This window comes from Danio aesculapii, chromosome 3 (assembly GCF_903798145.1).
Source record: "Danio aesculapii chromosome 3, fDanAes4.1, whole genome shotgun sequence".
Classification (NCBI taxonomy): Eukaryota; Metazoa; Chordata; class Actinopteri; order Cypriniformes; family Danionidae; genus Danio; species Danio aesculapii.
Genome location: NC_079437.1, coordinates 23,552,604 through 23,693,656, shown reverse-complemented (window position 1 = coordinate 23,693,656; position 141,053 = coordinate 23,552,604). Strand labels below are relative to the sequence as shown.

Genomic DNA, 141,053 nt, shown 5'->3' with positions numbered 1-141,053 from the left:
AGAAAGAAGAAGAAGAAGAAGAAGAAGAAGAAGAAGAAGAAGAAGAAGAAGAAGAAGAAGAATAATAATAAGTTTAAGATAGATAACAGTATGCTGGCTTTTCAAGCCACCATAACTAGATATTAAAGTTTGAGGACAAACTTTATGGTGGCTTGAAAAGCCGAGTCTGAATTAGCATGTTACTAGCATGAATTAGCAAGTAACTAGCATGATTCTAACATAAATTAGCATGTAACTAGCATGATTCTAGCATGAATTAGCATGTTACTAACATGTTTCTAGCATGAATTAGCATGTTACTAGCATGTTTCTAGCATGAGTTAGCATGTTACTAGCATGTTTCTAGCATGAATTAGCATGTTACTAGCATGATTCTAGCATGAATTAGCATGTTACTAGCATGTTTCTAGCATGAATTAGCATGTTACTAGCATGTTTCTAGCATGATTCAGCATGTTACTAGCATGTTTCTAGCATGAATTAGCATGTTACTAGCATGATTCTAGCATGAATTAGCATGTTATTAGCATGATTCTAGCATGAATTAGCATGTTACTAGCATGATTCTAGCATGAATTAGCATGTTACTAGCATGATTCTAGCATGAATTAGCATGTTATTAGCATGATTCTAGCATGAATTAGCATGTTACTAGCATGATTCTAGCATGAATTAGCATGTTACTAGCATGATTCTAGCATGGATTAGCATGTAACTAGCATGATTCTAGCATGAATTAGCATGTTACTAGCATGTTTCTAGCATGAATTAGCATGTTATTAGTATGATTCTAGCATGAATTAGCATGTTACTAGCATGATTCTAGCATGAATTAGCATGTTACTAGCATGTTTCTAGCATGAATTAGCATGTTACTAGCATGATTCTAGCATGAATTAGCATGTTACTAACATGTTTCTAGCATTAATTAGCATGTTACTAGCCTGTTTCTAGCATGAATTAGCATGTTATTAGCATGATTCTACCATGAATTAGCATGTTTCTAGCATGAATTAGCATGTTATTAGCATGATTCTAGCATGAATTAGCATGTTACTAGCATGATTCTAGCATGAATTAGCATGTTACTAGCATGTTTCTAGCATGAATTAGCATGTTACTAGCATGATTCTAGCATGAATTAGCATGTTACTAGCATGATTCTAGCATGAATTAGCATGTTACTAGCATGATTCTAGCATGAATTAGCATGTTACTAGCATGTTTCTAGCATGAATTAGCATGTTACTAGCATGATTCTAGCATGAATTAGCATGTTACTAGCATGATTCTAGCATGAATTAGCATGTTACTAGCATGATTCTAGCATGGATTAGCATGTTACTAGCATGATTCTAGCATGAATTAGCATGTTACCAGCATGATTCTAGCATGTTACTAGCATGTTTCTAGCATGAATTAGCATGTTACTAGCATGTTTCTAGCATGAATTAGCATGTTGTTAGCATGATTCTAGCATGAATTAGCATGTTTCTAGCATGAATTAGAATGTAACTAGCATGATTCTAGCATTAATTAGCATGTAACTAGCATGTTACTAGCATGATTCTAGCATGAATCAGCTTGTTTCTAGCATGAATTAGCATGTTGTTAGCATGATTCTAGCATGAATTAGCATGTTACTAGCATGATTCTAGCATGAATTAGCATGTTACTAGCATGACTAGCATGTCACTATCGTGTTGCTAGCACCTTTCTAGCAAGATTAGCATGTCAGTAGGATGTTAAAACTGTTAGCGTGTGTTAGAATAGCTAGTCACAGTCTATGGGACAGTTGCTAGGGTGCTGAAATTGGTTGCTAGGGAGTGGCTAGTAAGTTTAAAGGTAATCAGTGATTGGCTGCTGGCTAGACTGAGTTGAATGAGGCCAGACTCTAGTCTGTAGGACAGTCTGATGCAGAGTTATGAGCTCACAAAGGTTGATCCAATGTTAAGTAAATGGGAGTCTTTTACAATGGAAGTCTATGGGACAGTTGCTAGGGTACTGTAAGTGGTTGCTAGGGAGTGGCTAGTAAGTTAAAAAGTCATCAGTTATTGGCTGCTGGCTAGACTGAGTTAAATGAGTCCAGTTAGAAGTCTGTAGGACAGTCTGATGCAGAGTTATGAGCTCACAAAGTTTGACCCAATGTTAAGTCAATGGGACTTTTGGGATTTTTCTGGGTCGTTTTTCGGAAAACCCAAGGTCGGATCAGTTAGAAAAGATATAGCAACCCGAGTCAGACCAGTTTGAAGGTTTGACGAAAGTTTGAAGTATGTAGCTTGAAAGGCCTAGGAGGAGATACACTTAGAAATTAGTCTCAGAAGAATAAGAAGAAGAAGAAGAAGAAGAAGAATAACTAGATATTAAAGTTTGAGGACAAACTTTATGGTGGCTTGAAAAGCCGAGTCTGAATTAGCATGTTACTAGCATGAATTAGCAAGTAACTAGCATGATTCTAACATAAATTAGCATGTAACTAGCATGATTCTAGCATGAATTAGCATGTTACTAGCATGTTTCTACCATGAATTAGCATGATTCTAGCATGAATTAGCATGTTACTAGCATGTTTCTAGCATGAGGTAGCATGTTACTAGCATGTTACTAGCATGATTCTAGCATGAATTAGCATGTTACTAGCATGTTTCTAGCATGAATTAGCATGTTACTAGCATGTTTCTAGCATGATTTAGCATGTTATTAGCATGATTCTAGCATGAATTAGCATGTTTCTAGCATGAATTAGCATGTTATTAGCATGATTCTAGCATGATTTAGCATGTTATTAGCATGATTCTAGCATAAATTAGCATGTTTCTAGCATGAATTAGCATGTTATTAGCATGATTCTAGCATGAATAAGCATGTTACTAGCATGATTCTAGCATGAATTAGCATGTTACTAGCATGATTCTAACATGAATTAGCATGTTACTAGCATGTTTCTAGCATGAATTAGCATGTTACTAGCATGTTTCTAGCATGAATTAGCATGTTACTAGCATGATTCTAGCATGAATTAGCATGTTACTAGCATGATTCTAGCATGAATTAGCATGTTACTAGCATGATTCTAGCATGGATAAGCATGTAACTAGCATGATTCTAGCATGAATTAGCATGTTACTAGCATGTTTCTAGCATGAATTAGCATGTTTCTAGCATGATTCTAGCATGAATTAGCATGTTACTAGCATGATTCTAGCATGAATTAGCATGTTACTAGCATGTTTCTAGCATGAATTAGCATGTTACTAGCATGATTCTAGCATGAATTAGCATGTTACTAGCATGTTTCTAGCATGAATTAGCATGTTATTAGCATGATTCTAGCATGAATTAGCATGTTTCTAGCATGAATTAGCATGTTATTAGCATGATTATAGCATGAATTAGCATGTTACTAGCATGATTCTAGCATGAATTAGCATGTTACTAGCATGATTCTAGCATGAATTAGCATGTTACTAGCATGTTTATAGCATGAATTAGCATGTTACTAGCATGTTTCTAGCATGAATTAGCATATTACTAGCATGATTCTAGCATGAATTAGCATGTTACTAGCATGCTTCTAGCATGAATTAGCATGTTACTAGCATGATTCTAGCATGGATTAGCATGTTACTAGCATGATTATAGCATGAATTAGCATGTTACTAGCATGTTTCTAGCATGAATTAGCATGTTACTAGCATGATTCTAGCATGTTACTAGCATGTTTCTAGCATGAATTAGCATGTTACTAGCATGTTTCTAGCATGAATTAGCATGTTACTAGCATGATTCTAGCATGAATTAGCATGTTACTAGCATGCTTCTAGCATGAATTAGCATGTTACTAGCATGATTCTATCATGGATTAGCATGTTACTAGCATGATTCTAGCATGAATTAGCATGTTACTAGCATGTTTCTAGCATGAATTAGCATGTTACTAGCATGATTCTAGCATGTTACTAGCATGTTTCTAGCATGAATTAGCATGTTACTAGCATGTTTCTAGCATGAATTAGCATGTTGTTAGCATGATTCTAGCATGAATTAGCATGTTTCTAGCATGTAACTAGCATGATTCTAGCATTAATTAGCATGTAACTAGCATGTTACTAGCATGATTCTAGCATGAATCAGCTTGTTTCTAGCAGGAATTAGCATGTTGTTAGCATGATTCTAGCATGAATTAGCATGTTACTAGCATGACTAGCATGTCACTATCGTGTTGCTAGCACCTTTCTAGCAAGATTAGCATGTCAGTAGGATGTTAAAACTGTTAGCGTGTGTTAGAATAGCTAGTCACAGTCTCTGGGACAGTTGCTAGGGTGCTGAAATTGGTTGCTAGGGAGTGGCTAGTAAGTTTAAAGGTAATCAGTGATTGGCTGCTGGCTAGACTGAGTTGAATGAGGCCAGACTCTAGTCTGTAGGACAGTCTGATGCAGTTATGAGCTCACAAAGGTTGATCCAATGTTAAGTAAATGGGAGTCTTTTACAATGGAAGTCTATGGGACAGTTGCTAGGGTGCTGTAAGGGGTTGCTAGGGAGTGGCTAGTAAGTTAAAAAGTCATCAGTTATTGGCTGCTGGCTAGACTGAGTTAAATGAGTCCAGTTAGAAGTCTGTAGGACAGTCTGATGCAGAGTTATGAGCTCACAAAGTTTGACCCAATGTTAAGTCAATGGGACTTTTGGGATTTTTCTGGGTCGTTTTTCGGAAAACCCAAGGTCGGATCAGTTAGAAAAGATATAGCAACCCGAGTCAGACCAGTTTGAAGGTTTGACGAAAGTTTGAAGTATGTAGCTTGAAAGGCCTAGGAGGAGATACACTTAGAAATTAGTCTCAGAAGAAGAAGAAGAAGAATAATAATAAGTTTAAGATAGATAACAATATGCTGGCTTTTCAAGCCACCATAACTAGATATTAAAGTTTGAGGACAAACTTTATGGTGGCTTGAAAAGCAGAGTCTAAAAGTTTGAAGTCGTTTTAAAGTGTAAATAACTGAAGCAGTTTTTATGAAGTTTGAAACAGTCGGCATAGATAAGTACATTTATGTTAGCATGTTTCTAGTATAGATTGGCATGTTTCTTGGTAGGCAGTTGCAAGGTTGTTCTAAGTGCTTGCTAAGGTGTTGCTAGGCGGTTGCTAAGGTGTTGCTAGGTTGTTGCTAAGGTGTTGCAAGGTGGTTGCTAAGGTGTTGCTAGGTGGTTGCTAGGTGGTTGCTAAGTTGTTGCTAGGCGGATGCTATGGTATTCTAGGTCATTGTTAAGGTGTTGCTAGGTGGTTGCTAGGCAGTTGCTAAAGTATTATGAGTGGTTGCTAGGCAGTTGCTAACATAAATTAGCATGATTCTAGCATGAATTAGCATGTTACTAGCATGATTCTAGCATGAATTAGCATGTTACTAGCATGATTCTAGCATGAATTAGCATGTAACTAGCATGATTCTAGCATGAATTAGCATGTTACTAGCATGTTTCTACCATGAATTAGCATGTTACTAGCATGATTCTAGCATGAATTAGCATGTTACTACCATGATTCTAGCATGAATTAGCATGTTATTAGCATGATTCTAGCATGAATTAACATGTTACTGGCATGATTATAGCATGAATTAGCATGTTACTAGCATGATTCTAGCATGAATTAGCATGTTCCTAGCATGATTCTAGCATGAATTAGCATGTAACTAGCATGATTCGAGCATGAATTAGCATGTTACTAGCATTTTTCTAGCATGAATTAGCATGTTACTAGCATGATTCCAGCAAGAATTAGCATGTTGTTAGCATGTTACTAGCATGAATTAGCATGTTACTAGCATATTTCTACCATGAATTAGCATGTTATTAGCATGTTTCTAGCATGAATTAGCATGTTACTAGCATGTTTCTAGCATGAATTAGCATGTTTCTAGCATGAATTAGCATGTTACTAGCATGTTTCTAGCATGAATTAGCATGTAACTAGCATGGTTCTAGCATGAATTAGCATGTAACTAGCATGATTCTAGCATGAATTAGCATGTTGTTAGCATGATTCTAGCATGAATTAGCAGGATTCTAGCATGAATTAGCATGTTACAAACAAGTTTCTAGCATGAATTAGCATGTTACTAGCATGTTTCTAGCATGAATTAGCATGTTACTAGCATGATTCTGGCATGAATTATCATGTTACTAGCATGTTTCTAACATGAATTAGCATGTTACTAGCATGTTTCTAGCATGAATTAGCATGTTACTAGCATGATTCTAGCATGAATTAGCATGTTATTAGCATGTTTCTAGCATGTTACTAGCATGATTCTAGCACGAATTAGCATGTTACTAGCATGATTCTAGCATGAATTAGCATGATTCTAGCATGAATTAGCATGTTACTAGCATGATTCTAGCATGAATTAGCATGTTACTAGCATGAATCTAGCATGGATTAGCATGTAACTAGCATGATTCTAGCATGAATTAGCATGTTACTAGCATGTTTCTAGCATGAATTAGCATGTTATTAGCATGAATTAGCATGTTACTAGCAAGATTCTAGCATGAATTAGCATGTTACTAGCATGTTTCTAGCATGAATTAGCATGTTACTAGCATGATTCTAGCATGAATTAGCATGTTTCTAGCATTAATTAGCATGTTGCTAGCATGTTTCTAGCATGTTTCTAGCATGTTATTAGCGTGATTCTAGCATGAATTAGCATGTTTCTAGCATGAATTAGCATGTTATTAGCATGATTCTAGCATGAATTAGCATGTTACTAGCATGATTCTAGCATGAATTAGCATGTTACTAGCATGATTCTAGCATGAATTAGCATGTTGCTAGCATGATTCTAGCATGAATTAGCATGTTATTAGCATGATTCTAGCATGATTTAGCATGTTACTAGCATGATTCTAGCATGAATTAGCATGTTACTAGCATGATTCTAGCATGGATTAGCATGTTACTAGCATGAATTAGCATGTTACTAGCATGTTTCTAGCATTAATTAGCATGTTACTAGCATGATTCTAGCATGTTACTAGCATGTTTCTAGCATGAATTAGCATGTTACTAGCATGAATTAGCATGTTGTTAGCATGATTCTAGCATGAATTAGCATGTTTCTAGCATGAATTAGCATGTAACTAGCATGATTCTAGCATTAATTAGCATGTAACTAGCATGTTACTAGCATGATTCTAGCATGAATCAGCTTGTTTCTAGCATGAATTAGCATGTTGTTAGCATGATTCTAGCATGAATTAGCATGTTACTAGCATGACTAGCATGTCACTATTGTGTTGCTAGCACCTTTCTAGCAAGATTAGCATGTCAGTAGGATGTTAAAACTGTTAGCGTGTGTTAGAATAGCTAGTCACAGTCTCTGGGACAGTTGCTAGGGTGCTGAAATTGGTTGCTAGGGAGTGGCTAGTAAGTTTAAAGGTAATCAGTGATTGGCTGCTGGCTAGACTGAGTTGAATGAGGCCAGACTCTAGTCTGTAGGACAGTCTGATGCAGAGTTATGAGCTCACAAAGGTTGATCCAATGTTAAGTCAATGGGAGTCTTTTACAATGGAAGTGTATGGGACAGTTGCTAGGGTGCTGTAAGTGGTTGCTAGGGAGTGGCTAGTAAGTTAAAAAGTCATCAGTTATTGGCTGCTGGCTAGACTGAGTTAAATGAGTCCAGTAAGAAGTCTGTAGGACAGTCTGATGCAGAGTTATGAGCTCACAAAGTTTGACCCAATGTTAAGTCAATGGGACTTTTGGGATTTTTCTGGGTCGTTTTTCGGAAAACCCAAGGTCGGATCAGTTAGAAAAGATATAGCAACCCGAGTCAGACCAGTTTGAAGGTTTGACGAAAGTTTGAAGTATGTAGCTTGAAAGGCCTAGGAGGAGATACACTTAGAAATTAGTCTCAGAAGAAGAAGAAGAAGAATAATAATAAGTTTAAGATAGATAACAATATGCTGGCTTTTCAAGCCACCATAACTATTTATACTATCTATTCAGCAAAGAATCTTTAAAGAATTGTAGCCTTTATCAACACTGATAATGATAATAAAACATTTCTTGAGCAGTAAATATGTATCCTAACTGTTGTCTATCTTTTAATGTAAAAAAAAAGACATCAAACATTCGATTTTGTTGTTTGTTTGTTTTTGTGTTTACCAAAAAAATATTCAAATGTTAATGTGATCATTTTCAATCAACTAAATCAACTACACTGTAAAAAAAAAAAAATCCTGGTTGCCATAAATTTTTAAGTTGAATCAAATTAATCTTATGAGTCCATTGAACTTATATCACGGTAAATTACTTAAAACAGCTTGCGTAACTTATAAAATTAAGTTAGAACATGATTAACTTCATTTAATAAGTTACAATGAACTAAAAACATATGCTGTGTAGGGATAATTTACAGTTTTAATCCAAAGAATGACCAGTCTGTCAGATGAAGAGAAGACTCAAAATCGGAGATGCCATCAAAATGAAGAAGATAGTTTGCAGTTTCATCAGCAGAAGCCAGCTTTAACACTCGCAGAGTTCCTAGGCTACTCTGCTTACAGTTACAAAATCAATAACAATCATACTCTCTACACAAGACCAGAAAAGGTGTGATTCAGGTAACAGGTTCTGATTAGTTAAAACAAACATTGACAATTCTAAATATGTACGTCAATGTGGGTCGTATTTGAATACAGATAGGGTTGGTGACAAGAGGCTTGGGTCAAGTCGCCCGTAGACAATTAAGAGCTGGTCTCAGACCTGTAGAACTGACCCATTGGATGCATATACACACGCAAGACACAATCTGTTATAAAAACCCAAGGTTGTTTCTTCGTACTCTCAGCTGTCTTATCAAATTAGTTTAAAACTGGTATAAACAGTATTTAGACTGCTATATTCTTACTACACAAAGTTTACCTTGAATAAAAAGGAAAATCGTTGTTTCAGTTCCACTCGAGGTCTCCATGACCTCTGACCCAGTTTGGTGGCTCCTAAAAATAGAGTTAAAATAGAGAAAAAAGAGGAGCAAGGACACTGAACATTCTTAAATTAAGCAGTGTGTTAACTTATTTATTAGTCAAAATCATTCAAAGTAAATACTTATTCAAATAATCATATTAATAAAGTCATGAGAAAAAGGGTAAACATTGATCTATGCTGGGACGGATTGGAAGGCAGAAATCCGAATCCATCAGCTGTCATGACAAATTGATCATATATTTTTTACAGTATATGATAATTTGTGTAGTGATTCTACTAAACTATCAGTTCTAATTCACCACAAATAATTTATCCATATTGTTTTCTTTAAACAAGCAGAAACCTAAATCGTGCTGGCCAGACTCCAACAGCTGTAAAACTGCTGTTTGTCGTTCCTGTTATGTTTCAGCTGTAAGTGTAATTTCCTCATCTGAGATTTCCTCTTTCTTTTGAACATCCCGTAATTAATGTTTACATGCCAGAGTATTTGAACGACACCAGTTTGACAACATGCTCAGCTTATTCCATCATCATAGAGCACTTCCTGTCTTTTGTTGCGGCAATTTTTTAATAAAGAGACTCTGTACAATTTGAAATGTAAACCACATTATATAGGAATACAGTTATTAAAAATTTGTTATAGTATTTCAGAATTTTCTATTGTATTTTTGATCAAATAAATGTAGCATTGGTGAGCACAATACACATTAAAAAAACGTGGTAACACCTAACACTAACAGTGCATGAATAATGATGTTTTAAACTATACATAACTTTATTAACAATAATAATACCTTTAATTTATAGGCGCCTTTCAAAGCACTCAATGACACCTTTCAATATATCACAGGTAAATCATAAAATACAAGAATACTAAACAATGTTAAACCAGAAAATCATTAAAAGCAGTCCTGAACGGAAAAGTTTTATCCTGGGATCTAAAATTGGAAATAAGGTCCCCCTGACGAATATCTAATGGCAGGGAACTCCATGACTGTGGTGCTATGCAGCTAAAGGCCCTGCCACCAAATGACTTTATCTTAAAATTTGGAACTTATAATGGTTCAGCCGCAGAAGATCTCAGTGAGAGCCGAGGAGTGTACCAGTGAAGAAGATCAGAGAGGTAATCGGGTGCCAGGTAGTGAAGAGCTTTGTAAGTTAATAGAAGAATTTTATATTGTACACAATAAAGAACAGGAAGTACACTGTAAACACACTAAATAGCAATAATAATGTTATTTTTTTTTATCAAATTACCTCTCTGTGTCATGTTTTATATATCAGTTTTACCAGCAGTCTTACTTATTGATGATACAAACATGCGCTTCATAGCTGTATATACTGTATTGAATGGATAAAAGGAGTTCATGAGTAGTTAAGAATGGATTAATGATGATGTGCTCTAGTAGTCAAGACATAATTATATATTAACAGCTCATGAGTTAATGATGGTTAAATTAAGCATAAACTAATGTGATAATAATTAATATATTAATTAACAAACAATCATAACAAGTAATTAAGATAGCCGTTGTTCACACGTGAACTCATATTGTAGTTAAAGTTAGTTCATGATTAGCACATGCATTAACTCATCATTAGTTCATAAAGTAATGTTTAGTTTACAAATTAACTCATCATTATTCATGTACTGTTATTGTAAAGTGTTACCAAAATCGTACTGATCCCAAACATTAGACTGGTACTGTGTGTTTAGACAATTTTACTCCTTGCAAAGCACAGGTCCGACAGTTACTCTCCCATCCTGGTTTTAGAGGGGTTTTGGCCATTTCCAGGCTGGTTTCCAGCCAAATGACCAGTTAAAACCAGCTTGACCAACCTAGCCAGGCTGGGAGTCCAGCCAAAACCAGTTTTGTCCAGCTTAAACCAGGCTGGAAATGGCCAAAACACCTCTAAAACTAGGCTGGTTGACCAGCTACAACCAGCCAACTAGCTTAGGCTGGTTTAAGCAGTTTTTTTAACAGGGCGGGAACATCGGTTGCTGCACAGTGTGACACAGATACAAGCCAGAGACCTTTTTCTCTCTTGTTCCTCTATAGCTTCATGGCCTACTTGTCACTATAGAGGAATCATCAACCTACGTCACACATGACGTCGCACGGGGATCCCGGTGAAAAAACAGACCGGTTGCAATAGCAAACATGCCGTGTTGTGCGGCAGGATGCCAAATTCAAAGTCCAAAAACAGAAAATGTCTTTGGCTAACAGGGAGCTGAATGGAGTGAGGACCTAATTAAAAATGCTGGACTCTGCAGTTCTCATGTTATATCAGGTAAGTTCACGCTATGCTGAATCATACATATTACTCGTTTTTGATTGCAGCAATGATTTCAGCAAAAACAGTTAAATAAGGTTAATTAAACTGCGGACACTGAATGCTAAGAATGAATATAAAAGTGTAAGTTCACATACCCTGCTGTACAGGTGCAGTTCGCTGTCAGAATGCAGTTGTTTTGCTTGTTAATGATTACCCAGGCCTTGTATACCTCTGTTATCTTTCCTTGACTTTGGCTAGGCATAACCTCGATTTTTAGCACTACAAAGTTTTAAATCTGGTAATCATGGAACATTATTTCTTGCACATGACCACGCAGAACAACACTGTAGGCATCCAAAGACTTGTAGGCCTTTACCTTCTCTCTTGTAAAAACACTTGGAGCTTCAATGAGATTGTATATTTTGGGCTGGATGCTTGGTCATTTTGTCTTATCCAATATCCATTGGGAGGGTGCTATCGCAAATGGATCTGTCAGTCAAACGCCACTCACTTTAACATTAATTTTGCCAAATAACTGTGCTCATCACTGGATGAAAAGCTGTTATAATATGCTGAAAGCATTATGTAAATAATATATATACTATGTAATCAATATATCTTATTTCTAAGACAACAACAAACTCTGTACCGCATCAGATGCCATTCCCTCGCTGTAAATGCTAGGTAGTGCTGTCGCCTCACAGCGAGAGGGTTGCTGGTTTGAGCCTCGGCTGGGTCAGTTGGCATTTCTGTGTGGAGTTTGCATGTTCTCGCTGCGTTCGCTTGTGTTTCCTCTGAGTGCTCCAGTTTCCCCCTACAGTCCAAAGACATGCGGTACAGGTGAATTGGGTAAGCTAATTGTCCTTAATGTATCAGTGTGAATGAGTGTATATAGATGTTTCCCAGAGATGGGTTGCAGCTGGAAGGGCATCCACTGCGTAAAATGTGCTGGATAAGTTGGTGGTTCATTCGCTGTGGTGACCCTGGATTATTAAAGGGACTAAGCCGAAAAGAAAATGAATGAATGAATATTTACACCACACTCTACACTGCCCTCTACTGGTTACGAAAATTGACTACAAATGGACTGAAATGCAACAGTTCCTGCAGAGGAAAGAATTGCCCCGATCCCCCCTCAAAAAAAAAAAAAAAATTACTGTTAAAGGGATAGTTCACCCAAAACTGAAAGTTCGGTCATTGTTTAGTCATCCTTTACTTGTTCCAAATCTGTTTGAGTTTCTTTCTTCTGTTGAAGACAAAAGAAGATATTTCTTCAATAAGAAAATTCTTATTGATTGCCATATTATTTCTTTTCACTACTATGGAAAACAAATGCTATGGGACAAATACAATTGCAGCTCTTCGAAATATCTTATTTTGTCTTCAACAGAAAAAAAGAAACGTTTAAAGGTTTTGAACCATTCGAGGGAGAGAAAATAATGATTACGTTTTCATTTTTGAGTGACGCATCCCTTTAAATTAACCATCCTCAGGCCATCCAAAATATAGCTTATGTTTTCCTTAGTAGAACATTAAAGAAGTTGAAATCCTAAACTGGATTTTTTGATAAAACAGTGGTCATTGGTGAGTTGCCTGTTTATTATTTTCACTCTTAAAGTGTGGTTGGCATAGTTAATCAATCACCAAGAAACACAGTATCAGCTTTAAAGCAATATCTTTATTAATGTTCTGCTTAAGACTAAAATACTGCAGTTTTGTAGTATGCAGTTTGTAGTTTTGTAGAATTGCCACTGTGTATGAAATGTGCTATATAAATAAACTTGCCTTGCCTTGCCTTGCCTATGCCATTCAGACGGCCATTCAATCATTGCATCAGCCACATTTATTTTCATGATTAAAAAGTAAATGACTCATTTTTATTTTATGATCTTATTTACGATGTTGGATTATGAGGTTATTTATACGCTAACATACTTAATGTTAGCGTCATTAAATATATGAGTTCTGAAACGAAGCGATGAAAATCATGTTTTGAGAATCTGAACAGATGGCATGCAGAGATAACCCTGCTTGATGTGCATGTGCTTTGTTGATGAATTGTCAAACTCGCAGGTGTTATCTCAGTATGCCCTTCCTGAAGAGTCACATCCTGACACACCATCACATTTGACGAGATCAAATTAAAAAAGAAACATTTGGTTTAATTTATAAACAAACACTTTAATTATTCTAAAATCCTAAACAAGCTCTTGATTGTATTTACTCAAATCAAATGACTAAAGCTCATTCGGGGTTAAAAAAAAAATACAAAGGAGACTTTGCGAATGTTTTAAAAGTAGAGCACTAAGTGCAATTTACACAAAAACATGTATGTGTTTCGCCCATTTACCTACACATGGGGGTCTGAAAATGGAAATTGTTCATTTTAGGTCCATTGTTCAATACGGTGGCCAACGGAGCTCAAACGCACTGCAAGTTATTAAAACATATGCAATTAGAAAAAAGCTAACAAACTAAAAACACGCAGGCACACAAATTCTTACAACACATGCAATACGGAAATTCACTGCAAATAACACAGACCACAAATGTGTCCGAAAACCACGAGCGAGTTAAAGTGGATGAAATCTGTGAGGAGAAATCAGTAGAATCAGTCATAACTATGTCTTCATTCTTTAAACCACTGAAGTTATTTGTTTAACTGATATATGTTTCACTCCTTATCATCTACTCCTGTAAATGCCTGTTAGAAGATAGACAGAAGACTTCTCATTGGGTTTGAATGGACCATACAGGTACTGGTTAAACTGGATTTACGGTCATTCAATGTTAAAGGAACTCTGATTGAAGCACTTAATACTTTGTCTGTGGATCTGCATCATAAACATCGGCTTGCTGACCATAGTAAGTATCTTTTCTTTATATGTCATAGTATGCATGCTGAAATAAAACAGCATAACAGGGAACTGAGTTTGGGTGTCAAAGATTTCTCTTATACAGAAAGATGACTTCGGATGAGAAGCTGTGGGACAGTCTGAAGACTGAAGTAGAGAAAGAAAGCACCTTTGAGCTGGACTCGTCACTGAGCTGTGAGTTCTTGATTTAGTATACATCAAGTGTGAAGCAATTCATTAAAATCCAAATCCTTCTGATAATACTTTCACTTAAAGTTTAGAACTACGATAATAATGCACCTACTCATTTTCAACAGCTGAGATTGATGAACTGTACGAAAATGTAAGAATAAACTCAAGATCTCCAATCTTGCAAGGTAAGAGGAATAAACAATGAAATCAATTCATGTGTATTCAAAACACACCCTGTATATACATATAATCATTATTCATCTTTTTTTAGACATTCGAGAGTTAAAAGCGAATTCAAAATCACCCTCACTGACCGGTAAGCATGATATAAATTATCTCAAAGAGAAAAATGAATAAATGTTCTATGGAGATTCGGTGGGTGTATTATTTTTAGTGCTTTAGAATTTAAAGTCTAATAAAGGTAGACTACAACCATTGCATATGAAATCATTCCAATCAGTGCTGTAAATCCAAAACAGCAAATGCCAAAAACAAGATAAATAATCAAACACGTCAGATCTGGATACCAAGCATGCTCAGAATCTGAAACAAGCAAGGTTTTGCAAAGTCATGTGCTTTTTGTTAAAAAATGCTAGACAGCATTTTAAAGATAAAACATCCCTGAAACTCTTAGAAGTTAAAAAGTCTTCATGAGGTGCTCTCGTAAAAATCCAGAACTTAAATTTTATGTATTTTGAATTTAATTGAGAATGAACTACAGTATGTGCACTTTTATGCTTATTACTGTATTAAGCATTAGAATTGCTAATATTTCTCAGACCCCCTTGTTTTTCGTGATTCCATGATCACTTAATCTAACGCAAAGTCAACAAAAAGTCGCAATTTTTTCAGATCCTGAAAAATTCTTAATTTAAACGCGAAATAATCTCATAAAACATTTAATTAAAAAATATATATTATCAAATGACATTTATTTCAGTTTAGCAATTAATTGTTTTATGTGATTTATAGACGTTGCCTTCACAGCGCACAAAATGTATTTGAGTGTCTCTCGAAAAGTTATGTTTCATCTGCACCCTCACAATCATTACATTATATGGGATGTTTTGCAGCCTGTGCAGTGAGCAGACGCGGATGAAGCTTGAGTGATTTACATGTGAAGTCAATCCAAAGAGGCGATTAGACATCCTGTGGCGCAAATCAAGTGAATAACATGGCGTTTTGTGTGTTTGACGCACTTCAGACTGTAAAAGAAAGTGTGAGAAAACATCTAACAAATGGAGCAGTGGAACAGACAAAAATGCAAGCAGCTTACAATGATGGATATTGGTTCAAGGATGATGGCTGCTGGACGTGACCAAATTGAAGGACATTATTGGTGCTTTACATGAATGGCTGGTATTATGATGTGCATCATATCGATAAATGATTTCACTTCACTCTTTCCCTGCTGTTGATGAGAGAAAATGCTACCCTGCCATTGAAGAGTTTTATGGTACTCCATGTTTTAGGTGTGTTATAGTAGGGGAAGCCCTAATGTAAGTTCTGAGTGAGGTACATGATGTCAGATGATTCGGGGAGTAAAATCAGAGTAAGAGGAAGTAAGATCGTGAAATAAGAGTTATACAACCTTCCTTTGGCTTAATCCCTACAGTTTTAGATCTGTTTTAGATCTTGTTTTAACAAGAGACCAAAATAAAGCTTAATTGTTATCATTTGTGTCATAGTAGGCTACCTAACAGGATATTTTTATTTATTTATTTTATTTTTAATTTTTTTGGTCACACTTTATTTTGATGGTCCGTTTTTTTTTATCACAAAATTGTTCGCAAATTTCTGGGAATTACCACCTCAAAACCAGTCAATTTTATCATGAAAAATCACAACAAAAAAAAAACTTGCAAAAACTAGGGGGTCTCATTTCTATTGAAAATTGGTTAGGATGCTCCATTACAAGGCAGTTACAAAATAAATAAATGAAAGTTTTTAGTTTTTGGAAAATAATTTATGTTATTTTAGAGTATACTTAGAGTATATATGATATAATGCATTATTCAGGTTTGACTTTGTTGCTGGTTAAAATTACCATTCAAGAGTTCACACTTTGATATTGCTTGACACTATGGTTTGGCATGCTGTCCCAGGAGACAACCCTGAGCTCGAAGATAATTGAGCCCAGGGCTCCCGCTCAATAAGCATATAAGGGGGTCTGAAATCAGGTAGAAAAGGAGGAGATGGGGTGGAAGGGGGATTTTTCCAAAACAAAGATGAGGTAGTAAGGCGAAATCGGTATATTTATTGTACATTCAGATCAATCTGATTGGATTATTACTGATTACAGATGAGATAACAGCTGCGATCAATCATATCACATGCTCCTCTCAAAATTTGTTTGTAAAACTTCACTTATCATTAAAGTTGTTGCTCTTGACATGTTCCACCCTATATAACTTACTTTCTTCCTTGAAACACAAAAAAGATACTTTACATTCCATAAAACCAAATGTAAACAGGTTTGAACAGATATGAGGATGAGCTCATGATTTAAATATTTGGGTTAACTATTGCTTTAATATTTTCTGGCAAGTTTAAAATCTCAACATACCGTGCATGATCTTCTTCCAGCTGAAGCAGATGAACTGCGCATCATGTTGGTGGGAGCAAGAGGATCTGGAAAAAGCTCAACTGGAAACACCATTTTAAAGTGGAACGCCTTCAACACAGACATGCAGCTGAGCAGGGTCACACAGTTCTGTGAAAGAGCAACTGGAAACATCAACGGCCGAACTGTGGTCATAGTAGACACGCCAGGATTGATTAAAACCAGTCGAATGGAGAAGGAGGTGACCAGGGAGATCTTAAAATCTGTCTCTCTGTATAAACCAGGACCACACGTGTTTCTGCTGGTTCTACCAGTGGGGAACTTGACCAATGAGGACAAAAACATGCATAAATTAATCCAAAACATGTTTGGGAAGAGCGTTTGGAATTACACCATTGTTCTGTTCACACATGGAGATCGACTGGAAGGGAAAACGCCAAATGATGTGATCGCCAGCTCGGACAAGGATCTTAGAGACTTTATCCGCACATGCAGCGGTGGATTCGTGTTCTTCAATAACAAGAACACTGAAAACTTTGAGCAGGTGAGCAAACTTCTGGAAAAGATCGACACCTTGGTGGCTGTCAACGGCAGAAGCTGCTACACAACGTCATTTTACCCGGCCTCCGAGAGGAAGATACGCGAAAAACAAGAGAAGATTCTGGAGGAGAGGCATGAGGAGATAGCACGGAAGCTGAGAGAGCTGGAGGAGAACTTTGAGGATGAAGGGGAGTTAGAGAGGAAAAAGTGTGAGCTGTGGAGGGTGGAAGAGGAAGATGCACGGAGACGGGCAGAAAAGCCACAAAAAAGCAGAACTCTGACTGTAAATCTCACCAGAACCCCTGCATCTGTAACAAAATCACAGATTATTCAATAACTCAACAGTTTTTCAGAATTTTCCTGTGATTAATGAAGATAATGTAATGCTCTGTGTGCGATAATCTATATCTACCGAATGCATTTTTCAGGTTTGACTGGTTGCTGGTTAAATTAAATGTTTTAATAAGCGCATTCATAAAAACTTTTTACTGTCATAATTTCTACATGAGTAGTTGAGAAATAGGCAGTAAAAATGTTTGGGTTTTTTGTTAAAACATCATTTTTTTTTACAACAAAATTGATAAATACACTGTAAAACCCAGCAGTCAACTTTATCAAATGAAATGTGTGTAGTTAACTCAAAATGTACTGAAAGTTAATTCTACTCATTTGAAAAGAGTTTTGAACTCAGTGTTGAAGGTGATGAGTTAATTAAATACCTCATTACTTCAACTTAAATGGAGTAAGTTCGCAGTACTCCTATAGATTAGTTTAACTCAAATTGTGTTTTACAGTAGTTGGTTTGAGTTCTTTTCATTTATTGGGTTTTACTGTGCTCAAATTGCTTCCTTTACTCAAATGGATTAAGTTCACAGTACTCATTAGGATTAGTTTTTGAACTTAAATAGTTTGTTCCAATTGAATTCCTTAAACGGTCTGAGTTACCTTAACCTTTTGGGGTTTACAGTGTATATGTAGTTTTAAGTCTGATGTTTGAGATTATATAAAGGGCCACTGACTTTATCAATTCTTTCACTGTATTTTTCTTATCGTTTTTACTGAATTGTAACTTAAATATGTCTTATGGTGTGACAGCAAAAATTACGAAAAATAACTCTTAATAATATATAAATAGCATGAGAGTGATATATCTTCATTGTCGTACCCTTATCTTCATTAAGTGCTATTTATTTTATGTGAAATTATGAATAATTTCTCTATGACTTGCCAGACTTGTTGTCAGTTTTCAATAAATGGGGTGTCACACCAAAGGTGTTTTGTAGTGGTTCAAAAACAAATTAATATGTGAAAACATTTTGAGACAAACTTAATAGGAGCATGTTGGTGGCTTCACATGGTGCTTCAGTAACATGATCTTGAATGGGGTTCTTCAACTAATACTTCAGTGGAATTGCTGATTTAAAATTAGTATATAGTGTTACACCAGAGGCAGCACGGTGGCACAGTGGGTAGCACAATCGCCTCACAACAAGAAGGTCACTGGTTCAAGCCCTGGCTCCCTGTGTTCGTGTGCGTTTCCTCCGGGTGCTCCGGTTTCCCCCACAAGTCCAAAGACATGCGAATTGGGTAAGTTAAATTGTCCTTCAAGAGTTCACACTTAGCTGATAATCAATAAAGCGTATTTGGCATGCTGTCCCGGGAGAGAGCCCTAAGCTCGTAATATCCTCGAGCCCGGGGCTCCCTCCCGTTAGAAGGGCGAGAGGGGAGTTCGAGCTCAGGTAGGTCTCGAGAACTCCCCTGCTTGTCGCCGCGTGATAAGTGTAAACTAGGGTTGTTTTCGGTGATAATTTGGTTTAATCTATTGCTATGGTATATGTTTTTTGGACGATGGGAGGAAACTGGGGGACCCGGGGGAAACCAACGCGAACACGGGGAGAACATGTAAACTCCACACAGAAACACCAACCAGCCTGATAGGAGGTTGGACCAGCGGTGTTCTTGCTGTGAGGCAACAGTGCTAGCCACTGAGCCACCGTGTCGCCCTATCGGAAAAAAGGGGGAGGAAGTAGGGGTGGAAGGAGGGGGAAGCTTCAAGACGAAGATAACTGGAGTGAAAAACTCTTGTTATTTATAATGCTTCCGTAATTGTCTGATGGGTCACATTACGGAGCTAATGAGGAGCCAGCCGTGTTGATCATAAGCACGTAATCCTCTCGAAATTAGTTTATAAATAAACCACACGTAGTGTATGAATGTGTATGGGTGTTTCCCAGTGATGGGTTGCAGCTGGAAGGGCATACGCTGCGTAAAACATATGCTGGATAAGTTGGAGGTTCATTCCACTGTGGCGACCCCAGATTAATGAAGGGACTAAGCCGAAAAGAAAATGAATGAATGAACGTTACACCAGAGGATTTGGCTTTCAGTGACAAAACGTATCAAGTGCTGTACCACTTGATACATTTACTAAAATACCCACGAGCCTAAGTTATTATTAATGATTTTTACAATTTACTGTTTTTCATTTATAAGAGTTGTATTGAATGAATAATAAGCTGTATGCTTGAGGCAGTCACACCATATAGGACAGTTTAGGATATGTTTATCCATTTGCTGCATTTTATATTAAGACAATACTAATTATATTCATTTTTTTGGTCATGTTTGACAGTGAAAATGCAACATCACATTTGCAACCCATTCGTACAAAGCTAAAATGCAAACCTTCCCATGAATGACCATGTACAGTGCCCAGCATATGAGTACACCCCTCACAAATCTATCTTTTAAATTCATATTTTTAATAGGAAGCTCTACAGTATTATATTTGTGCATATACATTAGATTAGTCAGTACTGAAGCCAAATCTGGAGCTTATCTAACAAAATAACTTACGATAATGGTCCAAAAACTAATACACCCAAATTTATATGTTATAGAAAAATATTAAATACAATTTTAAAAAAGAGGAAAAAATCAAGAGAAGCAAAAAAAATAGAAAAAATTAGTAGAAATTTTGTAGGTTGTATTTTGTTTTTTGCAATATTTTGCTTGACTTTAATCGTATTATCTTTCTATTTCTAAATATGTTTTGAGGCTAAAATATTATTTTAATAAATATATCTGTTTAATAAATCCGTTTGGTTTAAATTCACCAAAATACATTGCCTTTATTCACTGAGAAATGGATACAAATATTTATTTTCAAAATAGGGTGTACTCAATTATGTTGAGCACTGTATGTAACATGTTACCGTATTTTAAAACTCTTTAACACTGTCAAATTATTGTCATTCGCAAACAACAACAGAATGCTCTTAAATAATTACTCTATGAAACATTAATCAAATAAAATGTTGCTTTAATTCTATTATTTTCAAAATACAAAATGTTGTGAATATGACTTTAATTAACAATGCAGTGTCATTTCATTGGAATGCTATTAAGAAGATAAAGATTAAAATGTTAATAATAAACTACGGTTGTGTAGGCAAGAACTAAAAAAGACAACCAAAAACCTTGAACATAAAAGGAAAATAACACACAATCATCTCTGTATCACAATTAATATGAAATAACTGGCATTATGCATGCCTTATAAACAGGCCCTTCACAAAACATGAGAAAAAATTAATTTGGACCTTTCCGGATCCTTTAAAAACTGTAAAAGCTAGAAACACTTTACATGTTTAAGGCAGTGATTAAAGAGCCCCTATTATGGGTTTTTGAAAATGACCTTCCATGCAGTGTGTAACAGCCCTAAGTGAATGAAAACATCTAGCTGAGGTTTAAATCTGTAAGTGTGCCACGTTTAAAACTATTGATTCTTTAATGAAATAGTTGACTCAGGGTCAAATAAATTAATCACCGTGGATATGATACATCACCAAATATGTATTTAATATAGTAAAGCTATATTCCGTTCACGCCTTTCTCTTCAGACACTAGCGCACCACGGGGGATCACAAGACTGATAATGACAGGAAGATGACAATCACTGACAGATTTGAGAGAGAAAAGAGAGATTTGGCTGTGGGGAATAAAGAGTTAAAGTTGATTTTCAACTACACTACAAATGTGGCCATTTCATTGTCATGATGTCTCGTTGATCTGACCTTTTATAAGGCAAAATAGGGGCTCTTTAAACTTACAGGTATTTCTCTAGACTCTCCAGAGCTTGCTCCTTTGTGTAAGTTTTCCATTCCTTTGGGATCTCACTACAGCCATCGAAAGTGTAATTGTACCACTTTTCCAATTCAGCCTGGAACCGACACACAAACCACTTCCAGTATGGCAGCTCTGAGAGATCAGGTGTGATGCACCAGTTTGCATACTGGGGACCTGCCGTTCTATATTCCTTCCACAAAACTGTCTCGTTTGTTCGAGCATCTGGATAAAACCGATTTGTGTCACTTGCCACCGAAGATGTGCAGAATGTCAAGCAAAGATTAGTTGTACCTTTGTAAATCATCCCTCTGATCCCACAGTTACGATGGAAAGGTACAATATGATCCCCGGGATGGTCCTCCATTGTGTTTATACATATGGCTTTACAGAAGGGGCACTGGGCCCAGCAGCAATGGCAGAAATGTTCAATCAAAATCTCATCTGGTGGTTTCCTGAACTTTCCCATTTTGACACTAGAGGGTTTTTTAAAGCATCGGTTCAACTCTTCAATGATTGGGTGAAGCTCTTTTTTCACAACCTCCTCCAGAAGTTCAAAGTCAGTGATATCCTGACAGCAATCCCCAGTCAGATGCTCTTTATTGTATTCAAGCTCGTCCTTCAGACAGTCTGAGAAAATCTCCAGCCAAATGTTTGCATCTCCAGCTTTACCCAAGACTTGAGCTGTTGCCGTTTCTGCAGCTGTGATGACACATTGCTCCTTGTGCCTGATGTTGCCTTGAATCATTGCCACAGCTGATGAGTTTCCCTCTGTTATGAAGGCTTTCACTTTGGATTTTATGAAGTCTTCAAACTGCTCCCTGGGAAAATGTATGTACTGAATAAACTTTTGAAAGTCCTCCTCTTCTGCAAGAGCTTTCAGAATGTGTTTCTCCAGGTTTGACCTGTTGCCTTTGAACGCTGGAATATTTGTCCGCATCTCTCCTGCTAGATCACTTGCAGTCTTGTTGTAGACACTCTGGAGAATGGGCTCTTTCAACTCACTACAAATCAAGGCTCCAAATACAGCAGCCGATGTTGCACCTCGGCAGAACGCCTGGAAGACGCTGTAGTATTCTGGTTTCTTCTTCTCTAAATAAATCATGGGATCATTAGCCTCTCTAAACACCTGATGGAGCTCTGCAAACTTCTCACCTGCCAGTTTGCATGCAAAGATTGTCAGATCCACTGTGAACTCTTTCTTGAATTTGTATTTGGTGACTTTGCACTCATGGGTTTCAATGCTCATTTTTACGAGCTGTGCAATTTCTTGAATGTAGCTTGTGTTGTAGCCCATCTTCATCACTGATTTTGACTTCACCAGGTTTCCAACTTCACGAGTAATTTCGTGAACCAGTTGTTTTATGGACTCCTGTTCGTCTGGTAGAAGGGCAAATGAAGCCTGGCGAAATGCATTCCAGAACTTTTTGATGGGATTAAAGTATTTGGTGAAGTTAGTCAGTTGGCTAATGCTTTCAGGTTTATTTAATCTGCTATGCACAAGTGCTTCTTCATGAATTTCAGATATGACAGTAATGATGTCCTGTTCTATGTTAATGTCTTCAAGAGGTCTAACATCCACTGCCAACTGAGAGACCCAGTTTTCCCACACTGAATCAAACTCTACCTTCAACTCGTTCTCATCAAGACCCTTTTTCTTAAGAATGAATGCAAGCTCTTTGCTTTTCTCAAGGAGTTTTTTCTCATGCAGTGTTTTCTTTTGTCTAGTTTGGTCAGAGTTTCCCTTTGATAGACAATGTTCTCCAACTTCCTTTTTGTATCTCTCACAAGATCCCTATGAAGGTGCTTGATTTTCTCTTGAAACTTTGATTTCCATTGAATCAGCATTTCCTTTTCTTTATGTTTTTCAAAGTATTGATTTATTGAAACTTTTACCTCTTCATTGGTCTCCGATATCTTCTTTTCCAAGTTTTTAATCTCAACTTTATGCAGCTGCCTGTTGTTGATTCTGTTGTGTAGTTTATCTTCAACCTCTAGCATGGCACTTCTGAGAGTCCAGGTCCATTTGGCATATTCCTCCTCCAATTTCCTGTATACCGCAATCTCTAATGTATTCTTGAAGCTGAAAACAAAGTTTTCATTCAGAAGAGCATTCCAGAGGTCTCCAATTCTATTTTTGAACTGTGTTAGTGTCACACCACTGCATTTTGAAGCATGCAAAAGAATTTTGCTCTTTAGCTCCTGTACATTTTCACTATAACATGGATTGGGTGGGGCCATTGGTGGGCTTCCCTCCCAGAGCTGAGCAAAATACCTCACATCAGTTTTTATGTCAAATTTAATGACATCACCAAAGCATTCTGCATCACAGACTTCTTCTTTAGCAGCCAGTTGGGTCATCTCATCAAGTTTCTCCTGCAATCGCCTCTTCCCTACCATATTCTTGTCACCAGCTGTGATGTCTCCAACATTCTGATGCACAAACATGCAGCTGGGATTCAGTCGTACCTTCTTCATCCTCAAGAAGGCCTGAACAACAATCTGAAGGATATCCTGCATCTCAGCTGGATTCTCACCAAAGATATTGATCAGAGTCATATTTCCAAGACCAACTACAAATGTGGCCATTTCATTGTCATGATGTCTCGTTGATCTGCCAGCCAATTCTAGAGCTCGAAGGCCCTCGGTATCAACAACAAGAATGTAGTCAAAGTTTAACTGGCTTTTCAGTTCTTCAGAAAACTTGACCAGCTGCATGAAGGCTCCTCTTGTGCACCTTCCAGCACTGACTGCAAACTGCAGTCCAAACATGGCGTTCAGCATGGTGGATTTCCCAGTGCTCTGAATCCCCAAAACTGATAACACAAAGACCCTCTGGTCTCCCAGAAGCTTGATAAGTTCATCTAAAACAGCTTGAACCCAAATCAGAGGAACATGAGCTGCATCACCATCCATCAGCTCCATTGGGTATCCAGAGATCATGAGCTCTGCAGCAAAATGTGGGAGAGAGCTCATATCTAGCTCACATCCAGATCCTTTCTTTTTCTTCGCCGAAATGCCTGATTCATAAATCTGGCCAATCTCTCTTAGTATGTGCTCCAAACCAAATGTTGCAGCATTCAGGTTTTCAGACAAGTTCTCCAGTTGTGTTTGCTGTACTATCATTTGCTCAGTTTTATAATGTTTCTTTTTCAAATCCAGCACTTTTGACCATGTTTCATCATACTCGTGATGAAGCTTGCAGAGATCTTCGGAAGTGAGCTCATCCAAAAGGATGCCAAGCCACTTAAGGAAATACATCTTCTCCTTCGTATTTCCAGACTTCAGTTTTTCAATAAACATCTTCATAAACACACCGATCCCATGTGCTTTCTGCTTCTCTCTAATCTGTTGCATTTCTGTTTGTTTTTGGCTAGTATGTATTTCAATGTTGTTCCCTTTAGGTCGATGTAGTTCTTTGTTCTTGAGACACCACTCGTGCCACAGTTTCCCCTGACAAGGAAGAAATGTTTCTTTAATTTTGGGCAGTTCCTTTCTCTCCAGTACTCTCATCATCTTTTTTGCCTCTTGATGCCCATACCTGCACTCATCATGATTTTCATCCACTTTAATTGCAGAGTGCCTGACTAAGTTGTCGAGTTTAAAAGTAGATGTTGTACTTAAGAGGCACTCGTTGATGGTTCTTCTGATTTCTTCAGACACATCAGACTTATTTCGGTCTTTCAAACCAATTTTGTATTTTCCTTTCTGCATCTCTGTAACACTGGAGTCATCTTCAGTCAGAAGGCAAATGAGAGGTTTGGGGCTCTTGTAGAGCTCTTCCACTATTGCCATACTTTTGTCAGTCCTATCCAGATTCGGCAAAAGCATGACATTAACTGAGGACTCTTCAGTCAGAATTTGTAGCTGTGTCTTATTTGTCTGTGCATCACCATGAAGATTACAGAAGGCTACGCAGTCTGTGAATTTATCGGTTTTCTCTCCAGAAGGGCAGTACCAGGCGATTTCAACCACTCCATCCATCAACAGGCGGGACTTGCTGCTTCCACGGCAGTGTCTGTGAAAGAAACTTTCATGGCGTTCATTGATCAGGTTGTTAACTATTTCAGATTTCGATGTGAAAACTGCTGAAAGCCTGATAAAGACGACCAAAGGAGTCTCAATCTGGCAGATTGTCTGGGATTTGCTGATGTTGGTATTGTGTGACTTCCAGCTCTTCTTGATTTGCCTGAAGGTCCACAGGGGAAATTCAATCTCTTGGGTGAATGGATTAGGCACAAGCAGAGGAAGAGCATATTGACAGTGTGAGAGTTTTGTTACCATGAGCTGCCGAAGGAAATTATCTGCATAGAGAAACACAGCCATCTGAATGTCCATTGGGTGGATAGGCTGCCTCCTCATTGGTTCATCAATGACTGCAGATATCTTGAAAATCTTTTCAAAAGCATCGCTTTCTTTTATATCGAAACTTGTTGTCCTTTGTGTGTTGAGCACCTCACACGGTTCTTCTTTTACTGCAATGTATCTTGCTCTGTAGTCCATCATCACAAGTCTCTGTATGAAGGTTGGAACTAAGTTCTTCTCCTCACAGGGCTCAGGCCACTGCAGTGACAATGATGTTATCTGCAGGAAATCTTGTACTTTTAGTTCACCACTGAGATTAAGTCTTCTGAAGAGCAGCGTGATATTTTTCTGTTTGATTTTGCTCATGTCTTCATATTGATCTGGTTGATTTTTAGATCCTGATTCAATGTCTTTATCCTGCTGAATTAGTAAATAAATAAAAAAAAGTATTTAAATAATTATAAATAAATTCTTTATAATTCTTTAAAATTGTGAGCTTAACAGATGTCTTGTGATCAAAAAGAGATTAATAAATCGAGTATACTTGTATACTTGAGGGTGACTTGAGCCAAAAGAGAGTGTTTCAAGACAATTTAAAGACTCAAATATTGTCACAAAAGAGGAGAGGTATACTGCACAGCACTTCTACTGTACTTCAAATTCAATTGTGTATGTGTTAAAATTACCTCATTCATTTCTTGTTCCAATTGATAATCGGTACCTAAAATTGATAGCAAAAGAGGGAAAGCAAAGACTTTAGCTAAAAACATATCATTTAAAAAAATGATAAAACCTAACTCTTTTGTGAGCAAAAGCTTGACACATTTAACAAATTATAAATTAAAGACATAGACACATTAATATGTTCAAGTACAATAATTCAGCTTAGTTTCACTTACTTGATGATGGTGCATCTTCTCTTGGTTTTTTGCTTTTTGCTAGAATTAAATCAGTGATTTGGCGTTGATTTGACTTGAAGTGTACTTGCAATTAATTCATAATATTTGTTTGAAATCCAACCACACAGAAAACTTATAAACAACAAACATGTTAAACTGTACTTACTCTCTTGGCATGACTCATCACTCTTCCTTTTCCTTTGTCCCAGTTCCTGCCTACAAGTGTCACCATCTTCTTCTTTAATGGCCTTGTTTGACAGCCAAGGCACTCTATTACCTATGAGATAGTGAATGAAAACTTGTGTTGTCTATTCAGAGTCACAAATTTGACCAAATTTGGTTGAAAATTAGACTGATTCAATTACAGAGTTAGAGATAGTTCACCCAAAAATGAAAATAAACTCAATATTTACTCTGCCTCAAGTGTTTCCAAATGCTTATGACTTTCATTCTTCTGTAGAACATAAAATATATTTTAAAGAAGGCTGAAAACTTGTAACTACTTACTTTCATACTAATTAAAACAAGTAATATGCAAGACAATGGTTACAAGAACAGCTTTTAAAAATATATCTTTATTTGTGTTAAACAGAAAAAATAAATAAAGGTTTGAAGCAAGAAAACATTTACAGAATTTTCATTTTTGGGTGAACTATCTTAAGGAGGAGATAATAGAAAATAAAAATAATATATATGAATTAATTAATGAATAATTCTGTCAATGTACTTACATTGCATTATTGCAAAGTAGACAGACAAACAGAAGGATAGATGGACATGCAGTTAAATTGAACATTTTTAACATATTTCACAAGAGTTCCTTATAAGAGAGAATATTTATTAATATTTATAATTTTATTATTTTAGAATAATACTTATAATAATAATTATAATAATACTTAATTTTTTTTGCAACACATTCTTAAACATAAGAGTTCAATAACAAATGTCTTATACCTAATTATTTTTTTCTTTGCCATAATGACAGTACATAATATTTTACTAGTTATTTTGGAAAATACCAGTATTTGGCTTAGTGACATTTGAAGGCTTAACTAGGTTAATTAGACAAGTTATTGGATAACAGTGTTTTGTTCTGCATGTAGTCAATCAAAAACAAAACATTCTAAAGGGGACTCATAATATTGTCCTTAAAATTATTTTTACAAATTTTAAAAACTGCTTTTATTCCAGCCAAACTAAAAGAAATTTGACTTTCTTCAGAAGTATAAATATTAGGAACTATAGTGTGAACAATTCCTTGATCTTTTGGTCAAACACATTTAGCATGTGGTTAATAGTCATAGATTATGACTGTGGGTTTTTTTGCTTACCCATGATGTCAAATTTCAGACTCTTCTCAGTGCAAATTCAGTTTCCTCAACACCTTGACAGTGACTATGAGAGAACATATAAATGCAAAACTGCTTTACAAGTTTAGTCATACTGATACAGGTAAATCTTTTATTCAGTGTTTCAGTATTTCCATAAGAATTTAGCAATCCCAAATAAAATTGTACACATTGACTACCTTTACATGGACATCAGTAATAGAATTATTTGCTTTAATCTGAATAAGACAATAATATGATTAAGGTGTTTACATGAGATGCTTCTTGAATGTTCTTGTCATGATCCGGTTTTGCATGTTATAATAGCACAAAATTCGATTAACGTCATTGTGTCACCACACTATCCACATTTACTCTAGAGTTACATGTAATTTCGGGTGTTTCGTATTTAATTTGTCGACTTTAACTGTAGGCTGGCTTTCACTTACATTCAGGAGCATTTGTTGCATGACAAATGAGAGCTATTGGATGCGAACTGCTGGAGGAGTGTTATTTTAATGGAATTTGAAACCGCACGGCGTATGGGAAAAAAAAAAAAACCTTTGCATTTCTCGATGCAGGTGTCTGTGGTCCTTCACTGACTTGGTGGGTGCAGAGAATAGTGTCAAACAGCCGTGTGTGTATAGACTATCCTGTCGCAAAATGCTGTGTAAATCCTACACGAAGGTGTTTACATGTCTGTGCTGTACTTAAATAATGTGACTAAAATTGGCATACTCCATGTCTTAATCCGACTTCTGTTTAGTTCGATTATGACCTTAATCTGATTAAATTAATCAAAAATCGCTGTTTACATGGCAGACTCTTAATCAGAGTATTGTCTTAAGGGTATTAAAATCGGATTATTGGTGTCCATGTAAACGTACTCACGTTTTCTCAATGTTGACTACAAACTTTTTTTCTCAATTTCACCAGAAGAGTTAAAGGGCACCTATGGTGAAAAATCCACATTTCAAGCTGTTTGGACAGACATATGTGCAGGTATGGCGTAGACCGTCATATTGGGGTAATATAAACTCACCCAGTCCTTTTTTTTCAATTTAGCAACATAAAAACGGTGGACCAATTGGAGCGGTTTTCAGACGTAGGAGTGCGGTCCCCCCGCCCACCAGATTGATTGACAGCTGCGCGTATTAACATGTCCCGGTAGTCATGTGTATAATCATATCAACAAGACCAGACGTGCGCAAAGCAACCAGGAATAAAAGGTCTGTTCAGTTCGCAATCAATCATCATCAAACGTGATCAAGAGTTAGTTTCACATGTTTAAAATGTTTTAAAACAGTGCACATGTGTAATGAATTACAGCGATTTACTTTAGCTGTACTTCATCAGCACAGCCGCGTGTCAGAACAATTATAAAGGAATACGCTTCAATCCCGGTTTGTGGACGTAAATCAGGTTTATTTTGTACATTAACATAATGGATATCCATACAGCAGTGGAGATTAACCTGTATCCTGTCACAAAAAGAGTGCAAAGCTAAACGGGCGCTCTGTCTGAGTGTGTGTGCGTGTATGCGCACGTGAACTTTGTGTGACTCATCGATGCAACTGCACAACAAATACTCATTGGTAAAGTTCTTACTGTAGTATTTCTCACAAACGCTACGTGAGATCTGCTTCTTTTAAGTCTGTCTGTTGTCTGACGCAGCCGAGCGAGGAGATTAAGGCACGCAGAAAGGCATGTATAAACAGTGGGCGGGGAGGACTAGCCTTAAAGGCGCAGTACAACAAAACAGCCCCCTAGTGCAAAAATGTATCAAATAGAATCTTGCAAAAGGTATAATGAAAAATCTGATGGGTGTTTTGAGCTGAAACTTTACAGACACATTCTGGAGACGCAAAACACTTATATTAAATCTGAAACAAGGCCTAACCTAGGTGCCCTTTAAAACTTGTTGTTTAATTAATAAATGAGCCTATATAAATGTATTTTACAATATTTATAAACCCATCCAAAAATATGACCTTATAGTGCCAGAGTTGTAAAAATTGGGTATAACTGATATGCAGTGCAAGACTTTTTGAGAGGGGTATGGATGCAGACCTGGTGCAGTGCAATCTCAGCTGCATCCAATGCTTTTTAATGCGCTCACCTAACCCCACCCCTAATCGTCACAGTGATGTCACTCACTCCATTGAGTGCATCGTGTCTGACATTGCATCGCTGAGTGATGCAATCTCAGCTTCTGTGTGTAAAAGCTGCATCCAGACACTATTGGACTTTTTATCTTTCACCAGATGTAAAACATTTCTCTTGCAAAAATAAAAATTATAACAAAAATGCTTCTTTAAAAGTACATAGGAGTCATTTTGAGGTAATTAATAAAAACTTGCATATGGGCATATTTTTTTACCATGCAGTCAGATATGACCTCAGATTAGGTGTCAGTAAATTTTTAATCCTGTTAAATATATGAGAACAAGTCACTGACTGACAGAAGATTTCTATGGGAGTTTGTTATTCATTTAAGAATGTGTTTGCTATTAGGTGGCACAGCTGGCGTTTCTGTGTGGAGTTTGCATGTTCTCGCTATGTTCACGTGGGTTTCCTCCGGGTGCTCTGGTTTCCCCCACAGTCCAAAGACATGCGCTATAAGTAAATTGAATAGACTAAATTGGCCGTAGTGTGTGGGTGCTTCTCAGAACTGGGTTGCAGCTGGAAGAGCATCCGCTGTGTAAAATGTGCTGAATAAGTTGGCGGTTCATTCCACTGTAGCACCCCCTGATAAATAAAGGGACTAAGCCAAAAGAAAATGAATGAATAAATGTTTACTATTATCCATGATGCTGCTCCTATGCTGTGGGTCTTCTAATCTCGATGACTTCACCCACGTATTCATTTTTAATTTAGTGATTAGTAATGATGTAGTACATGAGAATACATGCCTACAGATTAAAGATTACAGGCCTACTGTACATGAAATAAAATTAGATTTAATGAGTTGCAGTAGGCCTAATAAAAAAGGATAAACCTGTGATGGATTCAGTATTTCAGTACTCTAGTAGATTTTACAAAATATTCTGAAAACTAAAAAGATGTTTAGCTTGCATTGTTGATAATTGCAAATCTAGAAACCTTGCTTTTCCTTTCTATTTCGCGGGCCGGGGGTGGGGGTACAGTTTACAATACGTTAGTAGTAAAACAAAAGTAGGCTACTCAAAGCCAATGAGCATCTTAACTCTCACCCACAAAACCTGTTTTTCAATGTAGGGCTGTAGGCTATTCATTTGAAATCAAAAGACACATTTTAACAAATGTTTGTAGACGTAAGGTTTTAAATCAAAAATTTATTCAAACCATTGGGCTATTAACTGGATATTATGATAAAAGATACACATTCCTTTACCTTACAGCATCGAATATTCCCATCAAATCGTGGTTTCACTTCCATCGAAATGTTTAGCCTCACCCCACCCTCACATTAGCAAGAGAGAGGAAAAAACAAGCCATGCATTTCTCCAACCTCTGATGGGTTCACATTCTCTCTCTCTCTCTCTCTCTCTCTATGATGTGTTTAACAAGATTTAGACCTACACACAAACGTTTGGTAAATGTAATATTTACAAACCCTTTATTTAGTGCACAAGTTTACCTAAACCAACCTTACAATTATGTGTGCTTTTACAACAATCTCAAAATGATTTAAAACAATTAAACTAGCATATTCATAAATCTTGTAATTTCACTAATCAAACCTCTTCAGTTCCCAAATAATTTACATGCTACGCTGACCTCTTCTGGCAATATTAAGTATGTCTAGCAGAGCAAATATTCATTCGTTCATTCATTTTTCATTCGGCTCAGTCCCTTTATTCTTCAGGGGTCACCACAGCGGTATGAACCCCCTACTTCTCAATTTTACACTGCCCTTCTAGCTGCAACCCAGTACTGGGAAACACCCATATACTGTCACATTCAAACACATACACAACAGCCAATTTAGTTTATTCAATTCACCTATAGTGCATGTCTTTGGACTGTGGGGGAACAAGAGCACCCGGAGGAAACCCACACAAACCTGGGGAGAACTTGCAAACTCCACAGAGACATGCCAACTGGTCCAGCAGGGACTGTAACCAGAAACCTTCTTGCTCTGAGGCAACAGTTCTAACCACTGAGCCAACGTGCTGCCCGCAGAGCAAAAAAATAATTTAGAAAAGATCTAAAAGGCCCAAAAGATTTAAGGCCTAATGTATTCAGGCTTTGTTAACCTGTTAGCCAGCACCCACACTTATGAGATGTCACCTATACCCAACTTAAAATTGTACCAGGTCTTGACCTCAGTGACCTACAGAGTAGATGGAGTTGATTATGCTTAAAAATGATGCTGAAGTAATGTACAAAAACATTACACGAAACTGGACCAATATTATTCAATAGATATATGAAATTAGTCCTGAAACAATAACAAATTATTTAACCTTTTACACACACACAAAAAATTACACTTGTTGCAGAGTTTAAAATATCTGAACACTTAAACATCTTTTCTGTGGAGTTCTGTAAAATCTGCATTAGAAGATTTATCTAAATGGCTGTAGCAAGATAAAAACAACAAAGCAGAATTAGGGTTGTAAACCAAGCACATATTTAGTACACAAATCTGTCATTAATGCATTAAAACAATTTAGCACAATAAAACTATGGTTTACTATACACTACACAGTTCTTAAATTGTGTATTATTTTGCCTAATATATTTATTATATAATATATATATTTGCATATTTATTTGTATTTGCTTTGCCTTTTGCTGTTAAAGCATGCAGGCTACAAAAGAATGGCTCTGATAACAAATCAAAAAGCGCAAATTATGCAAATAGTATGCGTCAAGTTAAAAATTCTTCACGTAAACAGTCTTCAACCATCATACGATTTCCACGTTTTACCAGTTCGCCTTAAAAATGTAAATGTATATAAAAGGAGCATTATTCTTTGACATAAAATATCATTACAAGCATCATAAACTAAAAAGGCAATTGATAACAACAAACGCTTACCGTCCGATGATATCCTGAGAAAAAGCGATACTTAAGTGCCTCTCGAAGCATCCTATTGGGAAAATGAAACCTACAGCAGACCAAGTGAAACGAAACCATGAACCAACATTGTTTACTTTTCCTGCTGTCAGAATGTATGTGCAATTCTTACGTAGTAGATACATCCTCACGTTTTACAGTACCGTGACATTATAGCCTACTTGGTGGGTTGATAGTTGTTCTTTTAAATCACGAGAAATCTGCTGGAAACTCAATCTACCGAGGAAACAAACTCAGGGAACCAGAAACTGAGAGATATTGTAATTTATGATGATAAATTACCTGCATTTTTTTTTTATTACATAGGAGGATGTTTTATTACTCTGGATTGTCATAACTGTAGTGTTTGTCTAGTGTTTTTTGTATATTAAATACTAAAAATATGTATCATAATCTCTGAAAAGGAATACAAAGAGGACATAAAATGGTCTGGAAAAATAGTATGTCATTTCTTTTGCCTTATTGTAACAGCAGATTTGACAATTAATAAAGGAATCTTCCACAATCTTCAAAATACAAAACTGTATTGTCTAAATTGTAACAAAGTGAAATAATATCAATTATAAGAGAAGAATATGATGATGATAATGATGATGATGGTGATAAAGATGTTTTTTGTCATAATGCAAACACTAAAAACAGTAATTGTTCTTGACAACAACAAAAAAAAACTGCAAAAATATATTACAAAATGTATCAAATCAAGTATTTTTTTTAAAAATGCATTTTTTTTTCAAATTTCGAGTTTGATGCACTGCAGTTAAAATATACACAGAAGTCAGAATTATTAGCCCCCCTTTGTTTTGGTTTTCTTTTTTTAGATATTTCCCAAATGATGTTTAACAGAGCAAGGAAATTTCCACAGTATGTCTGAAAATATTTTTTCTCCTGGAAAAAGTCTTATTTGTTTTATTCCAGCTAGACTAAAAGCAGTTTTAATAATAAAAAAAACATTTTAAGGTCAAAATTATTAGCCCCTTTAAGCTATATATTTTTTCGATAGTCTACAGAACAAACCATCATTATACAATAACTTGCCTAATTACCCTAACCTAATTAACCTAGTTAAGCCTTTAAACGTCACTTTAAGCTGTATAGAAGTGTCTTGAAAAACATCTAGTAAAATATTATTTACTGTCATCATGACAAAGATAAAATAAATCAGTTATTAGAAATGAGTTATTAAAACTATTATGTTTAGAAATGTGATGAAAAAATCTGCTCTCCTTTGAACAGAAATTGGGGAAATAAATAAACAGGGGGGCTAATAATTCAGTGGGGTTATCAATTCTGACTTCAACTGTATCTATTTCTCTTTATTTCTGTACAAAACACACAAACGTTAAGGCTTAAAGATGGTTTCAAGCAGCTCCATGAGTCTAGACATCATTCTGCTGAAGTCATTATCCTGCAGAAAAGAGAAATGGAATTAAGCAATTATGGAATTAAGACATGCAAGCTGCTTACTTTTATTTGCAAACCTGAGCAAAACTCACCCTGTTGGAGGTGCAGTGGTGGAAGACATATTCAATATCTGAGACAAACACTTGCACTGTTGGACAATTATTATTCTCCAAATTCTGTTTGACTCTGCCCAGCATCATGGGACCACAAATGTTCTCACTGCCTCCTGGAACCTGCAGACCCGCAGTGCAGACATTATATGCATGTTCAACACAAATACGAGCTTTAAATGATCTAAATGTGCTGTTGATCTAAAACAGCACAGAGACATTTACATTGGTGCAGGGGTCAGTCATGCACTCGCGCAGCAGGTGTAACAGCAGACACTGGCAGTGCTGCAGGACAAAACACAAAGACAACTAAATATACTGTAATAAGGGTTTAAGAAATGCTTCTTGAATGCATTTTATATGCATAAAGCTGATTTGGACCCCATTGACTTCCGTAGGTTTTGCATTAATTGTACCTGTGTGTACTGAGAAACTGGACTGCTCATAATATCCTGTTGGTTCTTTTGACTGGAACCTTTCATGTTCTTCAGTACACAAAATGTGCAGGTCCACTGGCTTTTACACACAAAAACATACGTTATTATGCAAGCAGTCAAATCAATCTAGCTTTTCTAAACCAGTGGGTTTTCTCTCTCCTACCCAGGTGAATCTTCAGGCACAGCTGGTAGGTGACAGTGGTGATGAAAAGCTCGTGGACATTCATCACAACACACCAGATTTCCCTCAGAGTTACACACAAAACACACATCATCATTCTGTAGAGAAAAGAGTTCATAATGAAATAAAACCACACTCCTTTAAAGCACATTTAAGAAAACATTACAATATCAGCAAGCTTAGATGTCTTACAAGGTGCTGATCCAGTTCTTGGCAGATCTCACAGTCACAGTTGATTGTATGTAGTTCCAAAACCTTTTTCTGAAAGTATGCAAAAAAATGTTGTTTAGACAGTAAAATCACTCTATAATTTTCAATGACTCTGCAGATTACGTCATCACACTAACAGCTGGCAACAAGACTGAATAAGACTGAATAAACAATAAGAACGTTTAAAAAGATAAACAAGGGAGAGCGGGGCACAAGGTACCACTTTTTGGTTGTGGCCAAATAGTGAACAAAGTAATAGTATTTACATCAGGGGTGTCCAAACTTGATCCTGGAGGGCTGTTGTCCTGCAAAGTTTAGTTTCAACCCCAAATCAGACACACCTGGGCTAGCTAATAAAGCTCTTACAAGGCTTTCTAGGAACATCTCTGCAGGTGTGTTGAAGCAAGTTGGAGATAAAATCTGCATGACACCGGCCCTCCAGGATCGAGTTTGGACACCCCTGGGTTAGACAAACCCTATTTTTGTACCAACAACACACAAGCCTCTCCTACAAATGAGCACTGAAAGTATGATCGCCTGACTTATGGTTTCTGTGCAGTATTGCCAAATGTGCCAGGAGTAAAAATGTTACTATTTACCCCACCTGCTAGGCAAGTTGTAACAGACAGAGGGTTAGTTGTAACACATGCTTTAAAAGTTAGATTTCACACAATTAATTTAAATTTAGTTTTTAAATTTAGTTACTTTAAATAGTAGCTATATATCCTCAGTACTCAGCTCAAATATTTTTTTATTCTACATAGCACAGTATGCTAATCTATCTATCTATCTATCTATCTATCTATCTATCTATCTATCTATCTATCTATCTATCTATCTATCTATCTATCTATCGGAGAAACACATTTGGATTTATTTGCATTATTATCAATTTTATACAATGCATTTATTTGCATTATTATTTTAATATAAAAAGGTCCCAACATCACACTCAAAATTCACAAATGGTTTTGTTAGTTTAACTGGCATCCAACAGTGTGTGGCTTAATTGTAACACCCTGTTAAAACTAATCTGGCGGTGATATGTTCTCTCTAAAACTGGCTAGCAGTAACTATTTTTTTTTTTTACATCATTCAAAATGGTTTCATCTTTTAACCTAGAAGACGTAATCACAACAATATAAGACTTCACTTGAATACTTTCACAGATTTCTTTTAAATAAAAAAAATTTAGTATAATAAAAAAAAACTTTTATGCTGCAAAAATGGTTTCTCCTGTGTATCTCATCCAAATTTCGCCAAACTTTTTCATTACTTGGCAGGAAGACGTCTGCTGAAACTGTGGTGGAAACCTCAGAAGCATGCCATGGTTAACCCTGAACAAATACCTTAAAACTCTGTCACATTTTACACCGTGTTACTTTGTGCCCCGTGCTCCCCTACATTAAAGCGAAATAAATATGAACATTACAACATTCTCATTGAATAACAATTCATTTAAAAACACTTATTTATTGCAGAATATAACAGTGATGCAATTATCACAGCCAGAGAAAAACATGAAAAATAAAGGGTAAAAAAGCCCATGTAAAGCAAACACTGTTCACTACAATAGTGACTTCTAACATCTAATGTATGTCTGTGCATCTTGTTACTGTACATCTTTGATTTAAGTTGCAAAGAGATTAGACGGACATGTTAAAATCATGTTTGATCTACAAACGTATATAATGTTCATAAAAGACATAATAAATTTATTTCAGTTAATTATTCATAACGGGTGCTTTGATTAAATTAAGTTTTTGAGTGCATTCTTGCTCTTCTTAAATGCTATTGTACTATTTTAATTGTGCACGCTGCAACACAATCTCACGGCAATTTGTATCTTTTTGATTTAGTGGTTAATTCGTACAATCTCATTTGTAAAATTTAATAGGATTTGCCTGCAAGTTCCATCATGGATGGAGAACAACATTCAATATTCTTATTTTTGTCACGAAGTACAGTAAAAAGCAGCCCATACAGTCACATATGCTATAAACGCTAAAAAGGAGAAGTGTAAATATTGCAGTTATAACAGAGTTAAATGTGCTCAATTGATTTTTTTTTTCTTTAATTTGATCACATTATAACGACAGTCAATATGTATATATTTCTTACATATTTATTCATACATGAGAGCAGTAAAGAGACAGACTGGACTGGTAAGCAGTATCCCCATAATATCGTTTAATTAAAATAAATGAGCAACAAATTAATCTGTCTTGACAGTCTTTACAAGTGAAGGCATTGTCTACACACAATATGAATTCCCAATTAGAAAAATACTACAAACTATAAAATACTATTTTTGAAAATACTTTGATGGATTCAGATTTCTGCCTTCCAATGCGTCCCAGCATTGATCAACATTTATCCTTTTTCTCATTACTTTATAAATGATTATTTGAAGAATGAATAAAGTTAATACATTGCTTAATATAATAATATTCAGTGCGTTTGCCTGTCTCTTTGTAACTATTTTCAGGAGCCACCAAATTAGGTCAGAGGTCATGGAGATCTCGAGTGGATCTGAAGGGCTGGATGATTGAAAACAACTGTTTTCCTCTTTATTTAATTATGTGTTAATACTGTCTAAGTGTTATTATGTGTATATTCAGTAATTTTCTTTTTTATTCAAGATAGACTTTGTGTAGTGAGAATATAGCAGTCTGAATGCTGTTTGTACCAGTTTTGAACTAGTTTGATAAGACAGCTGAGAGTACGAAGAAACAACCTTGGGTTTTTATAACAGATTGTCTCTTGCATGCGTATATTCATCTGAAGGGTGAGTTCTACAGGTCTGAGACCAGCTCTTCATTGTCTACGGGCGACTTGACCCAGGCCTCTTGTCTCCATCCCTATCTGGATTTAGATACAACCCCACATTGACGTACATGTTTAGAATTGTCTATCTTTGTTTGAACCAATCAGAACCTGTTACCCGAATCACACCCTTTCTGGTCTTGTGTAGAGAATATAACTGTTATTGATTTGGGATTGCAGAGCAGCCTAAGAACTCATTGTGAGTGTTGAAGCTGGCTTCTGCTGATGAAACTGCAAACTATCTTCAGTAAACTTTATTTATTTATGTGAATCTCTGACTCCGGCTCTTCTTGAATTGACATACTGGTCATTCTTTGGGTTAAAACTGTAAATTATCCCTACAACTTAAATCACAGACAAATCCAAATGCCCAACGCAAGCGAGCTGCGTTCCAGACCAGTTATGTTAGTAGTATGTCGTAGATTGAAACGTGAAAGTATCTTGAGTTTGTGTTAGCCACGAACCTTATCTAAGCGATTTAACTGAAATCCCATAAAAAAAAAAAACATTGACTTTGGGACGAGGCAACCAGAATTGCTAAAATGCTAACTCGCTTCCATGTTTTTGGATACAAATTGACGTCATAGTTCCTCGACTCTATACTCAAGACCGCAAGAATGAAGGATGCGTGAAACTTCCCGGATGTGTTCTTGATATCAAGGTGGCAGTATTGAGCCCCGAACTCGCTCTAGAATTCCAGAAGTCATTGTGACTGGAGGTGGGAAGCACAGCATTTTATATAGATTTATTATTAAAGTTCAGAGATATCACTTATTTATCTCAGGAGTTTCCCTAAATAAAACAGTGAATATAAACATGACCATGAAAATCTTAACACGGGAATATACACATTAATGGGGTTTATTTTCTGAAATTTGTATTAAGATTTGTTTTACTGATACTGTGCAATGTATATTTGTAAGGTCTTTATGCATAGTATATATTTTGAAAAGGGGAAAAACAATAAATCGTTGTATGAATGCTGTAATGATTAATTAATGTACCATTAAAAATGCTTGAAGGTCTTGTGACCATCAGGAAAAATCTCATTTCTCACAGGATGCATTCTGTTCTCGCGGCCTCCCGAGTTCGTTCGTCCGAGGTGACCTGGCAGGACCGAAGATCGCAAGTCTGTTCTCTGCGTTTTTGGAATTGAGAAACAGACTAGATATTGCATATGGGCTCTGAGCATGCTTCAATACCGCCGCCACATTTGTATAGTGCTCCCAGGACAAATTTAACTTTGGACTTTTGCATTGCGTGTGGGTGTAGAACAAAGCAAATAAACAAAGCAAAAAAACATATCATGGGAGGAGCAAACAAAGAAAACACAGCATAAAGGCAGAATATTTCATAGGTATGATTTTGTTTCTGCATGTTACGAACTTTTGTGCTCAAGTAACGTTATTGATGATAATACAGTCACTTACAGCACTGACCATAAGGTAGAGTAGCACCAACTTACACTAAATTCTAGGCTTGTGCTAATTTTGTTGAATAAAATCAGCAAACAAATAAATGAAATGTGACAAATGAAATGTGACAAGACGCTGCAGTGCCAGAAACTTATCTCTTATTACTTATTTCTTATTACCCACAATGTATTATTGTCAGCTAAGTGAAGTAAAGGCTAGTTTTTGAAGTAACTTATAAGGGTGCCAGATAACATTTCCTGCGCCTCAATGTGCATACTGTCCACCCTAAATTTTTTAATTTTACAAACGTTATATACCATTTAGATCAAAAAGGTGGATATGCACATTGGTACGCAGGGTATTTCAACGATTCACATGAATCGTTCATAACAGAGATTCATTCACAAACAAATCGCTCCCTCTGTTAGAATTAAGTGAAAGCAGGAGAAGGGGGGTGTTTTAGGACATGGACTAGATCAAATTTAACAAGGAGGGAGGATAATACATTTCAGTGCAAACACACACACGCTCTTTGTTAGCAATACCCGTGCGCTCACTTATCCATCGATGTAGAAAAGTGATGTAAAAACAATTTTCATAATTTAAAAAAACATTTGCATACTGACCACCGGAAAAACTGTCGATCATAGATATGTGTATACATTTTTACATATCTATGGCTCCAGATGGCCAGTCCTCCACTACACCTTGGTCACACATTCATTTAAAAGGAGCGCTAACCTGTACTAAAATGGCGTCTCTATTGACGCATTTCTTCCAATAGACAACAACAGCCTAGGTGACATCTAATGTAAATACCTTTGACATTTTCATACAACTGAACTCGCCTCTAAACTTATAAAACATAAAATACTTGCGTTTCCTACATTAATGGGTTGCCATCTTGGCTAGATTTTCACCACTTTCTGTATTCTAAGAAGTATTTTTTGATGGAAGCAATATTGTTTGATTTAAATATCCAGTGTGCTGAAACAGCAGATGGTGAAAACACCACAGATGTAATCTGTCTGTGGTAAACCAAACCTAGCCATTCATTCACACAAACAAGAGCAACATGCTGACTTAATTTATAACTAGTGTATTTGTGATTTAATATATATATACACACAGTTCACAGCTAATTTAAAATGAAATGAGCCATTATGCCCAATGTGTTTAAATAATCAATTTAGCATCTAAATTCAGTAGCTGGTATTACACACAAAACAAATATGAAAACTAAGCATTGCTATTTTATGGCCATCGTTTTTCACTGCCTGTCTCGTCCCACATGATGAAATTATACTAGTAAATACTAGTATTGAACCACACTATATTAAAGTGTATTATACTGTTTATATTATTAACAACACTTTGTTAAAGATGGCTAACTAAGCTGATAATAAATGCTGAAGTATACTTTACATTTAATACAGTAAACGGTTGTGTATTGAAGTATATCATGTAAAAAACGTACTGTTTTGACTAATGTGTTTATATTACTATAATTGTTGTATTACCGAAGTAACTATAGAATTACCAAAACAAATTAATTTAAGTACTACTTTACTACTATAGAATAGTTCAAAAACACTAGAGTAATAAATATAAGTTTCTATCGTATTTTATAGTATGTATTTTATAGTATAGTATATCTATAGTATTCTATAGGATGTATTGGTGAAATGCCAATTCATAGAAAAATTTGTTTGCTGTTTGTGCGAACTACTTATTTAAATATAAGCTGAAACCAAGGTTATTATAGTAAACAAAAACAAACAAAAAAATGAAAACTAAAATGTAAAATAATTTTCGTTAACTGAAATAAAAATAAAAACGATAAAAATATAAAAAAAAATTAACTGAAACTATTGTGTACGTACAAAACTAACTGAAACTAACTAAAATTATAGCAAGAAAAATGTTTTTGATATGTTGAGTCCAAACATGGGAAGATTGTCACAAAAGATCCCCAATCGTATTAAAGATCCGAACTTCCCATCACTACTGTGTATCTAACCAACAGAAGCAGCCTTGCACACATATTGTATTTAGGGATGCTATCCTGTGGGCTGCTGTATTTGAATTTGATGATGGGGAAATTGTAGTGGTAGATGATAGTGTTCATGTGTCCTTTGAATACATGTTTCAAAAAATCTATCTTTGGTTGAGTTATTATACATTATTTATTCTGATGATTTTGACCTAACAAATATTCTAATTTATAAAAAAACTAAAACTAACACTGAAACTACTAAAAACTAAAATAAAACTAAGCCATTTCAAAACATTTAAACGAATAAAAACTAGTAAATCTACCACTAAAAACTAATTAGAATGAACTGAATTTGAAAACAATAAGTCAAAACGAAATAATAACAAACTAATGAAAAATCTAAAACTGTTAAAACCTTGGCTAAAACAACACAATTCTTGATTTTTTTTATGAGACAACTTAATTGTTTTAAGTTCAATCCACTTAAATTTGCCAAAACTATTAAGTTAACTTAATTCCTTCATGTTGTCGCAGCATTTTTACAGTGAATATAGGAATATTAAACCTGAAAGTGGCCATATAAATACAGCACATCCATGAATAATTTGCGTAACCTGGACAGCTAATTCCTATTTTGTATAATTGTATACTAATGTAAATTTATAAAAGGCCTAGTTGTCATGACCCAATGATCATTGACAGTTGCTCTCTATGCATTTAAATTATTTAAATATTGTTTAAGATTATTATTATTGACAATTGTTTTTGTTTTACCTTTATAAGTCTTCCGAGGGGAACTCCGTTGGAAACAATGTCTTTCCTCCATATTCCATCTGGTTTGCTTAATTTGATGAAACCCTCAGGCGTCAACCAGGAGTTCTCTGTTCTTATGCATCTCCCACAACGCTCTGAGATAAAGGCAAAACTGAGTGAAAATGTATGAGGAAAACAGCTCATATTTATGTAACGTCAAGCAAAGACAACATAATCATATTTCATGCTAATTATTATAAAACACTCCTCCAGCTAAAGTTCCCATTCCCACTCACACACCTCCAGCAAAGCGGCATTTGTGTAGGACACCAGAGTCTGAACCGCAGGCCACAGGTAATGTCGGACCTTCAAACTTGGTCATGTCAATATCATCGTCATTCTCTCCTTTACTGCCATTACTTTTCTCAGCTGATTCTACCACTAATATAAAACAAGAACAAAATATAATAGTCCGCATAAATAAAAATGACTCATTATTTACTCTCGCTCAAGTCCAAGACCTTTATGAGTTTCTTTTTTCTGAAGAAGATGTTTTGCAGAAAGCTGAAAACTGGTGACCACTGATCTCCACAGTAGGAAAAACAAATACTAAGAAAGTCAATGGTTACAGGTTTCCAGCTTTCTTCAAAATGTTTTCTTTAGTGTTCAGCAGAACAAAGAAACTCAAATAGGTTTGTGACACAATAAAGGGTGAGTAAAAGATGACAGTTTTGAGTGCACTATCCCTTTGATCTAAAGCAGGGGTGTCCACACTCGGTCCTGGAGGGCCAGTGTCCTCGAGAGTTTAGCTCCAACCCTAATCAAACACACCTGAACCAGCTAATTAAGCTCCTACTAGATATACTAGAAACTTCCTGGTAGGTGTGTTGAAGTAGGTTGGAGCTAAACTCAGCAGGATAACGGCTCTCCAGGACAGAGTTTGGACACCAAGATCTAAAGGATGACAGTAGACTTAAAGAAAACAAACACACATTAGCATTGTGGAACATCTTGGAACACATGACATACAAACAGTTTTGAAACATTTATATCAGAAGGAAAAGCATGTGAAGCTAAAGTGACACTTATGTCATGTAAGGATAGAATTTTTTTAAACAAATATTTTTGGTTTTAATCTACGCACCCTGTTGCTGCAAAACCTCTTGCTTTTTCTTCTTCTGCAGAACACAAAAGGAGAGAGTGTGAAAAACATCTTAATAGGCATGGGACGATAACCGTTTTCAAGGTATACCGTGGTTTGAAAAAGTCAAGGTTTTAAACCAGTCAAAACTTTCTGCAATACTGTTCCTAAGGTATGTGTAAGATTTTATATTTATGTTTTTTTTTTTTGGACTACAGTATCTCCAGATGAAAATATATCCAAAGATGCCATTTTAAATTACAAATGATTTTTGAAACATTTGAAAAGGTTTTTGAAACAAATGAAGACTGCAGAAGTCAACAATTCATTTAGCCTGACATGTTTACTCTTCCAAAATATTATAAATGTATCTCAAAATAAATATATTGTGTTCAAAGTGGAAAAAAGTTTTAGTTTTTTACCAAGACATTTAAAAAGAACATATTTTTATCATAATACCACAAAACCGTGAAATTTTTATCCAAGGTTATCATACCGTCAGAATCTTATACCGGCACATGCCCACATCTTAAGCCTCATTTGGAAGCTTTATAACTAGAAAACTAGAAAAAAAATTGCCAAACCTTATCACCATGAATCCTGCTTTTCATAAAAGTTTTAGGTAAAAGAAATCCATCCTACAGAGAGAAAATTCAAATTAAGAAAGACAAAGAAATAAAAAGTGTCAAAAAATATTGTTTCCAAATGAAGATGCACTTTATAAATGCACTTTAGTGTGTTTCTTAGGTATTAAAAGTATACTAAAACCGGACTTTTGCACCTCTATGAGTTTCTGGAGTGTAATCCCTTTGCAAAGGATGCTGATCCTCCACTTTTTGTTTTTCTCCTTTCTCCCAAACCTCTCAAACTCAGGGGGCGTAAACCAATGGTCTTCACTTAAGATGCACTTTTGCCCTAAGGACAGACTTGTGATCTTGAGACAAAGTCACTTCGACAACATGCACTGTAGCTCTTTATATTTCTAAAGTTTTAAACACGTTTTCTACATGTAGAAATGTTTATACACCTACTTTTATAATATTTCTTCAAATCCAGGAACCCCTCTTTATAACCACATGTAACAGGAAGTCGAGATTGATGACTTGAAGACGATTCTGAAATATGTCGAATCATATTAGTTAGATTAAGGAGACTTCACAAAATCACAAGAAACTTGCACCAAACGAACATCTGTTACTTGATTCAGTACTGTTCTGCCAATTTATTAGTGAAAATGCTTCAAACTCACTGAGGCAGTTTTTGCTTTTAGCGTGTTTCTTTCTCTTGGAGCTGCAGAGGGAGGACGACCTGATCTGGCGTAATTTCTTGCAGCTTTTTTTCTTCATCCTTCTTCACTCGCCTGGTTGGGATTTGTTGTTTCTGTTGTTCTCACCGAGTCGAGCAGATTCCAGATAGGGCTGAAGAGTCATTTCATGAATGAGGCTGCTGTATCGTCTGCATTTTTTGAAGAGCGGGAAGTGGATTTATTTCTCAATGTTGAACTGCCCACACACACATCTGAAGCTGCTTCCTGGTTTCAAGAGTTTGTTATGGTTTGCATACTTGAGTGAAAGTAAAACTACAAAAACAAAAGAGGATAAAATATTCAAAAAAAAAAAAATAATAAAATAAGAAGAATAATTTTTAAATAATAATTAGCCTTGTCCAGTTAATCGTTAATTTATTAATTCATTTTTTAATTTAAATAAATAACATTTTAAAATAAACATTATTTTCTCATGATATTACAGTTTAATTACTGTCAGTCACAGATATGAAGAAACGACAGTCCCGTCAGTCCCAGTTTACAATTAATTTCTACAGACTTCAGTTAAGCTAGTGCCACAGATATAATGTTTGACAGAAATGAAGATAGGGCTATAAGTGTTAGACGTGTTAAATGGATTGTAATGCAATGCAATTGTAATATAATGGATTTTGCCAAAATACTGCAGTTGTAATGATGACTAAGACCTTGTCGAGAGATCCATTTGCAGTCTTTAATAAACGGGTAAAAGACAGACACGTTAAGGTTAAGGGCAATCAAAGTATAATACCGGTCAGGGCTGGCAGCAAACAGTCTAATAAACAATGCAAGAATCAAAAAACACAAAGTGGCAAATACAAGGGAACCCGCTCAGTAATAATAACAGGGTAAATAAGAACTTCACAAAGTTCTTAGGGAAATGAGAGGTATATAGGAATGGAGAATAGAATCAGCTGGGCCCGCAATCAGTTCCAGGTATGAAGGATTCTGGGCGATGGCTTCCTCTGGTGGTGCGAGAGGGAAATAGCAGGGGTCTTATTCACAACAGCAGTCTTGATTCCCCCATCAAAATAAAATCTCTACAGAGGCCACCAAATATAATTTATTAATAATTACTTTATTACATTACGTAATCATTACATTGGGGCAGAAAAGCTATGCCATTGATAATAAAAAAAACAATATAAGGCTCAGATAGAGAACAAATTAGCTTACACTAAAAGATAGTACATATTTCATTAACAAAACACATATTTTACCCACCTTTGGGTCGAAACATCCTATGAAGTTTTTTTCTTGCCAGAATGAATGTTACTGTCTGATCTACAGTCAAGTAAAGTACAGTATGATGACCAGTTTACTCTGCAATCATTTAAAAAGTAATAGAAGTGTATGAAATCTGTTCTGATTTTAAAGATACCATAGAATGCAATGAGGCAACATGTTTAAACTGTTCTCCAATATCCACATAGAAGGTATGTGGCTTATGTAAAAGCAAAAATTCTCTAGAAATGGTTGTACATGTCTATTTACAACCCTTGGACAATCCCTGGCAAAAAGGGGCCTCGTTTTACCTTATTTGGAAGGGTCATGAATAATAATGAGCTCTGTGTACAGAGAGAAGTGTTTTGCTCAGTATATGCACTATACTATATATTTTATGAACTATTCATTCATTAATTTTCCTTCACATTAGTCTTTATTTCAGAGGTCACCACAGTGGAATAAACCACCAACTATTCCAGCATATGTTTTATGCAGCGGATGCCCTTCCAGTCACAACTCAGTACTGGGAAACATCCATACACACTCATACACTATGGCCAATTTAGTTTATTCAATTCACCTGTATCGCAAGTCTTTGGATTGTGGGGGAAACCAGAAAACCGGGAGGAAACCCACACCAACACGGGGAGAATATGCAAATTCCACACATAAATGTCAACTGGCCCAGCCGGGACTCGAACCCGCGACCTTTTTGCTTTAAGGACAGTGCTAACCCATATGAACTATTATAACACTGAATTGAATTATAAGCATAGTATATTAATTATTACTCCATATTCCACTCAGGAAAAATACAGTCAGTCTATCTATATTAAAAGCTTGAATGAGAAGGTATTTTTTAATAAGTTCTTTCAAAAGATGTTCCTCATAACCTTGAGTTATACAGAAGTGCTTTACTTGAGGAATCATACTAAACTCGATTTTATCAATGGGGAACAAAATGCTTGAGATCATGACATCAATATTCTGGCACATTTGGGAATTCTGAATAAATAAATACATGGTACATAATTTCTTCTTAGATTTTGGCAACTTCAAAATACCCTGTGAAAAATAAAAATAAACACTGTTAGACAAATCCACAAAATATAAATAGAATTACATCTTTAAAAACAGTGTATTTAAAAACAAAGCAGAATCAGAACTGAAAGAACAATGTTGCATATTTAAGCAAAATATGTCATATTTAAGTAATGTGGCTGAATACAAAAGAATATTAGCATGCCCTTTTTTACCTTTATAAGAGTATTGAGACTTACATCCTGGCATAATATACTTGATTTCCAGTGCTTGTTTAATCCTTTACCACCAAGCTGCTCAAATATATTAGGAGTGATTCTTGAGTGGCCACGTTTGATGAACGATTTGTCATCTGAGTGGAAGATAATTTTTTTTTAAACTGAACATGTTGTCACATATAAATCTTTTAAGACAAAATAAGCACATGCTGATCCAGCTAAAGTATATATTCATTAAAATAAATGATGTTTTGTAAACAAATTTTGGGAGAAGCACACACAATTTTGACGAGACTATTCATCATTAACAATTCTATTATCCAATCAGCCCAAGACCAAACCCCTATAAATGGTCAACCACATCATACCTCTGTGTCTCGTGACCTCAGAGTTCCTCCACCACCCAATCTCCACTCTATTAAACACGACACATAAATCTGATGGTGGAGTCTTTTGGAGCTGAGGTAGACAATACGCTCAGACACTTTCTCTCTCTATACTGATAAGTCCAATAACAAGAGTTAGGGTGTCTTTCCGATCTCAGAGCCCTCTCCCTGAACAGCATGCCAAATACGCATATTCTACTCAGTCAAATATCTGTAAGTGTGAACTCATGAAAAACACAAATGCAAAACATGCAACTCCACAAAGAAATTCCTCCAGGCCCAGCAGGGACTTGAGCCAACACCCTTATTTTTGGAAGGCGACAGTAATAACCAGTCAGTATACGTCAAAGTTATTTTTCATTCTTCATTTGGGGGCACAGAAAAGTTTGAAATGGCTGAGTATAGTGTTTTTGAAACTTCCTCCATGCTCCTCCATGCTGCAGGATTAATTTCTGTGCGTACACCACGTTTCCTTATCCACACAATAGAGAAAGTGAAAGTAAAGGCTGATTGGAGGATGCTCATTCTTTGTCCTCTGGCTGCAGATACTGTTAACTCTTTTCTCACTAGTGAAGCGTTCAGTTTTTCCACTTACAAAGTCCGCCATGTAAATAGCAAATACGCCATGGCTCGACGCAACTGACTCTTAAAGGGAACAGGAGATGAGACTCTTATTGGTTTATTCTCAAAACACACCTATAATTCATTAAGAGAATAAGCACAACCCTGTTAAACCATGCGCCTCAGCGCAGAGCATATTTTTCCGTCCTTAAAATAGCAAAAGTGGATTCAAACACGCCCTTAATGCTTTTGCGCCATGCTTCAGACTTTGTGCCTAGATCGTTAAAATAGAGCCCTAAATGCTGCAGTATAAGGTATGCACTTGGGTTGTGCTTAGAGTTAAACTGATAAGATTAACACAAAAGAATCCAAGTTATGCTATGTTCAGAGAGAGTCACTTACTACTACGCAGTGCTTTTCTGTTTAGTAAGGCCTCTTCTTGTACACATGTGACAGGAAGGAACCTCTTATGCTTAGGCATGTCCCAGAGATCCATTTTTAGCTATAAGAACAAAATAAAAATGACCTGTTTGACATGTTTAATTGAAAAATGGGATTTCAAAAAGTTTAACATCTTTAAAATAATTTCATAATCTGCATCTGAAGAAGATTGGTCTGTCTGCTCTTTAGACAAACCTTCTCCACCTCTGTTCATAACAAAAACTCACCTTTCTCACCCATGTGCCTTTGTGATGATGGACTGGCTTGGTTACTTGGAGAGCTGCTTTCTATCTCTTGTTTTTTAACAACTTTTTCCTGTATCTTTGGCTCCAGTGTTGACGTTCTTCCTTGGAGAGCCACTCTGAACAGCTGGTAATTTTTTATCAGTTCTGAGAATTGGATGTACAAATGTGTAATATGGTTTTGGTTCACACAATTCCAGAATTTTTAACTGAACCCAGCCCACCCTTTTCAATAACCTCCAAGACATTGTACACGCTTTCTTCACTGTTCTCAAGTGTTACCTTGATGAGAGGACAAAAGAAATTTAAATAGAAAACATGTAAGAGAAGGGTTACAGAAAATATGTACTTTACATCATATTTTCTATACATTATTTTATTTCCAACACAGGCTCATTCTGAAAACTATATACTCCTATATACAATTCAGGAGATCGTGAATTATGTAGCCAGAAGTATGTATGGCTGCATTTATCTTTAAAATGAAAGCTACGGGGGTCCTTTCTGCGCTTACCAGCTGACGATTACCTCCAAATGGACAGCTTTCCTGCTGTTAGCTGTTTGTCCAGTAGCTCACCATGTATGTCAGTGGACTTGAGATGCAGAGGGTAGTTGACCACGATGACGGGGTTTGAGTGCGGTGAAGAAAAGTTCCGGAAAGCGAGTAAGACACAAACAGAATGCAAAAAATAAAATAAACAAGTAAATAACAGGGTGAGAATGGGGTAAAATCTGAAAAAGTGGTAAAAAGCAAGGGCTTTTCTTTTTCTAGATTGCTTTTTAAAACAGTTGGTTGGGTCTAGGTAAGTGGGTCAGTTGTGCTTTTGAAAACACTGTTTGGGTTTAGGGAAGAAGGAGGGTGGGTCAGCAAATCGGTCAGTCAGTCGACAGCAGCCTCTGGTGGATTTACACAAGAACAGCAGACGAGAACGACACGCAAGAGAGAAATTTGAGAACATGAAGTGCATGTGTCAATGAGCCAATCACTACACCATTGGCGCAGACACCAAAACTTTCATCTCTTCATGTAAAGGATTTGTTAAATCGAATTTGCAATGATAATTTGAGTACTTGAGTGGAGATCTCTCCTTACCTAAGAGAATAAATTAACAATGTTATTGAATATAATCCCATAAACATGTCTCTTATAACCATTTAGCGTGGACATGTCATGGTCAGAAGAAGCTTTACAGAAAATAATAGCTAAAACAGATAAAAAAAAAATAAGAAAAATGACAAACAAAGCAGTTTGGAAACAAATAATGAAAGAAGAATTCAACATGTCTCAAGCAAGAAAAAGTTTGGAGCGCATATTTAATGCATAAGAAGTTAAAATGGTTCTTCCTCTACTTGTAAACCCGTAAACGAACACTAAAGATTTGATGTGATCAGCCAGATTAGCGAGTACCAATTGAGTCACAAAATGTGATTATCGGCCGATACAGATCTTTGGCCGATCGATCGGAGCATCCCTAACACACTTACACACACACACACACATACAGGTATATAGTGTTTACAGGGACAGCATGTAACCAATGTGGTTTAGGGGGACACACCTTTCCTTACAACCTACAAATGAAATTTATATATCAAACAATCTGTTATGGCCTCATTAAGATACATCTCACTTAAAAAAAATCACCTGTGACCATGACGTTACAAAAATTAAAAATTACACCTGTTTTTTCACAGGCTTATGGGTCATCTGTATCATGGTTTGTTGGGACACACAGGTTTAAAGGGTCTGCTTGTGTAAATCATTCATACACAACAAGCAAAGTGGTTTAAAGGGTCAAACATGGTTTACCAGGACCAGTAACATAACAAAACACTGACTGGGGTTAGATGCATACTTCAAGAAAATGATGAATGAATGAGAAGTTTTTTAATTGTTTGTTGGCATTTCTGTGTGGAGTTTGCATGTTTTCCCTGTGTTCATGTGGGTTTCCTCTGGGTGCTCTGGTTTCCCCCACAGTTTAAAGACATGTGGTATAGGTGAATAGGATGAACTAAATTTGCCGTAGTGTAAGATTGTGAGTGTGTATGGGTGTTTCCCAAAATTTGGTTGTGGCTGGAAGGACATCCACTCCGTAAAACATATGCTGGAATAGTTGGTGGTTCATTCCACTGTGGCAACCCCTGATAAATAAGCGACGAAGCTGAATGAAAATGATTGAATGAATGAATGAAGTGGACAAGTCGGACTGTATCTGTGCTTGCTTATTCAAATGAGCAAAAGAGAATAAACACTCATTTCATTGTGTATAATTGTGCATTTGTGTGAAGTTTTAATACTTGAAATGATCACTGAATGTAAAGACATTGTTTGTGTCAGTTGTCTTCACTCTACAACTTTATCACAGCCATTTTGCAGCATTTGAAAAATTGTAATGAGGCCTAACTGGTGCTAAAACTGGGGGTTTCATGACCCGTTAATACTAAAAGTATTAAACAGAGTGCTGTTTAACGGAGTGTAGCAGAGCAGTGCAAGAATTTCAAGCACTGGATTTTAAAATCTGTGTAGCTGTGTAGTCTCAATTAACAGATGGTGGAATTGAGAAGATAACTCACCTCTCTCCACATGTTCAGCAGTTTTCCTCTGGCTGTAAGTGCTTTGTGATGACGGTCCAGCTTCATTGCTCTCAGATATGCTCTCTATCCTTCTCTTTTTAATCTCTCTTTCCTTTCCCGTGCTTTGATCCCCAGATCTCTCTCTTATTTTTTTGGTTAGTGGATTCTCAAGATCTGAGGAATTGGAAATCTCAGTTAGGAAATTAATAGCCAGTGCTATGTGATAATTCAGAGTCATAGAAAATACATCTTTCTGACCTTTGCTCAGCTCAGCAATGATTTCAGAGAGTTGTCTGTAGCGCTGTAATATATGCTCTTGGTCCACACATTTCCAGAACTTTCTAACAGTCTTCATTCCACGCTTTTCAATACTCTCCAACACATTATATAAATCACTATCATTACTGCTGACCTCCAACTTTTGCTTCAAAAGCACAAGCAAAAAAAACCTTTAAGGCTAAATCTTTTTCTTATGTTTATACATTGTCTAAAAAAATTTATTTTAAAGTTTTTTTTTAATATAAATTCAACTTACATAAAGTTTATCTTTAATGAGTCCATTGTCCTTAAGATTGCGGAGGAACATTAGTGGGCTCTCTAATGTAGACATCTTTGTCTTGTTTTGGCAGAAAAGTTCAAACAACTTTTCGTCTGTGAAAAAGCCTAAGTCCATAATGCTGTCTGTTATGTTGTCAGTTCTGCAAAAGAAAACAGATTGTGAATTCAAACAATGATTTATCATGACACATTACAGGCATTCGGCCAAAATCTTCCTTTGTGATAATGAAACTGCAACCTCACATACTATATACACAAACATGTATGGTTTTCAGTCGAGATAGGAGTTAAGGTTATTCAAGTCTTCCAATAACTAGTTCTTAAAATGTGGTAAAAGGTATAGAAATACCACATGGTTGGAGACTAAGACAAATCTTTTGGCATAGATTTGAGCAAAACAGACAATGAAAGAAAAAAAAAAAAACCACCTGATAATTTCAGTCTGCTTATGTTGGCTGATTCTAATTTAAAAGCTTTTATATAGACAATTTTTCGGATAGTGAAATCATACAAATATAGGAAACAGATACACAAATCTGAAAGTTAATACCATTTTATAAACCAAATCATTTAAAAATGTTTTATTTTTTCAGTTTTACCCAACAAAACAATATAAAAAATCCATAATATATATATATATATATATATATATATATATATATATATATATATATATATATATATATATACACACACACACATTAAAAATGATTGTCTCAATCATTTTAATTATTACAAAATGATATTTGTTCATGGTCCAATCACCTGTATATTTCTTTTCAATAACACACACAATTTATGATTTAACGATTTTACTGTTAAAGGAGACTCATGCTAACATAAAAGTCAAAGTGGATTCCTGGATTGTTATTTTGAAATTTGAAGAAGGAAAATGAAAGTAAAGGAAAAAAGAAGGAAAACAAGACATATTTAGCATTAAAATGAATAACTATATTGTTGTACTCACCTTGCTGTGTCCACAAACTGTTGTCTTTAATAGTTTCTCTTCTCTAATCCACAGTCAGTAATGAACACACTGTCATTCTGCATAACCCACTTAATCCTGTGTAGCCTGTAAAAAAAATACAGCTGAAAGCAAACACGACAAACAGGTCATGCATTAAGTATGCTGAATATTGTGAAATGCTGATCCACCCATGCAGAATTTAAAACAACAACTGTAGTTACATGCAGATTTATAAGACATCATGTTCAAGTGAGCTATGTTACATATTAATTGCTCTTAACTTGAAATATATGTCTTGGGTAGCTTAAAGTTAATATTGAAAACCTGACTAGCTGCAACTAGTGAATAGTAATGCTAATTGGTAACCATGCTTTGATTAGCATTACTGAATGAGTTGGTACAAATTAGAAAACGGCTCATACTGCACTCGTCTTCACCATAGTATCTATTCCAAAACCTAACATAACAGAAATGCTTCTAAACTAGCAAAACGTGAGAGGAATAGTGAAGCTAACTGGTTGTTCATTGATTGTCAGGCAATGAAGGGTATTTTTCTAACTCATTATTATTATTTATATTATTTATTATTATACATATATTATTTAAATATGCAAATGTTCCAAAGTAACCAAAGTACAAAAGTTAGCACATACAGTTGAAGTCAGAATTATTAGTCCCCCTAAATTATTAGCTCCCCTGTTTATTGTTTCCCCCCATTTCTGTTTAAAAGAGAGCAGATTTTTTCAGCACATTTCTAAACATAATAGTTTTAATAACTCATTTCTAATAACTGATTTCTTTTATCTTTGCCATGATGACAGTAAGTAATATTTTACTACATATTTATCAAGACACTTCTATACAGCTTAAAGTGACATTCAAAGGCTTAACTATGTTAACTAGGCAGGTTAGGGGAATTAGGCAAGTTAATGTATAAAGATGGTTTGTTCTGTAGACTATTGAATAAAATATATAGCTTAAAGGGGCTAATAATTTTGAAAACTGCTTTTATTCTAGCCGAAATAAAACAAATAAGACTTTCGCCAGAAGAAAAAATATTATCAGACATACTGTGAAAACTTCCTTGCTCTGTTAAACATCATTTGGGAAATATTTAAAAAAAAGAAAAAAAAAATTCAAAGGGGGGCAAATAATTCTGACTTCAACCGGACATTTCATCTATATATACACATTAACAAGACATTTTACGTGTAATTTTTGACTTTTCAGAGTGAGTTATTTTTTGGCCTGAGGTAAAAAGCTATCTAATAATTCTTCAATTCTTCTTCCTTGATATAGGGTGTTGATCTACTTGACACCCCCTCACTCATTACACAAATATACATCACCTAACATCTCCAATTTGGATGCAGACTTGCGTATGCCTGTCAGACACAATGCATTCAGTGGAGCTAGTGACATCATTGTGAGGGGTGGGGTTAGATATGCGCATTCCAGTAAGTTTAAAGGATAGTTCACCCAAAAAGATTAAAATGTACTTACTATTTTTGCACCCTCAAGTGGTTTCAAACCTTTATGAGTTTCTTTTTTTCTGTTGAACAAAAAATCAGATATTTTGCAGAAAGCTGAAAACGTTACTATTGACCTCCTCAGTAGAAAAAATAAATACTATTAAAGTCGATGGTTACAGGTTTCCAGTTTTCTTCAACAGATCCCCATATGTGTTCAAAAAGAGAAAGTAAGTAAAACAGGTTTGAAACAAATAAAGGGTAACAGAATTTTCATTTTTTGGTGCTCTATCCAATTTTTACGCACCGTTTTAAAATTTAAATTTACAAGGGAAACGCATCATAAAGAGGACATGTGAAAATTTCAGCAAAACAAATACATTTAATAAAACAAAAAAAATTAAACAAGAACAAATAAAAAAATCAAAACTCACGTTCTCCAACAAATATGCAACATTAAGACGAACAAACACAAAGAAAGAAAAGGCATAATAAAGTAAGACTTAAACTAAATAAGGCTGGAAATTATATTAGAATAAAGCTTGATGGATCAGGCAGATCTACCAGACTCCAGGAAACAAACAGTGAGTGACGTCATGACACAAACAACAGCTTTAACACAATAAGCATTCCTGTTTATACAACTAGGAGTTTGAAAATATGCATATAATAAATGCAATGGTAAGGATTTTCTATGACAGCAGTCTTATATTTATTTTTTCATAAACGTCTTTAAAGACGAATCTACTGATTTTAGGGCACTGTTCATGGTATTAAACCGTTTAGCCAGAAGTTCAAATAACTGCATCTGGTCTGTTTTCCGAGTCTCTTGTGAATCTATAGGGTTCTGGCATTCATTCATTGGATCTGCTGCTCCTTCTTGTTCTTCACTAGTCTGATCAGCCTCCTCTATGACAGAAGACCCTGCAGGCTCTGGACCATCAGTGTGGTGTTCGGGTGAATCTTTGTTTTGAGGAAAGATAAAGAGAAAAAAAATGACAATCATTTGATTTCATTTTGGTAAGTCTTACCTAGAAATAATAACAATTTGCAGATTAATGACATCAGTCACCATCACCAATCATTCCCCAACTCTTCTGGCACGCACTTCACTTCACGTTTTTGGTACAAGTTGCTACTGAATATACACCCACCGGCCACTATATTAGGTACACCATACTAGTATCGGGTTGGACCTCCTTTTGCCCTTAGAACTGCCTTAATCCTTCGTGGCATAGATTCAACAAGGTATTAGAAATATTTCTCAGAGATTTTGTTTTGTATTGACATGATAGCATCATGCAGTTGCTGCAGATTTGTTTGCTCCACATCCATCAAGCGAATCTCCCCTTCCACCACATCCCTAATGTGCTCTATTGAATTGAAATCTGGTGACTGTTGAGGCCATTTGAGTACAGTGAACTCATTATCATGTTCAAGAAACCAGTCTGAGAAGATTCACACTTTATGACATGGTGCGTTATTCTGCTGGAAGTAGCCATCAGAAGATGAGTTCACTGTGGTCATAATAGGATGGACATGGCCAACAACAATGCTCAGGTAGGTTGTGGTGTTGACACAATGATCAATTGGTACTACTGAGCCCAAAGTGTGCCAAGAAAATATCCCCTATACCATTACACCACCACCAGCCTGAACCATTGATACAAGGCAGGATGGATCCATGCTTTTATGTTGTTGACGCCGAACTCTGACCCTACCATCCGAATGTCACAGCATTAGAAATTTGCGTTAACAAGCAGTTGGACAGGTGTATCTAATAAAGTGGCCAGTGAGTGTATATTCCAATATTTATACTCATATCAAAAGTTACAATAAAAAGACAAATTATGATGAAGTATATGCAAATTTATGTACATACAAAAATCTTTTTCAAATCATATTTAAAAAGTGAATATTTAGCAGCATTTGCACTTGCTGCAAAGGCGGTAAGGCATTTTGTGTGATTACTGTTTACAAATATTTATCTATATTAGTTACAAAAGATGAAAGAGCTTATACAAAGTTGCCCTATACAACATTAGGAAGATTGGAGCATTCCTACTGTATCAAAGCATGCCACCCTGTTTCTACATGTTCAAGCTCTTGTTCTGAACTATTATAATACTCTCATAGCAGCAGGCCTATAGACATTACAATCAAACCTCTGCAACTAATTCAGAATTCAGAACAAAAACAACAACCCACACCTATTATTTATCAGTTTATACTGCTTTCAATAGCTGCTTGCATTATATTCAAGGCACTCGTGTTTACATAGAAAATAACTTGTACTGCAGCCCTTTATGAATTCATTACTTCAAACTTATGTGTCCTCTGCATTGTGATGCTATCCTTAATGCTATCCTATGCATTAAAGTCCCTTTCACAGGTGGAATGACCAAACCAATTGAACCCAATCCTTATATACATATAAATACTTAAATATATTATACATGCATATATATATATATATATATATATATATATATATATATATATATATATATATATATATATATATATATATATATATATATATATATATATATATATATATATATATATAGTAAAAATTACTTTTCATTTTCAAGCACTAACAATACCTTGTCTATACACACACACACATCACTTATCTTTTATACCTTATTGTTCTTTTGTTGCTTTGGTCACTTCCACAGCATTCATTTATATTATTTGCTTTGTTTAAAACAAATGTGCCAAAATTATTTTTAATTACGTCTTTTAGAACCACAAACTATTAGAATTAGTTCTTGACAAATATGTCTGTGTACTTCACGCACTTCAAACTGGGACTCTTTCCTGAATGGCTATGCTCTTCTTCCACTTGTCTTACTGAGCATTTACAGTATCTGAACATTTAAAAGCAAAAAAGGCAAAATTTTCTTCAAAATTCTGCTAAATAACTAAAATCCTCTTCACCTAAAATGTCCTGAAGGAAAATAACTTAACAGTAATTTTTTAACTCACTACTTTGTGTGAACTATCCCTTTAATGTACTTTTGAGTCACAATAGATATTTTTGTTAATGAGTGTTCATGTTAACAGTTGCCTGAATTCTGACCAGAGTCAGAGAAGGACAGCTCTCCCCCGTCCTGAAAAAACAGAAAAATGCAGGTATGTCAGGGACAGAAAATATATTGGAAAATAAAAATAACAAATGAGAAGATTAGATTTACTGTATGTTCCTCAAAATGTACAATCATTATGGACTGCTATGACATTGTGAACTCTGCATTAGCCAACATTCTGATTCATATTGGTTCAGAATACTTTTGTTTTTCAGAACTCGCCCTTAACAGGATTACATTTGTGCAAAAACTGCCTGTTACTTTCCAAAGTTCATACCAACCATAATTTTGAACTATTTGTTTGTGTGAGCTGGATAGAAAGACAAACCTGTTTCTGATCAGTCTGAAACCGGAAATTTGGAGATGAAAGAAGCCCATCCTGGGAATAGAAAAAGACAAATGTAGACAAATTTTTAATATAATGTCACTAAGAGCACAATTTTAACAATCTAGCAAATGGTCTGAAGTGCACAAGCATGCAGAGTGTGTCCAAAAATACTAGTTTAACAATGGATAAAATGGTTAGTGCACCAAGAGCATGGTATAAAACAGTCTCATCATCCCCTTTAATTGTGCTTATGCTATGGCATATTTGTCACTACATGGCAGAACATGCAAGTTCAAAGACAGAACTTGCATGAGGTTAAAACATGTGAGTAGACCATCTATGGGACAAAGCCAGTGCAATGTTTATATATTGTATACCTTTCGTTTTTAATATTGGGCATGTATGCGTGCTGCTCTGCATCACTTTGCATGTAAGCAGCGCTATTTGTGGGTTGTGCACCAACCAATAGTTGTCACATAGCGCCACTGACTTTAGACCAATTTAGTCAATGCTGAAGTTTATAACGCTGGCTCAAAATAGCAATGTTTCAACAATGTCCCTGAACACAACTGATTCCACACAGTCCAGGGGCACACAAATAAGTGCAAATCTATTCACTATTTAATACTAGTCATTAACTACCAAACGGTTGACCATGTTTTGACTGTTTTAAATAATGACTATTAAAGTAATTATACTAATAATACTAATACTAATAATACTAATGTTTTGCCTGGTGTATGATAGAGCCCTGAGTGTTGCTTCTGCTTTGCATTTCAGGGGAATTTTCTCAAAGTATTCATCAACAGAAATATTAATTCACAATTCTTTTGAATATTACCACTGAGTAGGGTATTTTTACAGTCATGGCCAGTTAGCAGTGACATAACTTTTGTGTTTTGCAAGGTTTGCTGCTTCAGTATTTGCAATATTTATTTTCCCCACGTTTCTATGCTTTACTAGAAAACAACGATAATTATTAAATGTTTTACAGATTTTAATTGGCAAAAACATTTCATAAAAGCAAGTACATAGAGGGTAAGTATTTACAGTGTTGACCCATGTTCCTCACAACTGCTGCAATCTGCTCTTGAATGCTGGATATTCTAAGCCAAATCCTGACAGACAGATTTATTCTTGCTTAATGCTAAGAGCTGATGAAAATTTCTGGGCTTCTGCTTGTCCATCCTGAGGACTGACCACAGGTTCTCCATTGGATTAAGGTCCGGGTAGCTGCCGGACAACAGATCCAAATTTTCAACACAAGGATCTTTGAGCCACTTCATTATGACTCTTGCCTTATGGAATTGTGCTGCTGCAATTTCTTTTTAAGGAGGCCACTCTTGCTAACAAGAACACAATGATTGGAAGCTCTTCTTCCCTCATTTTATAATCACTCTGGTCTTACAAATACAATACAATCAATATGCTGATCACCTGACTAGTACTCATTACAGTACACACTTTTATTTCATTTTCATTCACACAAAGTTCAATTATTTGGTCAATTAAATTTTTTGCAATTATTTAAATTGAAATGGATCACTCTGCACAATATTGTAGCTTAACCGTTTAACTACCCCACCAAGAAAAAAAATGTTTGGATTGCATTTCTTAACTCCTAATGTTGCTAGTTAACGCAGTCAATGCATTTTTTTTCCAACACATCCTATAATTTCTAAAATATCAGCCTCTACCAAATTGTAAATATGTTGGTTTATGGCAAAGTACCAGAATTTATACATATACTATGAAAAATCTGAATATATCAAGTGTAAGACCAAATTATTTAAAAAACAAAAATCTAAATAGATATTTTTTAAATACTTTTAAAGGTGATTACCTTTTTTTTTTTAAGTATGCCATAAAATATTTCAGATTTTCATTTTTATTTTATTTTTTTTACAATAAAACCAACATCAAGTGAAGTAGTGCAACAGGATTATGTTTGTTTGATTTTCTTTGTAAACCAACAATGCTGTGTGTGTAAGCCATTATTTAAAACAGTCATTCTTTAAATTACTTTAATAGTCATTATTTAAAACAGTCAAAACATGGTCAACCGTTTGGTAGAGGGGCAGCCAAAGGGTTAAGTGGCATATAACAGCCATAACTGTGCAGGATTAATAAAATATAGTACTGATTAGTAATGAAACAGTTTTTTTTACCTCTATGAATGTCTGCAGTGGAATACCATAATAAAAGATGCTGATCTTCCACTTTTTGTTCCTCTCCTTCTTTCCAAACCTCTCAAACTCAGTAGGCGTGAACCACTGGCCCTCACTTAAGATGCATGGCTGCACTGAAGACAGAAACACAGCTGTAGTTCATTCAACCACTGAACATGTGGTTGTTCCACCTGTTGTTGCTGTTTTTTGGCACTGATATATTAAACACACATGTATCCTTTAACGAGTTTGTCACCTACCCTTATTATATTTGAGCAAATACAGGATGCCTTCCTTTTCCCCACAAGTGACAGGAAGTTGGTTTTTAGTTCTTTTTTGGTTCGGTCTGTAGTCTGAAACAAAAGTTCAAGAGTTTACATAAAAAAGTTATGTTAATGCAGAGATTAAAAAGAATTAATCAGAAATAATAAATTATTCAATGCTCAAATTTCAATGTAAAATTTGTACTGTAGTTGTGGCTGTACCATGCTATAGAACAGTATTTTACAAAATAACCAAGGGACCTCAAAACCATTTATTTTGTAGAAAAGTCATCATAATTAGTGACAGTAGTGATTGATGCATGAAACAAAAAATACAATTAGTTTCTGAAGGTTACAGCAGAAAAAAACTAAAAAAATTTTAATTTACTGTCAGTAATGAGGGGTATTTACTCAACCTTTACTTGTTTCAAACCTTTACTAGTTTCTTATTTCTGTTGGACATAAAAGAAAATAGTTTGAAGAAAACTGAAAACCAGTAACAATTGACTTCCATAATAGGAATAAGAAATACTATGGAAGTCAATGGTTACAGGTTTTTAGCAAATTTTCAAAATAAATTATTTTGCGTTCAACAGAAGAAAGAAACTCAAACTGGTTTGAAACAAGTAATGGGAGTAAATTATGACAGAAGTTTTATTTTTGGGTGAACTTTAACTTTGTCAGCAAGAATTGCCCAGAGATTTCAATGAGGTTTAGATTATGACTCTTAGCTGTAAAAGCTTATGCAATTTGGAGAGCTCACTCAGATCATTTAGTTACCTCTAGATGGTCCCTTCTTGCACAATCGATCCGCCACTTTCCTTCTTTCATCTTCCCTTTCTTCATATTTTTCATAATTCTCACTGTCAGATGCCATGCTGCTGTCTGGACAAAATTCTGATTCAGACCCAGACAGGAACGACACTTCTGTGATTGTCAAACGATAAGAAAATGTCTTACACATTTACAATAAACACACTGTCAGCTGTCATTGTTAAACTTTCTTAAAAAGTGTCAGGCATTACAGCAAGCCATTTAGGTTATGGTGTATTACATTTAATAACCATTTTACTATCAAGTTGTATAGTATCAACAGGCTGTTAAATGCTTTATTCTGATTGGCTGGCCAACATTTTAAGAAACACAATTATTTTCAGGAAAAGGCACAATAAAATTTGTTGCCTACAGGTTTTGTTGCTAATCATCTTGCAAAGTCTGTGAAAACTGGACAGTTAAACCCCATCCACACAGCAATGAACAACCATTTTCATCCTCACAACACTAAAATTGTTGGTGCAATGAAATGAACATTTAAATAATAATCTCAAAACGCTGCACAAAGGCAAAAGTTATTTTTGAAAACAATGAAGTCACAGCACCACAAGCCTAGAAAGAGGAGGAATAACCCCTTCACAATACAACCGGAAACTACAAAAATGGCAGATTGCAGATATTTCATTTTAAATGCTGCTGGCGCTACTGAGTTTATTAGCAATATTACAACAACCATTAAAACACATTACAAGTGCTAGTATAAATTTTAGGATAATGAATATGAAAAAAAAAAAAAAGGCAAAAAAAAGTCCAAATCAGCGTGCAAAGACTTTATTATGCACCAGAATCCACTACAATACACTGTTTATGGCTGTTATTCTGTCGTTCTTAAAAAATATATTTTGAAGAAAACCTGTAACCATTGACTCCCATAGTAGAAAAAAATGCTATGGAAGTCACTGGTTACAACTTTCTGTATCCTGTTTTTTTTTTTTTTTTTGTCTGTAGTGAGCATGCTGAAGGACTTCACATGCATGGTCATTGCATTGTTCTTCATAGCAATGTCAGTGTTTCCTTTGGCTGTGTTTGTTTACAGTGCTACATAGAGGTGTGGCATACAAATTACACCATTTTAACCCAGCGGTCTCATTTCCATGTGGATGCAGAAAGGTCTTGAAAATGTACATATGGATGCAAAACTTTTAGAATCAACAGAAAGTGAAATAAAAAACACAATTAGCAGTGTGGAAGATAACACCCCATATTTTAGTTCCCAATTTTGCATATTATATGAAGTTTGTCAGTATATGTTTAGACAACATTATTATTATTATTGTTTTTTTTTTTTTAAATATCTTGAAGAATCTTATACTGTGCTTCTGAATATATGGACCTCGTGAGATGTTTAAGAAATCCCTCTGTTTTCTGAGGGAACTTCTGTTAGGATACGTTAAATAGCACTAAGCAGTGACCAAAACTTTGGAAACTGTACTGTTCGCTAGTTTCGACCTGCACTGCACATGATGCTTTAAAAAAATCCTTTCTAAAACTGTCATGTAATATACAGTAGTTGCTTTCATATAATTTGGAGAGCTCAATTACCTTTGATAGGTTCCTTCTTGCACGTTCGTTCCGGCATTTTCCTTCGTCCACCTTCCATTTCTTCATAACTATCGCTGTCAGAGTCCATGCTGCTCTCGGAATCGATTACTGGTTCAAACCAAGAGAGAGAGAGACGTCACTTCTATGGTTATCAAAAGATGAGAATATGCCTTTTCAACACATTTCAGCTGTCAATAAATAACAACGTTCTTCGTAAACGCAGTTGAAATTTTTCAGGCATTACAAGATGCACTTTTTGTTAGTCAGTTCATTGACATTTATATTATGAGGCTGTCGAGGTTTACAACCAAAACTGAAATTGATTTAATAACTTTTGCATTCTTTAATTTCTGAACACTTTCAGTTCACAATAATTACAAATTTATACACCAAATGAGATTTATTTTCAATTATATTGTGTTTTCGTGAAGTAACTTACTCATATAATAATTTAATACAGTTCAAACAACCAAAAAAGTTAAAAAGCCATTTCCTATACACGAACATTTCAAATTATTTTTTTAATTGACACAAGTGTATCAATACAAACTTACTGGCATGTCCCTTCTCCTGCTATTTCATAAGGGAAACATAACTGCAACACTGAATAACTTCATCAAACAGATCTGTGCTTTGGAGATTAGCTCATAATAGCAGTTTGCAGAAGTCCACGTGATTTACAGCAGATAAGTTTTATATGGTGCTCATAAAACTAACAAACGTACACAAACATTTTTAAACAGTAAATAAACTTTATTACGTCACTCAACTTTTATACATGTATATTTCACACAAATTGTGCATCATGGTATCAATTAAAACAAATAACCACAAATATCCACTTATGTGGTCTGAGCTCACTTACCGACACTGACGTCCAGAAATGATCCCCAGTGAATCAATGAAGTCTGTTTTACAAAGTGCTAGTTTGTGGATAAATCAACGCAGTTCGACTGTTCAGACGATTAGCGGAACAAATTGAAAGTGAAAGTAGTGACAAGTATGATGCCCGCCAAAATACAGCCAATCCCACCCACTTTTATGGGTCAAATGCAATTATTGGATTGTACTTATCTTGCAAGTCATGCTTTGTCATAGTTTTGTTTGTGTGTAGAGCTCAATCTTAAACGTCAAAATGACAACTGTCATTATTTACTCACCCAAGAGTTTATTTCTTCAGCTTAACACGTAAGAAGATATTTTGAAAATGCTGGTTGCTGGAGGCCAGTGGCGTTTCTTCCTACAATGGAAGTCGATGAGTCTTCAAAGACCACCATTCTTCAGAATAACTTATTTTGTGTCCAACAGAAAAAAGTAACTCATAAAAGTTTAAAACCACATAAGGGAGAGTAAATGGTTAGGTAATTTTTTTTGGAGTGAACTATTTACAATAACTATATACTATCCCTTTAAACTGGCTGGCCACTTGTGATCATGTGATCAGTGGCAGCTCCTGTCAGCCAGTTTAAAGGGATAGGTTCATTGAAAAAAAAAAATACTACATAATTTACCACATAATCTCCCTGATGTGGCTTTAAAACTTATTGAGCTAAAGACTGAGCCCCACTTCCATCTTTTCGTGAGTATTGCACTTGATTTACACTGAGGATTTACTCAATTTGTTAGTCATTTATAATGGCCACAATATTTAATGCTGTTAATAAATATTTTATTCATTCATTTTCCTTCGACTTAGTCCCTTATTTATCAGGGGTCGCCACAGAGGAATGAACCACCAACAATTCTGGTATATGTGTTATGCAGCGGATGCCCTTCCAGCCTCAACCCAGTACTGGAAAACACCCATCCACTCCCCATTCTCTCTCTCTCTCACACCCACACGCACGCACACGCACGCACGCGCACACACGCACGCACGCACGCACACACACATGCCAATTTAGTTTATTTAGTTCACCTATAGTGCATGTGGGGGAAACCAGAGCATCCGGAGGAAACTCTTTCTTGCTGTAAGGCGACAGTACTAAGCTCTTAATAAATACTTAAACAAAAAGTTAATAAATGAACTTCCTAAATGTTGAAAGTGTTTGCTTTGTCAGCTAATTTTGTACACCCCTGCACCACTTTTCATCTATTCATTATACCTCACTAAAGTGCAAGTTTAATGCAGCTAAATGATATGTGCTGTAGTGGTAAACCAGATATATTGCAGCTGTAGGAATGAAAATTATCAAATGCATTTGTTTATATGTCTTTTCCACCAAAGAAGGCTCACACAAATTCCAAAGGCAGATGAGGGCCTGGTGTGTGGAAATACTTTTGATTTAACATCAATATTCAATATTTAATTGCTCCATATTGCAATACAATACAATCACAAAATATTTATGCTCTCCCACATTTTTAGCTATTAATACTGCCCTAATTTCCGTTTTTGGTGTAATATTGCAGAAGAATGGTTTGACTAGAATGTACAGTTTTTTACCATCATGTTGATAACTTTTTAGTCATTCGGCAAAACTACAGTTCGAACTTCTGTGGTTGAAACCCATTCTTACACAGCTGATATATCATGACTTTATTTGGTACTGTAGGTGGCTATATGTCATTTGAAAGAGTTTTGAATTAGCTATATAAAGTGGAATTACTCTAAATCAAGCAAATTTTGCATCCCAAAGCCAAAAAAATATTTACCTTCCAACAAAATTGTGGGTTTAACACATAATATATCTATGTAACAGCACAGAAAGTAGCATATAAATAAATAAATACTGCTGAAAAAATGCTTTTCTGACAGTTTTTTTTTTGTCTTGTTTTTAGTCCAAATATCTAAAAAAATCTTAAATCAAAAATAATTTCATAGACAAGTAAAAAATGTTCTAAATTATTGTCTTGTTTTAAGTAAAACATGTAAAAATTAAGTGAGACGAGCAAAATAATCTGCCAATGGGGTAAGGAATATAATCTCATGTCAAAAGGAAAAAACAAGATTATTTTGCTGACCACACCGGCAGAAAATTTAGCATGTTTTAAGGAAAAACACACTTAATTTCGGCATATTATTTCTTAAAACAAGACAATATTTTCTGCTTGTCTAAAATAATATCTTGATTTAAGAATATTTTGATATTTGGAAAAGAAAAAAATTATTTCAAAAGCAAGAAAAGCATTTCAGTGTAGAGCTTTCTATATTGTTGCTCAGGATTTCTGAAACATTCACATGCAATAGCTGGATGCACTGAACTATTTTTATGTAATGATGATAGCCAATCATAATAGTGATATAAATCTAAAAAACAAACAAAAAAAAAAAAAAACAAATATATATATATATATATATATATATATATATATATATATATATATATATATATATATATATATATATATATATATATATATATATATATATATATATTCTGACTCAAAGAGTAACCAAATGAGGAATACAATCTTTTTTCTTTTTTAAATATTTCCCAAATGATGATAAACAAAGCAAGGACATTTTCACAGTGTGTCTGATTTGTATTTTTTCTTCTGGAGAAAGTTTATTTCGGCTAGAATAAAAGCAGCTTTTAATTTTTTAAAAGCATTTTAAAGTCAATATTCTTAGCCCCTTTAAGCTATATATATTTTTTCGATTGTCTACAGAACAAACCATCGTTATACAATAACTTGCATAATAACCCTAACCTGCCTAGTTAACCTAATTAACCTAGTTAAGCCTTTAAATGTCACTTTACGCTGCATAGAAGTGTCTTGATAAATATCTAGTCAAATATTATTTACTGTCATCATGGCAAACATAAAATAAATCAGTTATTAGAAATGAGTTATTAAAACTATTATGTTTAGAAATGTGTTGAAAAAAATCTTCTCTCCGTTGAACGGAAATTGGGGGAAAAAAATAAACAAGGGGGCTAATAATTCTGACTTCAACTGTATTTATAAAAATCATATCATGGCACCAAAATGGTGACCGCTCACAAACCTCTAGCAAAGCGTCGTTTGTGTAGGACTTCAGAGTCAGAACTGCAGGTAACATCCAGAGACCTTTCATTGCCATCATCATCCTCATTATCACCAAAGTCAAAAACATTAAGAACACTGTTGTCACTGTCATCATCTTCACCATCACTGTTTGTCCTCTCTGATCCTACAACAAATTTTTCAACACTCAACAAACACTGGCATATATCTTACACACACAGTGTTTATAATGATGAGCATATGGTCTGGTCAGAGATCATTATTATACTGACCAGAGCTGGTGTACCGTTGTTGATTGCACTGTAAGAAAAACAGCGAAGATGCATGACATACAATTAGGAGAAAGCGGTAAACCTTTTACAAACATCAAATTTAGGTGCAGTAGGTGATTACCTTCAGAAGCATTTTTTTGTCGTGCTGGTTGAAAGTCTCTTCACATTTCAATAGTAATCATTAAAGTAAATGATCTAAATGTATTTATATGTGTTTTTATATTCTGGGTAACTCATACTAAAAAATCTTCATGCAATTAAAATTTGTCTGGCTGACAATTCCCATAATTCTGATAAGTAGCCCAAACTGTGTCAACAAATAGAGATTTGTACATCTGTGCACCTCAGATCGCCGTTTGGACTTGCACTCGCGCTGCGTTCACATAGACATGAGAGAGAGAGACAACGGTAAAAACAAATGCTGAATCAAAAACTTTAAAATCCTGAATCAATATTGGAGTTGCTTTTGCATGCTGGAGGAAGGACGACACCATGGCTGAAGTATTTCTGTTAGACAGGTAATGTTCTGTTTTAAAACTATTTTAGTCACGCAAAGCTCATGTAGATTTGGTTGTTTTACGAATGAGTTATATGCATGGAAGTGTTGTTCAGCCACCGAAATCTTCCTGCGAACGATTGATGTGACTATTTTCAATTTCATAAGGGACCTTTTACAACATTCATAATGTCGATTTTTAACAAGTTTAACAACAAAACATAAGTAAATAGCACTATTCCGCTTAGCCTGTTTTACTGAGGTGAAGTTGGTTTTATATTCATATTGGTTCATTTTTGGATAATGATAACCTGCGACCCGCTCACTATATTGTTGACTATGCTACTCTGAATATTCATTCAGAAATAGCATGCAAGTGTGGCTTAGTAATAAGTGTAATTTCTGCACAACGCCAGCCAACCACTAAGCATAAAGTAGTCACTTTACAGCAACGTGCGTGAGAGAGTGAGACCAGCAATCCTTGCAAGCATGAAATATTGCACATTATAACAAGTTTTGCTTGCTACATAACTGAAAATGTGCTACTGTAGATAACACTAGTTTTTCATTGAGAATCGTAGTATTATAAAGTACTATAAAGTTTTCTAACTGGCGAATGACATGATCTAGTGGGTTGTCTAATGTCATCTTTAAGAAGATGCGTGTTCGTGATATCAGGAGGCATGGCTTTGGATGGCAGGGGAGGGACTGTTTTCAAAGATATTATGCTAAATGGTTAGCATTTTGGCAGATCACCTAATGCACCTTTAAACTTTTGTGTAGCGTTAACTTCTATAAATATCATTAAGGATATATATATGTATATATAAACATATTTATATATGTTTATACATAAATATATAAATATAAATATATAAATATAAATATAGATATATATAAATCTCATTGCATCTAACCTTCCTTTTTCTAAGTCTGTAAGTGACAGGTGAGGATTCAGGAGAGTCGATCTGTGCAACACACTGAGTGAGAATATGAAAACAAAGAAATGGCAGTCATTTCACAATGTATATTAGTAGGTGCGTCCCAAATCACATATTTTGCACTATTCTACACTTCAGTTACCCCGATGATGCACTCATTCAGCTGGTAAAATGAAGTGTGGAATGATGGACACTTCACACACTCAGTAGCTGCAACTTTGCTCACATAGGGAAAGGTGGAGAGCTTTCGGCGCACAAGTTGGATTACTTTATTTGGAATTGTGAAAGCAGAATTCTCCTACGTGAGTGATTATATCGCCTCCCAATGGTAAATGGGGTTATAGTCATGGCTCCCCCATAGCAAAATTTCTCCGGGACAGATCTGACCCACACAAGCAGTTTTTGCTTGGCCTACAAGCCGCAGTGAATTACAGTACATGACTGGACCAAGTCTGGCTTCCATACAAGGGCCAAAACATAGACCATATCTGGGCCAAGTCTCAGCCAAGTTAATAACTCATAACTGGGCCTGAACTGTTGGTGTGCCACGACTGCAATAAATTATATAAACCTATGAAGCGTTTCGCTTTAGGTGTGCTATAGGTGTGCTTTTTCTCGAAGCCACCTGATTGGTAGAATTTTTTCTTTAGTCAAAAACAATTTAAATGTATTTTAAAAGTGGGTCATGATATGCCAAACTTAAGTGGCCCACATTTAATTTTTAACATCTGGTACAAATACTACATTTGATATCTGGCCCAAGTATTGTTTACCTGAGCAGGTATTATTAGGTAGTTTGGTCATTTATTTCACTAATTTGGCAACCTTCAAATGTCATCTAGGAAACGGTTTTAATTTCCGCTTAGTAAAAAAAGCATTAGTGTTTTATTTGGGACGATACTACATACATATACTATGCTGTTGAGCGTGTAAGTGCATCAGTACATTCTGCATAAGTGCATAGTGTGCCATTTGGGATGCAGCTAAAGAAACATTTCTGTGCTAGGTGGTCATAAAAAGAGCTTGCATTTATATCAACCAATATTATTTTTAAGGTCAAGTCATCCTGTCAGCGTCTAACCTTCCTTTTCCTGAGCTCATCAGCAACAGGTGAAAATTCAGCAGAGTCAATCTGTGCAACAGAGACAAACCAAACCTGTTCACTTTGAAATGTTTTGCTTCTTAAAAGATGAAAGAACTCCATTCCACTCAAACATTTTCATTTATTAATAATAATGATATCTTGCCAATTATAATTTAAAAAAGCAAGCATGACTTGAAACTCCTAGCAGTGAAAATGTTCAGCTTACATCAATGAGTTTCTGGAGTGGAAGTCCATTATATCGGATGCTATTTTTCCACTTTTTGCTTTTTTCCCTTCCTCCAAACTTCTCAAAGTCACCAGGCGTAAACCACCGACCTTCACTGAAGATACACTTCTGCACTGAAGATTATAACTTAGTTTATTCAAGCACTACTGAAATTAACTTGCAATATTTTAGCATCTGCACCTACTGTCATAATACTTCTCCAGATTTAGGATGCCTTTTTTATCGCCACATGTGACATTCAGCTTTGATTCTCTCGGAAGTTTACTGGATACTGAAACAAAGGTCAGGTATTAGAGACATGATTCCATTCATATTTCATTAGAATTTAACGAACATCTATAACTTACCAGTTTGTCTCCATGTCCTTTTTCCTTTGTTTTTTCTGTTGCCCTCACTCAGACTGTCAGATTCAGTGCTACTCGTCAGCTCGCTTTCAGATGCTGATTCAGACTCTTCATCCATATCCTGTAGAAAACATTTATTACACCTTTCTCATGGAGGAATGTTTTGTTTTGTTTATTATTCATAAGCTATTTCATTAATATTTATGAGTCACAATGGGTTCAAATATTGGCTATAGTGTTTGCAAAAATATTAAGTGTGCTTTGACACAACTATACATACATGCATAGACACACACACACACACACACACACACACACACACACACACACACACACACACACATTAAGAGTTCACACTTAGCTGATGATTGATTATAAAGCATGTTTGGCATGCTGTCCCGGGAGAGAGCCCTGAGCTCATGAGTACCTCGAGCCCAAAGCTCCCTCCCGTTGCAGGGTAAGAGGGGAGTTTGAGCTCAGGTTGAGTAGTTAATGAACAGATAGTGATTGCTCTTAAGATATAACTACTTACTAGGAGCACATCTATGATGCTGATTTGGATTAGTCAATTGACTTAAGTTGTGTGTTTTTGGACGGTGGGAGGAAGCCAGGGGGCCCGGGAGAAACTCACGTGAGCATGGGGAGAACATGTAAACTCTGCACATAAACGTCGGCTGGTTTGGTAAGGACTGGAACCAGTGACGTTTTTGCTGTGAGGCGACAGTGCTAACCACAGGGCCACCGTGCCACCCATCGAAGGAAGAAGGAGTAGGGGTGGAAGGGAAGATTCTTCAAAATGAAGATGGCTGTGATATGGAACTTACGGTATTTATAGTGACTAAGGAATCGTCTGATTGGTGAATCATGAATTGGCTAATGCATGACCAGCTTTGTTCAATCATTAGCATGTTATCCTCTCGAAATTAGTTTATAAATAAACCCCATGTCTATATTGCAATGTGATTATTCGCAATAGTCACATCGTGAGTATATGCAATGTTGAGTCTGGATTAAAATTGATCATTTCGCAAGTGTTTTTGAGGCATGAGTGTGTGCAGGGTTTAAAAGCACCTACTCCTTTTTGTACATTGTGTAATTCAAAGTCTGTGGAGACACTTATGACCACTTATGTTTTTTGAATGTCCACTAATCAGTACATTTTGAGATAAGGTCTTTCAAATTATATCAGATTTTTGTGATACGTTTAACTCCTAAATACCCTAAAATCTGTTTAATGAATGATGATTATGATCTTAACTTAAACATGTACCAACGTAGGATATTTCAAACAGCACTTACTGCAGCCAAGAATGTTATATTTAAAATTTGGCATCCACCCACATTCCCAGCGGGCAAAATGTGGCTTATTGAACTAAAAAATGTTGCATTGTAAGAACGTTCTACAGCAAGAATTAACAAAGCTAAACCCCAAACAATCAAAGTATGGTCTGAATTTATTGAGAAAATGTCTTATATAATAACAAAATAAACTAAAGTGTACTGAAAGATAAATAATATTAGAGGTGTATAAAGGTCATTTCTCACCCCAGAGGTTTTTTCTTTTCCTGTCTTTTGTTATTTATTTAATTTCTTATGTATTTTCCTTTAATGCAAACCCTGGCCTGAATATAGTTGTTGCTAGCTTTGTATGCTGGCTTTGTTCTGTAATAAACAATCACCAAAAAAGATATTTTACTGTTTGTAACATTGACAAATGAATAACAATCTATTTTAATGAACTGTTTATAAAATAAAGACTATATATGCAATTTGATTATTCAATTACTGTATACTTGAATACAGTTTTGACTCCTCTGAATACAATAAAACACAGTTTATTTCATTTGTATCTTTTTATTGATCAAATGTACCTATGCTTGTAGATTGTTTATTATATTTTGTTCACTATCCTACAGAATCATCCCAATCTAAAAATGATAAATTCTTTCCAGTAGTTATTCTCATCTAGTGAAATTGTAGTTGTATTGCAATCACTGAATAAAAAATAGGACAATGCAATGTTAGATTTTTCCAATAGCCCTATATATATATATTTATATTTGAGCAATATCACACGAGTAGTAGTGCGATGTGGCTGTATATCGGCACTGGGAAAGGCATGCGTGCCTTAGTGTCCCACCAGTGACGATATACAGCCACATCGCACTGCTACGACTGTGATATTGGTTTTATACAACAGTTTGCAGGCATAACTGTGTGTATAAAAAAAGAAAATCAAGCACAGACTCTCTCAAAATCCTTTTGTTTGAGGAACTACTCTCTTCATTCTTTCTACTAATTCATTCACATTTGCAGCTGACGTCAGAACAGCAGAAACCGTTGCTACTTCACCAACATCACTTTAGGGCTAGTATTTGAACGATTCTCTAGCGTAATGTCTGAAATGATGACAAAACAGTTGATTTTTCTCACATTTTAAGATTATAAGGCTGAACGGCATGAAAAGCCATCAGTCTACAGAGATTTCCAACACAATCTCACGGCATATCGTAACTTTTTGATTTAGTGGCTAATTCGTACGAATTTGTACGATCTAATTCGTACAATTTAGTACGATTTGCTCATCCCCCAATGACGGTTGGGTATAGGGGTGGGGTTAGGTGCCACGCCTCCTTTTTAAAATCGTACAATTTCGTACGACTTAACTCGTACGAATTAGCCACTAAACTGGCAAAACGTAAAATACTTACGTTTTCTCGTGAGATCAGGCTGGAGATTTCCCAGTATTTTTCTGTTGCAATCGGGACATCATAATAATTAACCCAGAAAAAGCTAAAGCAGCCAATCACTACCAGATTACTGTTGTGTTTGCAATAAGGAAAAACATGCTGGCATTACATCTTTTTTTCAGTTTACTGAACTAGTCAGTAACGAAAACAGGAGACGCTTTAGAAACAGATGACTAACCAAAAAGTAACTCAGGGTTATACAAAGAGTGGCCAACAAAAAATATTCCTAAAATGGAAGTCCCATCTCACACTCAATACACTACAATTACTACGGTATAAATACAGCACTGCAACATACAAAAGAGAGAGATCAACTTAGTCACCTACCAGTTTTATAATGATTTGATCAGCTGTAGTTTAAAATTACGATGAGTTTTTCCTCCTCTAACGGCTTATTATGCGGTCTCTGTCACCATCTTGTGGATGGCGCTGTATCTCTGAAATTATAAATATTTAAATAAGCACTATCCCTATAAATAAACCACAGTTGCAATCTAAACAACTACATTATCATCTAAAAAAAACCTCAAGGGTATATTATGTTGTCCAACAGCTGCAATATTTGTCATCAAATCATTATAAAACTGGTAATCTTAATAATCTTAAAGAGAAATGCAGAATTTGGCAGATTATTCTTTTTTTATTTAAACTACAGCTTTTAACATTAAATTCACATTACAACAAATGTATCTCTATCGTTTTAAAAATAGTTTTTATAATAGAAGTATAATTTCATATGTGCTGAAATTTCACATTAATGATCTATTTATCTACTCTTTAATAGTCACTGTATGTGGGATGTTAACTTAGCATCTATCTTTTTCTGACCATGAAACAAAACTGAAAGTGGCTTCCTAGGTTTTTGAATCTGAGTGACGGTTTAAAAGGAAAACAGATAAGAAAATACATGTAAATTATTGTAAAAGAAATTACCAGTAGGTTTACTAATATTCTCACCTTTTGAAGTTACATCCAGAGTCTCCTAGTCTTTGTTTACTTCTGAGTTTCCAACACTTACTACGTCCTTGACTTGTAGTCCGTTTATAGATATTCTTTACGCACTGAGAGTTACTTACACGTCTTTATCAGTGCTCCTTTTGTGTGCTCCTCCTAACCACGCCTTTCAGCTCATCGGACTTCCTATTGAATCACTGCAGGGCTATTGCAACACAAACTAAGGAAACGATGATACATGTAATGATAAAGCAATGTCTTAACACTAAAACAGATCCTAGTTAAAAATTCACCCTGCAGGGGACTGTCTTATGTCCATGGATTTAAGACATGCCTTCTTTCATATTTAGATAGCACATCATCACAGGCATTTTCTAAAGGTTTGCCTTCGAGGGCACAGCAAACCACAATTCAGTTCTTCCATTCGTGCTTTAATCTCTTCAATCACCTGCTTTTTCTCATTGTGGCTAACATTAGGCACGTTATCTTATGTAACAATATTTATGAGTAAACTTTTATTACACAGCTGTTAGGAATACTTGATACTTATTGATCTGTCATAACATTCTGAAGTAAGTTACTCTGAGATAGCAGCACAGGTTCATCCAGGTACTTCGAATCATCTTGACTGTCAGCGAATATGTTTACATCCCAAATGCTTGTCTGTCATGCTGCTGTTTTTGACTGAATAATATGTAGGTTAGTGTATGCTCCATTCAGCCATTTTCATTTCTGTCAGCTTTTCCTTTAATTAAAGAATTAATAAACTATTGCAGTTCAGAACAATGTTTTGTGTCTACCTTTTATGTTTGGTGGCAAGAAGCCTTGTACTAAGTGGGATAATGTACATCCCTTCAGTCTTATACAACAGCCCTCTGTTTCGCATCAGGCTGCCGTTAAGCCTGTTAGGCATTATTCTGCGATAACAACCACTTGGATGTACTTTATCCCTTACATAAAGCCCACATTTAATGTTAAGAGAACAAACGACACCAACAAATAATAATAAAAGTGTTAAATAACACAAATCTAAAATTAATAGTTGGTTAGAGCTTCAATCTCCTGTCAAAGCTCCGGAAGTTCATGATGAATCATAAAGACATGCTGTATTTTAGCTTCAAATGACTAGATAAAATCAAACTTATCACAAAAACAAACAATCTAAATGACCAAACTACCTTAAATGAAAAATGTGGAACCTTTTCAGGACATTTTATTGAACTTGTAATTGTTTTTGTTTGTTTGGACTCGTTTACATACTGTAGATGGGTGTGGTTTGTGATATGTATTGCATTCAGCCACTAGAGGGCGATCAAAGAAACCAGCGCTTTACTTTTCATGACGTGCGAGGCGCTCCTGGTTATAATGTGGCAGAGAGTCTTGTAACTGCTTTTCTACCAGCTTCTTTAAAGTTGCATCGATTGATTGTAGGGTGTCGTTAACAGTATTAAACTGTTTAGCCAGAAATTCAAATAACTGCATCTGGCCTGTTTGCGGAGTCTCTTCTGGTTCAACAGGGTTCTGCCATTGAGCAGGAGGAGAACTGAAGCTGGGCAGAGCTGCTACTTCTTCTGTAGGTTGAACTGCCTCCTCTATGACCGAATATCCTGCAGGCTCTGGAACATCAGTGGGGTGTGCAGGAGAATCTTTGTATAAAGGCAATGATGGTGAATTAAAATATATCATTTCAGTGTGATGAGTTACAAAATGAATTAGTATAAACTGACTATATGCATGGAACAACTGTAATTTACATAAGAGAAACAGACAAATAGAGAAACTGCAGTTGTGCCCAAAATCAATTACTACTTGAGTAAATGTAGACATTTAGGCATGTAGACATGGTCAAGACGATCTGCTGCGGTTCAAACAGAGCATCAGAATGGGGAAGAAAGAGGTTTAAAGTGACTTTGAACGTGGCACGATTGTTGGTGCCAGACAGGCTGGTCTGAGTATTTCAGAAACTGCTGATCTACTGAGATTTTCACTCACAACCATCTCTAGGGTTTACAGAGAATGGTCCAAAAAAATTTTAAGATAAAGTATCCAGTGAGCGGCAGTTCTGTGGGTGCAAATGCTTTGTTGATGCCAAGGTCAAAGGAGAATGGCCAGACAACAGTAACTCAAATAAGCACTTGCTACAATCGAGGTAAGAGCATCTCTGAACGCACAACACATCCAACCTTGAAGCAGATGGGCTACAGCAGCAGAACACTACACCGGGTGCCACTACTGTCAGCTAAGAACATGAAACTGAGACTACAATTCACACAGGCTCACCAAAATTGGACAATAGAAGACTGAAAAAGTGTTGCCTGGTCTGACGAGTCTCAATTTCTGCTGTGACATTCGGATGGTAGGGTCAGAATTTGGCATCAACAACATGAAAGCATGTTTCCATCCTGCTTTGTGTCAAATTTAGGCTGGTGGTGGTGTAATGGTGTGGGGGATATTTTCTTGCCACACTTTGGGCCCATTAATACCAACTGAGCATCATGTCAACACTGCAGCCTTCCTGAGTATTGTTGCTGAATATGTCCATAACTTTATGACCACAGTTTACCCATCTTCTGATGGCTACTTCCAGAAAGGATAATGCACCATGTCAAAGCGCAAATAATCTCAGACTGTTTTCTTGAACATGACAATGAGTTCATTGTACTCAAATGGCCTCCACAGTCACCAGATCTTTATACAATAAAGCACCTTTGGGATGTGCAGAAAGGGAGCTTCACATCATGGATGTGCAGCTGAAAAATCTGCAGCAACTGCATGATGCTATCATTTTAATATGGACCAAAATCTCTGAGGAATTTTCCAGTGCCTTGTTAAATGTGTGTCACAAAGGATTAAGGCAGTTCAAAATGCGAAAGGGGGTCTAACCTGGTACTAGTAAGGTGTACCTCATAAAGTGGCCAATGAGTGTATATATGTTTTTGTTTATTTTTTATTAACTGAAAACAGTACAACGGATCAGCTTTTATTGTTTTGCCTAGAGTATAAAAAGAAAAATTAAATACTTATGCTAAATACTTGTATTTAATTTAATATTTTCTAGACTAAATAGTATAATTGTAAGATTGGATGTTACGTGGCCCATGGTTAACTTTTATCTATAAATATTATTTTTCTAGTTAGTAGCAGAAATTAAAAATGTATCCTCCAACATCTGTCACAATCCTACAAAAATTGGGAATTTAAGAAACGGGATACAGAGAAAAATGCATATAGAGAAAATGACAAAGAACACAAACCTTTACCACTGTGAGTAGATTCCACCCATTGAGTGATCATTTTGCTGACAGATTCAGTTGAAATCGTAAAATCTCTCCTGTTCTGTGTCAAAAAAATAATTATGACCTTAATTCAATAAAAGGTTGATTACATTTTGTAATCGTTTACTCACCCTAACGTCACTCCAAACCCATAACAAATGAAAACACGCAGATTCCACTAAAATTCAACATTTGTTAAAATACATTCATTTGTGTTTAGAAGAAAAAGTGTTTAAAAAAAGAAGGGTTCAAAAGGACACCAGGGTGAGTTAATCAAAATTTTTTTTACAGTAATTACGTACATGTCAGTGACAAAGATTTCATGTTTAAGGTAATTATTTGTTTGTTAGTTGTTGTTTTTCTGCATATATTAAGTTTGTTGTACATAATGTCTTCAGTATTTGAGGGGAGAGTCAACTTCATGCTGAAAATAACCCAAAAATGGGTTAAATACATACAATAAACATTGTACATACAAATTAACAATTTGTAAATAAATCTCACCGTTTTAACTCTTTCAGCAACAGATACAGACTCATCTGAAGAACTGTCTGTATGTTCTAGAAAACAAAGACTGAGTCAGTAAACGAAAATAAACAAATTTAAATTAATAATATATTAAAATTCAGCAACTCCTTCAATAAAATACAAATATTCATATTTATATTCTCTTTCTAGTGAGTAGCAGAAACCAACAATACACCCATAACATTTCAGTCACAATTCTACAAAGAATGGAAATTTAAGAAATGGGATACAGAGAATATAACGAGAAAAAAAATCATATAGAAGAAAGGACATGGAACACAAACCTTTATCACTGCTGGTAGATTCCACCAATCTGTTGACAGTTTCATTTGAAATCACAAAATCTCTCCTGCTCTGTGCCAAAACAACAACAACAACTTTAATTTAATAAAAGGTTACTTACATTTTGTAATCATTTACTATAAAACCTATAAGAAATGTGTCCATTTAAGAACACAAATGAAAACACCTTCAATTATATTAAAATTTGTTATTTGTTAAGATACGCTTATTTGTGTTTAGAAGATTACAAAGTGTTACAGGTTTAAAAGAACATGAGGGAGATTAAATGACAAATATTTTAATTTTAGGGTGTACAAACAAATTTAACAGTAATCGTGTACATTTCAGTAACACAGATGGTTTAAATTTAAATTTAAGTTTAAAATTTAAGGTAATTATTTGTTTGTTTATTTTTTGGGGTTTTGCATACAAGTTTGTTGTACACTGAAAACAAAAAATGATTCAAAGATGATTCCTTGGATTTATTTTTACGGTAAGTGGTTGCAAACAATTTATTTGGGCTGAATTTAAACAAACAAATTAAGTTGAACATTACTAAACAAAATTAGTTTGTTCAAATTCAACACACATCAATTGTTTGCCACAATTTTGCAGAAATCATTTTTTAGTGAACATAATTTCTTCAGTGAGTGGAGAGTCAACTTCATGCTGAAAATAGCCCAGTAAAACAATGCATACAATTAAACTGTTTAACAAAGTGTACATAAATCTCACCATTTTAACTCTTTCAGCAACAGATACAGACTCTTCTGAAGAACTGTCTGTATGTTCTAGAAAACAAAGATTGAGACAGTAAACGTATATAAACAAATTAAAATTAATATGTAAACATTAACCAACTCCTACAATAAAAATACAAAGCTATTTGGCAAACTCAAGGCAGCCTGTCTTAATATGCAGATTAAAATTAATGTTGGCTTAATATTTCTACAACCGTGTGTAATTTACTCAACAAACAGTAAGAAAAAGATAATAGTATAAATTTCTATGAACTAATAATACCTGGGTATGACATATATAGAAAAACAAACAACAAGCATTTAGTAGCTTCATTGTTTAATAATGGTCTGGCTGAAAAGATAAATCTGAAATGCAGGTTCATCTAAACTCACCTGTCTGGGTTGTTTCCTTCTGTAGTATTTCCCCTTCATTTCTACACACATGTATTTTTACAGTTTTGGAAAACAAGGATTTCCAGGTCTCTGGAATATCTTTTAAAGGGTTTAATGATTCAGAGTTGATGGTTTTATTCTGCCCTGTGCTTGCACTGTCTCCGTCTGTCTGCATCATCTATGGGAAAATAGTTGTTAGTAATTTTAAAACACTTCAAAAGTCATCTAGGAAACCATACCCATTTTAATATGTTCCCTACAGATTTCAATACATAACATTGGCTATTTTAAAGGTGCAGTATGGTTGAACTAGATATTGCATTCCTGGATCAAAACAAACGCAAGTGCAGGTTGAAAGATTGAGGAACAGGAGCGAGTCTGACTACCGAGCCTAAAGGCTGATTTAAATCGTGCTCTAAATAAAAGCAACAGCATGCAATAGAAGGAATATTTTCTATATTAAAAGGGGCTTTTGTTCTAACCAACACCTCACATGAATATATTAGAAACAGCTTCTGTTTCTCACAGCTGAACAACAGGATAAACTGACAATGATCACCTCAGGTACACCTCATGTGCTTTATTCAGTGTTAAATGCTAACAATGCGAGTTTGAATGCCATTTTATAATATATTTATTGTCATCTAGTGAAAGCAGCAGCAGATAATTCACCTCAGATCTTAAAAATAAAATAACCCATTTGAAATTGAACTTTAGAACTGTGGCTTGCATATCGGTGATTTAGCATGTACATTTAAAGAGGTTTAATTAGTATTAATTAGATTATAAGCCTTACCATTTCGTGAGTGAGTGCATATTCTGTGCTTCTGAATGGCTGTATGCAAATTTCTGTCATGTTTCTTCTAGTGCAAACAGCCAAACTGCTTCTCACTGCAAATCTCGTCACGTAGCATTTTGTTAGGACACGGGTCACAATTTAACCTGCTTACCTAATGTTTACGTTTGTGTTATTTATACATTTATTAATTAATAACCCTATGTGGAACTAGGAATCTGCATCTCATTTTTGCTACTGTCCACCGGAGGTCGCATGTCGATCACGGACACTTGCTTTGAGAGACTTTCTGAATGAATGAATGAAATACGCGGTGCTGAAATATAATTGGCTAAACTGGCATTGGGCGGGTTAAAAGAACCAAATCAAAGACAGCGTTCCAGCACGTAACACGTTTTCAAAGCAGAATATCTGACTTCAGCATTGTTTTACAGAAAAATAAGAATGTTCACTTGGTATGTTTCTTAAATATCTGCAAACATTTTATGGTATTTCATCACGTTGGAATTATAAGGTTCTATCTGCGTTCTGAATGATTTTGAGATAATAAGCTTTACAGTTTTTGCATTCCAAAGCAAACAGTATGTGTGTAACATTTGCTTTTTAAGTAAAAAGTCTTAAAATGTAAACAACTTATAAAAAACATCCCATAATTTAAACAAGTTGTCATTTAATAAGAATATGTCAATAACTAAATTTTGAAAGATAGATCCTTACAATTCTAAGGTGACGATTTTTATACATTAGAAAAGTCAAAAACTTACATACAGCACCTTTAATTACAACACAATAATGTTATGGCACTATGTACAAGAAATACCTGTTAAAACTACTAATAATATCAGTCTCCACATGCATGACTGAAAACCAGCTATAGATTTTAACAAGTATGCATAAACTGCTCTTCCAACGCAATCTCACGGCAATTCGTAACTTTTTAATTTAGTGGCTAATTCGTATGAATTCGTACGATCTAATTCGTACATTTTCATAAGATTTGCTCATCCCCCAATGACGGTTGGGTTTAGGGGTGGGGTTAGGTGCCACGCCTCCTTTTTAAAATCGTATAATTTCGTACGAATGAACTCGTATGAATTCGTACGAATTAGCTACTAAACTGACAAAACGTAAAATACTTACGTTTTCTCGTGAGATCAGGCTGGCTCTTCTCACATCCAAAAGATCTTGGATTGGAAGGCCATCACATCGTATGCTGCTTTTCCACTTCTTGCTTCTTTCCCTTCCTCCAAACTTCTCAAAGCCGCTCGGCGTAAACCACAGGCCTTCACTGAAGATACACTCCTGAACTACAGATGATAATTTAGTTTATTGTGGCACTATTGGAATGACTTTTGAACTTGTTTAGTGGATCTTTAATAATGTTTCAAATATTCTTTAAAAAAAGAGACTTGTACATGATTAGCATCTGCACCTACTGTCATTATTATACTTCTCCAGATTCAGGATGCCTTCTTTATCCCCACATGTGACATCAAGTTCTGCTTTCTTTTCAATTGATTGTCTTGATAACTTGATTAATGCTGAAACAAAGGTCAGGTACCGGAGATTACACGATTTCAGAAAGGTTGTAAAACAGTGTTTCTCAACCACGTTCCTGGAGGACCACCAGCTCTGCACGTTTTCCATGTCTCCTTAACCAAACACACCTTATTCAGATCATCAGCTCATTAGCAGAGACTGAAAGACCTGTAATGGCTGTGAGAGGAGACATCCAAAACCTGAAGTGTTGGTAGTCCTCCAGGAATATGGTTGAGAAACACAGTTTTAAATGAATGTCTGTAACTTACAGGTTTGTTTTCTTGTTTTCTTTCTTTTTTTACTTTTGTTTTCTCTGTTGCCCTCACTCCAGCTCTCAGATTCAGTGCTACTCTTTGGATCCCATTGAGATGCTGATTCAGACTCAGTGTCTGTGACAGACTCTTTATCCATGTCCTGTGAAAAACTCACAACATTGATTATGCATTTCTCATGGAAATTGTGGTAGCACATTCCATAAAGCTTTCCAAGAATTTTAACTTTGTTCATAATTATTTATAATCATAATTAATCAATTAACTTACAACACATGTTTTTGGATTGTGGGAGGAAACCGGAGAACCAAGGGGAAACCCATGCGAGCATGGGGAGAGCATGTAAACTCCACACAGAAAAGACTATTGGCCTGTTAAGGATTTGAACCAGTGATGTTCTTGCTGTGAGGCAACAATGCTAACCACTGCGCCACCATGCCACCCTATAAAGGGAAAGGTGGAGGAGTAGGGGTGGAAGGGGGGATTCTTTAAGCCGAAGATAAGTAAAGTAAGAAACTTATTTATAGTGAGATAGAAATAATCCAATTAGTGAATCATGCATTAATGCAGGACCAGCCGTGATCAATCATAAGCAAGTGCTCCTCTTGAAATTAATTTATAAATAAACTTCACTTATTTATTTTGCACTTATAAAGGATATTAACCGTGTTATAATTCACTATATTTTTTATAAGGTATAGGGCTCTTATCAACAATATAAAAAAACATTCATTTCTTTCACAGAACAAAATCTGTTAACTTACTAAGGAGTATGTTACTACAGCATAACAATGTTTTAACATGGCAGACTACATCCTTATACATACAATCATGACTAATAAATCATAAAATGTGCTATGAACATGCATTGAAAAATTAAATGCATCAATAAGTATTAATAACACTATTATAAACGTAGCTACAACTGTCATTATAATACAGCCTAAAGATTGTCATTTAAGACACATTTATAGAATTGTTATGACTGATTATAAATAATTGCGTTAAAAAATCATTATAAGCATGAGCTTCATAGAAAGTGTAATCAATTTTTTTAAACTCACTGCTTACATAGGTGATGCTTTCATGAAAGTGGAATAAAATTTAGGCTAGTATAGACTAATATAGAAAATACATTTTCATAATAGATGTTTAACTATTTGTTTTAAAGTCACACCATATTGACTTTACTAATAATCAAGTTTAAATCTAATCATTTAAAATACTACATTTATATGTTGAACCACTGTATGTGGGATGTTAACTTAAATTAACAAATCAATAGGTTTTTACAACAACTTCTTTATATTTGAACATTAAAAACTAAATACTTCTTTCTACAGTGATTTTTCACAGACACCATTATATTTAACTGCAGCTGTTACAGTATTACTGTAACGATATGAAGTGGACTAAATCCTTCCAGCGTTTTTCTTTGCATAAAAGCTGCCAAAATCTTTGGAAATACTATACACACGAGGAAACAGATCTCAACATTCAAAACTACTCTGACCCTGAAATGAAACTGAAAGTGGCTTCCTAGACTGATGCTTTTGTATCCGAGTGACAAAGTTTAAAAAGAAAACAGACCATAAAATTTAAGTTAAATGTTACCAATTACTAATATCTACAAGAATATTCTTACCTTGCTGTGTCGTCTATTTTTAATTTTGTAGATCTTTTAGCAGAGTTACATACACATGCATAAACACATGCAATCTGTCTTCCTTTCGCGCGCCCCTCCTAACCACTCCTTTTAGAAGGTCTGACTTCCTAGTAAACAACTGCAGTGCTATTGCAACAGAAATCAAAGAGACATTAATAAAAGAAAATATATACAAATATACATATGAATGCCATATCAATTCTTGGATTTGAATTGGGTTTAGCATGCAAATTGAGCTGAATTACAAATTCAATGCAGTGAAAAATCAAATGAAAACAAAAATCAAGGAAATTTTGTGGACTAAGTTTATTTACAATAGGGAAGGTAGACAGATTTGTCAGCTTGGAAAAGCCTCAAGTCTGTAGGTTTACAAGTCGAATCACAGATTAAAAATGCCCTTACAGTAAATAGTGAGATAAAAATGTTTCCAAATTTCATGTTTTAATACATGACAAAAAAAGCTAATGTTTAAAAAAAACTGTTAACTGTACTGACTTTAAAAATAAAACGAGTGTTTGACTATAAAATGCAGATACATAACTTTATATTTTAACATCTAAGCTATATATTTCTTCTTCCTAATACCTTTTTTCATTTTATTAAAAACTTTAATCGATCATTTCCATCCTAATCATCTCATCACAACCTCTGTATCTTACTCCTGCTTGACCAAGCAATTAATCTGGGGGTGTTCTTGAAGAGCAGGAATCCCCCTGTTACACTCTGGCAGAGAGTCGTGTGACTGCTTCTCCACCAGCTTCTTTAAAGACGCATCAATTGATTTTAGGGTGTCATTGATGGTATTAAACTGTTTAGCCAGAAATTCAAATAACTGCATCTGGCCTGTTTCTCGAGTTTCTACTGGTTCAACAGGGTTCTGCCATTCAGCAGGAGGAGAACTGAAGCTGAGCGGAGCTGCTACTTCTTCTGTGGTCTGAATAGCCTTCTCTATGACAGTAGATCCTGCAGGCTCTGGAGCATCAGTGGGGTGTGCAGGTGCATCTTTGTTTAATGAAAAACAGAGAGTGAATGAAAACATATTGCAGTATGGCTTACAAAATGATTTGGTATAAACTGACGATGCATGGAACAAATATGCTCTAAATTTTATTTCAAGAGTTCACACTTAGATTGCGTTAGAGCTTTATTCAAACCAATCTGAAGCATTGCGTTTTGCAATTTTAGAAGCAAAGACACATTCGATGTGAACAAGCCCAAGCTGTTCTTACCTCTTAGCCACATAAAGACTATTGCAGAGTGTTTGATTTTGTTTAAGAAAATAGTTAAATGTGTTCATTGCCTATAGGTTGACACATAAACAGAAACTTGACAGGTCCTTTGCACTAGTAACGACTAAAAACAATGAAACTGTGATTGGTTAGTTACCATTCATCTTTAAAAAAAATCAATTTAAAAGCAAAAACAAAATATGTCCTTTTCCCCATTCGGCATGCAGTATCAAATTCCATTACAATTACACTCTTTCAGCAGTTCATACTCGCATCTAAAAACTCTTTGTCATGAGGGGCATGCATGAAATGTTCCTGAATGAATGTGAAAGTGCCAAACTACAGTTAAAGTCGACAAATTAAAAATGAAACACCCAAAATTAAATGAAACTCTGGAGGAAATGTAAATAGCGTGGTGACACAATTACATTAATCAATTATGTGTTATAACATGTAAAATGGATGTCGCGGATGAAAGTGAATAAAGTTGGAGAGTCACGAACGAGCAGGGTGCGTGTGAGAAGGGGGATTGGTAAAATGATCTCACTTGTTCCGGCACAGATGAATCTTTCAGTGCTTTAGAGCTTTATTCAAACCAATCTGAAGCATTGTGTCTATATATGTAAATATGTTAGCATATATATATATATATATATATATATATATATATATATATATATATATATATATATATATACACGTATATATATATATATGTGTGTGTGTGTGTGTGTGTGTTTGTGTGTGTGTGTTTGTATGTACATACATACATACATGCACACATATACATACACATACAGAGAAAATGACAGCATACAAACCTTTATCAGTATTAGTAGATTCCACTGGTTGAGAGGTTGTTTTGGTAGCAGCTTCAGTTAAAGTCACAGATTCTCTTCTGTTCTATACAAAAGAGAGAAATGTTAGTTAAATTCTGCAAACATTTACTCAGGTCATTCCAAACCCATAAAAAAATTTGTAAAATCTTTAGAACACAACTCAGATAAAAAAAAAAAAATGAGTTAAAAATAATTTCATTTGTGTTCAGAACATTGTGAAATGCCTTAAGGTATTAAATGAGAGTGAGTAAATGATGACCATTTTAATTTTAGAGTGTGCAAAATGGGAAATATGCAGACATAGTAATTATGTACATTTCAGTGACAGAGAAAATGTGAAATTTAAGGTAATTATTTGAGTTATTTACATAAAATTGGTTGTACATGGTGTTTGAGCTGAGCTCCTTATAGTCATCATTGTATAACTAAATCTCACCATTTTAACTCTTTCAGCAACAGATTCTGACTCATCTGAAGAACCGTCAGTATGTGCTAGAAAACAAACATTTTCATGGTCAGTTAATGTAGATGAAAAAAAATGTACTAATAAATATTAAGCCTTCAGCAACTCTTAGAATAAAATACAAAGCTCTTTGGCAAACTATATTTGCACAACGATCCAATAACATCCAATAAACAGCAAGCAAATCATAATAAATGGTACATATTTTTTGTATGTCTGAGAGATGATGTTCTCTCCTATGAGCTGATAATAGCTGTGCATGATATATAAATGAAAACACATTCATGTATTAACATCTCAGTTAAATAAAGGTCTTAATAAAAAACAATTTATCTGAAATACATTTCTTTTAAACTCACCTGGCTGGATTGTTTCTTTCTGCAGTATTTGCTCTTTCTTTCTACACACAGTTACTTCAAGAGTTTTGGAAAACATGCTTCTCACGGACTGTGGAATATCTTTTAAAGAGCTCATTAATTCACAGTTTGCAGTCTCATTTCGCGCCGTGTTTGCACCGTCTCCCTCAGTCTGCGTCCCCTATAGGAAAATGGTTGTGAATTTAAAAAAAAAATCTTAGAATCAATTTTAATTACTGTTTAAAGTCATCAATAAAGTAAACCAGGTAACAAAATCAAAACACCAATTAATAAATCTACACATTACAAATCTATAGTAAGTTGAAATACAACGCGTTATGAGTCATATGGTATCATGTGCAAAAATAATACCTGTTGAGGTGATTCCCTCAAGTGTCCAAACTCTGAAAGACAGCCATTCTAATACAAACAGGATGGTTTATTTAAATGAGACTATGATCCAAAATACATTCACAAACAGTATGCATCTTCATTAAAATATCAAATAAATTCGGATCATACACTGACTACATGCTTACCTTGATGAGTTTCATTAGTTGCACAGGCCGAGGATCCTTTGACAGCTTGCAGTGAATGCTACCCTTCCACTTCTTGCTATTCGCTTTTCCACCAAACTTTTCGAACTGCCAGGGTGTAAACCACTGACCTTTACATAATATACACTGCTCACCTTTACACAGAAAAAAACAGGATACAAAGCATGTAAATCAAATGCACATTATCTAAAATTATATATGCATTTATATAACAATGTTCAACAATAGAAAAGAACTCAAAAAGACTTGGAACAAATAAAGAGTGAGTAAATGATGAGAGAATTTTAAAATGAACTATCCCTTTAAAACATTTGAAACAGTAGCACTGACAGGCATGGGCCGGTAATAAGATTCTGATGGCATGATAACCTTGGATAAAAATATCACAGTTTTATGGTATTGTGATCACTGCTCCAAAAGAAGTTATTTTGAAATGTCTGGGGAAAAAAAAAAAAACTTTTTCCACATTTAACACAATATATTTTATTTTAAGAAACATTAAAAATATTTTAAACTAGATTTTGATGTAGAGGTTCATTTTCTGCTGGAGATACTGTTCCCCTTAAAAATATTTGTTGTGAAAAACATGTTAAAAAACAAACAAACATACATATACCATAGTAATGGTATAACAGAAAACAATGGCGGTTTTAAAACCTTGACTTTTTCAAACTGCAGTAAACAGTAAGACCGGTTATCGTCCCATGCCCAAGCACTGATAATGCTTATAAAAGTAGGGCTGTACAAGTACACTAAATTATAACATAAATGTTCGGGATGAGGTGCCATTTACACTAGTGTGTTTTTGTATTAAAACTGTGTCTTAAGGCTGATTTATACTTCTGTGTCGAGTGATCGGCATGACCCACGGCACTGGCCTTGCACGTAGTCATGCATTTATACTTCTGCCAGCTGTTTGTGGAGCTCTGCAATAGCAATTCCAAAACGCTAGCTGGCAGTAGGTTATGTTCCTCTGTGTCAAGTTTCTTTGCGGTTTTGTTTTTTCTGAATGCTACAAGCTAAAACTAGCTTATTGCAGAGGCAGGAACTGGCGGACATACAACAACTTTAATCATAAAGTTAACACAAAACAAAAGTTTTCCCACGCTCATCACCGGTACAAAGCCGACCAATCACAGAGCTTGCGTTTGTGATGTAAAAAAAAAAAAAAAAAGTTTTATTGGAACGTTTAACAAGAGTACAAAATATACAGAAAAGATATAAATCCTATAACAGCAAAAAATAGACAACAGAACAATGCAAAACAAAAAGAGAAGCAAAAAATGAAGCCAGAGATGATAAAAATTACAAAAGATGATTTTAAATCCATCTTAAAGCATGGTCACAGCGATGTATAAAAGGTCATATAGAATACTGCCAGCTGAGTTTTATATTAAAGACACAATACTGTAAGATTCACATAGTTTTGTTGATTTTAAAGCTTTACCATTGCTGGAGGTAGAGATTGTATCCAAATAATATTTTAAGAGTTCCCACTGAGATATGCTTGGCGTTTAAAGCAGGTTTGGCGTGCTGTCCTGGGAGAGAACCCTGAGCTCGGAGATATTTAAGCCCAGGGCTCCCGCCCAATCAATAAGCATATCAGGAGATCCGAGATCAGGTAGGTCTCGAGAGCTACCCCTTTAAAAAAAGGGGGAAAAGGAGGAGATGGGGTGGAAGGGGGGATTCTTCCAAATAAAGATAGAGCAGTAGGAAGAAAATTATCCATTTATAGTAAACTAGGATCACTCTGATTGGATTATCACTGATTACAGATGAGCGGCCAGTCGTGCTCAATCATATCACGTGCTCCTCTCAAAACTAGTTTATGAAACTTCACTCTTTACAAAAAATAAGAAATGGGTTTACAGACAAGAAATTGCATTTGTGTATAGAAACTGTTTCGAGTAAAATAAATAGATATTAAAATATATTTATCTTTTACATTATCAAAATGATAAAAAACAAAAACAAATATAACATCATTTTATAACAAAGAAAAATTATCTAAAAGAGAGGCAGACATAACTAAACAGAATTCTTTCCCAACATCAAGATATATATATATATATATATATATATATATATATATATATATATATATATATATATACAGTATATATATATAGATATAGATATATACAGTATATATATAGATATAGATATATATACATATATATTGCACTATCCATCCATCCATCCGGTTTCTGCATTGTGTTTTATTTTGATTTAAAATATTTTCATTTTTGAGTGAACTATTCATTTAATATTCAATTGTTTTGGATCATAATTATCACACATTAAGCTCATAGAGATGTGAGGAGTAATAAGGAAAGAGGATGTCATTTATTTTATGGCACTTCATTCTACAAAAACAACAGCTTGTTTCACTACTCAGTTTCAACATCACTGCACATGAACAGTCCTATCCAGTTTCACTTTTCATTTCCAGTCAAGTTTTAAAAGGATAAATCACCCGAAAATGAAAATCCTGCTATCAGTCACTCACCTTTGGCTTGTTAGAAACCAGTTTAGTTTTTATTGTTTGTTCTGTTGAACACAAAAGAAGATATTTTGAAGTATGTGGGAAACCTGTAACCACTAACATCCATAGTAAGAAAAACAAATACTACAGAAACCAATGGTTACTGGTTCCCAACTTTCTTCAAAATATTAAAACTGGGGGGAACGATTGCTGTAAAATCAGGTATTTGCTGAATAGGTAATTTGGACACAGTAACCAAGGCTTGACAATAACACCTGCCAAATCAGACTCAGACTCAACTTTAATATCCAGTTTAGGGAAACTAAAATTGCAGCAAGGTTCCATAACACAGGCAAGTTCCATGTACACATTACCAAAATATTACCATAAAACATACAATATGTCATTTTTTAGATGTCCCTCCCCGCTGGACTTATTTAATGACCACCATTGAGTCCACAAAAAGAATTTCTAATTCTGTTTGTCCTTCAAATAGGAACTCTAAAACGACATCCTGATGGCAGCAGCTGAAACAGAGTACAATGGGTGATCCGGGGTGCATATGAAGGTTTCAGCAAGTTAAAGTCTTTAAGACATTTTTTAGGACTTATGAATGAAATTTTAGTCCTAACTCTTTAGGACTCAACGCTAAAGTGTTTTTTGAATGGCCCAGTTGAAAAAGATGTTTATTTGCCCAATCAAACTTTTTATAATTTAATAAAACAATAATATTTTAATAATTAAGAAACAATATTTTAGTTAATTGAGCAAAATATTTTAAATATTGCGTCAAAACAAGCAAGCTCTAGCTGCATACATACACTTTTTTAACATAACCTTTCTTAAAAATGAAAAAAAAAAAAAAAAAAGGTTTTAAAGGTTTTAAAAACTATAATAAACTAAATGTATGCACAACAGTCTGCCCAGGAACAAATGTTATTGTAGGGAAAATAACTAAACCATTATGGTAAACAGAGGTACATTCTTTAAAAAAAAAAAAAAAAAAAAAAAAGTAAAAAGTTTGATTATTTACAGTATTGGATGGGTGTTGGCCAGATTGGGTACAACAACAAAGAAAAATTAAGACCTGTTTAAAAAAAAATTTGACACCTACTACACAATATTTCAGTAAAGTTAAGACTTTTTTTAAGGCCTAAAATTTTATTTTTGAGATTAAAGTAATTTTAAGACCTTGCACAGATACCCTGTTTTAAACACAATTATGGTAAATTACCATTGGACCAGTTTGGATAAAACCAATGATCTTGCCTGCCACTTTCACATGGCTACTCAACTTGTTCTTATTGGACAATCAGATTATCGTACCAAGCTACAATGCAGAAAGATAAAACGGATTCGATAAATTGTTTATAAAACAGTGTCATCATAGATGTACAAACCTGAAACAATCCAGGTTTCCTCAGAAAAAGTCTTTGTTAAACTTTTTTATAGACAGCCTGGGTGCTGTGGGTAGATTTCACCTGTGCCCTGTTAAAATGTGTGGCTAAGAAATAATTAGTTTGATGTGGCAGGAGAAAATAAATGGAAAATCCTAAGTGTTGAGTCCTGAAAGATTATGTAGAATAAACACTAATTGCAATGCGACACTATGAAACCACAGCTCATTTGCAAACCAAGGTCATACACACAAAAATGAAATGAATGAGAAGGCATCTGGACATAACACAATTTAAATCAAGTAATTTTAGCATGCCAAAGTCAAACTTATGCATAAACAATACATTTTCCCAACAACAACATTGTGGCTAGTGAAAATGGCGAGTGGCTAGTAACATTGGAAAACTACTAGCCACAGTGGCTGGTGATCAAAAAAGTTAGTCAAACACTGATAGTTAGCCTCCTAATATATGAAAGTTTGATGAATTATCCACCTCTATTCATTACATGTCATTCTAATTTGAGGTTTGCTGTATCAAAGTAATCAAACATTCTGACAGTATTGTTAAGGAAGTGTCCAAAACAACATTAAGTAAAACGTATTTCCCAAAACTTACCCTTTTCATACTTCATTCTGTAGAGACTACCTGCCATTTTCCCACAGTAAACCTGCAGCACTTTCTTTTTTCTGATCTCCTTAAAGGCATCTGTTGCATCTAGTCCTTTAAAAATAATGGATAAACAAATGAATATTGTTGCAGGATATATTAATGGAGAAATTGATCTAAATTACAGTCAAAAACATAGACATTATTGTTATTAACAAAAAAAAAGGAATTAACAGACAGTATTAAATACTTACCAATGCCATTTTTGCTATCGTTCTGCTCATTAACTCTGGATATTTGGTGTGAATTTGGTATCCTATTGGAATTTTTCTTGAAGCATTTTTTCTTGAAGCATTTTTCAGTGTCTTTTGTGCTTTGTATCCTTTTCTCATCAATGAAATCAGTATGTGGGTAGTTTTCCTTCAGTTCACACTTTGCTTTAGCCTGCTTTGTTCCAGATCCACTATTTAAGTCTATGGGGAAAATGGTCACGTTTAGCTAATTTGATTGGATCTGATAATAAAACAACAAAATGTATCTATTTATCAAATGAAAAAAGGATGTCAAAGCACTAATTATATTAGCTGATACAAGGAACACAAACCTGAAAATGTGTAGTTTTTACTTTTGTTTTTTTTCTTTTTGCTGTCATTTTGATTCATCTTTCTTTTTATTCCTTGTTTTCCTTTGTTTACCATCATCTCCATCAGCCGGTCAAAATCTGTAAAGCGGGCTGCCACATCCAGGGCTGAATCTGTGAATAATTCACCATCCATCTCCTGTAGACCTCTATACATACACAGTATGCATTTAGTCGCGGTAACAAGAACATGCTGGCTGTAAATTTTATGATAATTTGAAAAATAAAACTTCTATTAATATTTTAAGTCCACATCAAACAATGGTAAAAAAATATATTTAAAAATTGGCCACAAATCTTTTTGCAAAAACAGGATGTGCCAGGAAGACGCCACTCAAACCAGAACTTCCTCTCGGAAAATTTGGATGCCTGTTCACTCTAACAATGCAGTCTCAACCCCTTTCTTTCAGCCTTTTCCATCTCCACAAATGCAGAGTTATTCAGTGTTTGCCCAATTTTAGAACATTTTGTATTGACTTGAAACTTCATTATGAATCTGTCTGCCTATCGCAAAATAAGAAAGCTGCTAAAACAACTGAACTGCTGAAAAAATATATATATTATCATTATGATAATTACCTTTAAGTTATCAGATCCCTTTGGTACGCCTATGTAACATTACTAATAATTTAAGTCTAGTTTGAGATATTTATGTTTTATTTCTTCTAATATATTTATTTTTTATTCAGTTTTCCTTAAATAATTGTTTTTCTTCTATTTTTTTTTCGTTTTCCTTATCCCTTGTATCATTGCTACAATCTGTACAATGAATTTATCATTTGTATTCAGGTCACACAATGTTAGCAAAATTTAACGTTTTATGTATTCTCTGTTACTTATGTTAAAAAAAAAACCTCTTCCATTCATTCATACTTTTATGTGTTTATGCTACCGCGTGTTGACGCCATGTTATGGTGTCGTGTACTGTTTACGTGAAAAACTTTAAGCATTGTGTGCAGATAAATGATAAACAAACCAAAAAAAAGTACTGTTGAGATATTTGTTTTGGGATTTTTTAAGCTATTTGATTTCCTTGATTAAAAAGCCCGAAATGTTACGTCAAAGAAAAACAATTGTAGCAGTTAATAATCAGATGAGTTTCACCAATAAACTAATATAAATGACGTAGCCAAATAAATGGTATTTTGAAAACGCTTTATATCCATGTATAAACAATTGCAATGTGACTCGTTAATACAGAAGTAAACTAACGTAGTTTCGTAGTTACCTGGCTTTCCAGAGAAATGCTGCCGTTTATTTTGAATAATTCCTCCAACAGTAAACTGTTCTGTTTGGAATAGATCCAATGACTGAATGGATCCCTGCAGAGAACGTGGGAAGAGCACGTGGAGGGGGCGTGTTTGACTTAAGGGAGACGCCAACGCGCGGTATTTTCATGTAACCCTCGAATACTCAAATGCATAAAACTTTTTTTTTTTCACTTTTAACGCGTTCTTGTTAGTCTATAATACAGATTTAAATGATTTAGCGAGTTTTTAGTGGCGACACGGGAAGCAGAAATTCTGTAAATCTGTCTAGACGAGTCTGATTTTGTGTAGGGTACAATTCCATTCCATTCCAAACGCAACCATGATGATCATGTTTTTTTAAAAATCCAAAATAGTTTAATATCGTGTTATAAATTCTGATTAAGCCTACAGAATCTGATGAAAGGGTTGTTTGGTGTTGATTCTAATGTCCAATCTCAATCTAAACTTTGGAGGCAAATTATTACTTTTAGCTAAATAACCTAAACGTAAATGATCGTACCAATACATTTTAAAGAACTCACGTTTCACAATTCACACAATACCATCTGGCTAGTTTATTGTGCCCTCTACTTATATTCTAATAGCTCTAATAATGCCCCATCCCACAACATTATCACTTGGCCCTCATACAGCAAGCAGAAGTTTGGCCAAACAGAAAAGCCCATCAAATCTGTGGAGTGGTAAAAGCACTGTTGATCCTATTTTTAACCCTATAAGGGAAATTCTGTAATCATTTACACATCATTGACTTGTTCTGAAGCAGTTTAAGTTCAAAATATACCTTATAAGACATTTCAAGAGTTCACACTTAGCTGATGATTAAGCAAACGATTTTGTGTTTAATAGACATCTAAACGTAGACAGCTTGGCTAAAACAATTAAGGCTAAACTTGGGCTGTCAGTGAAAATCTAATAGATATCTAAAAATAGCCAAAAACTAGTCGTCAAATAGACAGATTAGACAAACATTATATGTGTAGTCATTCGTTTCTGTTTATTTGACAACTAGTCTAGTTTTGGCCTATTCTTAGACGTCTATTAGATTTTCACTGACAGCCCAAATTTAGCCTTGTTTTAGCAAAGACGACTATGTTTAGACATCTATTAGACGTCATTTCAAAACAAAAAATGTTTGCTGGGATGAGCTCGGAAGATCCTCTAGCCCGGGCCTCCCTCCCATTTTATCAAATGAGAGAGAAGGCTGAGCTCAGGAAGGTCTCGACAACTGCCCTGTTTTATGCTAGGAAAAAGGGGAAGAAGTCAGGGTGGACGAGGGGATTCTTCAAGAAGGTAATGGCGAAGGTAAGGAAATCTGGCTATTTATGTGTCAATCATAAGCACACATCCTCTCAAAATTAGTTTATAAATAAACTTCACTTTGAAGAACATTGTAAACCTCTAACCACTGACATCCAAAGGAAAAACAAAAATTTCCCAATTATCTTTTGTTACATAATGAAAAAACATTTTTAATTTGAGACTATCCTACATACTCAAAAGTTTTACCCATTTAAAAAAATGTAAATTATCACCTAATCTTCCATAGGTTATATTTATAAGTATAACCAGTCAGAATGAGTATGCAGATTGGCAAAATCTGATTATCAATAAGATGTGTACGTTCCTTTACTAAAATAACCATGTAAATAAACAATAACCATCAAACATCAAACAAAAAGTGCTCAGGGGTAGGTTAAATAATGTGACGGTGCTCTTTGGGTAAGAGATTCATCAGAATAAACAGCAAAAATCAGTCCAAGGCACTCGAAAAATGTGGAAAAAAATGTAAAAAGCTACTTTTACTTTACTGTTTATTCTGATGAACAATAACCATGTTTCAACAACTCAAGGTTTAGATTTATATTTTAAATCAGTTTAATCTAAGGTAAGTTGAAATGGTTTGGATACCTAAGTTGACTACATAAAAAAATTTAGTTTACCCAAAGTTGAAACCCTACACATTTTACTTGAATTTAATTATCTTTGGTGATACTATTTTTGAAAATGGTTATTTATCAAACACCAAAATCAGAAATTAATTCCTGATGCTTTACATTTTTTACAAAAAGATTACATAAAATGTAATAAAATACACAATAAAATGACAAGCTTCAACAACTAATAAAACTACAAAACATTTTCCGTGTCTTACATAAAACGTGTAGGTTTATTTACAAAAACAAAACAACACAATGCAAAGGATTAAAAAGCAACATAATTCTGCAACATTAAAAAATGTAGGTCTTAAAGGTAAATCATGTAATCTACTTATTTTTATTTTATCATTATAATCTTTAAAATTAAATAACCTATTCAAAGATTAGCTAATGGTTAGCTTCTGAAAAAGAGTGCAAATATTTGCCTCTCTTGGGCTTTAAAAACATTTAGTTTGTTGTTTTTTAAGGCAGAATGGTGGAAGAAGGTGCAGGTCCACAAGGCTGTTCTGGCTTTAGGAATTTGAACCTTTTTAAAACAATGTTTGCAGTTACAAAAATAGCACCGTTCACCTTTAAGGATCGACTGAGATTAAGACCTGTAAGAGGAGGAGAAAAACTAATGCAGACATAATCAGATTACCAAATGCAAATTGCAATCCATGTCATAAATATACAGTAAAATCTCAGAGCATTGAAAAAAGTGACATTACAAAAAGATGTACTGTACAGCGTTTTGAAAAGCAAGCCAAGTTATCATCCATACCACATATCATCTGTAGGGCAGTGGGATAATTAATGTAATCCATCTCATTTACATTATAATGGGTTAAACTGAATATTCAAAGCTGTTCAGAAGTTCACTGTATCTTTGAAAGACTTTGATGAGAGACCTGTTATTGAATAAAGAAGATTTTCTGGATCTCCTCCTCAAAGATTTCCTTCATTTTGGTGCCCAACTGACCAAACTTATTGTCCTTCAGAGAGCAAGAGAGAACAAAGCACAAACCAGTCAAAACACTAATAAAAAACTTCTGCTCATCATGTCATTTATCCAATAATCACTAGAAATATACGTATAAATTAAAAGTTTTTCTGGTGATGCATTTATTATGCCTCATGTGTTTCAATAAATCTTACCCGATTAAATTTCCTGCAGTTGCTGAAAATGAGCCGGATGTCAGAGACGAACTCTCCAACCTTCTGATACTTCTTACTTTCCAACTTCGTTTTTATTCTGTCTAGCCACATTGGTTGAGATATGAACTCAGAGTATCTGTCCACCTGGAGGGACATTTAATTATTTTGTCAAATTACTTATGTTATTTAAAAAAGTTTTATGTACATTTAATAAAACTAATTTCTTTGATAATGATTAGTGTCAACATGTGCATGCAGGTATGCAATTTTACTTTAAATGCTCCTCAAAATACCTTCAAATTGATACTCTCAGCCATACAAGATGTGTAGGTGACTTTTTTGAACATTGAAAAAATATATAGATTTTGTTTTGAGGGTAAACAAGAACAATGGTTCCCAAAGTGGGATCCATAACCTACAGAAGATAAAAAATAGTATTTTATAGTGCATTAAAACAACATGCAAATAAAAAGTCATCAGCCTTTAATTTTTTTTCCACTGGATTGCGACCCCTGGGGTTATTACGCTAGATTAATGACACAGCAATAGTGTTAGTTGCAGTTGATTGATTTTACGGCTCAATGTTAAGTTTGACACCTTTACAGCACTCAAGTACATTCAAAATAAAGGCAACAACTGAACACAGAGGTTGATCTCCAAAGATCATCTCCAAAATTAAACCAAGAATAGTCTTGTGCTGTAAACATAACCAGTGAGGTATATATTAAATTAAACAAAGGAATAATGAGTATAAAAAATTAAATTGTTTTTAGACTGTAGCACTTTATTGCGTTGATAATAAGCTAGTTTATAAAGATTCTACTGGTGTGTGTGGACCGTTGTTTGTATATTTAAAACCACCTCCGAGGATAGTGTGGGTCGCAAGTCACTGGAATTGTTATTTTGGGTGTTGCGAGTTGAAAAGTTTGGGAACCCCAGAACATGCTCTTATTCTTGCTGCTTTTAAAAGTGCATTTTTACATTATTACACATTTTTCTCCCAAGTTTGAGGGAAAGCACTTCGTTCTGAGTTTATTGAAGGCCCGCCATTTTTGATATTTGTATTTAGATCTTTATGCCCAAACTTAGACATTACACACTGACTAACACTCGAAAAGTGGAAAAATAGACAGGAAATTCTGCTAATTTTATATATGTCTCTTTTCACTTCAGAGGTTTGTTCCAATTCAACTATACAGTAAGTGCCCTGCAAAGCGCACTCTCCCAACATTTACTGCATGATTTCAGCTTGAAGGAAGCATATACTGTATGAAGAGCACACAGCTGAACCTCATTCCTGCTCTCTAAAATAAAAATCTGACAAGTGTCTTTCACATATATTTAGGTTATAAGCATGTTCAAGTAATATAAAACATTTACATATCGTTTGCGAGTTTGTTATTTGAGATGTATAATGCACAGAAATCGGCTGCATACAGAGACACTGCAGCGCTGCTGGAGATTGTGGGTGTTTACAGCGGTTTGACTGATAAATATGAATTTGTAGCTAAATTGTTAACGGTGCCAAACAGCATTTCCCGTTGTTTACATACCGTTGACGCTAGAAACAGTGCATGTCATTGATCAATTTTAACAAATAAAAACACTTACAGGTTGTGGCTCACAATCCACAGCTTCGTCGGTTGGAGGAGTTTTAAACTAATCCAGCACTGAATTGGGAGAGATGCTGGAAGTTCTCCTTTGTCAAATGCTAGCTCTATATTTTTTATAATTCTCTGGAACATAATTAAATTAAATTGTAAGCACTTCTGTCTTTGTGTCGTGTCCTCTGGAAGCCCAAATACAGAAACAGAACAAGCTTTGTGGAAATACCAGCGTTTGGACGGCATTTTAGCTTTCTCTGCTATAACATTACAGCCCCGTTGCTGTGCGTGGTGAATGCACATAACCTGAAGCGTTTGTGATCTGACTAGCCCGGATGTATTTCTTTGTAGTCCCCAAACTTCGTTCGCTGTAGGCTTTTCTAAGCTAACTCTCTAAAAGCCAATGCCTCTCTTTGCATTTAACTGAATGTTCACACATCTACATTACACATGATCTAAAGTTTAAAATATGATATCGTAGTGGACCACCCCTTTAAACACAGCAGGACAAACTCACATTTTGGCGTGGATCCTCTACAAACACTTTCTGGATATCCTCCTTATACATACATAACAGGAGGTAGCGGCAACGCTACAGAAGACAAAACAACAATATTAGTAAAGAACATATATTTCTTTAGCAAAGTACTCAAAACTGAAAATTTACTTAACATACTCATTTACTAAAGTATCTTATTTGTGTTCAACAGAAGAAGAAAAAACAAATAGGTTTGGAACAAGTGAAGGGAGAGAAAATGTTTTTTGAGTGAGCTATTTCAATCCTCTAAGGCATCATGCATACTCTTCATCACTGAGGGCCGTTCCAACAGTGTATTTGTGATTACCTTGTAAATTAAGGCATTGGGTTTATGTGCGTGTGTTAACCTGTATGTATTCAGATACTGGAGCATCAAAAGCTTCTTGTTCACTCATGTTAATTGGGGCACGGCATTGCAGACTGGTTCTTAACAAGCAAAAGGTACAACTCCAATCCCTACATAAAAAGGAAGCATGTAAGTACAGTACAACTCACATGCTTGCTGACTTGTTGATTCTATTTATTAAATCTGTTTCTCTCTCACCCAGATGAGCCTTTAGGTACAGCTGGTAGGTGACAGTGGTGATGAAATGCTCGAGGACATTTATCGCAGCATGCCAGATTTTCCCGAGAGTGACAAGCATAACACAAGTCATCATTGTTTTGGTCCATCTAGTCATAGAACATGATACAACATGTTATTAATATTACTGAAATAATCTCAAGTGCATTCATGCTGTTCTTATGATCTTATTTTGATAAGTGGATAAGTGTTTTTTAACTACAGGACTGGATCCACACAGGTGGCCTCAGCATTTTTAAGAGAGCTTGAGAATAAGGCAACAGTGCTTGTCACTAGGCCGCCGTGTCACTCGTCTGAAAAGGAGGGAACGTAAGGATGTGTATGTGATGTAGTGAGTTAGGAATCATCTGATTGGATAATCGATCATGAGCTGATGCTGGAACAGCTGAGAACAATCATAAGCATGTGATCCTCTCGAAATTGGTTTATAATTAAACTTCCTAAAGTTAAATATTTCAAGCCTTCATTTGTTTCAATTTGAATGATTATGGATTAATGGATTAAAGTAAAAAAACAAAAAACAAATCCAGTATTTCACAAAATTTGAATATTTCATGTGACCAATAAAAAAGGATCCTAAACACATGCTGGCCTACTGAAAAGTGTGTTAATGTACTGTACTATGTCCTCAGTACTTTATTGGGGCTCCTTTTGCACAAATTACAGCATCAAGGCGATGTGGCATGGAGGCGATCAGCCTTTGACACAGATGAGGTGTTATGGTAGTCCAAGTTGCTTTAATATCGGCCTTCAGCTCATCTGCATTTCGGGATCTCTGTTACCTCATCTTCATCTTTACAATAGCCAATGGGGTTTAAGTCAGGTGAGTTTCCTGGCCAAATAAGAACAGGGATACCATGGTCCTTAAATCAGGTACTGGTAGCTTTGGCACTCTGTGCAGGTCCTAAGTCCTGCTGGAAAATAAAATCATCATCTCCAAAAAGCTTGTCAGCAACAGGAAGCATGAAGCGCTCTAAAATGTCCTGGTATTGAGCTGCGTTGGCTGTGGTCTTGATAAAAGACAATGGACCCACACCAGCATATGACATGGCTCTCCAAACTAACACTGTGGAAACTTCACACTGGACTTTAAGCAGCTTGACTTTTGTGTCTCTCCGCTCTTCCTCTAGACTCTGGGATCTTGATTTACAAATGAATTGCAAAATTTGCTTTGATCTGACAAGAAGACTTGGGACCGCTGTGTAACAGACCAGTACTTTTTTCTCTTTAGCCCAGCACAGATGTTTCTAACATCATTTTTGGTTCAGGAGTGGCTTGACAAATGGAATTCTACAGCTGTAGCCCATGTCACGCAGATGTCTGCATGTGGTGATTCTTGATGCTCTGACACCAGCCTCAGTCACCCTTGCTTGACAATCTTCTGAAGGCTGTGGTCATACTTGTGCACCTTTTCCAGCCACATTGTTCCCCTTCCTCTTAACACTCTATTAATATACTTAGATACTGTACTCTGAGAGTATCCAGTTTCTTTTGCAATTGCCTTTTGAGACTTTTCCTCCTTATGGAGGGTGCCAATGATGGTCTTCTGCAGAACTGTCAAGTCAGAAGTCTTCCCTATGATTCTGAAGCCTACTAAGCCAGACTGAGACCATTTCAAGGCTTTTCATTAATTCATTAATTTTCATTATTTATTGACTAGATTGAGACACAGGGGCCGAAAATGTGTCATGTATTGTAATTTTGTAAAATACTGGATTTGTTTTTTTCATCTTTAATCCATAATCATTAAAAATAAAACAAATAAAGGCTTGAAATATTTCACTTTGTGTATAGTAAACTAATATAACACACAAGTTTCCCTTTTTGAATCAAATTATTGTAATAAAAAGACTTTTCTTCAATTTTCTAATTTTTTGGCACGTAGCTGTAGTAATAAAAAAGGAGCATTTTCTCAATTGTCATGAAACTGTCATAATAAAAAACAAAAAACATTTTAACGGTACAAAAATATGCATAATTTTTAAGCCAAAAAATAAACTTGAATAGTATCTTGTACATAAAATACATAATTTTAGTATTGAGCAACTTTTGTCTTTTTCCTATTAATACAGTTTGAATGTATGTCTGTATAGCTTTTATTCCTTTTATTTTAGTTTTATTGAGACTTATTTTTAATTAATTGATAATAAAGATTCCCTAGTGATGGGTTGCAGCTGGAAGGGCATCCGCTGTGTAAAAACATGTGCTGGATAAGTTGGTGGTTCATTCCGCTTTGGTGACCTCTGATTAATAAAGGGACTAAGCCAAAAAGAAAATGAAAGAATGAATGAAAATGGGGAACCACTTTGTTTGCAACTAGCTCAAACAAATGTGTTTGTTTCATTTTAAGTTTTTTTCCGGTTTCAGACAACACTGTATTGCATGATTAATGTAAGATTCTGTTGACAATTTAATATTATAAATTAATCTTTATCAGAGTATATACAGCAATCAGAGGGTGAAATACCTTTTAAGACCTTTTTAAGACTCTTTCCATACATTTTAAGACCATAAACCACTTTAGGTTTTAACCGGAAACACTGGCGAGATTTTAACTTGCACTATATTTACTAAATATTAATGTAAGAAATTAATCCAAAACTAAAACATTGTTCATATACTGAATAAAAATCTATTAAATCCAGCTAATTCAGCTGGTGGCACCTATAGAGCTTCAGAAATAATGGTGTTGCCTTGGTTACTGCAGTAAACAAAGCAGCATGATGTCAAATCTAGCAGGATTTCATTTATTTCATAAACTATACAGCAGCCTGATATTCACAGATTTAATTCAGGAAAACGTTATCATACAACCATACATTGCATAAACAAAAATGATATAAAATTGAATACCTTGCAAAATAACATTTAAGACTTTTTAAATAATTTTTTAAGTGCCTTAAATTTCTCTACATTGATTTATCAACTTTTAATACTTTTTAAGACCCTACAGACACCCTGTTTATGATGACTGACTGCCAGATAGAGAGGATTCTTACCAGGTCTTCTGAATCAGTGCTGCATTGCAAACATTCACACAGAAGAGAATGAATCTGCAGGATCTTTTTCTGAAAATGACCAACATTGACAGGAATTATAATCATGATCTCTTTCTTTTAATTATTGTGTTAAGTTATATTTCTTTCTCAAATCAAATGTTCTCTCCCACTGGTTACCTTGCATAAAAAGTTGAGAGTTTTTCCATGGCACAGTATATCTCTTTTCCAGAGTCCATCAATGAGAGTAGGTTCCTCCTTTACAAATTCCTCCGGAGTGAACCAGCGTTCCTCAGTCCGTATACTCTTCCCACGCTTCCCTGCAACATAAAATAAACATACACTCCTCCCATTCAAACCTCTGGCACAAACCAGTAACTGCATGCTGAGTTGTGTGTGTGTGTGCATTCAGTGCAGTAACACACCTGTGGCAAACCGTTTTTTGTACAGAGTCCCAGTGAGTGAGACACAGGTGACTGGTAAAGTTGGAGCCTGGAAAACAGTCAGATCTGCTATCTCATCTTCATCATCCTCATCATCAACTCTACTTCTAATCTGTGATCTTAATCCTGCTCTCCTCCTCTGCTGCTGGAAGTCGGGTTTTGAGTCTTGAGAAGTAAAACACACAGCTGTATTTAGACAGACAGGAGACATGCGATGTGAATGATGGAGACTCTGCCTCACCTGGATTGGAGCTCTCAGAACTGTCTGCAATCTGTACTTTCTTGCTCTGCGGGATTGAAGATAGTGTTTTGATGAATGTCAAATGAAAAACAGGAGAAAAACAAACTAAACAATGAGAGAAAGAAAGTACATTTCGGACACATTTCCTCTTTCTTCTCTTCATTGGTGAAGTCTGAAGATGATCTTCCTGAAAGAATGAAAAGAGAAGTGATGTCAGATCATACATGTATTTGAAAGTATCTGTATTTTATGTAACTGCAGTCATGTGAAAAAATGAGGACAACTTAATTAATTTAAAGAGTAAGGAATCATGTTACTTGTTTTTGCAAATTAGAAAAAACATACTATATATAGGAAACATGGCAAATGGTTACATGTTTCCTACATACATGGTACATTCCTGAGAAAATGTTAGGGCACTCTACGTAATTTCATGTTTTTCATATCACAACGTAATAAAAAGTATCTAGATATAAAAAGTGGACAAATAAAAGCTGAATAACAACACATTACAGATTGAATCACTATTTTTAAAGGGCTCCAATTTTGCCCATTTTACAAGATGTATAATAATTCTTCTGTGTCTGTAGAATGTGCCTGTGAAGTTTCAGGTCAAAATGCCCATCAGATCATTAACCATACCCTGTTGAAAATGTCAATTTTTGGGGCAGAGGGAATTGTAGCTGTTAAGCTCCTGCACCTTTAAATGCAAATGAGCTGCTTCCCGCTTCCACTCTTCGGGGATGTGCCTTCAGTAGTAGGATACCCTTCGTCAAATAGACACAGCACAATGACGGAGATCCAACTCAGATCCAGTGAAAACCCACAGTCACAAATATCAAAGTTAAGACTGAAGCAGGAAGTTTCTGAATGGTTTTTTGATGTGATTGTTGTGGATTTCATACAGCCTTGCTGCATCTATGAATGCGCCACACACAAATGCTGCTACAACGTTCACTGTGCTGAATGTTTGTCTGAATGATTTACCTCGATGAGTTTTTTAAGTGGTGCGCCAGCACAGCGGATGCTGTATTTCCAGTTTTTGTTTCTTTCCTTCCCTGCAAACTTCTCAAACTCAGATGGGGAGAACCAACGTTCCTGGGCCAAAATACACTTCTCCCCTACAGGAGAAATGGAGCATGCATTCAGACCCATCAAAAGTATGATTACAAACTGTTATAAAATATGTAGCAATTATATAGAGCAAAAACACAGTGATTGTGAACCTTTGGCCAGTTTGTCCGAATAGAGAATGCCTTCTTCATTCCCACAATTTACAGGCAACTGAGATTCAGTTTTGGAAAGCATACAATTCTCCCGTTTGTCTCCTTTCTTAACAGGAGTTGCTGAGAGAGAGAGAGAGAGAGAGGGAGAGAGAGAGGGAGAGGTAGAGAGAGAAAATCAAAGTTAGTCAGAGTTTGTTGTTTCACAGAGTAGGAGAATTACAATGGCAATCCCAACTTTCTATCTCTGTTTAGACTTTTTACTTCCAATTCTGCAGTGGTGGAAAGAGTACTGAAAAATCATACTCAAGTAAAAGTACCATTACTTGCCCAAAAATATAGTGCAAGTAAAGTAACAGTATCTGTTGTAAATATTACTCAAAGTAGGAGTAAAAGGTAGCCCTTTTAAAAAGTACTTAAGAGTAATGAGTATTGTGTATTATGATGTGAACGGCTCATGTGTTTACATGCAATTTGTGCACGGATGTGTAAACGTAACATTCTGTAGTGCATTAATAATTGTTTAACTCTCATCAGTGACAGGCAGTCTATAAAGTCTCTCAATCATTGCGTGTAAAGATTTTAGACATCTTCTTACACACTTTTAATGCTTCCAAATGGTTTGTTGCATATATGAAGCGCCAATGTCTTGCGATTGTTCAGTATGATGCAATTTACTTTCCATGTGCGATTTGATTGGACAAAAATAACAAGACTGATTAATCTACTTTAGCCAATCTCCAGAGACAAGAAAAAAAGTAGTGACTGCAGGTTGAAGGAAAGTAGTGGAGTAAAAGTTCCAATACAGCAATAAAATATACTTAAGGGAAAGTAAAAGTACACATTTTAAAAACAACTCAGTAAATTACAATTCCTGATAAAACTACTCAATTACAGTAATTTGAGTATTTGTAATTGGTTACTTTACACCACTGCAATTCTGAGATTAAAAAGTCAGAGTTGTATGATAAAAAAAACACCAATACTTCATTTTCTTTACGTACAAAAACAAAGTTCTATTTGCAAAACTTTCCATTTCACAACTTTTCCCACAATTCAGTTTTTACCCTCTCATATAAAAAGGCACAATTAACCTTTTCAATTAAATTTGATAAATTAAGAAAATATCTTTTTTTTTTTCATTAGTGTACTACTGGGTACCAGGTTATTTACATAATTCAGTTTCTTTGTTTGCACCAAAGAATAAAACAATAAGATGGAGCTTAAATGACACGTGCCTGTTTTTTGTTTGTTTTGTTTTTGCAACTACAAGACTTTTCTTCTTAATTGCAATTATTCAGTAAATCCATGTTAATTACGAATCAAAGTTCATGAGGCAATTATCACTTAATAACTCTTTTTTTCATTTCTCAAGAATTGTGAGATTGCATTTTGTGAGTTGTTAATCATCAACAGATGGTGAAAAAGCAATAAAAATGTTTTATATTGTAGGAGGAAAGATTCAATATCATATGAAAATGATATCAAGCACAAGTACACACAGAGGGAACCTCAGAGACTCACAGAACGAAGGTTTATTGGCTGGTCTCTTGCGAGTCAAAGTGGAAGCAGAAGAAGGACCTGGATCGCCACTGTCCTCACTACTGTCATCATTATTTCTCTGCATTCTTTCATTTGCTTCCATCGGTGGTGTCTCACTGCCAAGAAGCTCTTTAGAGACACCGATGACTAGACCAAAGAAAAATGAACAGTGTAAATGCCACCATATTTTAAAAATGCAAAATGAGCCTCTATTTTGTAACAATAGAATTCGTAATAACCATCCTCCAGCAGGCTTTTTTTGAGCAGGTGTAGCGTAGGGTACATTTGCATGATATGATCTTCAAACACACAGTTCCAGAAACTACGTATTTCCTGAGATCTCTCTTTTTCCAGCCACTCCAGAACCTCATAGACTCCTTGCTGCTTTTGTTGTCGAGTGTTCATCGCTTTTACCTTCTACAGATAAAAACAGTGAAAGACAATTGACACTGATATTGGCAAAAATATGGTAAACTAAACTAACTAACTAAAAGGTTAAACAATATGTCAGTGCCAGTAATAATATGAAATAATAATAAAAAAATTATAAAAAATAAAATAAAATCTGGGTTTTTTTTTGTTTGTTTTTTTGTGGCAGAAATCCATGTTAAATGGTGGTGTAACAGATCACAAATCTCACGGTTCAGAACACGTTATGGTTTTTTTATTCACGGATCGGACCATTTTTCGAATCAGCCAAAAAGAGGAGACAAATGTAACTTGCTTTCCATTAATTACAAAAACAGTACCGCAACAAACTTTTGGTTTTGACAAACAGAACTTATAAGCTATAATTTTATTAAAATTAAATTAAGAAATAATCAGCTGAATAAAAATAAATTGGAAAATATTCAGCACTGTGAAAAAGTCACTGTTACAACTACTACTGTTGCTGATAGCGCTAAACGTACAAATTTAACATTATAATTTGTACAACCCATATTTATTTTTAGTCTCATTTTCAATGATCATTATTTAAATTATTCAGTTATTCACTCATAAAACGTCATGTTTCATTGCTAGATGTGTCCTTTTTGAAGAATTATTCAGTGGCTTATTTTTAATGGTTGGTTGTCGCCACTTATTGGTTAAAAATGTCATTGCTGTCTGCTACAACTTTCATTTTTGAGCATATGAAGGTGATTTTAATCTTGACCATAAACATCAGTGGTTTTATCTAAAATATAAACTGTTATCCCAGTACTTCTGTGTTATTTGATGGTTTGTAACGTCATAACTAACTCAAAGGACTAAAGACTCTTTTTGGATTTTTGCGTTTTTCACAGATTTGAATGCAGCGATTCGATAGACTAATAAACCGTCCTCATTTATAATTTATGTTACGTGGGTACTGAGACCCTGATCTTTTAATGATTAATCATGCAGCTTACATTGAATGCATTAATGCAGGCTAAACAAGTCGTGACAGAAAACACCTTTAAAAACCTAAGAAACCTACTATCTTGAATAACCCACCACAACTTCTACCGTCACCATTATATTTAAAGGAAAGAGTAAATGCTTTCATACATGATGCGATTTGAATGATGCGAGTGGCGAAGATCATTACAAATTTAGTAAAGTAAAATAAAATAAAAAGTATTAATCCGTGGGTCACGTATGTCCTGAACCATGGGTTGTGAACCGTACGAATCATAGACAGGGGCGCATTTAGTGATTTGAGGGTCGTAAGCCATGGGGCCCAAAAGTTTGTACTTTAATTTATTCTTAATTTATTTATTTTGATGTTTTTTTTTATATCACTCAATCTCCTTTTCTATATTTTGTCTTAATGCAAAATAATAACATGTAAAACATCTTGTAAAATGATTGGTTTGGTTCAAATGAATTTGCAGCTAAAATAATATATAAACTATTTTAAAATTATTTTAATTACGTTTTAATTAAATATTTTTTTAAAAAATTACGTTTTTAAAACTAAATCTTTACCTAATTTGCCTGCTGGACTGCTCTATGATTGAGGGTGGGGGACACATTTGCGCAGAAGTAATAAAAAGTAAACTTTTATTTTTTTAAACCCTTGTCATACAAAATACGATGTTAGTGATGTTATATTTAATTTATATGTATAATTTACACTTCTAGGTATTTATTTGGGGGCCCTCAGATTTCCTGGGGCCCTAAGCAGTCGCTTACCTTGCTTATTGGTTAAATCCGCCCCTGATCACGGATCAACCATGATCCGTTACACCATATTAAATGGTTCAAAAACATGCTGTACACGTGAAAACATTGTTTCTGCAAAAAGTATATTTTATGATAATATATGTTTTGTAAAACAACACAGTAAAAACAGTATGCCTATTACAATATTAAAATGGTGCCATGTCCAAACTGGTATTGCCATGGCACATGATATAAAAAAATATTGTTTTAAATAAATATAGCATTAACAAGATAACCATTGTACGTAGTCTTATTGTTTGTCAGCGTCATTACACGTCCAAAATATTTTATTACTGTGGTTGACTGTGTGGAACCATTTTCAAACAAACAAACTAAAATCAGAGCAGCATTTTGTTACCACCATAAAAGAGATAACCTTGAATTGTTATAAAAGGGAAAAGTGCTACTGAAATTTAACCATGGTTTCATAGATAAATACAAAATTTAACAATATCTAAACATAGGCTACACAAACCATAATTCAACCATGGTGTTTGTAGTAAAACTTTAAACAAATGGCAACCAATCCAACAAAAATCACTGCAATGTGCACTTTTAATTTCCCAATAAAACCATTGTTCTTGTTTGTCAGGGGTCCGGTGTGTGCGTGTGTGTGAGGTAGGCGTTCCTGCCTTAAAGAGCTGCTCCTGCTCCGGCAACAGGTCGTGGTCTCTGAGCTGTGTGAGGAGTGTGTCTGGTTGTTCTATGCATGAAATATTCGTCTTCTTGCGGTGGAAAAAGGACAACAGCTGTTGATCCGTTAGAAAGTTCATCTGGTCGTCGTTTTCCATTAACCAAATGATCTAGGATATAACGCGACATATCGTTCAGAACAACTATACAGAACTATGAAGATTGTTTACATTACAAACGATGCAGTTCTGTATGAATAACATAAGCAATGTATAACAGTTAGCTAACGAAATAGTGTACAATAATTACAGACAATGCTGACCTTAAAAGTAATGTTTGCATATACCTACCGGTCAACATCCAGGCTGTATGGAGAATTTATATTTTTGGTTTGACACTACCCAGCAAACATTGGTCGGACGACGACGTGCTTTCCCCGGCCAAAAGATGTCGCTCCGCGACGGCATCAATTGTGTACTGATGGTCTGAAAGCGACGTGCTTTCCACAGCCAAAATTCGTCGCGACCGCACGGCACCAATGCACAACATGTCCTAAAATGCAGTAATATATGCTTGTATACATTTAAACATGTCTATTTATATTGGGGTTGCGTGTATTTACGATTTTATGTACATGTAGTTTAATATATACCATGTCCTGATTAAGTCCACAAATGACGTCCTTTACACGTGCATTTATAGTCCATCATATACCCTTGCTGAAATTATGAAATATTAAAAAGTATTGCACTTACATCTGGGTATACACTTAATATATGTGTGTCCCAAGTGGGTACGTGGACAGATTTCAGGCATCTAAACTCATTAAAAACAGATTTATCTTTATGAAATACAGAAATCACTTTTATTTACATATTGTCAACTGACCAATTACATTCATAAAGTGTCATGTGCGGTGAAAGGATAGTAAAGTCACTGTTTCTAAAACTATAATGCAATTTTATTTATTTTTTGCACCTTACGCTAACAAATCTCGCGATATGACTAACATAATCCCGCGGGATTCTAGGGCGCTGTTTTCAAATTTCATTTTCTTCCGGTTTTTTCCAGCACCACGAGAACATGAGGACGCGGCGAAAAGTTGGACAATGATCACAAGACTCCTACCGTGTAAGTACAGTTTGTATTCGTTTAATAACATTATTGAGTTTTACACGAAGGAGCTGAAATAAATGATGCACATTGCCAGTAGCGATGTGGAGTTGCTTTGATTAGGCTAAAATTAGCCGTTATGCTAAAAGTAAGTCGCGTTTGAGCAATATGTCATGTTATTACAGGAATCTGGCGCAGTTTATCAGGGGTTCCCTACACTGGTCCTCGAAGACAGCTGGTCAACATGTTTTCCAGCATCTCTGCCCATCATCCACCTGCTGTGTGTTCAGTCAGAGCTGAAAATGACAATTTCGGGTGAGTTTGGAGTGGAATGGTGAATAAATAAAACAATTTAATAATGATAATAATGCACGAATTTGTTAGAAAAGCTAACAAAAAGCTATATAGTATCATTCTATTGTAGATATGTCTCCAGCATTTATTACCATACCAGTATTAATGATTTAGTTTAGCCTACATTAATAGGCTGTCATTAACAATAAGAGCAAAACTTATGAGCATGTATATAAAAAAGTTATTTACTTAATATTTTACACTAACATAAAATGGTAAATATATGCATGCAGGTGTTATTAGCTCATGTGGAGATTTAACAGGTAAAGTCTAACCACTTTTCTTTTAACTGCTCCTGTAAAATAGTTTTTGTACTGTAATTAATTAAACTGCATTAAGGTTCAAAATTGTCTTGCAGGGTGAATAACAGTCAGTCATCTGTCAGACAGAATTCAATACTCTTTCTCCAGGCCAACTGTAAGAATCATATAAGGCTTTGCATTTATTTATTTGCTGTTCATTAAATAATTTCATTATTACCTTTCTCACTGTTGTTTTGTTTGTCTGTAGAATTTTCTCCAGTGCAAATGATCCTTTGTCATCCCACTCCCTGAGGACACTCCAGAGTAGGTGAGAAACTTGTTGAATGGTTAAAAGTGTATTTAGGTGTATAATGTGTATGAGTTCACATTTGCAAACCTAGAGCTAGTTTTTATACCTGTGGTGAGTATTGTGATCTTAATACTGCGTATCCTGATAAACGCTTTAGTAAATAATTGCAACTAGAAACGTTAACGTCATCATAAGCCTGATGTTAGCTATTGCTCTGTTACAGTAATTGTCATTGTGGACTCCAGCAGGTCTACATGTTCTGTTAAGACACTGGATTCTGAGAGCGAGATCCTGTCAAGTGTTCATCAAAGCTGAAGAGAAGAACTGCATCTGTGCAAGTTTGAAATGTGAAAGAATGTGTGTCTCTGTCTGTCTGGATCGCTCTGACTGTGATTTTGGTGTCACATTTAGGTTCGGCAACTGTCCGGAGTTGGTGGATGTTCTGTCCAAGACTGATTAAAAGATTGATAAACAGGTACATATTTATCTTGCATTGTTTGTTTATTTCTGCACAATATTTCAGGAAAATATGTTTTACTACCCCAACAATTAACCCCGTATGTTATATTATTTAAACTATAGATTTCATCTGTTATTCATCATTGTACGTCTCCTTATAGACATGCCTAATGTTCAGATGTTTTAAAATGTTTGTACAGACTCAGGCTGTCAAGCAGACTAAAATATTAAATTATAATTTTAGTGTAAGCCATGAATGACAGTCTTTGCTTGTCACAAAACTGTGGATGTGTGGATATGGGCAGTTGTAAAATGATTAGTAGGGAATGTGTATGTATTGACATTAGATACTGCTCTGCGCGTTGCTGTTCATTCACAAAACATGACAGTAATTCTTGATATATTGTACGTTTTTAGTTGTAGGATAATACAAAATCATATTCTCCTCCCTCAGATGCTGTGAAGTGAGTCCAGATGCTACAGACACAGAAAAAGATGCCGCAATGAAGGAACACAGCAAGCACCTTCCAGGAAGAGCTGAAGAATATTAGAAATAAAGACTCTAAAATAACATTTCACTTGTGTTGTCCATATTTCTGTGTTGTTGCTTTGTTTATTCTTATTAGATGTGTCTGTTTAACAGTGCTGTACATCTGTTACTATATGCACAATAAATAATTTGCTTAATCGTAACACTATTGCATCCTTACATAATGTATTAATTTTGATTTACACTTGATTACAATGCTATAAAGACGTTCAGGTATAACTGGTCTGAAATTGGTCCTGATTGCATTTCACAGCTTTAAATAATAAGTTAGATTGTTTTATATGTATAATTAGGCTATTAAAAAACTTATTATAAAGAAATAACACGTTTTAAAAACAACCAGAAAACGTCCAGAACATGACATATTTCGACGTGCAGGGACCGTGTAGAAAAGACGTGCGATTCACGGCCAGAAGACGTAAAAGACGTCGGTTGGATTTTCATTTTGGCACCACTTTTCAACCAGGACGCAACGTGGCGGAGCGACGTCTTTTCAACGGTAATCGGACGTCCAAATGTTTGCTGGGTAGCTGCCGGGCAGAATTAGTTGTTATTGTTTCCGAATCTCCCGCCTGAATGAATCAAAATGTCGCTACTCTCCGACAATTCGCGGAAGTGATGAAGCGAAAGCGACTGTTACATTTTTTTCAAAGTTGAGGAAGGATTAAAGTTTCACTCGTTTACTTATCGGCTAATAAGAAGAGTTTATTTCCAAGTAAAGTTACATTTTAAATGACCGCAGTATGCAGGTTCTGGGATATTACCTTCTGGATAAAAAACGTTTTTGTACGTTTTAAGTAAAAGTGTTGTCATACACATTTCGACAATGACATTTGTATCATTCTAATATACAGTCATTAAACAACCGAGCTGAACTGTTATAAACAGATGCACACTGTCCTCATTAGTCAATTCCTCGAATGAACTTCTTGCTAAACGTTTTTTCTTTCTTTCTAATGCTATTGTTGCGGTTGTTTTTTGTTTGTCAACCAGAGGGCGCGATTATAAAGTCTAGAAAACAGTAAGCCTAAACTTGACGTAATAGTAACCTTGAGGTTTTAAAAGTCACTGTGTCAGCATGTTGAAAAGATGCAGTTCTCTGTTCTGTAAAAGCAAAGTAAGGTCATACTTAAATTTGATGGTCCGTTTGTTGAAATGAAGTTACACTGCATCTACATGCCTACTAAGTCTCATTAGATTATACATAGACTGTTAGGTTGGGGTTAAGGTTAGTGTAAACTGACATGTACAGTACTTGCAAAGTTTCTTAGTTAAATGTCTGTTGAAGGAGCAGTATCAACAGATATTAAGCAGACAGTCTACTAATACTCAAATGAACCATCAAAATAAAGTGTGAATACCCAAATTAGTTCGAAAGGAAAACTGACTGCTGCATCTGCTACTGCTAATACGGCAAATCGATGAGGGAAATTGATATCATGGCTATGATAACATTACAGTACACTACAGTCAAGCATTGCTTTTTGTTGTCGTTGGTTGCTGTTAAAATGTAAAATGTTTAGCTTAATTGTGAAAGAATAAACATTTGTTTAGATATCCTGTTGTTCTGGCGTTTTTAATCTGGGTCAATGGTATGTAATAAGAGGGTACAATAGTGCATTCCGGCCTATTTCATTAGCTGTCTTGCTACTGGGAGATTAAAGTATCACTTATCATAGGAAAATGCCAAATCACTCATTCATGAGAACATGTATGCCTTCGTCACTGCCATAAATTGTGATCAGGGGCAGATTTAACCAATAAGCAAGGTAAGCGGCCGCTTAGGGCCCCAGGAAATCTGGGGCCCCCCAATAAATATCTAGAAGTATAAATTATAACTATAAACCATTATCTAGCATCGCTATCTAGCATATTTTGTATGGTGAGAGTTAAACAATAACAATTTTAATGTAATTAAATATTATTTAGTATACAATCAAATATATTATTATAATGTAATATTATGTAATAATAATATTACAAAATAAAATATCCATCATGGAGCAGTCCAGCAGTCAAATTTATAAAAAATATATGTATTATTTTTAGTTGTAAATTAATTTTACACTTAAAAAAATAATCATTTAAAATGTAGAAAAGAAAATTGAGTGATATGACAAATAAAAATAAAGCAATATAAATAAATATTAAATAAAATTAGAAAGAGTTCATTTCAGGACTTGTGAGATCACAAACGCTTTAGGTTGTGAATCGATAAAATACAATATCTTAAATTTAGTATATGAATGAATACAAATTATATACTGTATATATTACAAGTTAACAAAAATTGTTAGCTAGTTACTGATTGAGCACTACACATTTATGTCACTGTTTATTTCTGAATGTGATCAAAAGTGAACAACCTCAAAATGTTGACCATTTTTACACCTGTATTTAGCATTGTCAATTATTTGATATTGATAAAATACCTGGTGCAAAAAATCTTAATACTAGGTGTAAATCTGAGCAAAACATGAATATCATTTTCCACCACCACCATAATTTACAGAAGACACCCACTAAATGTTTAAATACAAAAACGTCTGACATAATTACAACAACCATTGTTGACATATTAAAGGCACAGAGATGGTCTTACTTTTATTAAAGTACATTATATTAAATATAAATATCATATTAAAGTGTCTGTTTTACTTCCAGTTAGAAAAAAAAGCCTAATATAAATGCTAACGTAAATTTACCAAACACCAAAATTGGAAATTAATTCCTGATTCTTTACAATGTTTACGATTCAGTAAAAATGATTCTCCACATTTTTTTACATGAAGGCGTCAAAACAAAACAACAGAACGCGAAAGACTAAAAAACAACAAAAATCTTTTAACAATAAAAATCAATAAAAATATAGGTCTTTTAGGTCATTCATGCAATTCATTTGACAAAAAACCTATTCAAACCTTAACATCTGAGGAAAAAGAGCATGTTTTTTTTTTCAGGTTTACAATGGTGTTAGAATACTTTTTGCAATTATAAAAATGACACCCTTCACCTTAAAGTCATTAGACAGTGATTAAAATCTAAGAGGAGGACAACAGGCTGATAATACAGATATAATATAAGATGACCATCTATAACCCAAATAAAAAAATAAAGTAAATAAGTAATAAGTAAATAAAATATGACAGCATAGAAAAATTGAATTACAAAAAAATTGTGCAGCGTGAATATTAACCAAGGTATTAATCCTAGGGCAGTGGGATAAGAATTGTAATACATCTTATTTACATTATAATATTCAAAGCTGCTTAGATTTCTCCTTTGAAACTTTGAGACACAAGAAAAACAGAACCCTTATTGGATAAAGAAGATTTTCTGGATCTCCTCCTCAAAGATTTTTTTCAGTTTGGCACCCAATTGGCCAAATTTATTGTCCTTTAGAGAGAAAGAGAAAACCAAAAACACACCAATCAACCATCATGTTAATTATTCAATAATCATGCACAGGATAGGTCCATGTATAGATCAATTTTTTTTGTTGTTATTGTTGTCTATATTATGTTATCATAAAATCTTACCCGATTAAATTTCCTGCAGTTGCTGAAAATGAGCTGAAAGTCAGAGACGAACTCTCCAAATGTCTGATACATGTTATCTTTCAACTTCTGCTTTATTCTGTTCAGCCACATTGGATCAGATATGAACTCAGAGTATCTCCTCACCTGGGGGTACAATAGTTTATTTTGGTGAATTTCTTATGATATTTTTGAATATTTGAATGCACATTTAATCAACCTTAAATCCACACCTTAATCAACAACTTTACTGTAATCATGATTGTAACACTTTATTTTATGATCCATTTGAGTATTAGTAGACTGTCTGCTTAACATCTGTTGTTACTGCTGCTAAACAGAGATTTAACTGACTATAAGAATCTTAGCATGTGCAAGTCAACTTACACTTACCCTAACCCTTACCTCAACCTAACAGTCTACCGTCTAACGAGAATTAGATGGCATGTAGATGCAATGTAATTTCAATTCAATGGTTTTAAAAGGCCTTTTTCACTTGAGGAGGCATATGATGGAATCACCACACATGAGTGCCTGTTTCTACATGGTGGACAGTTGAGCATGACATGCATGTCGGGGTTTCAGGTCAGACAACGCCATATAGCTACAATCAAAAACGTCACATTTGTATTTGCTCAAATCTAACACAAATGTTGCACAGGAGCGAGGCTAAACTTTTAATATTGTGGAAAAAACCTGTGCAGATGATGCCTGTGTGTCTATCCACTGCCTGGAATTTGGTTTTCCTGTTTCCCTAAAATGTCAGCTTCTTTCCAAAACAGTAAAAAGAACAGTGAGCAGACAAAACAAAAGCTGTTCACAAGTGCAGCTAAAATCTTTTTTTAATGTTCTGCTGGTGAAGAGAAAAAGTCACCTAAAGCTTCCATGGCCTAAGTGTGAGTGAATTAAAAGCTAATATTTTTTTATTTTTAAGGTGAACTGTCCCTTTAAACCAGGGTAGATTCTGATGGCTATCAATCATTCATCAACTGAAGATACATTTTGAAAGTGATTCTAGTGATAATGTTACTCTGTGCATACTATTATAGTTGTTGTGTGGACTCTGCTATTCTTTTATATATTAGAACAATATATTTATAAGTATCTTCATTGGTGTGAGTTAATATATTTATTTAATGACTATTTATTAGTTGAAAATCAAATGATGAGAAATTCTGAACACCTAAAACACTGCAGCATAAACTCACATTTTGGCGTGGATCCTTTACAAACACCCTCTGGATATCTTCATTGTACATACATAACAGCAGGTAGTGGCACTGCTACAGAAGACAAACAACACACATTGAATTAAACACAAAAAAATTAGGACAGCATTTAATTCTTCTTCCTCTAAACATACTAAACAGCATATATATTCAGCAGGATAGTACACATAAAACATTTACCAATCATTTACTCACTCTCCAAACCTATTTATGTTGCTTTTTAAACTGATCAAAAAAAAGAAGATGCTTTGAATAATGTTAGAAACCAGTAGCCATTGACTTCCACAGTAGAACAAAATTATTATGAAACTCAAATAGGTTTGAAACAAGTGGAGAGTGAGTGAATTGTGACAGACTTCATATTTATGGCTCTTATGTGTTCCCCGGAGGCTGTTCCAACAGTGTGAAATATCTGTGGTTACCTTATAAATTAAGTTATTGAGTTTGTGTGTGTGTTTACCAGTTTGTATTGAGATACTGGAGAATCAAAAGCTTCTTGTTCAGTCATGTTTCTGGAGGCACACCCTCGTTGACGGGTTCTTAACATGCAAATGGTACAAATCCACTGCCTACATGAAAAACATAAAGGATAAAAGTAAAGTACAACTCACATGCTTGCTGACTGAATGATTTTATTTTGTGAATCTCTCTCGAAAACTCACCATGGCAAGTCTTCTTTATTTACAGCCGGTAGGTGACAGTCTAAATGAAAAGCTCGTGGACATTTATCACAACACACCAGATCCCCGTCAGAGTGACACGCATAACACACATCATCGTTGTTCTGGTTCATCTAGTCATAGAACATGTAACAACATATTGTCAACCTGATTTCACCAAGTAGGACATGCTCCTGGATTCTATGTTGATCCTGGAACAACATTCCAATCGGAATTAAGGGATACATTAACAGTTTATGTTAAGTTTAGGCTTACGGTTAGATTTTATGCACTTCTACATGATTGTTATCTTGTTTTATCTTGGTTGTTTGGAAATAATTTACAGCATGGTTGGGTTTAGGGGCAGGGAATAGGTATGGATTACATTTTTGAACAAAAATATGTTCCAGGATCAACATAGATGTGCAATCCAGGATGGCAACGGACAGTACTTGGCAAAATCATGACGTGTTTATCATTATCACTGAATTAAGCCCAAGTGCATTCATACTGTTCTTATGATCTTGCTTTCATCTACAGAAGTGGTTTTCAATTACAGAATGTCTTAAAGACCCAAAAGAATTGTTTATTTTGTTAGTTTGTTGCACATTGTTAGTTTTTAGGTGAACAATGAAATGGCAGTCTTTCTCTGATGATGTCAGATTTTTAGCTTAGCCACGCCCACACCAACAATTAGTTTATTACTAGTGAAAGATGAGAAAAGGAGCACAAAATAAAACCCGTCCCCTACTCAGTATTCCACTTCTGTTGGAAATACTTCATCATACTGAAATAAGTCTTTCAATTTATTTCAGTTTCATTTAGATTTATTTGAACAAAATTAAATAGAAGCACCTTTTTTGTAACTAGCAAATACAATGTTTACTTTATTTGATTTTTTCAGTTAATGCTTATTTCATTTGCAATTAAAATGTTTATATCAGAGGTGCCTAAAGTAGGGCCCATGGGCCAAACCTTTGGTCCCCGCCATCCCATGTGAAAAGAGAGGGAGATAAGAGATCATTTTAAATTTAAGATAACTTTTTGTTTCTTTGTTTAATTGAAGAGCTACAAAATTAAAATTAGCCAACTAAAATTAAATGTTTCATTTAAATGATGTAAATGAATCAGACTTTTAAAATGTAAATTCTGTCACTTGACAGATAGAAGACAATGCACAAGACATTGGTGAGCAAATTAAGGCAATGGCAGGAGCAGCTCAACTAGTGTATTCAGCATTGAACTTCATTGTGTTTTACTATAATAAGTTCATTATAAAATGTTAAAAATGATACTGCATCATTAATTAATATGTTTTAAAGCAAAGTTTTCTAGTTACTTTTAAATCTTAGCAAATAAATTAGGAAATTACCCATGGCAAACTTAATGTTATACAATTTGGTATATTCAACTTCAGCCCACAGCCTTCAAACAATTTTGGTTTTTGACCCCTTTATAAGTAAAAGTTTGGGCACCCCTGGTTTAAATGAAAAAAGCTTTAAGTGCCATCTGAAATTTCCTTCCAAACCTTGCACTTTTCTCAGTCTCCTATGTTTATGTTCAGTTACTGCACTTTAAATGAAATTAACAGAACCCAGTAATCATCATTTATTCATTTTCTTTTTGGCCCTTTAATAATCCGGGGTCACCACAGCGGAATGAAGCACCAACTTATCCAGCACGTTTTTACACAGCTGATGCCCTTCCAGCCACAACCCATCTCTGGGAAACATCCACACACACTCACACTACGGACAATTTAGCCTACCCAATTCACCTGTACCGCTTGTCTTTGGACTGTGGGGGAAACCGGAGCACCTGGAGGAAACCCACGCAAACGCAGGGAGAACATGCAAACTCCACACAGAAACTGACCCAGCCGAGGCTCGAACGTGAGGCGACAGCACTACCTACTGCGCCACTGCGTCGCACCCAGTAATCATCATAAAAATGTAATTACTGAACCAGGACGCTGAGAAAAATGCTAATTTTTGAAGAAATTTTCAGATGGCACTTAGAGGCTTTTGCATCTTAGTTTAGACAACTACAGTATAATAACCCTGCTATTGCAGTGTATTGCAAGATTAATGTAGTGTTTTGTTGATAGTTTAACTTAATGCCATTGATATAATCTTCATACTGACTGACTGCCAGACAGAGAGGATTCTTACCAGATCTTCTAGATCAGTGCTGCACTCCATACATATACAGTTATTCGGATGGATGTCCAGGATCTTTTTCTAAAAATGACCAACATTGACCAACATCATTATAATTATGCTCTCTTTCATGTCATGAAATGTTTCTTCCACTGGTTACCTTGCATAAAAAGTTGAGAGTTTTTCCATGGCACAGTATATCTCTTTTCCAGAGTCCATTGGTGAGAGTCGGTTCCTCCTTTACAAATTCCTCCGGAGTGAACCAGCGTTCGTCAGTCCGTATACTCTTCCCACGCTTCCCTGCAACATAAAATAAACATACACTCCTCCCATTCAAACCTCTGGCACAAACCAAGATGCAGAGTTGTGTGTGTGTGCATTCAGTGCAGGAACATACCTGTGGCAAACCTGTCTTTGTACAGAGTCCCAGTGAGTGAGACGCAGGTGACTGGTAAAGATGGAGCCCGGAAAACAGTCAAATCTACCATCTCATCTTCCTCCTCCCCATCATCATCAACTCTACTTCTAAACTGTGATCTTAATCCTGCTCTCCTGCTCTGCTTTTGGACATCTTCAGCATCACTTTCCTCTTCTGAACTGGCACTGGTTTCTGAATCTTGAGGAGTAAAACACACAGCTGGTTTCAGAAATCAACAGACAAGGAGTGTGAATGATGTTATGATTGATGACTCTGCCTCACCTGTACTGGAGCTCTCAGATGAGCTAATAGAAATCTTTTTCTTGCTCTACAGGATTAAAACACAGTGTTTTGATGAATGTCTAAAATAAAAAAGAGGAGCAACAAACCAAACAGAGGGAGGCATTATACCTTTTGGACAGATGCTCTATTTCTGTTCTCCATCGGTGGACACTGAAGATGATTCTCCTGAAAGAATGAGAAGGGAACAGATGTCAGATCATACATGTATTTGAAAGTATTTGCTTATTTGAATGTAACTACAGGTGTATGTAAAACTCAGGACAAAAATTGAATTTAAAGAGTAAGAAATAGCGTCACTTGTTTTTGCAAATTACTACTGTTCATTCTCTTTTAACAAGTGTACAGGTTGCTCTCACTCAGTGCATCATGGGATGTAGGAAAAGTAGTACAATAAATATGCATTCAGGAGGAAAATATATGAACAATATTGAATTCTATGTTTTTTTGTATCGGGACTTCAGTAGTCCTCTGTGGCACTGACACTTCTTGTCTTTATTAAGTCACATTTTATTTTGATGGTCCACTTGTTGAATTTAAGTTACACTGCATCTACATGCCAACTAATTCTCATTAGATTATAAGTAGACTGTTAGGTTGGGGTTACGGTTAGTTTAAGTTGACAAGTACTTGCAAAGTTTCTTAGTCAGTTAAATGTCTGTTGAAGGAGCAGTATCAGCAGTCTACTGATACTCAAATGGACCATCAAAATAAAGTGTTACCCGTTATATAATAAGACAGTGACTAGCCAGAAAGCAAAATTGGAAAAGGTGCAATTTACCTCATATCAAGTGGTGGATATACACATGAGGTTTTAAAATAACAATAGCTCTTACTTACTTGCATACTTCCAGGGCCATTTATATCTAGTTTTTATGAGGTGGGCTGTTAGCCCAACACTCAACTCCCAACCTGGAGGACCAGGACATACACACATGCACTATGGACAATTTGGCTTACCCAATTCAATTACAGCACATGCCTTTGGACTGTGTGGGAAACCGAAGCACCTGGAGGAAACCCACGCCAACATGGGGAGAACATGCAAACTCCCCACAGAAATGCGGGACTCAAACCAGCAACCTTCTTGCTGTGAGGCGACAGCGCTACCCACTGCGCCACCGTGTTGCCTAACAATAGCTCTAGAAAGTTAAACTGTATGTGTGAACTATACGCATATGTATGTTCATATTCAGTGCCGCTCTAACAATTGTAAATATTTATTATAATTGCACCTGAGGTAATATAAAAAGTTGCCTTATGTGCAATTATCTGCCCCATGTCTAATTAAAAAAGATCTAAATATATATGTGTTGTGTTGGCAGGTGTGTTTGTTTGTGTGTGTTTGTCTCTCTCTCTCCCTCTTTCCAGCTGCAGGCCCCGCCCTAACTACGCAGGCGACGTGCCCTGGGATTGGAGGAGGTTACCCAGGGCGTCCTTTAAAAAGAGAACAACGGGCGTAGGGCGGGAGAGCGAGTTTTGTTGGCGTGTTGTTGAGATTGTGATAAAGTTATTCCTGTTGTTGAGTTGTTTTCGTTGATTGTATTTCTCGTGCTGTTGTACTAGTGTTGACTCTGTGTTGTATACCCATCCATGTTTCCCCTTCCAATTATTTTTGTTTTGGTTTGTGTGTTTGTTAATTGTCAATGTTGTAAATATATACACGGTAAGAGGCAGTAGGGGTTGGAGGCCACTATTCTTTTTTGTAAATATTTTCACCTGTGTTTTTGTTAGTCAGGGAGATAGGTGTAGATTTTGTATTTTTATTTCTGTTATTTTATTAGGTGTAGTAAGTTTCATTTGGGTGTTTAGTTAGTGTATTTTTGTTTATTATTTTTCTGTGGGTTCACCCCGAGGTATTTGGCTTCACGTTTTTTTTCTTGGTGATAAAAAAAGAAAAGACAAAAAAAAAAAGACAAATAAAGAGACATTAAAAGTGGGTTAATTAAAACTTTTATGTTGCGGCCTTGACCCTAGACCAGGGTCGTAACATATGATATAAAAATGTATTAAAAAGTATATTAATTTCATATATAACAAAATTAAATAATAATTTTATAGTAATAAAAGGTTCTTAAAGGGACAGTTACCTTGATTTTATCCTTCAAAGCAGTGCTAGCACCGAGTTACATTTGTAACCTGGTGACTTTTGCTACTCCAGCCCACAGTCTTTATTGAGCATCGGGACTTACCCTGTATAAGCCACGCTGTAAGCTCAAGACCATGGGTGGTAGGGCTTTCTCATACAGTGTGCCTAAACTGTGGAATGCTCTACCCATCAGCATTAGGCATGCCGCTTCTCTGGACTGTTTTAAGAAACTTCTTAAGCATTAAAAAGCACCTTTTTAGCATTGCTTTTAACTTAGGAGGATAATTTTTAAACACTTTTTTATTCTTTTTTATTTATCTTATGGTTCATATTTTTATTGTTTTATTGCATGTTTTTTACTGTTGTGCTGTTTTTGCTATTTTTTGTATTTTGCTTTGTATTTTTAGTATTTTGCCTTGTAGCGCTTTGAGTCTAAGAAAAGCACATTACAAATAAAATGTATGATTATTATTATTATATAAATGTATACATAGATTATTAATTCTTATCAATACGTAAATATGAAGATTAATCAAAATATTCTCTTTTAACGATGTGTCATTAAACCACATTAACCCAGAATTACATGTGTATGAATCTAAAATATAGGTACAGTCTTAAATATGATACACACTAAGCCAATCCTATACATTTATTTCTGCCTAATTTAACATTAATTATAAATTGCCTGAAATCTAAAAAATGTTTTACTACAGACCCAATCTACAAATTTATAAATTGTATAGACAAATCATTTATCAATAAAGATTCATAGAAATTAAAAACATTCTGTGTGAAAAGTATTTGTGCACGATATAGAAAATTTCAAGCACAATAACCCAGGACAAGACAATCCCCTGTTTTCTCAGTCTGTAAGTGTCTGAATGATTTACCTCAATGAGTTTTTTAAGTGGTGTGCCGTCACAGCGGATGCTGGCTTTCCACTTTCTGCTACTTTCCTTCCCTGCAAACTTCTGAAACTCACATGGGGAAAACCAGCGTCCCCGAGCCCCTTCTCTGATACACTTCTCTCCTATGGAATAAATATACAGCATGCACAATTTCAGATCTATTGAAATAATGATAAACACACTGTTATAAAATTTGTAGCAAATAGAGCAAAAACACAGTGATGGTGAACCTTTGGTCAGTTTATCTCGATAGAGAATGCCCTCTTTATCCCCACATTTTACAGGCAGCTTAGTTTTATATTTAGAAAGCATCCAAATCCTCTCTTTGCTTCCTTTCTCATGAGGTGCTGAAAAATACAGAGATCAGAAGAGACACAGATAAAAAAAATAGTTTACCACAGAATAGTAGAATTACAAAGGCAATTGTGACTTTTTATCTCACACTCCAGACTTTTCCCTTAAGATTAAAAAGTCAGAATTGATAAAAAGTCACCATTACACTACTTTAAAAAAAAAACTTTCATTTGCAATTTTTGTTTCCAGAAATAAGTATTGTAATGGCAAATTATTTTCTTCCTGTTCACCAGGAATACATTTTAATGTGAAGACTAAAATTAAATAAAGTTAGACAAAGTTTGTCTTTTAATTGCTTTAATTCTCCAGAGAATGATCAGTTTACACACAGACAGCCTCTGTGAGCAAACGGATCCCAAGGATGGGCTCACAGGCATTTTAATAGACAATGCTACAATGTTTTAGATAAGAATTTCTCTACAGCTCCTTAACTCTTAAACAACCAGTAGATTACACATGGCTGTAATAGCACAATGATTATAATGCATTTGATCTTTACCAAAACCTTGATCACTTTATAATATCAATGTATAACTCAATAATTAATATGTGATCATCAATATTAACAAAATCCATCACTGTATCATTTAAAAAAAGCTTAACAAGCTTCATCAAACACAAAGAGAGCTTTGAAACCCCAGAGACTTACAGAATGAGGGTTTCTTGGCTGAAGGACCTGAATCATCACTTCTGTCATTTCTATTTCTCTTTCTGGTGTTTTTCCCATTCTTCTGCTTTTGTCCACTATTTTCTGCCAGTGTCTCAATGGCTAAAAGTTCCTTATAGAATTTGCTGACTAGACCAAAGAAAAAAAATAAATTAAATCTTGATCCAGTATATTGAAAAATGCAGAATGAGCCTTTAAATTTCATAGCAATGGACTTCAGCTACCAGTGTCTGGCAGGCTTTTCTTGAGCAGGTGTAGTGCAGGGTACTTCTGCACGATATGATCTTCAAACACACAGCGCCAGAAACGACGAATGTCCTGAGATCTCTCTCTCTCTAGCCACTCCAGAACACCATAGACTCCTTGCTGCCTCTGCTCTCGAGTGCGCATCCCTTTCACCTTCTACAGACAAAAACAGGGAGATTAGTATGAGTTTATTACATTCTAGCAATGACATTTCTGCATAATTGGTGGCTTCAGATGATAATATCATGGTATTTTACAGATTTTCTAATGTTTCAGTCTCATGCTCACTACCTGAAAGTTTTTTTTAATGTAATTTACTCTTTTTTTGGCATATTTACTGTACCAAATATTTTAGTACCAAATTCAAACATGTCAAAACTCATAACAGAGACTTTTTGTGGGGTATTTTAAGATACAAATGTGATAGAGCAAGTGTAGGTTTACAAAAACATGGAGGATAAAACTAAAAACATTACTATAGTTGAGTGTACAAAATGTATTATTAGGTATAATTCCCAATAAAACACTGGTATTGCCAATATATATGATTAGAAATATGTTTTAATAAGATAACTATGGCAGTGGAAAGGTTTATGGCAGCAATTATATGAATTATGGTACATACCAATCTACACCATGATACTGCAATTCCACTTTTAAAAAATAGTAAAAAAATAAAATAAAATGGTATATACACAGCACATGTCCCAAAGAATGGGTATACCTGTAGCTAAATGTCCAAAAAATGCTTTATTATGGTCCAATTTTCCAAAAAAGTACTGATATTGCCATGGTATATGACTAAAATATTATATTAATGAGATAACTATACCCTTTCTATGAACATGGTTTGATTATTAACGTTTATAAAATACAATTAATGGGAAATTAACTAAATAATAGACATAATTCTCATTAAATTCCGGCCGCAAACGTATCCGATCTAGTAACAACCCAGTAACAACCCTTACTCTGCCAACAAGGGTACACTGCAGGTGTTTATGTCATGTAAATTAACACCACAAATTACACTTTTTAACTCAAAAAATGTAACACTCTAAAAACAACTCCAAACAACACTGGAAATTTTGCTGTGTAGAATTAGAAATAAAGTTAGATATAAAAATGCACATTTGCAAGAAATAAAAATAAATATTGCGCATAGTCTACTGTTCAAAAACGTGCTAATGTCCTTCCAAAATATAATATTATAGCCTGCCCTGCACGATAACAAACCCACAGTAAGGTATTGACATGATACATAATATTACTCAGAAGTGCAACAATTGAAGAGTTTAGAGGCAAAAACCTCTAAATGCCATCTGAAAGGTTCCTCTAAAATTAGCAGTTTTATCAGGCTTCCGTGTGTAAGTTCAGTAATATCAATTTTAAGGCAAAGAATGAGTCCTCTTTAAAGTGAAATATCTTAACAAAGGAAGCTAAGAAAAATTAACATTTTTGATGGAAATTTCATCTATAACTATTTCTGATACTGATATTGCCATGGTATACGTCTAACAATATATTAATGAGATAACTATAGAATTACAGATAAAGTTAGAGATAAAAAAGGTTTTTGCATCTAACCTCTTCAATTATTATTATGGTGCAATGGCCAAAATCTTTACTTTCTTTAGTTAGTTTTATATAGTTCTCCAAATATTTTTGTTTTATTTTAATAATGCTGTCCATAAAAATAAGCAACCAAATCATTGTGGTACAATTTTCAAACAAACAGAAGATTACATTAATTCACTAACCACAGACTAATTCTACAAACAGTATTTGTATTAAAACTGTAGTAGCATAATCAGTCCAACAAACAAATTTGTTACACTTTAATTTTACTAAATTAATCATTGTTAAGACGGTTCATTCCGCTGTGGCGACCCAAGATTAATAAAGGGACTAAGCCGAAAAGAAAATGAATGAATGAACATTGTTAATTCTTGTAATGTGTACTTCTGTGTGTGTTATTGCCTTCAAACGCGTCTCCGGCAACAGGTTGTGGTCCCTCAGTTGTGTGAGGAAAATAAGCGGCTGTTCTATGCACGAAATTTCTGTCTTCTTGAGGTGGAAGACAGACAGCAACTGCTCATCAGTAAGAAAGTCCATTTGGCCGTTGAATTCCATTTAACCGATCTATAATGCAACAACAAACTGTTTTAAACAACTTTACAACCGCGTGAATATTGTTTACGTTACAACAGAAACAGTTCCGTATGAAATCTACATACGAACCAACATTTCTTAATCAGAACAGCCCCAACATTCTACTCCATGTTGGTGTTAAAAGCAGTTTAGCATTGATTCGCTTACCTGTTAATAAGCTGTATGGAGTTGTATATGGCTTGACACGAGCTGTGCAGGACAGGTTGTTGTTGTTTCCAAATCTCCCGCCTAAATTGAACAAAGCTTGGCCATACCGGGACAGCTAACTTCGAAGGCTAACTGATAAAACAAAAGTGAATAAAACGAAAGCGAAACCTTTCAAAGTAGGTGTAGCTCCTGAACATATATAAAATTATAGCTAATTTCAACATACGTATGTAGATATATTTGTAATTTTGGTTGAAATAATGTCAATGAAAAAGGTTTTTGAAATATATGGTGCCATTTATTTAAAAAAACTGTGAAATCCAAACCGTGTCAAATGTGATTGCCATTAGATTTCTGTAGTCTCATTCATACAAGTCTTTCTAGGCTACAAGTTTGACGTTATCATTTATTCATTTTCTTTTCGGCTTATAGTCCCTTTATTAAATTGGTGTCGCCACAGCGGAATGAACCACCAACTTACCCAGCATGTTTTATTCCAGCTGCAACCCCACTGGGAAAAATCATAATTTAAAGTAAGGGATATTAAAGCAACCTCATTTTAATGAACACAAATTAATTGTTATTAATCACTGATGCTGTATAATTTATAGAGGAAAAATATATGTGTCAGGTTTATATACGAGTTCAGATGCAAAAACCTCTGAATGCCATGTGAAAGGTCTTTAAAGTAAAATAAATCAATATAAACAAAGGAGGCTAAGAAAAAAGTTCATTTCCGACTGAAATTTCACATATAGGTCAGGTTTGCAGTTAAATTATTAAATGATTACAATAAAAATATATGGTTAGTTTATGTACATTGAAGTGTACAGACTATTTATTTATTCATCGTTTTCTTAATCCTAAAGACGAGTCATTTAAGTCACTATGTTATTGTCAATACATTTTATAATAATATATTTTAATACCACAAATAGGTTAGTTTATAACTAATGGCATATTACCATAGTTTATTAACAATAGCTGTAAATCTACATTACAGAACACAGCAAGTGATATACAATAAAGTCATAGTTTACTCACCCTCATCCTTGTTGTTTTCTTTCTTCTAACACAAAAGTAAAATTTTATTTGAAGGACTCAAAATCCCTTTCTGTAAAGCTAAAAATACCTGAAGAATTATCTGAATTGAATTCTTTTAAAACAACAACACACATAGAAATATCATTCATTTGTTTTACAACAAATCACATGATACTGTAAATAATTCATGAAGTAGTATGGTACTAATGTTTTCTCGTGTGATGAAATGGGTCTCCAAAGAATTTTCCTTCCACTCTCTCTTCTCTTTATCCTGCATAGCTCAAAGCACTAAACTCAATAAAACATGAAATTTTATATTTTACATTTGTTTGGTGTCATTTGAATTATTTGCAAAGTGTGTGGTTATATTAAAGAGTGTTTGATAAAAATTAATTTCCCTAAAAAGGTGTGAAGCTCCAGGTCTGGGTTTCTGATTAATGCAAACTTGAATTGTAAGCTCTTTGGAGATAGAACTGTGTATTTAAAGGTATACTGTAGTTAACCACATCTAAAAATCAAACACTGCAGTTGTACCTGAGATCTGAAAGAGTTTGGTTTATTTTGTCGACATGTTGCAAAAGTTCTGCAGGTTGGGATGCGAACTCAGACTTGGATTGACTGCTGCCTCTGCATTAACCTTACACATTTTACATGCATTTAATATGCTTTCTCTATATAAAATTACTTTTGTACATTTGATTCTACCAAACACCAAAACTGGATGTTTGAACTGTATATCGAATTCATGATGCATTACAACAATGGTCTCAAACTTAATTCCTGGAGGGCCACAGCTCTACAGATTTTAGCTCCAACTCATACCTACTTAATAGTCTCTAGTAGACTTGAACACCTTGATTAGTTGGATCAGCTGTGTTGGATTAGTGTTGGAGCAAAACTGTGCTGAGCTGCGGCCCTCCAGAAATCAAGTTTGAGACTGAAGCTATGGTCACACCGGGCTTTGTGTGTGCGAAATTCTGTCGTGCAGCGCTGCGAATAGGGGCGGGATTAAACAAGATGATTAGACATTAAAAAAAGCGAGCGATCGCTCCATGTTTAAAATTTCTGTCCAGAGAGGTCGTGTTTTGATCCTCGATTGGTCTCATGCAGTCAAGTAATGCGATTTCGCAGGTTAGAGTTCACCAAGCTTGAACTCTGCACTGCAGTGAACTGCGAAACTTAACGCATGTCCCAGTGTTTCCAGTCTGACGCATTCGCGTGCGTATGAATGGAAGTCTATGGGAGGAAAAGCCCAGTGTGACCGCAGCTTTATGCTTTATAACAAGGATGGGGCAAACTCCTTCCTGGAGAACAGGTGTCCTGCAAAGTTTCGCTCTAACACTAATCAAACACATCTGAACACACTAATCAGTGTCTTCAATATCAGTTACAGGCAGGTATGTTTGATTAGGGTTGGAGCAAACCTATGTAGGACACTGACCCTCCAGAATCGAGTTCGCTCATCCCTGCTTTACAACATACATGAAAAAAAAAAAATTACATAAAACAACAAAAACCTTTGCAAAGAAATTACATAAAACTACAAACTACTATAACTTAATTTATTTGTAAAAATGGCATTACAAAAAGATGTACAGCATGAACAGCAACCAAGGCATCCATTATCCAAGCCACCTTTTCTTTGACAATGCCATAATAAATATAATCCATCTTAATTATTTAAAGATTATTGACATCCCCTTGATGACACACCTGATTTTATTTGTATATATAGAAAATAAAATGGCAATAACACTGCAGAACTGGATTTTATGTATCTCCTCCTCAAAGATTTTCCTCAGTCTGCTGTCATATTGGCCAAACTCATTGTCCTTCAGAGAGAAAGAGAGAACAATCAAAGGTTTTTCAGTGATGTTTTTATTATGATTAATGTGTTTAAATGAATCTTACCTCATTAAATGTTCTTCAGTCGCTAAAATGAGCTGAAGGTCAAAGGCAAACTCCACTTTATGGCAAACCAAACGCAAACCAAATGTCTAATATTTGTTCTATTCCAACTTCAGCTTTATTCTGTCCAGCCACATTGGCTGAGATATGAACTCAGAGTATCTGCCACCTGGTGGTACAATTGTTTAGTACGCAGGCATGCAGTTTGCACTCCAAATGCTTCTCTGAACATACTTAATGTGATACCCCTAGCCATACAAGATGCAGGTGACTTATTTGAAAACTTAGTTTTTAGCTGAAGCTTTGGTTCGTGGTGACTGAAAACTCAATGCTATACCTACATTAATCTGAATATTTTTGAAAACATTAAATAATTGTGCTTAAACTGAGTTTATGTCTGTGTGTGTTTACCAGTATGTTTTGTGATACTGGAGCAAAAGCTTTCTGTAGTCTCCTGGTCAAATAAACGATCCAGACTTCAGAACTGATGAATCACAATCCATTTATTGTTTATATGCTTAATGCAGAACACAACAAAACATCATGAAGCACCAAATGAACTAGAGAAAAGAAAACAAATCCTGAAAATTTGCTGTCATGGTCCTCAAACATAGTTTGAAGCACTTTTGTTGAACAAAATCAAATAATATACACATGAACAAATAAAAAATATCACAAATCATATTCAAATAATTAAAAACTATAAACAATAAAGTAGCATGTCTCTTCAGGTTACACGTCTTGTTCAGTCGTGTTGCTGAAGCCCTGCAATTTTCGCTTTTTTTTTATTCCGCAAAAGGTGCAAATCCATTCCCTGTGTTAGAACATACAGAAGGATGAATATACAGTACAGCACATGCTTTACAGTCTTAAAGATTTTATTTAGAGAATCTGTTTCTCTCTCACCCAGATGCGTTTTCGAGTACAGGTGGTAGGTGACAGTATGTATGAAAAGCTCGTGGACATTCATCGCAACACACCAGATCTCCCCCAGTGTGACACGCAAAACACACATCATCATTGTTCTGGTCAGCCTAGATATAGAACATTATACAACATATTAGCTCAAGTGCATTTTGCTGTTCTCATCTACAAAAGTGGTTTTCAATTACAGGGGCCGGGGGCCCAACAGGGCTTCAGCACAATTTAAAGAGGGCTTACACCCAAAAATGGAAAAACTGAACGTTCTGTCATTAATTACACACTCTAACATTGTGCCATACTTCTGAGACCTTCGTTCATCTTCTGAACACAATTAAATATATTTTAAATGAAATACAAGAGCTCTGTGATCTTCCACCCTCTCTAATGTTTAATGTCCAGAAAAGATCCCAAAAACATCCTCAAAATTGTTCATGTGTCCTCAGTGGTTCAATCATAATGTTATAAAGCTTAGGGAATACATGTGTGTGCACAAAGGTCAATGTGTATCCTATCAACATGCAGCGTAACAAGATTCCAGAGACAAGCACTTTGGCTGTTTGCACTAAATGTTATGTGACACGACAACATTTAAATACCAGCCACTGCACTCCCAATGAAATGCTAAAGGCTTTTAATCTAATGAATACATATTAAACCTCTTCAACATTTTTAATAGGTTACTGAGTGACTGATGTTGTTGGTTTGCACTGAGCTCTGACTTTTATTTTCAAACTGTCTGCTAGTTATTTTATTTCAAGATCTGAAGTGAAATATCTGCTGCTGCTTTTAGTAGTATGGCAATAAATATCAAGTAAAATGGTGTTCAAACTCACATTGCGAACATTTAACACTGAATAAAGCTGCTGCTGCATTGTGTAATTTAAAGCGCTTTCTTAAATTGTCATTTTGCGCGTCGCAGATAATTAGGGTCAAAACTCCTTTTAACACGGAAAAGACACCTTTTGCATACCTTTCATGGCGCCATGTTGCATGTACTTAGGACATGGTGTTACTATGACAGCACCTTATGACAATCATGTCAGCACTGGTGCTGTAGTTCCTTTTGATCTAGTATGTGTTTTAAAGAGCCCCTATTATGGGTTTTTGAAAATGACCTTCCATGTAGTGTGTAACACAGCTCTAAGTGAAGTAAAATGTCCAGTTAAGACTTAAATCTGAAAGTGGACAGTTTTTAAAACTATTGATTCATCTTAAAAAAAAAAGTACAGTGGTTAGAATGAATCGTCTTGTTAACGAGTCTTTAGGCGTTTCGGCGTGACGTGGCTACGAAACATAAGCCCCGCCCAATTGTTGCGCGCGCAAACCCGGGAAAATTTAAATCTGGAGCCCTGCCCACTAACACAGCAGCAAAGACAGATCCTGAAGTCATGAGTCATGCAGCACGCGTTACGTTAACCCTGTTGAGAACCGGGTACTGTTAACTGTGGTATTAATAAGTTTACTATGAAGCATGTTTCGGGCTGTCAACGCTGTCAACCAATCGCAACAGGCTGTCGTCGGTCCAATAAGCGCAGATTAGCTTTGCGCTAAGGAGGGGTTTGGGAACAAATGAATCGCTGAACGATTCATATGGGAGTCGCTGGGATAATCAGGTAAAAATAAATTCATATTATAAGACCATGAAAGTGTTTTTTTACCTTGCATGCAGATCAGTGTGTTGTTAGAGACCCATAAATCGGAAATTTGACCCTTTTTAATGTATAATAGGGGCTCTTTAAGATTGCAAGATTCTCACCAGGTCTTCTGGATCAGTGCTGCATTCCACACATTCACACAGAAGAGAATGAATCTGCAGGATCTTTTTCTGAAAATGATCAATATTAGCAAGCATTATAATCATGATCTCTCGCTTGTCTTATTAAACTGTATACTGTATCATTATACTTGTATCGTTCTCTCCCACTGGTTACCTTGCATAAAAAGTTGAGAGTTTTTCCATGGCACAGTATGTCTTTTTTCCAGAGTCCATTGGTGAGAGTGGGTTCCTCCTTTACAAATTCCTCCGGAGTGAACCAGCGTTCCTCAGTCCGTATACTCTTCCCACGCTTCCCTGCAACATAAAATAAACATACACTCCTCCCATTTAAACCTCTGACACAAACAAGACAACTGCATGCTGAGTTGTGTGTGTGTGTGTGCATTCAGTGCAGGAACACACCTGTGGCAAACCGGTTTTTGTACAGAGTGCCACTGAGTGAGACACAGGCGACTGGTAAAGTTGGAGCCTGGAAAACAGTCAGATCTCCCATCTCATCTTCCTCCTCTTCCTCATCATCATCACCAAGTCTACTTCTAAACTGTGATCCTCCTCCTGAGAAGTCCGGTCTTAAGTCTTGAGGAATAAATTACACAAATACATTCAGACATTAATAAACGTATTACATTACTAATACGTTTTCGTTTTAAAACGCATAAGTTTTGCTACGGTTATGCCTTCCGTCCAAACAACCACAGAGTTTGAGAGTCCCAAAAACGGAGCGTTTTGAAAATGCTGCTCCGTGTCAGTGCGGATGGGGAAAAATGGAGACATCTGAAAACAGAGGCGTGGCTGCAAACATTCGCGCTACCTGATTGGGGCTTTTTCTTAATATCAAGTGCACAAAGTTCAGACTTTGCAAGCCCCATATAGAGTTTAAAATAAACTCTCGAGGACATGAGGACATAAGTAAATCTTCAAATGAAACAGCAGTGCACTTTTATAACGTTATTCACCCTGGCTATGTTTCACTATCGTAACAATAAAATGAAAAAATTACATTAAGCAATGTTCCTAATATCAGGCTATATGCACACAATAAAGATTATCAGAGGAAACGCATGGTGAAATACGAAAGAGCCATCTCTTTTGCTGAATATAATAATCAGATTTAATTTTAATAATCAATAATAATTATAAAAGTATAAAGTACAATAAGTTTATACAATATAGGAAATAAGGGCAAGCAATCGGTCAAATGCACAGAGTCAGTGTACATGGTTACATAAATTAATAGGTAAGTTATCTTTACGTTCAGCCAAAACATGTTATCTGAGAACAAGTACGCTAACAGATTCAAAAAACCGACTCGTTGGATATAGGTCTATTACGCAAAGTGAATTATACATCGCATTTAACAACTACAGTGAGATGAGATGCAGTGGCAGATTCGGGATGGACAGGCCGATGTTCGTCTGCTCTCAGCCAGGCAGGTGTGTTGATTCGGTGATTGAAGCAAGCTTTTTTTAGCTTCGCCTTCACTCTAAAGTCAAGCCCTTCCTGAGCAAGGCTGATCTTGAGAAAGCCATCCATGCTTTTGTAAGTTCACGTTTGGACTACTGTAATGCACTTTATGTTGCAGTTAATCAGTCATGTCTTCATCATTTGCAGCTTGTGCAAAATGCTGCTGCTCGCATGTTAACTAACAGTCGGAAAAGTAAACACATTACACCAATTCTCTACTCCCTCCACTGGCTCCCTGTTAAGTTTAGAATAGAATTTAAACTTTTGATGTTTGTTTTAATGGCGTCAATGGCCTTGCTTCTATTTATTCATGCCAAATTTTGCATTCACAAACCCAGCAGAGCTGTGCGATCTGCTGGCCAACTGCTGCTTGAAGTCTCTTGGTCAAGATACAAGCAGTGGGGTGACCACTCTTTTGCAGTGGCAGGTCCTAAACACTGGAATATCCTTCCTACTGAGCTTCGTACAATCACTAACCTGCCAATTTTTATAGCCAAGCTTAGGATCCACTTGTTTAAATTGGCTTTTAATGCATAGCACTGACACACTTAGGGGTATGGAGGTGTTGCAGCGATCAATAAGAGAATAGGGGGGGGGGGGGGGGGGGGGTGGGGGGGGGACAGACCAAATTCACTATTACCGGAAATGTCCCAGTGCACCCTATACACTTATTTCACGACCGCCATTTTAAAGAACAAAGCGAGGCTGCGGTGGGAAGAAACCCGGAAGTATAGGACCAGCACTGTAAACATTGCAGTTACATGCTGTGTACTATAAACCTCCAGCTATTGCAGAGATTTCAAAATGCGGAAATGGTGTAAACATCCCTTTAATATCATTCAGTAAGTTTCATTTAAACAATTAAAAGCAATTTAGCATCAAACAACATCACAATCTCTTTAAGAGTAATATACTCAAGTGTCCTCCAAGGCTTTTGTTCATGGCACCAATTAAACACAGTGGGGACGCTTTCCTGCTTCAGCCTGTGTAACCCAATGAGTGATAAAACACTGCAGACCTCTGTAGCACAACCTCATGTTGTTTGTAATAGTGTTGTCCCAGTACTGAAGTTTTAAAAACGTCCATTTCCCCCAAACATTCAAGCGCCACTGAGCGCGTTCATAAAAAGCGCTGATAAGCTACCGCTCTTCACCCAGTGCAAACACAGATACGCGGACACTGGAGCGCGAAGCAGCCATGGAGATCAGTTGAGTCATCAAGCAGAACGCTCGTCTTTGTTTGTACTCGGTAAACAGCGGAGGGTGAACTGAAGCCCTTCTCGGCCAATCACAGCCATTTCTGTTGAGCACATGAACACAATGGCTAATCAGCGCTGTTTTAAGAAAGCCATTAACAGTGCCTTAAATGTTAGCGGGAAATTGACAGTTTTACTTTTAATTCAGTATCGTGACAAGTCTAATATAGTGAAAGAATCAGTTCATTAACTCGAGTTTGATAAATGGCATCTAAAACGTGTGTTTGGGAAAGAAACGGTAGCTAACTAGTGCCATTTCCCTTAACTTAGCTGAAAATTAGCTCTGATATCCCTTTTTATTTTCACCATTCATTCAGAACGGACCTTCGGGTCACTCGGAAGGCGGTGAAATGATAAATTTGTGTCACTTTCTCTGCACTGATAAGATATAAAGCCAGGTACACAATGTTCCTATGTAACTCCCAACGATATGGCTTCTTCCTACCGCAGCCTCGATTTTGCCTTTAAAAATGGCGGCCGCATGAAATCAGTCTATGGCCAGTCCGCCCCTGGCCCTGTGTATCATCAGCATAAGGACTTTGTGTGCATTATATGTTTTATTGTTTTCTACATAAAGCACTGCAGGTAGAACTATAATGTTCTGTTGTTGCAATTTGCAAATGGAAAATTAAAGACCTGAAAATATTTATTATTATTCCATCCATTCTAAATTCAATTTATTCCAAGTTAGCATCTTCGTGACGGGCAAACGAGAGCTGTTTCTACGTTAGGAATATTGACCGAAAATACCATCTGGTATTTTTGCCATATTTTAGTCTTATTGTATTTTTCTATTATTGTTTATTATTGTTTCTACTGTTGTCATTTCGAGAAAAAGATCAACATTCATCTGCTTCATGTCTCGGTTCATCTGTTAATTTTCTCCATAATGCAAATAGACTATAAATGCGTAATTCTAGATCTTTAAGCTCATAATTAATGCTGAAAATGTGTATTAAAATAAAAGTTATATTTTTTTGTTTTAATTTTAAAATTGCTAATTAAATGCAATATGAAATGACAGGCAATATATAGGTGGACTCAACAAATCGATTTTTATAACCCTTGACCACTGAAACGAGACTGTGTACAAGAAAGACCCAATCTCAATTCTATCTTTGTACCCCTACCCTTTCCCCTTCCCCTTAGCCCATGAAAAAGAGTGTAAAGGGGAAGGGCTTCAAAATTTACCCCTAAGAATTGGGACAGCACTACAGCACCTGCACACGTCACCATATATGTCATCGTGATCTTTTGCTTCATATGAGATCAGACGATCCCGACTGCTGGAGTTATTCCTGTTGTGACATTTTTTGGTATTAATCTTCAGGAAATTACTCAAGGCAACAATATCATGTTATCATAACAATATAATGTGAAAATAAGATCGTAACTGTACTGTGCATTTACACCGTGGCTATATTTATCTATGTTAACACACGAAAACAACAATAACAATATACAAGACACTGTAAAATGCTCATTCCCGGTCACTAAACTTTCTGACAGGGTATTCGAGTGTCATCGAGTGTCAGAATGTTGTGGGACTGCTATACAGGAGTTATTATTAAAGATTATAGATAGCGAAATTTTGCGGGTTTTTTTTGTATTTTAGCGTTTTTTTAAGCATGATGGTAAAACACGAATGCAGTTATGAATATATTAAAACATGTGCTTGTTTGTTACAAAAATTAATAATAATGACAAAAAATACTAATTTGTGGATCTCCTTACTTCCGAGTGCAGTCATGATGCCGCCGTGGCTGGTGTGTTCTGGGAAATTTTCTTACCCCTTGGTTTCGAGTGTGGTCCTGAAAAATCTCTGTTTGAAGGGGTATCTAGCCCTTCCCCTTTAGCCCTACGCCTTCAAGCTAAAGAAAATTGAGACAAGGGAAAGGGCTTAGGGATAGATTGGTCTTTTATCTGTAATTTGGATTGGGCCAAAGTCGTATGCCGCGGTCACACTAGTGTTTGAGAAAACTCTGTCATGCGGCACTGCCAAAAGTGGCGGGATTAAACAAGTTGATTAGACAATAAAAAAAGCGAGTGATTGCTTCACATTTTACATTTCTCTACAGAGAGGTCATGTTTTAATCTGAGAGTGGTCTCATGCAGCCACGTGACGTGATTTTGCAGGTCAGAGTTAACCAAGCTTGAACTTTCCAACGCAGCGAACTGCAAAACTTGAGCGTTTGAATGGAAGTCTATTGGGCGAAGAGTGCTTTGTGACCGCGGCTTTACTGTACCTCTGATTTATCTTTGGTGGTAATGTTTGTAGGTGTCACTATTCAAAATTAAAGTGCACCTTTTCACTAATAATGGCTTCATTTAAATGGCCATAATGTCTTATTACTCATTGTCATAAATAAAACAATGACATATGACAGCTAAGCAAAAACAGAAAATAAACCATGGAACTCTGACCAATGCACGCTACTTGTTTTAACAATTTTGGTCCCTTTATAAACTTTGCCAAGTGGAAGCAAACCGCAACAAGAATAAAAAAAACATTGTAACAATTTGTAATCATCCCTGTCTAGAAAAAAAACTCTGTAGATGAAATGAGTGTGAATTATGACGACTCTGCCTCACCTGGACTGGAGTCCTCAGATGAACTGATCACAATCTGTACTTTCTTGCTCTGCATGGATTAAAGATAGTGTTTTGATGAATGTCAAAGGAAAAACAGAGGAACAACAAAACAAACGGAGAGAAAGTACTTTTCGGACAGATGTCCCCTGCTTTCTCTGCATCGGTTTACACTGAAGATGATTCTCCTGAAAGAATAAGAAGGGAAAGCAACTGTCAACGTCAGCTCTGCCACTCATGGAAATGAAAATCAGAAATCATTTTCATGAATAAGGTAAATCATCATAAGTTTTCAATTTCAAAATTGTGAAGGTGAAACAGCAAATTGTTAGTTATAGATATTACTGCATGTGCATAATTAAATGGTGTGAAAACAGTTATGTTCAAAACAAAAACACAGTGAAAGTACATTTGAATGTACCCACATCATTTGCAAAAATGCTGATTAATACTTATCTATAACAAATACTGTATTATTTACATCGCCATACACGCCAAACCATGAATTTAAGACTTGTTTTGTGGTCCATTTTAAAAATAAATATGAAAGTGTATATACTTGAGATAACAACCATTTTAAAACAATGTTACATTTAAAATAATAAAATAAAAGAATAAAGAAATAGTAATAAAGGTTTTTAAAGGGACAATTACCACATCATGTTTGCCTAATTAATACATGGATATGAAGATTCATCAAAATATTTTCTCAGTTTACTTTAAGGGGGTTATTTTAATAATTTTAGCTACCTTTTTAGTCACACTTTATTTTGATGGTCCTTTTGTTGAATCTACATGCCAAATAATTCTCATTAGATTATAAGTAAACTGTTAGGTTGGGGTTTGGGTTAATGTAAGTTGACATGTAGTTGCAAAGTTTCTTATAGTCAGTTAGATGTCTGTTGAAGGAGCAGTATTAACCGATATTAAGCAGACAGTCTACTAATACTCAAATGGACCATCAAAATAAAGTGTTACCATGTTTTTGTCTTATGAACTATATGTTCACATATTTTATGTAACATATCTTACTCAGGACTGGACTAATCAAACAAAATAACATGCAATTTGCTTGATCTCTTTAAAATTATTGATATTTTCAATGAGTCTGCAAGGAGTTCACACTTTTAATTTGGCACTGTAAAATATCAACAAGTATTTGTGCACTAAATAGACAGTTCCCAGCTATACAACCTAGGACAAGAACATCAATGCTTCAACAAAGATCCCATGTTTTCTCAGTCTGTAAGTGTCTGAATGATTTACCTCGATGAGTTTTTTAAGTGGTGTACCATCGCAGCGGATGCTGACTTTCCAGTTCTTGCTTTTTTCCTTCCCTGCAAACTTCTCAAATTCACCTGGGGAGAACCAGCATCCCTGTGCAAAAAAACACTTCTTCCCTATAAGAGAAATGGACAGCATGCACAATTACAGGCCCATTAAAAGTTCGATAAATACATATGCTGTTATAAAATTTGTAAAAATTTGAGTAAAAACACAGCGATGGTGAACCTTTGGCCAATTTATCTCGATGGAGAGTGCCTTCTGTTTTTCCACATTTTACAGGCAGCTCAGTTTTATATTTAGGAAACATCCAAATCTCCTGATGGTCATCGTCCTTTACAGGAGATGCTGAGAAAGAGGGAACAGGAGACACAGATTACTAAGCAAAATTTGTTTCTATGACAAAATAAAAAGTCAATTGCATTTTTTTAATCACATAACTCAGATATTTTCCTTTCAATTATAATATTAAAGATCAGAATTGCAAGATAAAAACTCATCATTGCTTTATATAATCGAAAAAAAAAAAAAAACTTTCATCTGCACTTCTGCCAAGGAGTAAAAAAATAAATAGCTAATTGTGACATATTATTTAGCAAATCTTTTTTTTTCTCTTAAATTTGAAAGTTTATATATTTAAATTTTGACTTTATCAATCACCAGCAAACCCAGAAAACCCTTGGACCTCAGAGACTCACAGAACGAGGGTTGCTTGGCTGGTTTCTTCTGAGTCACGTTGGAAGCAGAAGAAGGACCTGGACCACCACTATCCTTACTACCTATGGCATCTCTATTTTTCTTTCTGGCGGTTTTCTTCTCCTTCTTTTTGTTCGCTGCTCCTTCACTCTTTTTTGTCAGTGTCTCAGCATCTAGAGGTCTTTCTGGGCAATTGATGTCTAGAGAAAGAAAGAAAGAACACACAGTGTAAAAAATCTTGGTCTATCATGTTTTTGAAAATGCAATATCAGCCTCTATAATTTCATAATAATCAAATGTGACGAGTTACCAGCAACTGGCAGGTTGTCTTTAAGCAGGCGTAGAGTGGGGTAATTCTGCATGATATGATCTTCAAACACTCATTGCCAGAAACGACGAATGTCCTGAGATCTCTCTTTCCCCAGCCAGTCCAGAACCTCATAGACTTCTTTCTGCGTCTGCTCTCGAGTATACAACGCTTTCAGCTTCTACAGACAAAAGAGAAATGATAAGGTTGTCAGATATTATGAAGAGCTTACGCTAACATTTCTGCACAAGAGTAAACTGATGGTATAATATTTATAGAATATTTTTCCAAAGTTTCAGTCTCACAATCAATATTCGAATGTATTTTAAAATGTAATGTACTCATGTGATGGAAAGTATCATTATACCAGTCTATCGGTGTTGCATGATCCTTCAGAAATCCTTCTAATATTATTATTTTTATTAGCTAATCCAAAAACATTCTTATTATTATCAATGTTGAAAACAGGCGTACTTAAAGATGTTTAATTTTTTGTTGAAACCATGATGCCTCACTCTTTGATGAATTGGCAGTTCAATTTAAATCATATTTCACAGCTTTCTTTCAATATCACTAAGCTAATAAACATGCTATCTATCTCAGGTGCAGAAAAGCTAGTTCATGCTTTTATGACCTCTGGACTGGATTACTGTGATGATCTGTTCGCCGGTTGCCCATCATCCTCTATTAATAAACTTCAGCTAGTACAAAATGCAGCTGTCAGAATCCTTACCAGGTCAACATATTATGAGCATATCACCTGTTAAGTCTGTTAAGTTCCATTTTCTTTAGAAAATATTGCTTCTCATCTATGAGGCTATAAATAATGAATATCATGTTTGTCTAACCAAACTTCTATCTTATCCTATTATCCCACCCACTCTTTAAGATCTCAAAACACAGGGCTTCTGCTAGTATCCACAATAGCAAAGTCCACCAAAGGTTGAGCGTTTTCATATCTGGCTCCTAAACTCTTGAATAGTCTTCCTGATAATGTCTGAGTATGATAATGATAATGTCTCACAGTTTAAAACTACATTAAAGACTAATATTTTTAATAGTGAAGCATATACATAATGCATCACATAACTGTAAGATACACTTAAATGCATCTCTACAAATGCATTCTTTCACACTGACATTAATACCTCTTGTTCAAATAAAACATGAACTGCAGCTATGCTGATTGTCTTTCTCCTAGCTCTCTATTTCCACCTGAAGATGCCTATCCTGAGGCCTCTAGAGATTACGCAGCATCACTCAAACAGATTTAAAAAAACTTATGAAGAGATGATGCCAACCCTACAAGGACTTGAGGAGATGATGCCCTCCCTCTGAGGACTTCGAAGACAACACAAACAATAAATACAATACACAAATACAATTAATTGAACATGTTTTATACATTACCATTTTGGGAGGACAATACTGTATAACTGCAGGTTAATTATGTTTATATAATGTCCAACCTACACACAACACAAGGTCAAAGTAAATTTATTTATAGGGCACATTTAACAAAGTAACCAGGCTGACCAAAGTGCTTTACAGCTAGGCCTGCACGATTGTTTTTAAACCAAAATTGCAATCCTAAAGGACGCGATTTCAAATCGCAAAAGCTGTGATTATTT

General features: G+C 35.3%; 9 protein-coding genes and 2 long non-coding RNA genes across 26 annotated transcripts; 2 read left to right on the top strand and 9 right to left on the bottom strand.

The window, feature by feature from the left end:
- Positions 1-14,219: 14,219 nt before the first annotated feature.
- Positions 14,220-17,823, top strand: zmp:0000001062 (GTPase IMAP family member 7). The gene is made up of 3 exons (XM_056452624.1): positions 14,220-14,304; positions 14,427-14,486; positions 16,888-17,823. The coding sequence occupies exons 1-3, from the start codon at positions 14,220-14,222 to the stop codon at positions 17,739-17,741; spliced, it is 999 nt and encodes a 332-aa protein (XP_056308599.1). The 3' UTR covers positions 17,742-17,823.
- Positions 17,824-20,847: 3,024 nt separating this feature from the next.
- Positions 20,848-28,133, bottom strand: zmp:0000000912 (interferon-induced very large GTPase 1). Its single transcript, XM_056453404.1, is given in 6 exon segments — positions 20,848-23,239; positions 23,242-26,254; positions 26,521-26,555; positions 26,734-26,772; positions 26,900-27,010; positions 28,068-28,133. Coding segments are annotated over 6 exon segments (4,929 nt in total). The 5' UTR covers positions 28,072-28,133; the 3' UTR covers positions 20,848-21,512.
- A 5,585-nt stretch (positions 28,134-33,718) lies between these two features.
- sp100.4 (SP110 nuclear antigen, tandem duplicate 4) lies at positions 33,719-45,146 on the bottom strand. The gene is made up of 13 exons (XM_056453421.1): positions 44,852-45,146; positions 44,634-44,717; positions 44,384-44,517; positions 44,187-44,240; positions 43,606-43,639; positions 42,762-42,902; positions 42,483-42,616; positions 35,454-35,522; positions 35,244-35,359; positions 35,060-35,159; positions 34,869-34,928; positions 34,626-34,766; positions 33,719-34,537 (listed from the first exon to the last, which is right to left on the bottom strand). Exons 1-13 carry the CDS (start codon positions 44,946-44,948, stop codon positions 34,472-34,474), a joined length of 1,230 nt encoding a protein of 409 aa, XP_056309396.1. The 5' UTR covers positions 44,949-45,146; the 3' UTR covers positions 33,719-34,471.
- A 120-nt stretch (positions 45,147-45,266) lies between these two features.
- On the bottom strand, positions 45,267-53,234 carry LOC130221108 (uncharacterized). Of its 6 annotated transcripts, none has more exons than XR_008836265.1 (9): positions 53,124-53,234; positions 52,134-52,296; positions 51,857-52,022; positions 51,599-51,772; positions 49,539-49,617; positions 49,010-49,306; positions 47,392-48,843; positions 46,133-47,200; positions 45,267-45,873 (listed from the first exon to the last, which is right to left on the bottom strand). It is a non-coding gene; the product is annotated as an uncharacterized LOC130221108 (long non-coding RNA). The 6 variants fall into 6 exon arrangements; XR_008836262.1 differs by having other exon boundaries at positions 45,267-47,200; positions 47,392-47,528; positions 48,744-48,843; XR_008836266.1 differs by having other exon boundaries at positions 45,267-47,200; positions 49,010-49,171; positions 49,249-49,306.
- A 1,720-nt stretch (positions 53,235-54,954) lies between these two features.
- On the bottom strand, positions 54,955-74,338 carry zgc:171506 (uncharacterized protein LOC792896 homolog). 2 transcript variants are annotated; one of them, XM_056453429.1, is made up of 15 exons: positions 73,862-74,338; positions 70,158-70,275; positions 69,995-70,081; positions 69,790-69,923; positions 69,561-69,611; positions 68,456-68,506; positions 67,043-67,070; positions 66,772-66,936; positions 62,820-62,927; positions 61,224-61,370; positions 60,441-60,533; positions 60,181-60,314; positions 58,013-58,063; positions 57,678-57,708; positions 54,955-55,555 (listed from the first exon to the last, which is right to left on the bottom strand). In XM_056453429.1, the coding sequence occupies exons 2-15, from the start codon at positions 70,270-70,272 to the stop codon at positions 55,305-55,307; spliced, it is 1,446 nt and encodes a 481-aa protein (XP_056309404.1). In that variant the 5' UTR covers positions 70,273-70,275; positions 73,862-74,338; the 3' UTR covers positions 54,955-55,304. The 2 variants fall into 2 exon arrangements, with proteins under 2 accessions (XP_056309404.1, XP_056309402.1); XM_056453427.1 differs by lacking the exons at positions 66,772-66,936; positions 67,043-67,070; positions 68,456-68,506; ... (3 more) ...; positions 70,158-70,275; positions 73,862-74,338 and adding an exon at positions 63,685-65,464.
- A 487-nt stretch (positions 74,339-74,825) lies between these two features.
- Positions 74,826-83,418, bottom strand: si:dkey-68o6.6 (uncharacterized). 4 transcript variants are annotated; one of them, XM_056453423.1, is made up of 10 exons: positions 83,329-83,418; positions 81,681-81,825; positions 81,309-81,413; positions 81,013-81,179; positions 79,077-79,254; positions 78,679-78,734; positions 77,946-78,015; positions 77,638-77,693; positions 77,113-77,194; positions 74,826-75,504 (listed from the first exon to the last, which is right to left on the bottom strand). In XM_056453423.1, the coding sequence occupies exons 2-10, from the start codon at positions 81,820-81,822 to the stop codon at positions 75,188-75,190; spliced, it is 1,173 nt and encodes a 390-aa protein (XP_056309398.1). In that variant the 5' UTR covers positions 81,823-81,825; positions 83,329-83,418; the 3' UTR covers positions 74,826-75,187. The 4 variants fall into 4 exon arrangements, with proteins under 4 accessions (XP_056309398.1, XP_056309399.1, XP_056309400.1 ...); XM_056453424.1 differs by having other exon boundaries at positions 77,638-77,684; XM_056453425.1 differs by having other exon boundaries at positions 78,679-78,725.
- A 415-nt stretch (positions 83,419-83,833) lies between these two features.
- Positions 83,834-93,223, bottom strand: si:dkey-68o6.5 (uncharacterized). Its single transcript, XM_056453416.1, has 10 exons — positions 93,153-93,223; positions 91,889-92,073; positions 91,539-91,757; positions 91,294-91,398; positions 86,776-86,927; positions 86,609-86,656; positions 86,240-86,417; positions 85,854-85,909; positions 85,400-85,481; positions 83,834-84,351 (listed from the first exon to the last, which is right to left on the bottom strand). The coding sequence occupies exons 2-10, from the start codon at positions 92,058-92,060 to the stop codon at positions 84,005-84,007; spliced, it is 1,359 nt and encodes a 452-aa protein (XP_056309391.1). The 5' UTR covers positions 92,061-92,073; positions 93,153-93,223; the 3' UTR covers positions 83,834-84,004.
- A 2,197-nt stretch (positions 93,224-95,420) lies between these two features.
- On the bottom strand, positions 95,421-112,135 carry LOC130221089 (nuclear body protein SP140-like). Of its 2 annotated transcripts, XM_056453410.1 has the most exons (17): positions 111,817-112,135; positions 108,610-108,659; positions 108,259-108,429; positions 105,679-105,856; positions 105,422-105,586; positions 103,901-104,020; positions 103,662-103,795; positions 102,805-102,861; positions 102,675-102,720; positions 102,416-102,598; positions 102,171-102,310; positions 101,994-102,062; positions 98,956-99,083; positions 98,759-98,867; positions 98,391-98,465; positions 96,270-96,413; positions 95,421-96,106 (listed from the first exon to the last, which is right to left on the bottom strand). In XM_056453410.1, exons 3-17 carry the CDS (start codon positions 108,415-108,417, stop codon positions 96,026-96,028), a joined length of 1,788 nt encoding a protein of 595 aa, XP_056309385.1. In that variant the 5' UTR covers positions 108,418-108,429; positions 108,610-108,659; positions 111,817-112,135; the 3' UTR covers positions 95,421-96,025. The 2 variants fall into 2 exon arrangements, with proteins under 2 accessions (XP_056309385.1, XP_056309384.1); XM_056453409.1 differs by lacking the exons at positions 108,259-108,429; positions 108,610-108,659; positions 111,817-112,135 and having other exon boundaries at positions 95,421-95,728; positions 96,023-96,106; positions 105,679-105,902.
- Positions 109,282-111,310, top strand: LOC130221107 (uncharacterized). 5 transcript variants are annotated; one of them, XR_008836260.1, is made up of 6 exons: positions 109,282-109,390; positions 109,558-109,687; positions 110,085-110,143; positions 110,249-110,296; positions 110,524-110,753; positions 111,192-111,310. It is a non-coding gene; the product is annotated as an uncharacterized LOC130221107 (long non-coding RNA). The 5 variants fall into 5 exon arrangements; XR_008836258.1 differs by having other exon boundaries at positions 110,502-110,753; XR_008836257.1 differs by having other exon boundaries at positions 110,237-110,296.
- Positions 112,136-113,609: 1,474 nt separating the features above from the next.
- On the bottom strand, positions 113,610-126,305 carry LOC130221088 (sp110 nuclear body protein-like). Of its 2 annotated transcripts, none has more exons than XM_056453407.1 (16): positions 126,175-126,305; positions 125,818-125,997; positions 123,834-124,011; positions 123,592-123,738; positions 122,819-122,935; positions 122,571-122,710; positions 119,700-119,756; positions 119,571-119,616; positions 119,268-119,486; positions 119,031-119,170; positions 118,883-118,951; positions 116,715-116,845; positions 116,513-116,621; positions 116,032-116,106; positions 114,827-114,970; positions 113,610-114,683 (listed from the first exon to the last, which is right to left on the bottom strand). In XM_056453407.1, the coding sequence occupies exons 2-16, from the start codon at positions 125,986-125,988 to the stop codon at positions 114,603-114,605; spliced, it is 1,824 nt and encodes a 607-aa protein (XP_056309382.1). In that variant the 5' UTR covers positions 125,989-125,997; positions 126,175-126,305; the 3' UTR covers positions 113,610-114,602. The 2 variants fall into 2 exon arrangements, with proteins under 2 accessions (XP_056309382.1, XP_056309383.1); XM_056453408.1 differs by having other exon boundaries at positions 125,836-125,997.
- A 2,461-nt stretch (positions 126,306-128,766) lies between these two features.
- On the bottom strand, positions 128,767-139,599 carry LOC130221098 (nuclear body protein SP140-like protein). Its single transcript, XM_056453422.1, has 11 exons — positions 139,426-139,599; positions 139,118-139,315; positions 138,648-138,767; positions 138,402-138,535; positions 137,267-137,323; positions 137,139-137,187; positions 132,230-132,403; positions 131,982-132,121; positions 131,807-131,875; positions 130,033-130,160; positions 128,767-129,940 (listed from the first exon to the last, which is right to left on the bottom strand). Exons 1-11 carry the CDS (start codon positions 139,475-139,477, stop codon positions 129,859-129,861), a joined length of 1,203 nt encoding a protein of 400 aa, XP_056309397.1. The 5' UTR covers positions 139,478-139,599; the 3' UTR covers positions 128,767-129,858.
- Between the last annotated feature and the right edge of the window lie 1,454 nt (positions 139,600-141,053).

What these genes read in the sequence shown, in the direction of transcription:
- LOC130221088 (XM_056453407.1), bottom strand. Translation starts at nt 125,988, where the DNA reads ATGGAATTCAACGGCCAAATGGACTTTCTTACTGATGAGCAGTTGCTG. An exon ending in GAAAAGCCTGCCAGACACTG is followed by an intron (nt 123,739 to 123,833) that starts GTAGCTGAAGTC and finishes TCTTTGGTCTAG; the next exon opens with TCAGCAAATTCTATAAGGAA. An exon ending in ACTGCAGGAAATTTAATCGG is followed by an intron (nt 114,684 to 114,826) that starts GTAAGATTTTAT and finishes TTCTCTCTAAAG; the next exon opens with GACAATAAATTTGGCCAATT.
- zmp:0000001062 (XM_056452624.1), top strand. Translation starts at nt 14,220, where the DNA reads ATGACTTCGGATGAGAAGCTGTGGGACAGTCTGAAGACTGAAGTAGAG. An exon ending in GCTGGACTCGTCACTGAGCT is followed by an intron (nt 14,305 to 14,426) that starts GTGAGTTCTTGA and finishes CATTTTCAACAG; the next exon opens with CTGAGATTGATGAACTGTAC. An exon ending in AAGATCTCCAATCTTGCAAG is followed by an intron (nt 14,487 to 16,887) that starts GTAAGAGGAATA and finishes ATCTTCTTCCAG; the next exon opens with CTGAAGCAGATGAACTGCGC.
- si:dkey-68o6.6 (XM_056453423.1), bottom strand. Translation starts at nt 81,822, where the DNA reads ATGGATAAAGAGTCTGTCACAGACACTGAGTCTGAATCAGCATCTCAA. An exon ending in GAAAACAAGAAAACAAACCT is followed by an intron (nt 81,414 to 81,680) that starts GTAAGTTACAGA and finishes CCTTTGTTTCAG; the next exon opens with CATTAATCAAGTTATCAAGA. An exon ending in ATCTACTCACAGTGGTAAAG is followed by an intron (nt 75,505 to 77,112) that starts GTTTGTGTTCTT and finishes CTTTATACAAAG; the next exon opens with ATTCTCCTGCACACCCCACT.
- zgc:171506 (XM_056453429.1), bottom strand. Translation starts at nt 70,272, where the DNA reads ATGGATGAAGAGTCTGAATCAGCATCTGAAAGCGAGCTGACGAGTAGC. An exon ending in ACAGACTTAGAAAAAGGAAG is followed by an intron (nt 67,071 to 68,455) that starts GTTAGATGCAAT and finishes TTTTTCTTACAG; the next exon opens with TGCAATCAACAACGGTACAC. An exon ending in CAAGAAGGGACCATCTAGAG is followed by an intron (nt 60,534 to 61,223) that starts GTAACTAAATGA and finishes CTTTTGTTTCAG; the next exon opens with ACTACAGACCGAACCAAAAA.
- si:dkey-68o6.5 (XM_056453416.1), bottom strand. Translation starts at nt 92,060, where the DNA reads ATGGATGGTGAATTATTCACAGATTCAGCCCTGGATGTGGCAGCCCGC. An exon ending in TAAAAACTACACATTTTCAG is followed by an intron (nt 91,758 to 91,888) that starts GTTTGTGTTCCT and finishes TTTTCCCCATAG; the next exon opens with ACTTAAATAGTGGATCTGGA. An exon ending in TGAGGGAATCACCTCAACAG is followed by an intron (nt 86,418 to 86,608) that starts GTATTATTTTTG and finishes ATTTTCCTATAG; the next exon opens with GGGACGCAGACTGAGGGAGA.
- LOC130221089 (XM_056453410.1), bottom strand. Translation starts at nt 108,417, where the DNA reads ATGGAAAACGACGACCAGATGAACTTTCTAACGGATCAACAGCTGTTG. An exon ending in GCACTGATTCAGAAGACCTG is followed by an intron (nt 99,084 to 101,993) that starts GTAAGAATCCTC and finishes TTCTATGACTAG; the next exon opens with ATGGACCAAAACAATGATGA. An exon ending in ACTGCAGGAAATTTAATCGG is followed by an intron (nt 96,107 to 96,269) that starts GTAAGATTTATT and finishes TGCTCTCTGAAG; the next exon opens with GACAATAAGTTTGGTCAGTT.
- sp100.4 (XM_056453421.1), bottom strand. Translation starts at nt 44,948, where the DNA reads ATGAAGAAAAAAAGCTGCAAGAAATTACGCCAGATCAGGTCGTCCTCC. An exon ending in TTTGAAGAAATATTATAAAA is followed by an intron (nt 44,518 to 44,633) that starts GTAGGTGTATAA and finishes GTCTGTCCTTAG; the next exon opens with GGCAAAAGTGCATCTTAAGT. An exon ending in GCAGGATTCATGGTGATAAG is followed by an intron (nt 43,640 to 44,186) that starts GTTTGGCAATTT and finishes TGTGTTCTGCAG; the next exon opens with AAGAAGAAAAAGCAAGAGGT.
- LOC130221098 (XM_056453422.1), bottom strand. Translation starts at nt 139,477, where the DNA reads ATGCAGAATTACCCCACTCTACGCCTGCTTAAAGACAACCTGCCAGTT. An exon ending in AGACAACCTGCCAGTTGCTG is followed by an intron (nt 139,316 to 139,425) that starts GTAACTCGTCAC and finishes TTCTTTCTCTAG; the next exon opens with ACATCAATTGCCCAGAAAGA. An exon ending in TCGAGATAAATTGGCCAAAG is followed by an intron (nt 138,536 to 138,647) that starts GTTCACCATCGC and finishes TTTCTCTTATAG; the next exon opens with GGAAGAAGTGTTTTTTTGCA.